The sequence below is a fragment of the Oncorhynchus keta genome, chromosome 34 (assembly GCF_023373465.1).
Source record: "Oncorhynchus keta strain PuntledgeMale-10-30-2019 chromosome 34, Oket_V2, whole genome shotgun sequence".
Taxonomy (NCBI): domain Eukaryota; kingdom Metazoa; phylum Chordata; class Actinopteri; order Salmoniformes; family Salmonidae; genus Oncorhynchus; species Oncorhynchus keta.
This window is the reverse complement of record NC_068454.1, coordinates 16717939-16860328: the sequence shown is the minus strand read 5'-3', so window position 1 is coordinate 16860328 and position 142390 is coordinate 16717939. Positions and strand designations below refer to the sequence as shown.

General features: G+C 43.4%; 6 protein-coding genes, 3 long non-coding RNA genes and 1 pseudogene across 96 annotated transcripts in view; 5 read left to right on the top strand and 5 right to left on the bottom strand.

The window, feature by feature from the left end:
- The window catches only part of LOC127915034 (uncharacterized), a 2324-nt gene extending 566 nt beyond the window's left edge, over window positions 1-1758 (bottom strand). For 4 of the 26 annotated variants that reach the window (XR_008089970.1, XR_008089961.1, XR_008089976.1 and 1 more), the window contains exons 1-2: window positions 1551-1670; window positions 589-1513 (exon numbers count right to left, since the gene is read on the bottom strand). This is a non-coding gene — a long non-coding RNA (uncharacterized LOC127915034). Of the gene's footprint in view, window positions 1-477 lie in introns of all 26 variants that reach the window. The other 22 variants (XR_008089965.1, XR_008089979.1, XR_008089977.1 and 19 more) reach the window with 19 other exon arrangements.
- Window positions 1-33368, top strand: part of LOC118366618 (collagen alpha-2(IV) chain-like) — a 136930-nt gene extending 103562 nt beyond the window's left edge. The window contains exons 9-47 of the mRNA XM_052493300.1: window positions 2168-2203; window positions 4957-5010; window positions 5126-5161; window positions 5251-5292; window positions 5442-5513; window positions 5638-5682; window positions 5888-5935; window positions 6060-6095; window positions 7031-7075; window positions 7214-7277; window positions 7511-7630; window positions 7844-7993; window positions 8485-8556; window positions 8643-8794; window positions 9945-10017; window positions 10376-10482; window positions 10961-11144; window positions 16454-16504; window positions 16893-16967; window positions 17083-17181; window positions 17994-18215; window positions 23047-23208; window positions 23307-23477; window positions 24197-24340; window positions 24469-24594; window positions 24736-24917; window positions 25062-25125; window positions 25350-25424; window positions 28508-28615; window positions 28724-28831; window positions 28925-29122; window positions 29230-29346; window positions 29487-29648; window positions 29977-30075; window positions 30209-30355; window positions 30506-30622; window positions 31059-31250; window positions 31478-31764; window positions 32005-33368. Of these exons, the coding sequence (XP_052349260.1) occupies window positions 2168-2203; window positions 4957-5010; window positions 5126-5161; window positions 5251-5292; window positions 5442-5513; window positions 5638-5682; window positions 5888-5935; window positions 6060-6095; window positions 7031-7075; window positions 7214-7277; window positions 7511-7630; window positions 7844-7993; window positions 8485-8556; window positions 8643-8794; window positions 9945-10017; window positions 10376-10482; window positions 10961-11144; window positions 16454-16504; window positions 16893-16967; window positions 17083-17181; window positions 17994-18215; window positions 23047-23208; window positions 23307-23477; window positions 24197-24340; window positions 24469-24594; window positions 24736-24917; window positions 25062-25125; window positions 25350-25424; window positions 28508-28615; window positions 28724-28831; window positions 28925-29122; window positions 29230-29346; window positions 29487-29648; window positions 29977-30075; window positions 30209-30355; window positions 30506-30622; window positions 31059-31250; window positions 31478-31764; window positions 32005-32259 (4497 nt within the window). The 3' untranslated portion in view covers window positions 32260-33368. The remainder of the gene's footprint in view (window positions 1-2167; window positions 2204-4956; window positions 5011-5125; window positions 5162-5250; window positions 5293-5441; window positions 5514-5637; window positions 5683-5887; window positions 5936-6059; window positions 6096-7030; window positions 7076-7213; window positions 7278-7510; window positions 7631-7843; window positions 7994-8484; window positions 8557-8642; window positions 8795-9944; window positions 10018-10375; window positions 10483-10960; window positions 11145-16453; window positions 16505-16892; window positions 16968-17082; window positions 17182-17993; window positions 18216-23046; window positions 23209-23306; window positions 23478-24196; window positions 24341-24468; window positions 24595-24735; window positions 24918-25061; window positions 25126-25349; window positions 25425-28507; window positions 28616-28723; window positions 28832-28924; window positions 29123-29229; window positions 29347-29486; window positions 29649-29976; window positions 30076-30208; window positions 30356-30505; window positions 30623-31058; window positions 31251-31477; window positions 31765-32004) is intronic.
- Window positions 33369-33402: 34 nt separating this feature from the next.
- LOC118366788 (ras-related protein Rab-20-like) lies at window positions 33403-48868 on the bottom strand. The gene is made up of 2 exons (XM_035749466.2): window positions 48342-48868; window positions 33403-34555 (listed from the first exon to the last, which is right to left on the bottom strand). The coding sequence occupies exons 1-2, from the start codon at window positions 48607-48609 to the stop codon at window positions 33963-33965; spliced, it is 861 nt and encodes a 286-aa protein (XP_035605359.1). The 5' UTR covers window positions 48610-48868; the 3' UTR covers window positions 33403-33962.
- A 10948-nt stretch (window positions 48869-59816) lies between these two features.
- Window positions 59817-67706, top strand: LOC118366617 (uncharacterized; annotated as a pseudogene).
- Window positions 67707-67943: 237 nt separating this feature from the next.
- On the top strand, window positions 67944-74142 carry LOC118366787 (inhibitor of growth protein 1-like). Of its 2 annotated transcripts, none has more exons than XM_035749464.2 (4): window positions 67944-68099; window positions 68439-68603; window positions 69002-69150; window positions 73270-74142. In XM_035749464.2, the coding sequence occupies exons 2-4, from the start codon at window positions 68465-68467 to the stop codon at window positions 73906-73908; spliced, it is 927 nt and encodes a 308-aa protein (XP_035605357.1). In that variant the 5' UTR covers window positions 67944-68099; window positions 68439-68464; the 3' UTR covers window positions 73909-74142. The 2 variants fall into 2 exon arrangements, with proteins under 2 accessions (XP_035605357.1, XP_035605358.1); XM_035749465.2 differs by lacking the exon at window positions 67944-68099 and adding an exon at window positions 68136-68296.
- Window positions 74143-74777: 635 nt separating this feature from the next.
- Window positions 74778-78411, bottom strand: LOC118366786 (ubiquitin-conjugating enzyme E2 A-like). Its single transcript, XM_035749463.2, has 6 exons — window positions 78060-78411; window positions 77320-77400; window positions 76343-76368; window positions 75992-76081; window positions 75807-75895; window positions 74778-75598 (listed from the first exon to the last, which is right to left on the bottom strand). The coding sequence occupies exons 1-6, from the start codon at window positions 78101-78103 to the stop codon at window positions 75470-75472; spliced, it is 459 nt and encodes a 152-aa protein (XP_035605356.1). The 5' UTR covers window positions 78104-78411; the 3' UTR covers window positions 74778-75469.
- Window positions 78412-83472: 5061 nt separating this feature from the next.
- On the bottom strand, window positions 83473-113357 carry LOC118366785 (ankyrin repeat domain-containing protein 10-like). 2 transcript variants are annotated; one of them, XM_035749461.2, is made up of 6 exons: window positions 112984-113357; window positions 111014-111166; window positions 109012-109103; window positions 88586-88854; window positions 87831-87953; window positions 83473-84464 (listed from the first exon to the last, which is right to left on the bottom strand). In XM_035749461.2, the coding sequence occupies exons 1-6, from the start codon at window positions 113179-113181 to the stop codon at window positions 84193-84195; spliced, it is 1107 nt and encodes a 368-aa protein (XP_035605354.1). In that variant the 5' UTR covers window positions 113182-113357; the 3' UTR covers window positions 83473-84192. The 2 variants fall into 2 exon arrangements, with proteins under 2 accessions (XP_035605354.1, XP_035605355.1); XM_035749462.2 differs by lacking the exon at window positions 83473-84464 and having other exon boundaries at window positions 86120-87953; window positions 112984-113356.
- On the top strand, window positions 92695-100099 carry LOC127915033 (uncharacterized). Of its 50 annotated transcripts, XR_008089960.1 has the most exons (8): window positions 92695-92781; window positions 93437-93643; window positions 93939-94769; window positions 95399-95536; window positions 95683-95820; window positions 96028-96165; window positions 96375-96443; window positions 96652-100099. It is a non-coding gene; the product is annotated as an uncharacterized LOC127915033 (long non-coding RNA). The 50 variants fall into 50 exon arrangements; XR_008089926.1 differs by having other exon boundaries at window positions 93437-93505; window positions 93575-93643; window positions 94008-94769; window positions 95683-95889; window positions 96097-100099; XR_008089912.1 differs by having other exon boundaries at window positions 93437-93505; window positions 93575-93643; window positions 95683-95889; window positions 96097-100099.
- Window positions 113358-130086: 16729 nt separating the features above from the next.
- On the bottom strand, window positions 130087-139633 carry otc (ornithine transcarbamylase). Of its 2 annotated transcripts, XM_052493297.1 has the most exons (11): window positions 139511-139633; window positions 139296-139414; window positions 138928-139066; window positions 138739-138820; window positions 138098-138185; window positions 137840-137993; window positions 134203-134325; window positions 131977-132030; window positions 131695-131844; window positions 131404-131541; window positions 130087-130384 (listed from the first exon to the last, which is right to left on the bottom strand). In XM_052493297.1, the coding sequence occupies exons 2-11, from the start codon at window positions 139376-139378 to the stop codon at window positions 130325-130327; spliced, it is 1071 nt and encodes a 356-aa protein (XP_052349257.1). In that variant the 5' UTR covers window positions 139379-139414; window positions 139511-139633; the 3' UTR covers window positions 130087-130324. The 2 variants fall into 2 exon arrangements, with proteins under 2 accessions (XP_052349257.1, XP_052349256.1); XM_052493296.1 differs by having other exon boundaries at window positions 139296-139629.
- LOC127915032 (uncharacterized) lies at window positions 132040-134192 on the top strand. Of its 11 annotated transcripts, none has more exons than XR_008089908.1 (5): window positions 132040-132225; window positions 132387-132470; window positions 132776-132856; window positions 133374-133671; window positions 133874-134192. It is a non-coding gene; the product is annotated as an uncharacterized LOC127915032 (long non-coding RNA). The 11 variants fall into 11 exon arrangements; XR_008089907.1 differs by lacking the exon at window positions 133374-133671 and adding an exon at window positions 132931-133224 and having other exon boundaries at window positions 133790-134192; XR_008089909.1 differs by lacking the exon at window positions 132776-132856 and adding an exon at window positions 132551-132714 and having other exon boundaries at window positions 132387-132512.
- Window positions 139634-142390: the final 2757 nt, after the last annotated feature.

Sequence of the window (142390 nt, the reverse complement as noted above, 5' to 3'; positions counted from 1 at the left end):
CATACTACTATGGCTGACCCTGTAAAACAACACCTATCATACTACTATGGCTGACCCTGTAAAACAACACCTATCATACTACTATGGCTGACCCTGTAAAACAACACCTATCATACTACTATGGCTGACCCTGTAAAACAACACCTATCATACTACTATGGCTGACCCTGTAAAACAACACCTATCATACTACTATGGCTGACCCTGTAAAACAACACCTATCATACTACTATGGCTGACCCTGTAAAACAACACCTATCATACTACTATGGCTGACCCTGTAAAACAACACCTATCATACTACTATGGCTGACCCTGTAAAACAACACCTATCATACTACTATGGCTGACCCTGTAAAACAACACCTATCATACTACTATGGCTGACCCTGTAAAACAACACCTATCATACTACTATGGCTGACCCTGTAAAACAACACCTATCATACTACTATGGCTGACCCTGTAAAACAACACCTATCATACTACTATGGCTGACCCTGTAAAACAACACCTATCATACTACTATGGCTGACCCTGTAAAACAACACCTATCATACTACTATGGCTGACCCTGTAAAACAACACCTATCATACTACTATGGCTGACCCTGTAAAACAACACCTATCATACTACTATGGCTGACCCTGTAAAACAACACCTATCATACTACTATGACTGACCCTGTAAAACAACACCTATCATACTACTATGGCTGACCCTGTAAAACAACACCTATCATACTACTATGACTGACCCTGTAAAACAACACCTATCATACTACTATGGCTGACCCTGTAAAACAACACCTATCATACTACTATGGCTGACCCTGTAAAACAACACCTATCATACTACTATGACTGACCCTGTAAAACAACACCTATCATACTACTATGACTGACCCTGTAAAACAACACCTATCATACTACTATGGCTGACCCTGTAAAACAACACCTATCATACTACTATGACTGACCCTGTAAAACAACACCTATCATACTACTATGACTGACCCTGTAAAACAACACCTATCATACTACTATGACTGACCCTGTAAAACAACACCTATCATACTACTATGACTGACCCTGTAAAACAACACCTATCATACTACTATGGCTGACCCTGTAAAACAACACCTATCATACTACTATGACTGACCCTGTAAAACAACACCTATCATACTACTATGACTGACCCTGTAAAACAACACCTATCATACTACTATGGCTGACCCTGTAAAACAACACCTATCATACTACTATGGCTGACCCTGTAAAACAACACCTATCATACTACTATGACTGACCCTGTAAAACAACACCTATCATACTACTATGGCTGACCCTGTAAAACAACACCTATCATACTACTATGGCTGACCCTGTAAAACAACACCTATCATACTACTATGGCTGACCCTGTAAAACAACACCTATCATACTACTATGACTGACCCTGTAAAACAACACCTATCATACTACTATGGCTGACCCTGTAAAACAACACCTATCATACTACTATGACTGACCCTGTAAAACAACACCTATCATACTACTATGGCTGACCCTGTAAAACAACACCTATCATACTACTATGGCTGACCCTGTAAAACAACACCTATCATACTACTATGGCTGACCCTGTAAAACAGCACATTTCACTGCACCTATCCAGTGTATGTGACTGCTTTTCGCATGGCACCGACTGGTAAGACGCTTCAAGAGGGTGGTCAGGTGTACGGCAAGGCAGAGGTCCCGGGAGGAAATGGTACTCGCTAAGCAAGCAGTGTGACATCCTGTACACTAGTGCCTTAACCCTGATCTACAGTTGTGCTCAGCTCAATGCTGGAGTCGCTGTTGAGTAAGTTTGAGGGGTGATTGTAGCACATGGGAATGTGTGCAACTTCCTCCTCAGCCTGAAGTGTCACCACTTGCTTCAGTGAATAGCTAGCTTTTCATATGGCGCCGACTGGTAAGATGCTTCAGGATGGCGGTCAAGTGTGCTAGCAAGGCAGAGGTCCTGAGTTTGCACCAGGTATTCGCCGAATCAGGAGGAAGTGGTACTCGCTAAGCAAACAGTGTGACGTCCTTTACACACACATGATGTGCTCTTGTATTCTACAAACAAACAACCTCTTCTCTCTGTGTGACTTTTCTAAAGGGAGATTCAGGCCAGCCTGGATATCCTGGATTAGTTGTGAGTATATTTACATTGACTGCTGCCACTCGCTGTTTATCATCTAATCATCTATAGATAGTTACTGTACTACACTCTACATGTACACATTACCTCAACTAACCTGTAGCCTTACCTACATGGACTCATGACCTCAACTAACCTGTACCCTTACTAACCTGTACCCTTACCTACATGTACACATGACCTCAACTAACCTGTACCCCTACCTACATGTACACATGACCTCAACTAACCTGTACCCTTACCTACATGGACTCATGATCTCAACTAACCTGTACCGTTACCTACATGTACACATGACCTCAACTAACCTGTACCCCTACCAACATGGACACATGACCTCAACTAACCTGTACCCCTACCTACATGTACACATGACCTCAACTAACCTGTACCCCTACCTACATGTACACATTACCTCAACTAACCTGTACTCTTACCTACATGTACACATGACCTCAACTAACCTGTACCCCTACCTACATGTACACATGACCTCAACTAACCTGTACCCTTACCTACATGTACACATTACCTCAACTAACCTGTACCCTTACCTACATGTTTACATTACCTCAACTAACCTGTACCCCTACCTACATGTTTACATTACCTCAACTAACCTGTGCCCCTACCTACATGTACACATTACCTCAACTAACCTGTACCCCTACCTACATGTTTACATTACCTCAACTAACCTATACCCTTACCTACATGTTTACATTACCTCAACTAACCTGTACCCTTACCTACATGTACACATTACCTCAACTAACCTGTACCCCTACCTACATGTTTACATTACCTCAACTAACCTATACCCTTACCTACATGTTTACATTACCTCAACTAACCTGTACCCTTACCTACATGGACACATGACCTCAACTAACCTGTACCCCTACCTACATGTTTACATTACCTCAACTAACCTGTGCCCCTACCTACATGTACACATTACCTCAACTAACCTGTACCCCTACCTACATGTTTACATTACCTCAACTAACCTATACCCTTACCTACATGTTTACATTACCTCAACTAACCTGTACCCTTACCTACATGTACACATTACCTCAACTAACCTGTACCCCTACCTACATGTTTACATTACCTCAACTAACCTGTACCCTTACCTACATGTACACATGACCTCAACTAACCTGTACCCCTACCTACATGTTTACATTACCTCAACTAACCTGTACCCCTACCTACATGTTTACATTACCTCAACTAACCTGTACCCCTACCTACATGTACACATGACCTCAACTAACCTGTACCCCTACCTACATGTACACATGACCTCAACTAACCTGTACCCTTACCTACATGTACACATGACCTCAACTAACCTGTACCCCTACCTACATGTTTACATTACCTCAACTAACCTGTACCCCTAACTACATGTTTACATTACCTCAACTAACCTGTACCCTTACCTACATGTACACATGACCTCAACTAACCTGTACCCCTACCTACATGTTTACATTACCTCAACTAACCTGTACCCCTACCTACATGTTTACATTACCTCAACTAACCTGTACCCCTACCTACATGTACACATGACCTCAACTAACCTGTACCCCTACCTACATGTACACATGACCTCAACTAACCTATACCCCTACCTACATGTACACATGACCTCAACTAACCTATACCCCTACCTACATGTACACATGACCTCAACTAACCTATACCCCTACCTACATGTACACATGACCTCAACTAACCTGTACCCCTACCTACATGTACACATGACCTCAACTAACCTGTACCCCTACCTACATGTACACATGACCTCAACTAACCTATACCCCTACCTACATGTACACATGACCTCAACTAACCTGTACCCTTACCTACATGTACACATGACCTCAACTAACCTGTACCCCTACCTACATGTTTACATTACCTCAACTAACCTGTACCCCTAACTACATGTTTACATTACCTCAACTAACCTGTACCCTTACCTACATGTACACATGACCTCAACTAACCTGTACCCTACCTACATGTTTACATTACCTCAACTAACCTGTACCCCTACCTACATGTTTACATTACCTCAACTAACCTGTACCCCTACCTACATGTACACATGACCTCAACTAACCTGTACCCCTACCTACATGTACACATGACCTCAACTAACCTATACCCCTACCTACATGTACACATGACCTCAACTAACCTATACCCCTACCTACATGTACACATGACCTCAACTAACCTATACCCCTACCTACATGTACACATGACCTCAACTAACCTATACCCCTACCTACATGTACACATGACCTCAACTAACCTATACCCCTACCTACATGTACACATGACCTCAACTAACCTATACCCCTACCTACATGTACATATGACCTCAGATACACCTGTACCCCTCACATTTATTTGGTACCAGGCCCCCTGTATATGGCCTCGTAATTGTTACGTAATTCTACAGTGTTACTTTTTCTTTTTACTTTATTTTATTGAGAAAATATTTTCTTAACTATATTTCTTGGACTGCACTTTTGGTTAAGGGCTTATAAGTAAGTATTTCACGGTATTCGGTGCATGTGACAAATAACATTTGATTTGATTATGACGCTGACGCCTTTTCCTGTCACTTTAACGTTATTGTACAAGATAGCCAGCATATTAAATTATTGATATACTACATGTTATAAATTGCATTGCACTCTGACGTTCTCTCTCTCTCTCAGGGTCCTCAGGGTTACCCAGGTAGGTCTGGCTACAGAGGACTCCCGGGACCACAGGTTGGTGGTGTGTGTGTGTTTTGTGTGTGCATGCGTTGCTGTACCTTATACCATACACAACCTTCTGTGACATACTCTGTACTAGATACCTAATCATTCTTCTGGTTTGTCTCAGGGCCCACAAGGATATCCTGGTCTTCCTGGGCCAAAGGTAAGGTCTGTTTCATCTCTCGTACATGGCTAGTGAATGAGATAAACGTAATTCTAAGGATGTTTTAACCTGGTGTGTTTTCTGCTCAGGGCACCATGACCAAAGTGTTGAAAGGGGTCAAAGGAGAACCTGTGAGTGGCTACAGGCACTTTTATTCGATTTTTATATTGTTTGTACTGCCCAGCACTTCATGTGTTTAACTACAAAAAAATAATGATTTGTCAGTGCTGTCCTCATCTCTGCTGTAATCTTCTCACTGCACTTCTCTCTCTGGCCACAGGGTGACGCTGGAAAGCCTGGTCCCCAAGGGAACTCCACCCATTCCCAGACCAGTCCAATTACTGGACCCAATGTCAGTACAGCTCCACACTCCACTTTAATATGTTCAAAAACATACAATTAATATGGATCTTTTCCCAGTGATTCTGATTGTGTGTTGCCCGAGTCACTCTAATGCTGTTCTGCTCTGTGTCCAGGGCATAAAGGGTGAGAAAGGGTTGAAAGGTGATACTGGTCCTGAGGTAAGTGACCTCTCTTCTCCTGTGGTCTTTATAACACCATGCTCCATCCTAACATACGTAGAATGTATGCACACATGACTGTAAGTCGCTTTGGATAAAAGCGTCTGCTAAATGGCATATATATAACATGTGTAGTCACAATGGGACATGTTAGCACTGTAGATTATTGTTGACTAACTCATCTCTGTTATCTGTTTCTTATCAGGCTGACAACAAAGGAGAGACTGGTGTTATAGGGATGCCTGGACAACGGGTTAGTATCATACAAATGTTATACATACATTATACTGTATGCATTGTGCATTAACATATTAACCTGCCCCCTGGCACTGCTTGTGACATACTGACCTGTTGAATGTTTATGTGTGTTCTTTCAGGGCATCCCTGGTCGGGATGGAGAGCAAGGACTGAGGGTATGAGTGTGTAGCCAAACAATGCCAAGACCTCTATATAATTCAGGGGAGGCTGCTGAGGGGAGGACGGCTCATAATAATGTCTGGAATGGAGTAAATGGAATGGTATCAAACAAAGTTATTTGATTCCATTCACTCCGTTCCAGCCATAACAGACAGTTCCAGATATTATTATGAACCGTCCTCCCCTCATCAGCCTCCACTGATATAATTACACTAGAATGTTTTGGTCTTTGCATAGGTTTGTATGGGCCAATAGAGGTGTTGCAGTTGCATATTTTGTCCTCTTGATGGTGCTGTTGAACACTTTGTCTAACTATCCCACTTCCCTCCCCCTCTCTATTCATATTTCTCTCTCTTTCTCTCTCTCTCTGTCTCTCTCTATCCCTCCTGCTTCCTCTCTTCCTCCCTTTCTATCTCTCTCTCTTTTTCTCTCTCTCTCTGTCTCTCTCTATCCCTCCTGCTTCCTCTCTTCCTTCCTCCCTATCTCTCTCTCTCTGTCTCTTTCTATCTCTCTCTCTCTCTATCCCTCCTGCTTCCTCTCTTCCTCCCTTCCTATCTCTCTCTCTCTCTCTCTCTCTCTCTCTCTCTATCCCTCCTGCTTCCTCCCTTCCTCTCTTTCTCTATCGCTCTCTCTCTCTCTCTCTCTCTCTGTCTCTCTCTATTTCTCCTGCCTCTCTTCCTCCCTTTCTCTATCTTTCTCTCTCTCTCGCTCTCTCTCTCTCTCTCTCTCTCTCTCTCTCTCTCTCTGTCTCTCTCTATTTCTCCTGCCTCGCTTCCTCCCTTTCTCTATCTTTCTCTCTCTCTCGCTCTCTCTCTCTCTCTCTGTCTCTCTCTATTCCTCCTGCTTCCTCTCTTCCTCCCTTCCTCTCTTTCTCTCTCTCTCTCTATCGCTCCTGCTTCCTCTCTTCCTCCCTTCCCCTCTCTCTCTCCAGGGGGACTTGGGAGAACCAGGACTGATGGGCAGAGATGGTCAAAAGGTGGTCCTACAGTTAATACTCACATCAAAACACTGTTTTGAGCTTTGAGAGACACTAGTCCATTATAAATGTTCATTCAAATCCTTACACACAGAAACTATATAGTAGGTTTTAACAGATGGGTGTTGTGGCTTTTAGGGTTCCAGAGGAGAACCAGGGGAGCTGATTTATCATGATGGTCCCTCAGGAGGGCAGGACAGAGGTATGATTAACCAGTCAAATAATCAAACCCTTTTCTATCAACGAGTCAGTTTTCATTCAAGTCAATCAGCTACACTCTCAGCACGTCTATCAATATACAGTATCGTCTTACTCCAGGTAGTCAACTTTTCATTGAATATGGGAGTTTTTATATTATGTTCCTTACTGTTATAACATTGATTGGTATATAGATATTGATTGGTGCCCATTTTGGGGTTGGGGTGGGTGGTGTAGTTGGTCCCCCTGGTCCTCCTGGACAGCTGGGTCCCCAGGGCCAGAGGGGTCTGGAGGGGGAGAAAGGTCTTCCAGGCCGCGCTGGACCTCCTGCCAGGAAGGATCATGATCAACAACAAGGTCAGTGCCAAAACCATACTTATCCAGTCAGTGATCCGTAGTGTTACTTAGCTAGTAGATTTGTCTATTGTACTTACTATAATGGTAGAATAACCATTTTTAAAACTGTATTGTTAACAAGTCTTAAAACAAGATGATGTTTTGTTTTGTGTTTTTCAAACGTTTGGTTTCCTCAGTAATCATTCATCTTCTTCATCTTTTATGTTCCAACAGTGGTGGATCTGTGGGGTCCATTCGGAGAGCCGGGGGTAAAGGGAGAGATGGGCGAACCTGGAGAGCTAGGTATCCCTGCCCTCAGCCCCGGACCCCCGGGTATCAATGGCCTGCCTGGGCTCGGGGGCCCACCCGGACCACCAGGATCATGTGAGTGTGGACATGAAAGAGATTCATTTTGATATTTTATTAAAATGTTGTATAGGGTGGTATTTAAAGTCCAGTGTTTCCAGATTTCTGTGAAAGATGACATATCATTAATTACAATATAACATAAAACATTTGTATTACGTATGTTAAAAAGCATTCCTGTATTTGAATGATGTGGGTGTATCCCAGTCAATAAAAATATGAATGCGGGTAGACCGCTGATTGGCTACCTCAGACGACATCATGTTCTATGAGGAAATATCAAGCATTGTCTTCTTGAGATACATGTTTGAGGTGGCGTTTCTAAATGGGGGTTTTTCTCTCCAATTTATACTTTGGCCACAAATACAAGTATAGTCAACAACATGATTTGGGAGTTGACAGAATATTAACTTTTAAAAGTAAGATTTTTACTGGACAGTTACTGTAAGGATTGTTGTGGAGTGTCTGTATGTCTTAATATGTGCTTCTCTGTGTCTAAATATCTGCAGGGGCGGACTTCTACAAGGGATTTTCAGGGCCGAGAGGGCGGCCCGGCTCTGCGGGAAGAAAAGGACTTGTTGGTGCGTGTTCACAACGTAATGTTCATTTCTGCACTATGATCACGTTATGTGTTACAGTATAGCTGATCGGAATGTGTGTGTTTTAGGTGATCACGGGTTGTGCGAGTGCAACATTGTCAATTCCCCTCCGGGCCTGCCCGGCCCTGCTGGTAGCCAAGGCGACACTGGAAAGAGTGGCGAGGTTGGTGAGCAGGGAGAGTCAGGAGAGCCAGGACCCAGAGGTGTCATCGGACTGCCTGTAAGAACAACTTACACCACCTTAGCTTGACAACATCTACCTCACAACAAACATGCAGTAACTCACACACCCACACACACAGACAGACATACGCACATATACATTAATGCTACACACACACCACAACTGCTGCTACCAGAATTATTATGATTGCTGAATACTCCACAGTTTAAACACTTGCCCCCCAATCCTTCTTCCCCAAAACACATGTAAATATTGGACTATAAATAGTGTCTTTTTTGTATTATACTTATGCTGAAATGTTTATTCTATGCTCCTGAGGCATTTACTCTATGTTCGTATTGTTTCTTGTTGTTGAGAAGGAACCTGTACATACAACTAATAAAGCTTGAGACCTACAATAGGGCAACATTTATCATAAACACCCTTGTCTTTCTTAACTTGTTCATCAAATTCTCTCTCACTGGCTTCCTAATTCCTTACTCTATGTCCCCCTCTCTCCCTCCTCCTCCTCCTCTCTCCCTTCTCCTCCTCCTCCTCTCTCCCTCCTCCTCCTCCTCCTCCCCTCTCCCTCCCTCCTCCTCCCTCCTCTCCTCCTCCTCCTCCCTCCTCCTCCCTCCCTCCTCCTCCCTCCTCCCTCCCTCCTCCCCCCCTCCCTCCCTCCCTCCCTCCCTCCCTCCCTCCCTCCTCCTCCTCCTCCTCTCCTCCTCCCTCCTCCCTCCCTCCCTCCTCCTCCTCCTCCTCCTCTCCTCCCTCCCTCCCTCCCTCCTCCCTCCTCCTCCTCTCTCCTCCCTCCCTCCCTCCCTCTCCCTCCCTCCCTCCTCCTCCTCTCTCCCTCTCTCCCTCCCTCCCTCCCCCTCCTCCTCATCCTCCTCCTCCCTCCTCGTCCTCTCTCCCTCCTCCTCCTCCTCTCTCCCTCCCTCCTCCTCGTCCTCTCTCCCTCCTCCTCCTCCTCCTCGTCCTCTCTCTCTCCTCCTCTCTCTCCCTCCCTCCTCCTCCTCTCCTCCCCTCCCTCCCTCCCTCCCTCCCTCCCTCCCTCCCTCCCTCCCTCCTCCTCCTCCTCTCTCCCTACTCCTCCTCCTCCTCCTCCTCTCTCCCTCCTCCTCCTCCTCTGCCTCTCTCCCTCCCTCCTCCTCCTCCCTCCTCCTCCTCTCTCCCTCCCTCCTCGTCCTCTCTCCCTCCTCCTCAGGGGTTCCCTGGTGCCACAGGACAACCGGGTCCAAAAGGCAGGAAGGGCGACTTCATTCAGGCCAAAGAGAAAGGTGAAGTATTCTTATTCACTTTCTTTTCACACACTCTCTCTCACTGGCTTCCTAATTCCTTACTCTATGTCCCCCTCTCTCCCTCCTCCTCCTCCTCTCTCCCTCCTCCTCTCTCCCTCCTCCTCCTCCTCCTCTCTCCCTTCTCCTCCTCCTTGTGACACACCATTATGCATGTAAGTCACAGGAGGTTGGTGGCACCTGAATTGGGGAAACGGGCTCAGTGTTAATAACTGGAGTGGAATAGGTGGAATGGTATCAGATACATCAAACACATTGTTTCCATGGGTTTGATACCATTCCAGCCTCCACTGGTGTAAGTGTATGTGTAAACTAGTGTGTTTGTGTGGGAACTCTACAGGATATGCCGGGGACCCAGGAGACCCAGGTGCGACAGGTGACCCAGGAATGCAGGGCTTCCCTGGGCCCAGTGGGATCAATGGAATCCCTGGGAATCGTGGTCCTTCAGTAAGAACTCCCTACACTCATCGAAAGAAACGCGCTATCTAGAACCTAAAATGGTTCTTCAGCTGTCGCCATAGGAGGACCCTTTGAAGAATCATTTTTGGTTCCAGGTAGAACCTTTATGGTTCCAGGTATAATCTTTTTGGGTTCCATTTAGAACCCTTTGCACAGAGGGTTCTACATGGAAACCAAAAGGGTTCTAACTAGAACCAAAAAGGGTGCTCCTATGGCGACAGCCGAAGAACCCCTTTGGAACCCTTTTTCCTAAGAGTGTAAAGTCTCTCTTTCCCACCTAACAGTGTCACCACTTACATTCAGATATACTGTATATAACCTATTCAAAAATTATAAGCACTAGCTATCTACTTTTCTATTTTTTATTGATAATAATAGCTGTTTAAGTCAATGCAGCTGTGTAGATCTTTAGCATAACACTAAGGGATATGTTCTGAATTTGTGTATCCTGTGTTCTCTGTTCTAGGGAGATGCACCTGCTGGGCTCACTGGAGAAAAAGGTTATCAGGGCCGGCCGGGTCTGCCTGGGTTGTTGGGACAGATGGGAGAACCAGGACGGGTTCTAGGTGCAACTAAAGGGGTTCGAGGGTTGCAAGGCGATGATGGGGAGCGGGGTCATGCTGGTATCGAAGGTCGAGCTGGCGATCCAGGTTTGTTACCCTCTCCCTCTTCTGTCTTTCTCTCTCTCTCTCCCTTTCCCAGTCACTGACTCCTTCTGTCTCTCTCTCCCTCTTTCTTTCCCAGTCACTGTCTCCTTCTGTCTCTCTCTCTCTCTCTCTTTCCCAGTCACTGACTCCTTCTGTCTCTCTCTCTCTCTCTCTCTTTCCCAGTCACTGACTCCTTCTCTCTCTCTCTCTCTCTTTCCCAGTCACTGACTCCTTCTGTCTCTCTCTCTCTCTCTCTTTCCCAGTCACTGACTCCTTCTGTCTCTCTCTCTCTCTCTCTTTCCCAGTCACTGACTCCTTCTGTCTCTCTCTCTCTCTCTCTTTCCCAGTCACTGACTCCTTCTGTCTCTCTCTCTCTCTCTCTTTCCCAGTCACTGACTCCTTCTGTCTCTCTCTCTCTCTCTTTCCCAGTCACTGACTCCTTCTGTCTCTCTCTCTCTCTCTTTCCCAGTCACTGACTCCTTCTGTCTCTCTCTCTCTTTCCCAGTCACTGACTCCTTCTGTCTCTCTCTCTCTCTTTCCCAGTCACTGACTCCTTCTGTCTCTCTCTCTCTCTCTCTTTCCCAGTCACTGACTCCTTCTGTCTCTCTCTCTCTTTCCCAGTCACTGACTCCTTCTGTCTCTCTCTCTCTCTCTTTCCCAGTCACTGACTCCTTCTGTCTCTCTCTCTCTCTCTCTTCTTTCCCAGTCACTGACTCCTTCTGTCTCTCTCTCTCTCTCTTTCCCAGTCACTGACTTCTTCTGTCTCTCTCTCTCTTTCCCAGTCACTGACTCCTTCTATCTCTCTCTCTCTTTCCCAGTCACTGACTCCTTCTGTCTCTCTCTCTCTCTCTTTCCCAGTCACTGACTCCTTCTGTCTCTCTCTCTCTCTTTCCCAGTCACTGACTCCTTCTGTCTCTCTCTCTCTCTCCCAGTCACTGACTCCTTCTGTCTCTCTCTCTCTCTTTCCCAGTCACTGACTCCTTCTGTCTCTCTCTCTTTCCCAGTCACTGACTCCTTCTGTCTCTCTCTCTCTCTCTCTTTCCCAGTCACTGACTCCTTCTGTCTCTCTCTCTCTCTGTCTTTCCCAGTCACTGACTCCTTCTGTCTCTCTCTCTCTCTCTCTCTCTTTCCCAGTCACTGACTCCTTCTGTCTCTCTCTCTCTCTCTCTTTCCCAGTCACTGACTCCTTCTGTCTCTCTCTCTCTCTCTTTCCCAGTCACTGACTCCTTCTGTCTCTCTCTCTCTCTCTCTCTCTTTCCCAGTCACTGACTCCTTCTGTCTCTCTCTCTCTCTTTCCCAGTCACTGACTCCTTCTTTGTCTGACTCTTCTGTCTCTCTCTTTCCCAGTCACTGACTCCTTCTGTCTCTCTCTCTCTTTCCCAGTCACTGACTCCTTCTGTCTCTCTCTCTCTCTCTCTTTCCCAGTCACTGACTCCTTCTGTCTCCCTCTCTCTTTCAGACTCTCTCTCTCTCTTTCCCAGTCACTGACTCCTTCTGTCTCTCTCTCTCTCTCTTTCCAGTCACTGACTCCCTTCTGTCTCTCTCTCTCTTTCCCAGTCACTGACTCCTTCTGTCTCTTCTCTCTCTCTTCCCAGTCACTGACTCCTTCTGTCTCTCTCTCTCTCTTTCCCAGTCACTGACTCCTTCAGGTCTCTCTCTCTCTTTCCCAGTCACTGACTCCTTCTGTCTCTCTCTCTCTCTCTTTCCCAGTCACTGACTCCTTCTGTCTCTCTCTCTCTTTCCCAGTCACTGACTCCTTCTGAACTCTCTCTCTCTCTTTCCCAGTCACTGACTCCTTCTGTCTCTCTCTCTCTCTCTCTTTCCCAGTCACTGACTCTCTTTCCCAGTCACTGACTCTTCTGTCTCTCTCTCTCTCTCTCTTTCCCAGTCACTGACTCCTTCTGTCTCTCTCTCTCTCTCTCTTTCCCAGTCACTGACTCCTTCTGTCTCTCTCTCTTTGGTTCCCAGTCACTGACTCCTTCTGTTCCCAGTCACTGACTCCTTATCTCTCTCTTTCCCAGTCACTGACTCCTTCTGTCTCTCTCTCTCTCTCTTTCCCAGTCACTGACTCCTTCTGTCTCTCTCTCTCTCTCTCTCTTTCCCAGTCACTGACTCCTTCTGTCTCTCTCTCTCTTTCCCAGTCACTGACTCCTTCTGTCTCTCTCTCTCTCTTTCCCAGTCACTGACTCCTTCTGTCTCTCTTCTCTCTCTCTTTCCCAGTCACTGACTCCTTCTGTCTCTCTCTCTCTCTCTCTCTTTCCCAGTCACTGACTCCTTCTGTCTCTCTCTCTCTCTCTTTCCCAGTCACTGACTCCTTCTGTCTCTCTCTCTCTCTCTTTCCCAGTCACTGACTCCTTCTGTCTCTCTCTCTCTTCTTTCCCAGTCACTGACTCCTTCTGTCTCTCTCTCTCTCTCTCTCTCTCTCTTTCCCAGTCACTGACTCCTTCTGTCTCTCTCTTTCTCTCTCTTTCCCAGTCACTGACTCTTTTCTCTCTCTCTCTCTCTTTCCCAGTCACTGACTCCTTCTGTCTCTTCTCTCTTTCCCAGTCACTGACTCCTTCTGTCTCTCTCTCTCTTTCCCAGTCACTGACTCCTTCTGTCTCTCTCTCTCTTTTCCCAGTCACTGACTCCTTCTGTCTCTCTCTCTCTCTGTCTTTCCCAGTCACTGACTCCTTCTGTCTCTCTCTCTCTCTCTCTTTCCCAGTCACTGACTCCTTCTGTCTCTCTCTCTCTCTCTCTTTCCCAGTCACTGACTCCTTCTGTCTCTCTCTCTCTCTCTTTCCCAGTCACTGACTCCTTCTGTCTCTCTCTCTCTCTCTTTCCCAGTCACTGACTCCTTCTGTCTCTCTCTCTCTCTTCTTTCCCAGTCACTGACCTTCTGGTCTCTCTCTCTTTCCCAGTCACTGACTCCTTCTGTCTCTCTCTCTCGGGTTCCCAGTCACTGACTCCTTCTGTCTCTCTCTCTCTCTTTCCCAGTCACTGACTCCTTCTGTCTCTCTCTCTCTCTCTCTTTCCCAGTCACTGACTCCTTCTGTCTCTCTCTCTCTCTCTTTCCCAGTCACTGACTCCTTCTGTCTCTCTCTCTCTCTCTCTTTCCCAGTCACTGACTCCTTCTGTCTCTCTCTCTCTCTCTTTCCCAGTCACTGACTCCTTCTGTCTCTCTCTCTCTCTCTTTCCCAGTCACTGACTCCTTCTGTCTCTCTCTCTCTCTCTCTTTCCCAGTCACTGACTCCTTCTGTCTCTCTCTCTCTCTCTTTCCCAGTCACTGACTCCTTCTGTCTCTCTCTCTCTCTCTTTCCCAGTCACTGACTCCTTCTGTCTCTTCTGTCTCTCTCTCTCTCTCTCTCTTTCCCAGTCTTTCCCAGTCACTGACTCCTTCTGTCTCTCTCTCTCTCTCTTTCCCAGTCACTGACTCCTTCTGTCTCTCTCTCTCTCTCTTTCCCAGTCACTGACTCCTTCTGTCTCTCTCTCTCTCTCTTTCCCAGTCACTGACTCCTTCTGTCTCTCTCTCTCTCTCTTTCCCAGTCACTGACTCCTTCTGTCTCTCTCTCTCTCTCTTTCCCAGTCACTGACTCCTTCTGTCTCTCTCTCTCTCTGTCTTTCCCAGTCACTGACTCCTTCTGTCTCTCTCTCTCTTCTCCCAGTCACTGACTCCTTCTGTCTCTCTCTCTCTCTCTTTCCCAGTCACTGACTCCTTCTGTCTCTCTCTCTCTCTCTTTCCCAGTCACTGACTCCTTCTGTCTCTCTCTCTCTCTCTCTTTCCCAGTCACTGACTCCTTCTGTCTCTCTCTCTCTCTCTCTTTCCCAGTCACTGACTCCTTCTGTCTCTCTCTCTCTCTCTCTTTCCCAGTCACTGACTCCTTCTGTCTCTCTCTCTCTTCTTCCCAGTCACTGACTCTTCTGTCTCTCTCTCTCTCTCTCTTTCCCAGTCACTGACTCCTTCTGTCTGACTCTCTGTCTCTCTCTCTCTTTCCCAGTCACTGACTCCTTCTGTCTCTCTCTCTCTCTTTCCCAGTCACTGACTCCTTCTGTCTCTCTCTCTCTCTCTTTCCCAGTCACTGACTCCTTCTGTCTCTCTCTCTCTCTTTCCCAGTCACTGACTCCTTCTGTCTCTCTCTCTCTCTCTTTCCCAGTCACTGACTCCTTCTGTCTCTCTCTCTCTTTCCCAGTCACTGACTCCTTCTGTCTCTCTCTCTCTCTCTCTTCCCAGTCACTGACTCTCCTTCTGTCTCTCTCTCTCTCTCTTTCCCAGTCACTGACTCCTTCTGTCTCTCTCTCTCTCTCTTTCCCAGTCACTGACTCCTTCTGTCTCTCTCTCTCTCTCTCTTTCCCAGTCACTCTCTCTCTCTCTCTCTCTCTCTCTCTCTTTCCCAGTCACTGACTCCTTCTGTCTCTCTCTCTCTCTTTCCCAGTCACTGACTCCTTCTGTCTCTCTCTCTCTCTCTCTCTCTTTCCCAGTCACTGACTCCTCCTTCTGTCTCTCTCTCTCTCTCTTTCCCAGTCACTGACTCCTTCTGTCTCTCTCTCTCTTTCCCAGTCACTGACTCCTTCTGTCTCTCTCTCTCTTTCCCAGTCACTGACTCCTTCTGTCTCTCTCTCTCTCTCTTTCCCAGTCACTGACTCCTTCTGTCTCTCTCTCTCTCTCTTTCCCAGTCACTGACTCCTTCTGTCTCTCTCTTTCCCAGTCACTGACTCTTTCCCAGTCACTGACTCCTTCTCTCTCTCTCTCTCTCTTTCCCAGTCACTGACTCCTTCTGTCTCTCTCTCTCTCTCTCTCTTTCCCAGTCACTGACTCCTTCTGTCTCTCTCTCTCTTTCCCAGTCACTGACTCCTTCTGTCTCTCTCTCTCTCTCTTTCCCAGTCACTGACTCCTTCTCTCTCTCTCTCCCTCGCTTTCCCAATCACACTCTCCTTCTGTCTTTATCTCTCTTGCGCATTCTCTCCATCCCTATCTATCCTTCTCTCTCTCTGTCTCTCTCTCTCTTCCTCTCCTTTTATCTCTCTCCACTATCGCTATTTGTGGAAACAACAGAAAGACTAGTTGCAGTTGTGGAATCCAAGGCCTTGTCATGAATGGGTGTGTGTGAGAAGTTCTTATACCCTTGTGTCCATGATCGAAATGATTCTTCCACCTTCATCTTTCCTCACCTCTCTCCAGACGGGCCCTGATGCAGTCCGTCTGCATCCCTCAATCCAGCCACAACAGTACATGTTTGAGATCATGCTTGAACTTTTTCTAACCCTTATTTCGAATGCATCTCCTTTTCTTTCTATCTCTCTCTCTCCAATCTCTCTCTCATTGTCATTGAAAGGAGTGTCTGGCTGTAGTCCGAGAGGAGATGGAGAACAGAATGACATCACAGGTAGCTGGACTAACAGCATTTTAATCAAGTTACTCAACTTCACGACTGGTACTTTGCTTCCATAGCCTTTGTGTCTTGGGTTAGCTTCCAGTCACTGTGTATAGAGTTAGAGTTAAATTCAGTTTTTTTTAATGGTGATTTTGTAACTGGTTTCTCCCCTCATAGTCTCATCTTCGGTTAGTTGGCTAATATGTATGTTATTTTATTTTTGCTATGCTCTGATTCACAATCCACACTGAGCAACTGCATTGTCGAACCAATGCAAAAAGCAGGCCAAAACCACTGAAGTGTGCAGTAGAGCAGTGAAGCAGCAGATCCAAAATGGCTGCTGTGAGAACCGTTCTTCTAGTAATTGCTGATACAATCTCTGTGTTATTTTTTTACTCAGGTGATTGCGATGCCATACCTGGACCACCCGGTATACCAGGACCACCAGGACCCCACGGGTTAGAAGGTTTCCTAGGTAAGCTTTTAGCTTTTAGAATGCAAAACAGAAAATGTGTCATATGCCCTTTTTTTTCCTGTCAAGATCCAAATGGATGTCTAGCTTCCTGTATGTCCTTTTGTCTGTGCTTCAGGTCTCCCAGGTCAAAAAGGATCAACAGGTCTACTTGGAGATAACGGGGCCAAAGGAGAGATAGGAGATCAAGGCAGAGGAGGGTCACCTGGATATCCAGGTGATGATTTTGCTGCTTTAACTGTTATACTATTTTATGGCTGTGTTTACTATGGCGAAAGAGCTGATCAGAATGTGTAAATACCATGGCATTGTTGAATACTCGTTTCTGATTGTCTTGAAGGGCATTCTAGAGCGTGCATTATACACATAGCATCAGAGCAGATCACAGGTACATTTACTCCCACTTGAAATGGATGCACTTAGGCCTAGGGACCGATTCAGACTTGGAACATTTGCACCTTTCCTACACACGTCTTTCCTACGCATTTCTCACTATTTGGTATTCAGACATACATTATTCAGTCACGTAACGTGCTCTGTAGCTGTGGCTACCTTTTGCTCTCTGAATATATCTCATTAAACTGCTGAAAACCCTCCCATTTGCTGGCCAACAGATTTTCTGGTGGAGTTTTCATTCAATAGGGTTTTCAGCTCTTATCAATAGCTCTTATCAAGTTGTAAATGACAGTGCATGGTTAGTGGTGTTATTTATATAGGAAGAAAGTAGATGCAAGACGTTAGTCATGGTTTCCTCTCGCATGAAGGTGGTGGAATTATTACGGAATGAAGTCAAGGTCAGAATATCTGTAGACACAACTACACCACACCTTCATTTATTCGATCACCACCCCAAACAAATAGCTGGTGAATAGCAGGCTATTCTCGTGCTTAAGTTCTAGGTTAGAATACACATAGAGAGAAAAGCGTATAAGAAGGTAATTACGTTTACACACACTTAACTTTGGTTGGAATCCGCCCCTAGTGCTGTAATAATGCTGGTAGTTCTAATGGTCTGGTCCTCTCTCCCAGGTTTTAGGGGCCTCCATGGAGACTTGGGTCAGCCCGGCTCAAAGGGTAATTCTGGAAACCAAGGTCTGCCAGGTCAACCGGGTCGGAACGGGGAGCCAGGAGAGAAGGGACCTCACGGGGAGATCTGGGGAGCGTCGACCGGACAACATGGAGAAGTGGGTCTTCCTGGAGAGCAGGGACCTAAAGGGCTCAGCGGAGAGCCTGGAAACGAGGGTTACCCAGGTGGGTACTAATACCATAACAAACCTGCAAGATGAAAAACTACAATTTCTCCACATTTTCAAACGTGCATTTGGAAAGTATTCAGCCCCCTTCCCTTTTTCCACATTTTGTTACTTTACAGCGTTACTCTAAAATGGATTAAATTATGTTTTTTGCCTCATCGGTCTACACGTAATACTGTACCCCTTGACAAAGCAAAAACGGGTTTTTAGAATTTTTTGCAAATGTATTACAAATAAAAACAGAAATACATTGTTTACATAAGTATTCAGACCCTTAGCTAAGAGACTCGAAATTTGAGCTCAGGTGCATCCTATTTCCATTGATCATCCTTGAGATGTTTCTACAACTTGATTGGAGTCCAACTGTGGTAAATTTTATTGATTGGACATGATTTATATAAGGTCCCACAGTTGACAGTGCATGTCAGTGCAAAAACCAAGCAATGAAGTCAAAGGAATTGTCAGTAGAGCTCCAAGACTGGATTGTGTCAAGTCACAGATCTGGGGAAAGGTAGCAAAAAATGTATTGAAGATCCCAAGAACACAGTGGCCTCCATCATTCTTAAATGGAAGAAGTTTGTAACCACTAAGACTCTTCCTAGAGCTGGCCGCCCAGCCAAACTGAGCAATCAGGGGAGAAGGGCCTTGGTCAGGGAGGTGACCAAGAACCCAATGGTCACTCTGAAAGAGCTCCAGAGTTCCTCTGCGGAGATGGGAGAACCTTCCAGAAGGACAACCATCTCTGCAGCATTCCACCAAACAGGCCTTCATGGTAGAGTGGCCAGACGGAAGCCATTCCTCAGTAAAAGGCACATGACAGCCCACTTGGAGTTTGCCAAAAGACACCTAAAGGACTCTCAGACTATGAGAAACAAGATTCTCTGGTTGATGAAACAAAGAATGAACTCTTTGGCCTGAATGCCAAGCGTTACGTCTGGAGGAAACCTGGCACCATCCCTACTGTGAAGAATTCTTCGGGTCGGCAGGTAGCCTAGTGGTTAGAGCATTGGCCCAGTAACCGAAAAGTTGCTGGAACGAATCCCCGAGCTGAGAAGGTAAAAATCTGTCGTTCTACCCCTGAACAAGGCAGTTAACCCACTGTTCCCCTGTAGGCCGTCATTGTAAATAAGAATTTGTTCTTAACTGACTTGCCAAGTTAAATAAAGGTTCAATTAAAAAAATGCTGGTGGCAGCATCATGCTGTGGGGAAGTTTTTCAGCAGCAGGGACGTTGAGACTAGTCAGGACCTCAGACTGGGGCTCAGGTTTACCTTCCAACGGGACAACGACCTTAAACACACAGCCAAGACAACGCAGGAGTGGCTTCGGGACAAGTCTCTGACTGTTCTTGAGTCGCCCAGCCAGAGCTCAGACTTGAACCCGATCTAACATCTCTGGAGAAACCTGAAAATAGCTGTGCAGCGATACTCCCCATCCAACCTGACAGAGCTTGAGAGGATCTGCAGAAAAGAATGGGAGAAACTCCCCAAATACAGGTGTGCCAAGCTTGTAGTGTCATACCCAAGAAGACTCGAGGCTGTAATGTGCTTCAATAAAGTATTGAGTAAATGGTCATGAATAATTATTTAAATATTATACTATGAATGGCACTGGAGGGGATGGCTGCCGTTTTACGGGCTCCTAACCAACTGTGCTATTTTGTTAGGGTTTTTTGCGTTCGTTTTTTTACTTATTTTGTACATAATGTTGCTGCTACCGTCTCTTATGACCGAAAACAACTTCTGGACATCAGAACAGCGATTACTCACCTCAAACTGGACAAAGATGTTTTATTTAATGAGTCCTACGCAAAGGATATACTGCTTTCTCGGGAATGGGCCCAAATCCCCGTCATTTGCGTGAATAAAAAACAGAGGTCGGGGCTGCATTCTGAGAATTTGTAGGCGAGTGAGTAAACCTCCACTACTATCCGTTCTATTGGCCAACGTGCAATCATTGGAAAACAAACTGGATGATATACGATCAAGACTATCCTACTAACGGGACATTAAAAATTGTAATATCTTATGTTTCATCGAGTTGTGGCTGAACAACGACACAGATAATATAGAGCTGGCGGGATTTTCTATGTATCGGCAGGACAGAGAAGCTATGTTTGGTAAGAGAAGGGGCGGGGTGTGTGTCTATTTGTGAATAACAGCTGGTGCGCAATGTCTAATATTAAAGAAGTCTTGAGGCACAGTAACTTATGATAAGCTGTAGAACACACTATCTACTAAGACAGTTGTCATCTATATTCTTCGTAGCCATCTATTTACCACCACAAACCAAAATGCTCATGTATAAGTGGTGCTCCTAGTTGCCAGGGACTTTAATGCAGACAAACTTAAATCCATTTTATCTAACTTCTACCAGCATGTCTAGACCACCTTTACTCCACACAAAGAGACACATACAAAGCTCTTCCTCGCAATCTATTTGGCAAATGTCCTTCTGATTCCCGCTTACAAGCAAAAACTAAAGCAGGAAGTACCAGTGACTCGCTCAATACGGAAGTGGTCAGATGACACGGATGCTACGCTACAGGACTGTTTTGCTAGCATAGACTGGAATATGTTCCAGGATTCATCCAATGGCATTGAGGAGTATACCACCTCAGTCACCGGCTTCATCAATAAGTGCTTCGATGACGTCGTCCCCACAGTGACCGTACGTACATATCCCAACCAGAAGCCATGGATTACAGGAAACATCCGCATTGAGGTAAAGGCTGGAGCTGCCTCTTTCAAGGAGCGGGACACTAATCCATACACTTATAAGAAATCTTGCTACACCCTCAGACGAACCATCAAACAGACAAAGCGTCAATACAGGATTAAGATTGAATTCTACTAGCTTCCGAGTGGCGCGGTGGTCTAAGGCACTGCATCGCAGTGCTAGCTGTGCTACTAGAGATCCTAGAGTCCAGGCTCTTTCGCAGCCGGCCATGACCGGGAGACCCATGGGGCGGCGCACAATTGGCCCAGCGTCGCCCGGGTTAGGGGAGGGTTTGACCAGCAGGGATGTTCTTTTCCCATCGCGCTCTAGCGACTCCTGTGGCAGGCCATGCACGCTGACACGGTCGCCAGGTGTACAGTGTTTCCTCCGACACATTGGTGCGGCTGGCTTCTGGGTTACTCGAGCGTTGTGTCAAGAAGCAGTGCGGCTTGGCTGGGTTGTGTTTCGAAGGATGCACAGCTCTCGACCTTCACCTCTCCCGAGTCCGTACGGGAGTTGCAGCGATGAGACAAGACTGTAACTACTGTACCAATTGGATACCACAAAATAAAAAAAATATGTGGGTCCAAAAGTATTATTTTTTTTAAATATATTGAATCCTACTACATCATCTCTGACGCTCGTTGGATGTGGCAGGGCTTGAAAACTATTACGGACTACAAAGGGAAACCCAGCCGCGAGCTGCCCAGTGAAATGAGCCTACCAGACGAACTAAATTCCTTTTATGCTTGCTTCGAGGCAAGCAACACTGACGCATGCATGAGAGCACCAGCTGTTCCGGACGACTATGTGATAACACTCTCAGCAGCCGATGTGAGCAAGACCATTATACAGGTCAACATTCACAAAGCCACGGGGCCAGACGGATTACCAGGAAGTGTACTCAAAGCATGCGTGGACCAACTGGAAAGTGTCTTCACTGACATTTTCAACCTCTCCCCTAGATGTTTCAAGCAGACCACCATAGTCCCTGTACCCAAGGATGCGAAGGTAACCTGCCTAAATTATTACCGCCCCGTAGCACTCACATCGGTAGCCATGAAGTGCTTTGAAAGGCTGGTCATGGCTCACATCAACAGCATCCTCCCGGATACCCTAAACCCACTCAAATTCGCATACCGCCCCAACAGATCCACAGATGATGCAATCTCAATCACACGCCACACTGCCCTTTCCCACCTGGACAAAAGGGACACCTATGTGAGAATGCTGTTCATTGACTACAGTTACCCACAAAGCTCATAACTATGCTAAAGACTTTGAGACTAAACACCTCCCTCTGCAACTGGACTTCCTGATGGGCCTCTCCCAGGTGGTAAGGGTAGGCAACAACACGTCTGCCACGCTGATCCTCAACACTGGGGCCCCTCAGGGGTGTGTGCTTAGTCCCCTGCTGTACCCCCTGTTCACCCACGACTGTGTGGACAAACACGACTCCAACACCATCATTAAGTTTGCTGATGACACAACAGTGGTAGGCCTGGTCAACTACAACGATGAGACAGCCTATAGGAGAGGTCAGAGGACTGGCAGTGTGGTGCCAGGACAACAACCTCTCCCTCAACGTGAGCAAGACAAAGGAGCTGATCGTGGACTACAGGAACAGGCCCTCATTAACATTAACAGGGCTGTAGTGGAGAAGGTCGAGAGTTTAAAGTTCCTTGGTCCAAACACACCATGCCAAAACAAAGAAATAGAAAACATAGAAAAAGAACATAGAATGCCCACCCAAATCACACCCTGACCAAACCAAAATAGAGACATAAAAAGCTCTCTAAGGTCAGGGCGTGACATAAGGGCTTGTAGTAAGTAAGCATTTCACCTGTTGTATTCGGCACATATGACAAATAATGTTTGATTTGATACTTCTGATTTTGATTTTTAATACATTTGCAAAAAATTCTAAAAACCTGTTTTTATTTTGTCATTATGGGATATTTTTTGTGTAGATTGATGAGGGGGGATACTATTTAATCCATTTTGGAATAAGGCTGTAATGTTTTAAAATGTGGAAAAGGTCAAGGGGTCTGAATACTTTCCGAATGCACTGTATAGTTATTGTAATGGCCTCTCTCTGCCCTTCTCTCTTAGGGATGGGTGGCATGCCTGGTATGATTGGGTTCAAGGGCGACGTAGGTCCTTCAGGTCTGCAAGGGGAGCAAGGAGGACCGGGAGCTGCTGGGAAGTATGGCTGGCCAGGTGTACCCGGAACGGCTGGTGTCCCTGGACAAACAGGAAGCACCGGACAACCAGGTCAGAAACATGACTGATTAACTTCTCTTTTTTAAACTTTTTTTTCTGTTTGCTTTGAAGAGATAGAACCTAATACACTGTGTATGTGTCACTTCTAGGATTGAGCGGAAACAGGGGTGATCAGGGGGACCCTGGCACACCAGGGCCCATAGGACTAAAGGGGACACTGGGGGAGTTTGGTAGTCAGGGCGCTGAGGGAAACACCGGAGACCAGGGTGACCCCGGAGTGCCAGGACCTACAGGACACTCTGGCCTGCCAGGGTTCAAGGGTAAGTTATTATACACAGTGGAGTCATGTTCTGTGCAATGTTCTACTTATAGAGTTAGTGGTCATATATGGTCATACTCTCACAGTCCACATGTCATTTTCTGATGAATAGTTGATATGATGATGCGATGTCACACTAGAGTTTTGCAGTGAGGAATGAAATACACTGAGTATACAAACATTAGGAGCTCTTTCCATGAAATAGACTGACCAGGTGAATACAGGTGGAAACTATGTTCCCATATTGATGTCATATTGATTCACTTAAATTAGTGCAGATGAAGGGGAGGAGACAGGTTAAAGAAGGATTTTTAAACATTGAGACACTTGAGACATGGATTGTGTATGTGTACCATTCACAATATTTTTGTGCCTTTCTGAACGGGTTATGATAGTAGGTGCCAGGGGCACCGGTTTGAGTGTGTCAAGAACTGCAACGCTGCTGGGTTTTTCACTCTCAACAGTTTCCAATGTGTATCAAGAATGATCCACCACCCAAAGAACATCCAGCCAACTTGACACAACTGTGGGAAGCATTGGAGTCAACATGGGCCAGTATTGTAGAGTCTCCCGACAAATGTAGGCTTTTCTGAGGTCCAAAGGGGGTGTAACTCAATATTAGGAAGGTGTTCTTAATGTTTGGTATACGCAGTGTATATCATAACGAGATGCTGATGTGAGGACTATCCTCCTGACTTGAGATGTCACTTCCTGTTCCAGGTATCAAAGGGTCTCGTGGCATGTCAGGGTTTGGAGGAATGCCTGGTGTGTCGGGCCTGAAGGGCTTCTCTGGACAGAAAGGAGAGACTGGCAATCCCGGCGAATTTGGACAGAAAGGAAACATGGGCGACTATGGTTCAAAGGGTGAGACGGAACTGCCATTAGAATTGTGTGTGTTTCTGTGCTCTTCTTCTCTCTTTCCCTGTCCCTCACTTTCTCTTTCGATCCTTTTATCTGATTTGACACTCACTCTCACCCCCGCTGTCTCCTAGGTGACCGTGGTCTGAGGGGTCCAACTGGCGAGAAACCCCACATCCCTCGTCAGATCATCAAAGACATGAAGGGGACAAAGGGAGAAGATGGAACCACAGGACAGATTGGATTCACTGGACCCAGAGGTGAGTAGGGATATTCAGGCTTCATGCCCTCCCTATCCCCCCTCTCTTCTTTATTCACATTCTGTCCTCCTCATCCTCCTTTTCATTTCACTAGTCTCATTCTGATCCCCTCTTCACCTTCCCTCTCTCTCTCTTCCACAGGTCCTAAAGGTTTTCCCGGTGTTCCGGGAATGGAGGGCTACCACGGCGTTCCCGGAGACCCCAGCGATGAGAAGGGTTTCCAAGGCAACCCAGGCGCGCAGGGACTTCCGGGGCCAAAAGGAATGCCTGGTCTGACAGGATCAAACGGAATCAGCGGCTTTCCCGGGATGTCTGGTCACAGGGTGAGACCATGTTGTCTGGTTCCCATTGTGTCTCTGCTGCAGCCTGCACCTGTAGTTTTCATGCTAAACATGTTCAACGACCAGGTTAGAACAGACGGATATCTCTGTCCGATCTAATGCTGTGTCTCTGTGTGTGTTTTTCAGGGGGATAAAGGTAACCCCGGTGCCTACGGATCCTCAGGAGATCCAGGAGTGAAGGGTGTCAAAGGTATGACGCCCCCTGTCCGTCCCAAAATTCATGGACAGTACCGTAGATGCCAGTAGTCCTCCAAACTCCACTTTCCAGCAGTTTCAACTCAGTTAAATCTTGTCTTTGTTAAGCACTTGGACTCGAAGCTAAAGTCCCAGGCCTATTTAAGTTCCACGTTCCACAGAAGAAAGAATGAGTAGTAAAAGATACTTGCTGAAATACGTCATTGTTTTCTGTTCCAGGTGAGGGGGGGGCCGTAATCGACATGCCCGGATCCACAGGACTGAGGGGGGAGGATGGTTTCCCTGGGGTTCCAGGTGAGTCACTCATTCAGACTGGCTTCCTTCATTTGCACTAGGAACTACAGATGTTGTACCTTCATTTCATCACTCTGTTGTCGTAGGAAATTCAACATTTTAATTTACATAAATTCACTGAAAACCAGTAGTTCACTTTCTTTCACTAGATATCACACCTAAACTATAGCTGTAGACAAAACTAATTTCCTGTTAGACATAATCACTTTTTTATATACAGTACCAGTCAAAAGTTTGGACACACCTATTCATTCAAGGGTTTTTCTTTATTTTTACTATTTTCTACATTGTAGAATAACAGTGAAGACATCAAACTCTGAAATAACACATATGGAATCATGTAGTAACCAAGAAAGTGTATAACAAATCAAAATATATTTCATATTTGAGATTCTGCAAAGTAGCCACCCTTTGCCTTGATGACAGCTTTGCAGACTCTTGGCATTCTCTCAACCAGCTTCATGAGGTAGTCAGCTGGAATGCATTTCAATTAACTTTTCAATTAAAGTTCATTTGTGGAATTTCTTTCCTTCTTAATGCGTTTGAGCCGATCAGTTGTGTTGTGACAAGGTAGGGGGATATATAGAAGATAGCCTTATTTGGTAAAAGACCAAGTCCATATTATGGCAAGAACAGCTCAAATAAAGATATAAGAATGAGTATAAGAATGAGAACGGCATAGGCAAGATGCAGTAGATGGTATCGAGTACAGTATATACATATGAGATGAGTAATGTAGGGTATGTTAACATTATATTAAGTGGCATTGTTTAAAGTGGCTAGTGATAAAAAATGTAACATCAATTTTTCCAATATTAAAGTGGCTGGAGTTGAGTCAGTATGTTGGCAGCAGCAGCCCCTCAATGTTAGTGGTGGCTGTTTAACAGTCTGATGGCCTTGAGATAGAAGCTGTTTTTCAGTCTCTCGGTCCCTGCTTTGATGCACCTGTACTGACCTCTCCTTCTGGATGACAGCGGGGTGAACAGGCAGTGGCTCGGGTGGTTTTTGTCCTTGATGATCTTTATGGCCTTCCTGGGTGGTGTAGGTGTCCTGGAAGGCAGGTAGTTTGCCCCCGGTGATGCGTTGTGCAGACCTCACTACCCTCTTGAGAGCGTTCCGGTTGTGGGCGGAGCAGTTGCCGTACCAGGCGGTGATACAGCCCAACAAGATGCTCTCGATTGTGCATATGTAAAAGTTTGTGAGTGCTTTTGGTGACAAGCCGAATTTCTTCAGCCTCCTTTACCACGCTGTCTGTGTGGGTGGACCAATTCAGTTACTACCCTCTCCACTACTGTCCCGTCGATGTGGATAGGGGGGTGCTCCCTCTGCTGTTTCCGAAAGTCCACGATCATCTCCTTTGTTTTGTTGACATTGAGTGTGAGGTTATTTTCCTGACACCACTGTCCGAGGGCCCAATCCTCCTCCCTGTAGACCGTCTCGTCGTTGTTGGTAATCAAGCCTACCACTGTAGTGTCGTCTGCAATCTTGATGATTGAGTTGGAGGTGTGCATGGCCATGCAGTCGTGGGTGAACAGGGAGTACAGGAGAGGGCTCAGAACGCACCCTTGTGGGTCCCCAGTGTTGAGGATCAGCGGGGTGGAGATGTTGTTACCTACCCTCACCACCTGGGGGCGGCCCGTCAGGAAGTCCAGTACCCAGTTGCACAGGGCAGGGTCGAGACCCAGGGTCTCGAGCTTGATGACGAGTTTGGAAGGCACTATGGTGTTAAATGCTGAGCTGTAGTCGATGAACATCATTCTCACATAGGTATTCCTCTTGTCCAGATGGGTTAGGACAGTGTGCAGTGTGGTTGCGATTGCGTCGTCTGTGGACCTATTGGGGCGGTAAGCAAATTGGAGTGGGTCTAGGGTGTCAGGTAGGGTGGAGGTGATATGGTCCTTGACGAGTCTCTCAAAGCACTTCATGATGACAGAAGTGAGTGCTACGGGGCGGTAGTCGTTTAGCTCAGTTACCTTAGCTTTTTTGGGATCAGGAACAATGGTGGCCCTCTTGAAGCATGTGGGAACAGCAGACTGGTATAAGAATTGATTGAATATGTCCATAAACACACCAGCCAGCTGGTCTGCGCATGCTCTGAGGACGCAGCTGGGGATGCCGTCTGGGCCTGCACCCTTGCAAGGATTAACACGTTTAAATGTTTTACTTACGTCGGCTGTAGTGAAGGAGAGTCCGCAGGTTTTGTTAGCTGGCCGTGTCAGTGACATTGTATTGTCCTCAAAGCGAGCAAAGAAGTTGTTTAGTCTGTCTGGGAGCAAGACATCCTGGTCCGCGACTGGGCTGGTTCGGGAAAGTCGTATTCCTGGTCGTAATGATGGTGAGTTGACGTTGCTCTTATATCCAGTAGTTCCTCCCGACTATATGTAATAAAACCTAAGATTACCTGGGGTACCAATGTAAGAAATAACACTTAAAAAAAACAAAATACTGCATAGTTTCCTAAGAAAGCGAATGGAGGCGGCCATCTCTGTCCGGGCCGGCTTCAACCCAATTGAGTTGGTTTAGGATGAGTTGGACCACAGAGTGGAGGAAAAGCAGCCAACAAGTGCTCAGCATATGTAGGAACTCAAGACTGATGGAAAAGCATTATAGGTGAAGCTGGTTGAGAGAATTCCAAGAGTGTGCAAAGCTGTCATCAAGGCAAAGGGTGGCTACTTTGAAGAATCTAAAATCTATTTTGATTTGTTTAACACGTTTTTGGTTACTACATGATTCCATATGTGTTATTTCATAGTTTTGATGTCTTCACTATTATTCTAAAATGTAGAAAACAGTCCAAATAAAGTTAAACCCTTGTATGAGTAGGTGTGTCCAAACGTTTGACTGACACTGTATATATAATCTAATCATTATATTTTACTCCTGCTACAAAACTGGTCAAATTAAGATCCTACATCTGCATGGACTGGTAAGAGCAAATACCTGGTAGGCCTCCACCATATTGCTTTTACCTATTCTATGTTATCAGATCAGCGCAGATGAAGAAAATTAGTCTACTTAAGAGGCTCTCTGAGAAGTGTTACCATGGTAACAGTGTTCCTGATGCCCTCTGTCTCTCCCTACAGGTCAGAAGGGCTACATTGGGAATCTGGGAGACAGGGGAGGTGGAGGTTTCCATGGTATTGAGGGCATGAAGGGCGTGCCAGGTGAACCTGGCACAGGAGGACCTGTAGGTAAGAGACTTGACTTCTTGCCCTGTTGCTCACATTATTAGAATGAGTGTCATTCATTGCCTGTGTCTGACTGTTACCTGTCTGACTCTATGTGGTTGTTGTCTCCAGGATCTGATGGTCAACAAGGGTTTCCAGGCAGCCAGGGTACGAAGGGATGGCCTGGGGTCCCCGGAGAATCAGGCACACATGGACAACCAGGCTTCCCCGGACAGAGAGGTACACACACACACACACACACACACACACACGGGTGTGCACATACACAAAACCTTTGCCTTAACACTGTGTTTGATCTGCTCCTCTCTGCAGGTTTCCCGGGACTAAAGGGTATATTCGGACTGGATGGGCTGAAGGGTCAGAAGGGAATCCCTGGACTTCCAGGTCAGGATAACTTTGGAACCCCAGGTGACCCCGGTGCTAAGGGAGCGAGGGGAGAGACAGGTATACCCAACTCCGAGGTCGGGACACCCGGATCGCTGGGTTTGAAGGGAGTTCAAGGACAACCAGGTTCGTCACTGCTCCTAAAGAAACATTGCATTCTTTTGTTACAAAGTTTGGAGGACATTTTGTGTTTTATAGTGTCTAAGACCTCCCTCTTCTCTTCTTGTCCTCAGGTGACCAGGGCCAGGTGGGACCCCCAGGGTTTCAGGGCCCCCAAGGGCCACAGGGCACCTCAGACAGACCCGGCCCGTCAGGAGAACCTGGCTTCCCTGGACCCAAAGGACTGCCAGGTGGAGAAGAAAATTACGGAGTGGAATGTGTCGATTTAGAGTAGATTAACGGACAGAGTTTTTATCCTCTGGGATGTGTAGTGTGTGAAGTGTTTTGCGTGTGTATTTGGTGTGCTAATAATGGTTGTTTTGTTTTGCAGGTTTCCCTGGGCCCCGTGGTTTACCTGGTGAGCCCTCTCAATATGGAGAGAAGGGTTTAACTGGCCAGTATGGCGTCACTGGATTCCCTGGTCTGAAAGGAAAGCAGGGGGATCAGGGACCATCAGGATACCAAGGACAGAGCGGAGTGTCTGGGAAGAAAGGTGCGGATCATATACTCTTAGAACAAAAGGTGCTATCTAGAACCTAAAAGGGTTCTTTGGCTGTCCCCGTAGGATAACAAAACATCATTCTGGATTCTGTTTTGGAATTCCTACATGTTGTAATGGGGAAATCCGAAGGATCCTTTTGGAACCCTTTTTCATAAGAATGTAGGATTATAGTATAGATTATAGTATAGAGGAGAAATTCCAAAATACAATCCAGAATTATGTTTTGTTATATGTTTCACTTTTGACAGACAGGGAATATTGAGCTGTTTGACCTTTCACTGAAACAGTAAAAGTAACAGCCATGGCTTTTGTTGCAAAGGTGTGAAGGGAGGTCAGGGGATGATGGGATTTCCTGGTAGGTCTGGTTTCCAAGGAGACCGAGGTCCTTCCGGCCCAAAAGGAAGTACTGGACTCACAGGTAAGGATGTCATCTCACTCTGTTTGATATCACTCTGCACATCACTATAATTCACCTGAAAATCACATACATTATCATGAAAGTTGCCTGTTTCTCACATACAAACTGTGTGTGGCCTGGTCTGGTCCTGCAGGTTATCCAGGATTCCCAGGTAACCAGGGCCCAGCCCCACTACCCACCAGGATGCCAGGAGAGAGGGGTGCTCCAGGTCCTCAGGGTATCCGAGGACCGGAGGGGGTACGAGGGGAGAGCGGCCCTAAAGGACCCCCTGGAGATCCAGGTAGGAGAATGTGTTACAGTGTTGTGTTGTTGTCAATATAATAGACTGTTCTATATACAGTTTCTTCTGTGGGATTAGCAATCTTTTCTCTGACCTTTTTTTCCCCCATTTTCCTACTTCCTTACCCCTATTCCCCATCTCCCCCTCCAGGCTACTTTGGGCCCCAGGGGCAGAAGGGGATGCCAGGGGTGGGTGGCAGACCAGGTACCCCTGGGTACCGTGGGAATGTTGGAGGGAGGGGCCATCTTGGTCTGCAGGGCATGGAAGGTAGGTACAGTATGGCAGGTGTGCCAGGGCAACGGGGTATATTAGAATTATAGCACTCAGGCCTGGATTAAGAGAGGGAGATGGGGAGCTGGTTTCCCCCAAATGGTTTCGATCAAAGAGTGTTACTGGTCTGAATGAGCCACTAGTGTATTATGAGATAAATGACCCATGGTCTGTAGTGATTATTAGTTCTGTAATTAGCTTACTGATAAAGAGATTTTAGGATGCTGATCTGAAACAAATTAAATCCAGTATTCCATTTGCTGTTTTTATGGTGGTGTGATTTATTAGACCCGGAAATGTTGTGTTTTTAATGTAAATACATTTTAACCACACTAACATTTAGAAAAGAAAACAGACAAAAACATTGCACATATTTTATATATTACGCACAGATGCATTTGAACCTCTCTCTCTCTCTCTCTCTGACCCCTAGGTAACCATGGTAACCCAGGAACTACAGGGTTGCATGGCATGCCGGGCCGCAGTGTGAGCGTGGGATACCTGCTGGTGAAGCACAGCCAATCAGAGCAGACCCCCATGTGCCCCGTGGGCATGTCGAAGCTGTGGGACGGCTACAGTCTGCTGTACTTCGAGGGCCAGGAGAAGGCCCACAACCAGGACCTAGGTGAGAAAGTGATAAGAAAAACTAAAAGACAGGAAATTCACATAAACACCACATGATTATTGGGTTATACTCATGTCTATTCAGATTGAATTGGATTGGCAGATAGAACAAGTAAGGATGTCTCAAGTTTGCCTGTAGTGGCTGTAGCGTCAGTGTCATCATTTTATATGATTACATTTATTGGTCAATTGATTGATTGGTTGATTGAATTGATCTGTTGATCCCAGGTCTGGCGGGCTCCTGCCTCCCTCGTTTCAACACCATGCCCTTCCTGTACTGCAACCCCGGAGACGTCTGCTACTACGCCAGCCGCAACGACAAATCCTATTGGCTGTCCACCACCGCGCCCCTTCCCATGATGCCCGTGGAGGAAGGTGATATCAAACCCTACATCAGCCGCTGCTCTGTGTGCGAAGCTCCGTCCGTCGCCATCGCCGTGCACAGCCAGGATATTACCATCCCACAATGCCCTGCTGGCTGGCGCAGCTTGTGGATTGGCTACTCCTTCCTCATGGTGAGTCGCTTTGCTTCCTTTTCTACACGATCTGAAGTGCCCTCCTCTCCTTGTCTCCCATTCTTCATCTCTACTGATCTGAAAACGCAGGACAGGTGAAAGCCATATGATTGAAGCCTACTGGGAATTTGCTTTAATCTGTTCAGTTCTTTCACGTCAGGGAATATAAATGCCATAGGTAGGATGTTGAATAAGACGTTCGTATCAGTGTTCATACAACCTCTTACCCCTCCCCCCCAGCACACGGCAGCAGGTGACGAGGGTGGGGGTCAGTCTCTGTCGTCTCCTGGTTCCTGTCTGGAGGACTTCCGTACCACGCCCTTCATCGAGTGTAACGGGGCCAAGGGCACCTGCCACTACTTCGCCAACAAACACAGCTTCTGGCTCACCTCCATCGAACAGTCCTTCCATGCAGAACCTGCCTCAGAGACCCTGAAAGCAGGCCAGCTCCTCTCACGCATCAGCCGTTGTCAGGTCTGCATGAAGAACCTGTGATCTGTTCACCCTCTTCGTTGACCCTGTGATGTAATTTCCTGTGACCATACCCCCCTGCCAAACACAATTCAGGTAGTTATTGCCTTTGGTCTTAGGCACAGATCTAGGTTTAGCTTACCCTCCCCAATTCTTATTGGAGAGCAAGTATGCTGTGTTAAGAAATAAATCCCTGCCATAAAGTCAGCGATATGAAATATACATGTAAATGCTTAATTGTTTGTCCTATTTGATATGGTGCTCTAACTTATTACCTCAGCTATAATTATACACCAAATATGTTTAACTGACCATACCAAGAACATACAGCTGAAACAACCAAAGATGCCCGTGTGTGTGTGTACGCACCGCTTCAGTTATCAAATTGATTGGTGTGCACCGCTTCAGTTATCAAATTGATTGGTGTGTACCGCTTCAGTTATTCAAAAAAATGTTAGTTTGTTTTATTATTCAGGTATAAGTGCTAATGCCACTTCAGTAATAGTGACCCTCAACCAATTGTAAATTAGGTTTGGTTGAGGTTTTAGCTCTTAACATTCAGTATTATTCTGCTTTACATTGTGTTCGCACATAACACAAGAGCCACTGTGCAAACCGTTGCCTCAGTTTGTTCGCTATATCAATATATTTTACAGCTCTTACCCGAACGTGACATTCAAATTGCTTTGATCACAAAATGCACTGATTTACTTTATATTTATATCTGCTGAATGAACTTAATTCACTCATAACTAAAAACGTTTGTTTTTTACCCAATGACACATTGTTCTTATGAAACAGTCAGCTCAGTCTCTGCTGGAATCAAGCCAGCACAGAAATGCAAACAACTGTGTCCAAAGTCTAAGCTACAAGGACTGGTTGAACAAAATCTGGTCAGCGATCCCTCCAGAGCATGTATTTGTTTATCACATTCTAGGTCCTAGGAAGTCTGTTGAATTTGCCATTAAAATAACACCAGTTTTATATTGTACATTTCCAGCCACTTCAGATGAACGGCTTTATTTGGCCATTCGTTCAATGTAATTATGTTGAATACCATTAGGAGCTATGAATCCATAGAAATGTATTGTAATGGTGTCATAACTAAAATAAATGGTTGTTTGTTGAATTTGCATTGACGTTCACACCTCAGCTCAAACTACATCACAATTTCAAAATAAGAATCTTTATTAGCGTATCATCTTTGAAAATATCAAGCACGTTTAAAATGTCTTCCATATAAATGCACATTGTCCAGTGTAGATCAGGTGCAAATGAAAAAGAATGTAATAAAAATTAACATGCAACAGAACGTACAAATGCAAACAAAGCTGATTGTTAAACAAACATTTAAAAACATCCTTACAATAAGATTAATTTGACACAATTCAAATGTGCCCACCCTGGTAGTCAAACAATTTGTGCTGTTGAACAAAAAGGCATGTGACATTCTCATTCAAGAAAATTATCATCTGTGATTGATTTCTAAACAGTCCATTTACAAACACACCATTTTGGCCAGAACTCAATTACATGCACATCAGAGCCTCAGAAGTCCAACTCCATAACAATCCTTGGCATCTCATTGGAAGAATAAATGTTTGATTGCTTGAAAGTATGTGTATCAAAAATCGGTCAATGCTGACAAATCTTAGAATCTCTTGGGAGAGCAACATGGAGATGGCATGAAAACTCCTCTTTACGATCAGTCTAAAACTCGGTAGTCCCTAGCAGCAGGCGGCCCTTGGCCGTTTCCCTGCCCCGCTGCACTCATCCAGGTCCACGGTGGGTGATCCCTCCCTCTCAGTCCTCTTCCTGATGATGGAGGGCAGCACCATGTCAAACAGAGCCTCAAACAGAGGGTCCACGTTGTAGCCCGTCTTAGCACTGGTCTCAAAGCACATCTTGTCAGCAGGCAGGCTGTTAGTCTCCTCCATACCCTTGTATCTCAGGATCCTCCCATACAACGCCACTGCATCCTCCCGGCTCACCTGCTTGTTGACCGACACCCCCGACAGGGAGACGGGAGAGGCTGGAGGGGTGGGGCAGGCAGAAGGCACTCTGGGCCTCTCCCCGTCCTCCTCTCCCTGGTCCTCGGTTAGGCAGTCTTGGGTGGCTCCCACCTGTGCCTGGAGGTCTGTGAGGTCAGCCTTGTTGCCCACGATGGCGTAAATGCAGTCGTGATTGGCAGTGTCGGTCAGGGACAGGAAGCGCTCCTCCAGCTCAGCCAGACTCTGCCAGTTGGTCACGTCGTAGGTGAGGATGACAGCAGCAGCGCCCCGGCAGTACATGGAGCCCAGCCCGTGGAACTGCTCTCGACCTGGGGGACACACCAGAAAGAATGATCAGAACACGTTAAGCACATAGGAGTAGTTGCATACACAAGAGTCAAAACATAAACATGATTGTGTTCTAATATAGACCAATGAATGTCAAGTAAAGGCAAAAACGACCACAGACAAATTCACAAGCTTAATATAATGGGCAAACTACAGGTAGCGAGAGAGAGCAAGAGAATAGCTGAAAAACAAAATGCAAACATTGTTGTAGAAATATGCAAGAGCTCTTCAGTGTGTGTTTAAGTCAAGTTTGATCTTGGAGACTTTGTTCTGAACACTTCACGGTCACAGCCAAAATACGTGCAAAAATCCAGGGAGCCTTTGAACAAGGTCCAAATGAAGTGTTTCACAGGTTGTAAGATACAGTATGTACAGTAATTCAACCTTAGGCCTGAGTATCCAGGAGTAGCCTGCCTGACATAAAAACCCAACAAATAAGGAGAGCCAACTGAGCTGAAATAGAGTATGCTGACAGAGACAAATCCCTAGGATCAACAGAGTTAGGGGAGGGGAAGATTGTTGTTTGAAAGAACTTTCTCCAGGGTAAAATGTCAGTGCGGGGCAGTGGGGCTAGGGTCCCATTCTGCTCAGAAACAGACAGTATGAAGCAGGGTAATAAACAGAAGACAATACATCTGCTGGGAGGAGGGCCAATCAGGATAACAAGTGCTGATCACATCCCTCCCCCTTGGTGTGTCTGTACAGCATGATCAAGCAGGGTTATATTAGGTCCAGTGAGTGGGTTATGGGTGAGTGGGAGGTTGAAGCATATGCAGTCACCCTGACCCGCTACAGTCGCCTCCCTGTCAGGCGACTGGCTGTGTATCTTCTACAGGAAGTTGAACCAAGTAGAGGGGTACATTTCCGGGATTGTAATTGTTGGTTTATTATAAATACTACTATAACCCATCATAGCTTGAAAGAAACGCCTGAAACTAGATTCCCCACATTGTGGTCTTGACGAGAACAAAAAAATAATTAGAATGAAAAGGCGGGAATATTCTCTTCAGCACTGCTCAAACAATCCAGTTAAAATAGAGTGTGTCCTTGTTTACATCAAAAAACAAAGTCATATCACAGGTTCTGTCTTCCATTTCCCCTGAAAAGCGTAACGTGTGGTTGTTTACGAGCCCAGAGGCTACTGCCACCTGAAGAAGCGATGTTGAATGGCATAGAATTCTACGTCAGGCAGAAACGAGTGTTTGGATCAGGAAAGTTTCCTCTCATGACCTCTACTAGCCAGAATGCGGTTACATTCAGCTATTGTTTACATATTGCATGTGATGCACTGAGTCAACAGGTAGAAAATACAAGCGACAGAACCTACCGGCACAGCAAAACGGTAATCACTTTCCTGTGGCTACGCCAGCTCCACATCCTACCGTCAAGAGGCCCAACAGCATGTACAGGTAATGTGTTAGTGTGGACACTATATAAATAATTACATTGAATATGTATTGTACTTACCAGCAGTATAGTAGTATGAGTGCTAATCATGTGTGCATCGTTATTATTGGAATTGGCCGTGACCTTTCCTCTGAGGTCATCACCCAGAGTCGGATCTGTACAAGGAGACTATCACACGTGGAGTGGGCTGTATCGCTTTTCTGCATTTGTACACCTTTTATTTTTTAGGATGAAAGTAATATAGGAATGCGTGTGGGCCTTCCTTGTCAAGTTATTTAACTAGGCAAGTCAATTAAGAACAAATTCTTATTTACAATGACTACCTACCCTGGCCATACCCTCCCCTAACTCGGACGACACTGAGCCAATTGTGCACCGCCCTTTGGAACTCCCGATCACGACCGGTTGTGATACAAGCCGGGATTGAACAAGGGTCTGTAGTGATGCCTCTAGCACTGCCTTAGACCACTGTGTTACTACATCTTTTTGGCGACAAGGATCAGCATGTACAGGGCGATGTGCAAGCTAGCTAAGAAACAGTGGAGGTAGTCAGTTAGCTAGCTAAGAAACAGTGGAGGTAGTCAGTTAGCTAGCTAGTTAGTTTAATGAGCGACGGAAAGCAGATGCCGCTGGAGGGAAACGCCAACCGTGACAATCAGCAGCAAGTGAAAAATCGCTAACGAGGGGAAACATTTTTTTTTAATCTCCAACGTTGGCATTATAATGGCAATGTTTGGGACCATCACTGAGTTTGTGGAAGAGAAAAAGGACTGGATGGAATATGTGGAAAGGATGGGACAGTTTTGGCAAATGGAATTACAGATGACTACCTCCATTTGGCCACCTTTCCTTCCAGTTCTCTGCTGCCTGTGACTGGGACGAATTGCAAATTTTTTTTGCTGAAGTTGGTGAGGGAGATAAAAGTCTCCAACTTCTAACATCTGCTATCTGAGCAGCTAACCGATCGCTGCAGCTGTACATAGTCGGTAAATAGCCCACCCAATTGACCTACCTCATCCCCATACTGTTTTTATTTATTTACTTTTCTGCTCTTTTGCACACCAGTATCTCTACCTGTACATGACCATCTGATCATTTATCACTCCAGTGTTAATCTGCAAAATTGTAATTATTCGCCTACCTCCTCATCCCTTTTGCACACAATGTATATAGACTTATTTTTTTCTACTTTGTTATTGACTTGTTTATTGTTTACTCCATGTGTAACTGTGTTGTCTGTTCACACTGCTATGCTTTATCTTGGCCAGGTCGCAGTTGTAAATGAGAACTTGTTCTCAACTAGCCGACCTGGTTAAATAAAGGTGAAATAAAAAATAAGTGAGGCTAAACAGCGCTCTATCCTCTGGAGTGTGTGGGGCTAAAACCTACAAGCTTATGAGGAATTTGGCTACACTATGGGGACATTCCTTTTATGGATCTAGTTGCTTTAGTTCAGACTCAACAAAATCCGAAGCCGGCGGTGATTGTCCAGAGTTTCAAGTTTAACTGCCATTTACGGAAAACAGGTCAGTCTGTTGCTAACTTTGTTGCTGAATTACATGAACTCTGAATATTGAGTTTGGGGCGGTGTTTGAGAACATGCTCCGTGACAGATCAGTCTGTGGCATTAATGAGGACGGCATAGAGTGCCGTTTGGTGGCGGAAGCCACACTGAAATACACAGCCTTAGAAATATCTGAAGGGATGAGATGGCCGTTAGCCTTTTGAATATTTTTAGCATTACTAACAGAGGAAGTGGTGCAGTGCATCAGGAAAAAAGCAGTGGAATGTTAGTTGTGGGGAAACACGTGCAAACAACTATGTTCAAAGGAGCAAGCCAGAGGGTGGGCAGACTGGACAGGGCAAGTTCACAGCTAAGAAGCCGCAGTCAGCAGCACACCACCTAGAGAGCACAGAGGAGCATTGTTCCTACAACATGTTTAATGTGAGTGAGCCGTGTGCAGAGCCCATCTATGCTACAGTGGTGGGAGATGGAAAGCAGATTGAGGAACTCTGCCTCTTATCAGTGAGGAGAGCTACAAACAAAATGTGGGGCTCAGAACAGGCCTGAGCCCTCACACCAGCAGGGATCAAACTGCGTACGAACACCAGGGAGACCATACCATTGCTGGGGCCTCTGGAGGTGAAAAGGAATGGGCTTAGTTTACTAGGGTGTGACTGGCTCACCAAAATACAACTGCACTTGGGTGAGACACACACACACACACGACTGAGGATGTCACTCAAACGTACCCTGAGATTTTTAAAGATGAACTGGGCACACTGCAGTTAAGCTGTTCATGGATCCCTAGGCAGAGCCTCGCTTTTTCAAACCCAGGACAGTGCCTTACGCCATGAAAAAGAAAGTGGAGGATGGAGTTGGAGCAGCTGCAAGAAACTAACCCATTCAGTTCTCCCGCTGGGCAGCTCCAATTGTTCCCGTTCTGAACAGTGACATCACTGCGTATATGTGGGGACAACAAACTCATCATCAACAGAGACGCTTGCTGGAGGCAAGACGTTCCAAGCTTGACATGAGTCATGCCTACCAACAGTTCCTCCTGGACAAGGACTCAAGTGTGTCAGACAACACGCACAAAGGCTTGTTCAGGTACAACCGCTTGGTTTTCGGCGTGGCATCCAGCCATTTTCCAGAGGACAATCTGGAATGGGATCCCTCACGTAGCAGCGTACCTGAATGACATCCTGGTTACAGGTGAGACGTAGGAGGAGAACAGCCATCTGGACCAGGTGTTAGAGATTCTCCCAGGCAGGGCTGCGCCTTAAGTGTTGCAAGTGCACATTCCAAGTAGTGTGACATACACTACCGTTCAAAAGTTTAGGATCACTTAGAAAATGGCCTTGTTTTTGAAAGAAAAGCACATTTGTCCATTAAAAACATCACATTTGTCAGAAACACAGTGTAGACATTGTTAATGTTGTAAATGACTATTGTAGCTGGAAACTGCAGATTTATGGAATATCTACATAGGTGTACAGAGGCCCATTATCAGCAACCATCACTCCTGTGTTCCAATGGCACGTTGTGTTAGCTAATCCAAGTTTATCATTTTAAAAGGCTAATTGATCATTAAAAAACCCTTTTGCAATTATGTTAGCAGAGCTAAAACCTGTTCGGATTACAGAAACAATAAAACGGGCCTTCTTTAGACGAGTTGAGTATCTCAGACTATTCTTGTTCTGAGAAATGAAGGCTACTCCATGCGAGAAATTGCCAATAAACTGAAGCTCTCGCACAACGCTGTGTTCTACTCCCTTCACAGAACAGTGCAAACTGTCTCGAACCAGAACAGAAAGCGGAGTGAGAGGCCACAGTGCACAACTGAGCAAGAGGACAGGTACATTAGTGTGTCTAGTTTGAGAAACAGACGCCTCAAGTCCTCAACTGGCAGCTTCATTAAATAGTACCTGCAAAACACCAGTCTCAACGTCAACAGTGAAGAGGAGACTACACGATGCTGGCCTCTTCGGTAGAGTTGCAAAGAAAGCAATTTCTCAGTGGCCAATAAAAAGAAAAGATTAAGATGGGCAAAATAACAGACACTGGACAGAGGAAGATTGGGGAAAAAAAGTGTTATGGAAAGACTAATCTAAGGTGAGGTGTTCGGATCACAAAGAAGAATATTTGTGAGACGCAGAAAAATATTAAGATATACTGGAGGAGTGCTTGACGTCAGCTGTCAAGCATAGTAGAGGCAATGTGATGGTCGGAGGGTGATTTGATGGTGGTGAAGTGGGAGATTTGTACAGAGTAAAATGGATCTTGAAGAAGGAAATCACTCCATTTTGCAACACCATGCCATACCCTGTGGACGGCACTTAAATTGGAGACAATTTCCTCCTACAACAGGACAATGACCCAAAGTGAAGCTCCAAACTACGCAATAACTATTTAGGGAAGAAGCAGTCAGCTGGTATTGTGTCTATAATGGAGTGGCCAGCACAGTCACTGGATCTCAACCCTATTGAGATGTTGTGAGAGTAGCTTGACCGTATGGTACGTAAGAAGTGCCCATCAAACCAATCTAATTTGTGGGAGGTGCGTCGGGAAGCACGGGGTGAAATCTCTTCAGATTACCTCAACAAATGGACAACTAGAATGCCAAAGGTCTGCAAGGCTGTAATTTCTGCAAATGGAGGATTCTTTGATGAAAGCGAAGTTTGAAGGACAATTTAACTTAAAAATCATTATTTATAAACCTTGTCAATGTCTTGACTATATTTCCTATTCATTTTGCAAATAATTTCATGTATGTTTTCATGGAAAACACAGACATTTCTAAGTGACCCCAAACGTTTGAACGGTAGTGTACCTAGGTCACAAGATCACAGTGCAGGGTCTGTCCTGTGGAGGACAAAGTCAGCGCAATCAACGATGCTAAAAAAAATCTCAAGAACATGTCTGAGCGCAGGTCATTCTTGGGCATGGTGAACTACTATGGTAAGTTACTCCCTGAGCTGTCAAGTGTTGGCTCTACTTTTTCAGCTGCGCCAAAGACCGTAAATGATAGTGGGGACGAGCGCAAAAGAAAGCTTTCCAGGAAGCGAAAGCACTACTACAATCAGCACAACTGCTGGTCCATTTTGACCAAGACAAAGAGATAATTCTGTCATGTAACGCCCCGCCCTACAGCATCGGGGCAGTACTCTTATCAGATGATGGACGGATGGATTTGCATCATGCACACAGACACGTGCTGAGAAGGGTTATTCATTAAGACAAGGAAGGTCTGGCCATAGTCTTTGCTGTGAAACGCTTTCATCAGTACCTCTACGGTCATCATTTCACCATATGCACTGACCACAAACCACTGATGAGCCTATTCAGTGAATCAAGATGCATTCCTCCCAAGGCTTCAGCAAGGATACAGCGCTGTGCCTCACACTGTCAGCTTACCAGTACACCTTTGTGTACAGAGCGGGGAAGGACAATGCAAACGAGCTCAGCCGTCTGTTACCAGAGATGTCTGCCACAACTGTGGTGCCTCGAGAGACAATTTTCCTAATGGAGAGATTGTCAAACTCACCTGTGAATGCCAAACAGTTCAGACAGTGGACAACCCGGGATCCTATCCTGGCCCAAGTGAAAAGATTTGCAGCTTTGGCCTCCTGTCAGAGGATGATAGACTGAGACCTTATGCAAAGCACAATACTGAGCTGAGTGTGCAGGATGGCTGCATACTCTGGCAGTACAGAGAAGTTGTTCCTCCCCTGGCTGTTCACAAGTCATAGATGAGATCCGAGGCTCACCCACGTGCCTCCCGGAAGAAAAGTTTAGCCAGATCTTACATCTGGTGGCCTAACATGGATCAGGACGTAGAAACCAAAGTGAAATAATGTTCTGGGCACCAGGTCAACCAGAAGATGGCTCCACCCAAGCCACTACATCTATGGGAGTGGCCTGACCGCCCATGGTCCAGGTTGCACATAGACCCTCCAAGTGTCATAACGAGTCCGCTTAAAAAAATTATAATTAAGTCACAGTAGGAACTCCCATTGGGTACACAGAGAAGGAACCAATCTTGGTGATGTTCCCATTTCATTTGTTTGGTTTGTGGTATCATAGACTTGGCTGACATTCATTCCTTGTTTTCAATGATTGCAGAATCAAAGCCGTTTCACCAGTCTGGGTATACCATGCTGTACGGAATTCACGCACCGTTCTAAAATGGAGTGAAACGCGGGTAAATTCAAGAGCATGCCACTAAATTAATGTCTGAATCTATTTCTTTAGCCTATATTATTATGAATCACATACAATTAATCATTAGATTGTACAAAAGTGTTGATTAAATAAGGGCGTTAGTTTGTTGTGATCGTTACTAGTGTAGACTACACAGCTCTTGGTTGCATCTCCTCATATTTCGGCGTTAGTAACATTGAGGTATTTCCGCACTTTGGACCAATCAAAATCAACTTGATACACAAGAAATTAACAATGCAAACTGAAACAAAAAATGTCAGGGAGAGTAGATAATGAAATTCAGCCTTAGTTTGGATATACACACACACAGAGCAAAAAAGAAATGTCCTCGCACTGTCAACTGCGCTTATTTTCAGCAAACTTAACATGTGTAAATATTTGTATGAACATAACAAGAATCAAAGACTGCGACAAACTGAACCAGTTCCACAGACATGTGACTAAAATGAATGGAATAATTGTGTCCTTGAACAAAGGGGTCAAAATCAAAAGTAACGTTGAGCTCTGGTGTGGCCACCAGCTGCATTAAGTACTGCAGTGCATTTCCTCATGGACTGCACCATATTTGCTGTGAGATGTTACCCCACTCTTCCACCAAGGCACCTGCAAGTTCCCTGCCATTTCTGGGGGGGGGAATGGCCCTAGCCCTCACCCTCCAATCCAAAAATGCTCCAAAATTGCTCAATGGGATTGAGATCCGGGCTCTTCGCTGGCCATGGCAGAACACTGGCATTCCTGTCTTGCAGGAAATCACGTACAGAACAAGCAGTATAGCTGGTGGCATGGTCATGCTGGAGGGTCATGTCAGGATGAGCCTGCAGGAACGGTACCACATGAGGGAGGAGGTCTTCCTTGTAACGCACAGCGTTGCAATTGCCTGCAATGACAACAAGCTCAGTCCGTTCATGCCATAACGCCACCCCAGACCCTTCAACTCGATCCCGCTCCAGAGTACAGGCCTCGGTGTAATTCTCATTCCTTTGACAAAAAACGTTAATCCAACCATCACCCCTGGTGAGACAAAACCAAGACTAGTCAGTGAAAAGCACTTTTTGACAGTCCTGTCTGGTCCAGCAACGGTGGGTTTGTGCCCATAGGCGATGTTTTCGGTGATGTCTGGTGAGGACCTGCCTTACAACAGGCCTACAAGCCCTCAGTCCAGCCTCTCTCAGCTGATTGCGGACAGTCTGAGCACTGGAGGGATTATGCGTTCCTGGTGTAACTCGGGTAGTTGTTGTTGCCATCCTGTACCTGACCCACAGGGGATGTTCGGATGTACCGATCCAGTGCAAGTGTTGTTACACGTGGTCTGCCACTGTGAGGACGATCAGCGGTCCGTCCCGTCTCCCTGTAGCGCCGTCTTAGGCGTCTCACAGTACATACATTGCAATTTATTGCCCTGGCCACATCTACAGTCCTCATGCCTCCTTGCAGCATGCCTAAGGCACGTTCGCACAGATGAGCAGGGACCCTGGGCATATTTCGTTTGGTGTTTTTCAGAGTCAGTAGAAAGGCCTCTTTAGTGTCCTACGTTTTCATAACTGTGACCTTAATTGCCTACCGTCTGTAAGCTGTTAAGTGTCTTAACGACCGTTCCACAGGTGTATGTTCATTAATTGTTTTTGGTTCATTGAAGAAGCATGGGAGGAAGATCTGTGAAGTTATTTGGATTTTTACTAATTATCTTTGAAAGACAGGGTCCTGAAAAAGGGATGTTTCTTTTGTTGCTGAGTTTAGAAACAGGCAAACAGTTTTGGAACACTAAGCCATTGACTGCCTTCACCAGGTGGCTGTGTTACAAGTGGGTTGCTTTTGACAATAAGTCACCTGACTACAGCCATCTAGTTTGGAACCAAGAAGAGGATAAGGAGTCGACCGGGATGGGCGCGAGGAATGTCCAGTTGGCCCGAAAAGCCTGGTAAACTAACGTTACGGAGTGTCAAGCCAGCTTGCTTGGCAGTTGACGTTTGAAGTGCCGTTCTGACCATGGAGCAGTGACAGTTTGATTAAGCCGCGACCACTTTTAGACCATAATGACATTCTATATTCACTATAATCATGCTAAATTTTGAGTAAAAACCTCCATATTGTCTGAACTATACTGAACAAAAATAAATGCAACATGTAGTGTTGGTCACATGTTTCATGAGCTGAATTTTTTTTTTTTTAAGTTCCATTAGCAAAAAAAGAGCCAAAAATGTTGTGCCCAAATGTGTTTGCATCCCTGTTAGTGAGCATTTCTCCATTGTCAAGATAATCCATCCGTTGTTTTAGAGAATTTGGGAGTAGTATTTCTGTCTGTAATAATGCCCTTTTAAGGGGAAACTGGGCCTGGCGCCCCAGTGGGTGGGCCTGGCTGACCAGTGCACCCCTGCCCAGTCATGTGAAATCCATAGATTAGGGCCTAATGAGTTTTTCAATTGACCAATTTTCTTATATGAACTAACTCAGCAAAATCTTTGAAATTGTTTGCGAGATAGTCCATACCCTATCTATTGTATTGCTGATGCAATTCTCTATTGAATGAACATATCTCAATAAACATTGAATGAAATAAGCATTTTATGGTTGAACACCCTACATGGCCAGAGAATTGGGGAAAGTTACAACATCTCTGAGCCCTACTATTTTCTGTCAATCATCCACTCCCAAACAGTTTATGCCTTAATTGCACAATCATATAACTAGATCAACTTCCTATTTTAACCTCACGTGGACACAGCACTGTGACGGAGTCAAAAAGCGAAGCCCTTCACTGTAAGCCTAGCCCTAGCCCTAACCCAGTGAGTGACTAAAGACAAAAGCATCCTGCAGAGGTCATGGGGATATGGAGCAGGGATGGGAAATAGTGTTTGTGCTTCAGTGGTTTCTCTACCTTTCTAAACCAACATCAGACAGTCACTTGACTGGAGTTAGGCCTAAGTCCCATACAACTTCTGACAATGCTGTGAAAGTAAATTAAACACTCATTTGAGCATTTTGTCACCAGTTTCTTGCGGTAAGTTGACCAAATTCATGTTGCTAATAGTCCTTTTATCCCATTGTAGTGTCATATGACCAAGTCACCTTTCTTTTAGCTGCCGTGAATTATAAGTGCATAAGTCTACTTTTAGAGCTAATCAAAATTTGGAAGAATTACAAACAAAATGAAAATGGATTCAAAGTGGTCACCCTCTGCTAGTGATTTGCAGAATGTACATTGATACAAGTATAAAGAGGCCTGTGATTGGTTACATTGCCTACTGTGCCATTTCTCAGTAAAAAGGGCCATAACTTCAGAAAGTAGCAGAGGTCCCACTTTGGAACATTGATATGCACCAGAGAGTATATTTTGTTCAACAGTAGCATGAAACTTTTGCAGAATCAAAATTGTTGTTCTCAATATTCACAAATGAATGCAAAACCAAATATTACTTTAATCAAAATACTCCTCATATTACAGAGCAAGCGGTAAAGCGTCATATGACACCAATTCGGGCTTTGTAGCACTTAGATGAAACATTACCGAGTCTTAGAGGCTTGGGTAAGCCCAAAATGTCATAAATTTGCCAAATTTGATAAATATTTTCTCAATTATAGATTTAGATACAAATGTCAAATATAAGTCAAGAATCCTTCCTACAAAAAGGACCATTCTAAGGATTACTTTTCTAGAAAATCGCCCAAATCATGGTCTATTTTTGTCTTGGGTTCGTAAAGAAATCGCTAAATAGGCCAAATAAAAGTACACCGACTCTTGGTAAATATGAGCCCAGGATGGTCAAAATGTAGGTCATATATCCAGACATCACATCTCCCCTTTTATTATAGAATATCAGAAAGTTCCAATGTGATACAGATAACCAATTCCTGTCATTATTTACAGGTTACAACCTATGATGAGAGCCTGGGGGCTTTCAAAAACACTGAATGTGGAGTTCAGGTCTGTGTCTTTTAAAAATTTCAGATCTAAACAACCAAAACATCATTCAATGAAACTCTGGTGAATTCAATATTGTAATTAAGTCACCATTGCATATTGCATTACGTGCACCACCTAGACTTGCGCAAATGTCATTGGGTAACCCTGAGATGGCAGTCTGATTGGGTAACACAGGAATAAACAGATTGTCATCATTACAAAATGTTGTCTTTATTTGTTGCATTTTGTCTCTTTATATCAACTGGGCCTTGATTTTGTACATTTGGTAAAAATCATGCAAAATCAGTAGTGTTGGCTGTTAGGCATTGCCCCCAGCCTTTCCAGAAGACGCCGACCCTACCATTACGCTTGTTTACACTGAGGTCGGAAGGTAAACATGGTTAACCTACATTAAGAAACCGTGGAGCCGGCGTGTGATATGGCTTGGAAAACGTACCTCAATGCAGGGATGGGATATGCCACTGTACTACACATTTGACCTTGATCCACACTGCTCTATAGAGAAGATTAAAATAGTTCCAGTTGACCTTTTTGTCCTCATGCCAGGCAGCAGTAGGCATATCAGCCATTAGCAAATGACATGTTGACCAACAAAAAGGAGCTGATTGGCTGACACTGTCATTCCAAAATGGCAAAGGTGGCTACTGCTAGCTACTAAATGTATTCACACAAAAGTATGTGGACACCCCTTCAAAATGAGTCGTTTCGGCTATTTCAGCCACACCTTTTGCAGATAAGTGTATAAGATCGAGCAAAAAGCCATGCAATCTCCATAGACAAACACTGGCAGTAGAATTGCTTTACTGAAGAGCTCAGACTTTCAACGTGGCAGTCAATGAACGCAAAAGAAGTGACAAATTCACCTGGTTAAAATTGCCTGCTAACCTGGATTGCTTTTAGCTAAATATGCAGGTTTAAAAATATATACTTGTGTATTGATTTTAAGAAAGGCATTGATGTTTATGGTTAGGTACACATTGGAGCAAGGACAGTCCTTTTTCATGAATACGCACCGCATCGATTATATGCAACGCAGGACACGCTAGATAAACTAGTAATATCAACCATGTGTAGACTAGTGATTATGATTGATTGATTGTTTTTTATAAGATAAGTTTAATGCTAGCTAGCAACTTACCTTGGCTTACTGCATTCGCGTAACAGGCAGGCTCCTCGTGGAGTGCAATGAGAGGCAGGTGGTTAGAGCGTTGGACTAGTAACTGGAAGGTTGCAAGATTGAATCCCCGAGCTGACAAGGTAAAAATCTGTCGTTCTGCCCCTGAACAAGGCAGTTAACCCACCGTTCCTAGGCTGTCATTGTAAATAAGAATGTGTTCTTAACTGACTTGCCTAGTTAGATAAAGATTAAAAAGGTGTAAAAAACATTTCAAAAAATAAATAAGAATTGGCCAAATCGGTGACCAATAATACCGATTTCCGATTGTTATGAAAACTTGAAATCGACCCTAATTAAATTGGCCATTCCGATTAATCGGTCGACCTCTAGAAGCAAGTACCCATAAAAATGTTCCAACATCTAGCGGAAAGCCTTCCCAGAAGAGTGGAGGCTGTTATTGCAGCAAAGGGGGGGGGGGAACAAACTCTATATTAATGTCAATGATTTTGGATTGAGATGTTTGGTCATGTCTTGTAGCATGACGACGAAAAGGTCAGTTCTCCTTTAAAACAAGCAGTATTTCAAATCTATGTATCAGTGCGGATAAGGAACATTTGGAGTACAGTGGCATATCCCATCGCTGCATTGAGGTAGGTATTCCAACCCATAACTCGCTCCGGCACCAGTGTCTTAATGTAACCATGACTGCCATCTGACCCTAGTGTAGCTCAGTGTAAACAAGTGTAATGGTAGGGTCGGTATCTTCTGGCAACACCAAGCCCAATGCCTAACACCAGATCTTGAATGATATAGCCTAACCTTTCATGAATGTAGCAATATAAAATGCAATGTTACTGTCCTTGAGCATCAGATAACATTTTAGTACTATATAAAATCATGTGCTATAACCTCATCCACATTGCCAACTGCAACATGATATGGGTTTTGGGGTATGGATGAATTAGCCATGATTTCAAGGCAATTTTATTGACTCTGCACAATATGATCTAGTCAAAACGTAACAGGCATCAACTTGTCTGACATTGTGGTTCTTGTTCAGTAGTTTATTTAAACTGGTAAACCAGATCACTAATCTAACACTCAGTCATGAAAGGGCAGGACAAGCAACCCTTAGGTGGTGTAGTCACATGCTCTCCACAAGTCAACACTGGAAATCAACAACAGAGCTGACCATTGTAAAGAGCCTATGGGGCTCCCAAGTGGCGCAGCACGCTAAGACCACTGCATCTCAGTGGTAGAGGAGTCACTACAGACCCTGGTTCGATTCCAGGCTGTATGAAAACCGACCGTGATTTTGAGTAAATAGGCACACAATTGTCCCAGTGTCATACCTGTTTGGCTGGGGTAGCAGTCATTGTAAATAAGAATTTGTTCTAAACCGACTTGCGTAATTAAATCATATCAGGCTACACCGATTTTTAAATGTGTAGAGGTTCTCTAAACAGGCGGTGGAGATCAAACATTGAGGAAACTGATCTCCACCGAACTATAGTCACCGAACTTCCAAACATTTAAAAATCAGTGTAGCCTACTAAATGAGCCCTTACTCATAACAGTCAATATTGAACACCTTACCAGCAGTGTCCCAAATTGAGATATTGTAGGGTCCCCACTGTTTGAGGAAAAACGCCCCTCCGACGGTGCTGATGGTGTCTTTAAATTTCTTCTCCGTGTACCTGTGAAGCAGCGAGGTCTTCCCAACGTTCATGTCGCCCAGAATGACAACTTTGACGTCAGGCTTCCTCATCTTGGAAAGTTCGGGCATGGTTCTTGACCCACGCCGCTTGGCAAACCTCCTCAGCGGTCTAGCAGAGACACACTCGATGCTGTACTTCACTTTCATTTAAAAGCACTAGTTTTACAGATAAAGTGCAATTGTCATATTGACATCAACCGATTAAAACCCACCGAAATCGCCCTGGGTGTTCGATATAATTCAAGCGATTATACAATCAACATCTCGATATAACAAACACTTCAAGTTAGACGACCACAGCTCTTCCTCTCTCTCTCGTCCACTTGTTGAAAGTGAACTTCAAAAATAGTGATGAAACCGGACGTTGATTTAAAAGCTTGAAGGGTCATGGCTAGAAGGGATCCAGCTTTTGTCAAATTGATGTCAGATTTATCTTTACATAGAATATTAGGAGAATTTACGCAGCAGGTGATGAGAATTAACGTACCAGGTTAAGAGAATCAGGTTACGGTTAGGAAAAGCTTGGAGGGTCATGGATAGAAGGGATCCAGATTTATTCAAATTAACATCAGATTTTACTTTTCATAGCAGGTTAGGAAAACTCCACCGAAAAACTATATTTTGGTATTTGTTTCATTTGTCCATTGATATGTAACTTTCAAAATACAGAAATCATCATATGATGCTTTTTCAGTGGAGTTTCTTTTAAGTATGGAGGATCAAAGCTGCCTTGACTATAATTAAATGGATAAATAAATGCACACAAATACATAAAGACAGTACCAGTCAAAAGTTTGGACACACCTACTCATTCAATGTTTTTTCTTTATTTAACTATTTTCTACATTGTAGAATAATGGTGAAGACCTCAAAACTATGAAATAACACTTATGGAATCATGTATTTACCAAAAAGAAGTATTAAACAAATTCTTCAAAGTAGCCTCCCTTTGCCTTGATGACAGCTTTGCGCACTCTTGGAATTCTCTCAACCAGCTTCATGAGAGATGTTTTTCCAACAGTCTTGAAGGAGTTCCCACATATGCTGCGCACTTGTTGGCTGCTTTTCCTTCACTCTGCGGTCCAACTCGTCCCAAACCATCCCAATTGGGTTGAGGTTGGGTGATTGTGGAGGCCATGTCTTCTGATGCAGCACTCAATCACTCTCCTTCTTGGTCGGCAATAGCCTTTACACAGCCGGGAGATGTGTTGGGTCATTTTCCTGTTGAAAAACAAATTAAAGTCCCACTAAACACAAACCAGATGGGAATGCATATCGCTGTGGTAGCCATGCTGGTTAAGTGTGCCTTAAATTCTAAACAATTCACAGACAGTGTCACCAGCAAAGCATCCCCACACCATGACACCTCCTTCTCCATGCTTCACAGTGGGAACCACACATGCAGAGATAAAAAATCTCAAATTTGGACTCATCAAACCAAAGGACAGATTTCCATCAGTCTAATGTCTAATGCTTGTGTTTCTTGGCCCAAGCAAGTCTCTTCTTGTTATTGTTGTCCTTTAGTAGTGGTTTCTTTGCAGCAATTTGACTATGAAGGCCTGATTTATGCAGTCTCCTCTGAACAGTTGATGTTGATATGTGTCTGTTACTTGAACTCTGTGAAGCATTTATTTGGGCTGCAATCCGAGGTGCAATTAACTATAATGGACTTATCCTCTGCAGCAGAAGTAACTCTGGGTCTTCCTTTCCTGTGGTGGTGCTCATGAGAGACAGTTTCATCATAGAGCCAGTTTTGGCGACTGCACTTGAAGAAACACATTGACAGACCTTCATGTCTTAAAGTAATCATGGACTGTCGTTTCTCTTTGCTTATTTGAGCTGTAATTGCTATATGTACTTGGTCTTTTACCAAATAGGGCTATCTTCTGTATATCACCCCTACCTTGTCACAACACAACTGATTGGCTCAAATGCAATTAAGAAGGAAAGAAATTACACAAATTAACTTTAACAAGTCACACCTGTTAATTGAAATGCATTCCAGGTGACGACCTCATGAAGCTGGTTGAGAGAATGCCAAGAGTGTGCAAAGCTGTCATCAAGGCAAAAGGTGGCGACTTTGAAGAATTTTGATTTGTTTAACACTTTTTTGGTTACTACATGATTCCATATGTGTTATTTCATAGTTTTGATGTCTTCAATATTATTCTACAATGTAGAAAATAGTAAAAATAAGGAAAACCCTTGAATGAGTAGGTGTGTCCAAACTTAATAAATAAATACATAAATGCATATATAAATAGATAAATAAATGCACACATAAATATATAAATAAATAAATAAATGGATGAGTGAATAATTGCACACATAAATAGATAAAATATTATTTAAATAATGAATCACACTTTCTTTCATTTTATTCTTCATTTATTTCTGTATTCATTCCTCCGATATGATAATGAAGGGGTGTCAAGCAAACATATGTGGGTGGCAGTGGTGTAAAGTACTTAAGTAAAAATACTTTAAAGTACTACTTTAGTCATTTTTGGGGGTATCTGTACTTGAATTTACTATTTATATTTTTGACAACTTTAACTTTTACTTCAATACATTCCTAAAGAATATTATGTACTTTTCAACACCATACATTTTGCCTGACACCCAAAAGTACTAGTTACAATTTCAATGCTTAACAGTACAGGAAAAAGGTCAAATTCACACACGTATCAAGAGAACGTCCCTGGTCATCCCTACTGATCCAACTCTACGCAGACAACACCATTCTGTATACCTCTCGCACTTCTTTGGACACTGTATTAACTAATCTCCAGATGAGCTTCAATGCCATACAACTCTCCTTCCGTGGCCTCCAACTGCTCTTCAATGCAAGTAAAACTAAATGCATGCTCTTCAACCGATCGATGCCCGCACCTGCCCGCCTGCCTAGCATCACAACTCTGGATGGTTCTGACTTAGAATATGTGGACAACTACAAATACCTAGGTGTCAGGTTAGACTGTAAACTCTCCTTCCAGACTCGCATTAAGCAATCCAAAATTAAATCTAGAATCGGCTTCCTAATCGCAACAAAGCATCCTTCACTCATGCTGCCAAACATACCCTCGTAAAACTGATCATCCTACCAATCCTCGACTTCGGCGATGTCATTTACAAAATAGCCTCAAACACTCAACAAATTGGATGCAGTCTATCACAGTGCCATCCATTTTGTCACCAAAAGCCCCATATACTACCCACCACTGCGACCTGTATGCTCTAGTTGGCTGGCCCTCGCGTCATACTCGTTGCCAAACCCACTGGCTCCAGGTCATCTACAAGTCTCTGCTAGGTAAAGCCCCGCCTTATCTCAGCTCACTGGTCACCATAGCAGCACCCACCGGTAGCACGTGCTCCAGTAGGTATATCTCACTGGTCACCCCCAAAGCCAATTCTTCCTTTGGCCGCCTCTCCTTCCAGTTCTCTGCTGCCAATGACTGGAACGAACTGCAAAAATCTCTGAAGCTGGAGACTCTTACCTCCCTCACTAGCTTTAAGCACCAGCTGTCAGAGCAGCTCACAGATCACGGCACCTGTACACAGCTCATCTGTTAATAGCCGATCCAATATACCTCATCCCCATACTGTATTAATTTATTTATTTATCTTGCTCCTTTGCACCCCAGTATCTCTACTTGCACATTCATCTTCTGCACACCCTATCACTCCAGTGTTTAATAGCTATATTGTAATTACTTCGCCACCATGGCCTATTTATTGCCTTACCTCTCTTATCCTACCTCATTTGCACATGCTGTATATATATTATTCTACTGTATTCTTGATTGTATGTTTGTTTATTCCATGTGTAACTCTGTGTTGTTGTATGTGTCGAACTGCTTTGCTTTATCTTGGCCAGGTCGTAGTTGCAAATGAGAACTTGTTCTCAACTAGCCTACTTGGTTAAATATAGGTGAAATAAATAAATAAAATAAATATTAGAATTTCCTGCCCATGTTGCTGAACAATTCAACCATTTTGTTAGTGTTCTTCAGGAAGTGTGTAGGGGATGTCGTTCCTACTGTGACTATTAAAACCTACCCATACCAAACTGAAAGCGCGAATCACTGCATTTAACCACGACAAGGTGACTGGGAATATGGTTGAATACAAACAGTGCAATTATTCCCTCCATAAGGCAATCAAACAGGCAAAATGTCAGTACAGAGACAAAGAGGACTTCAACGGCTCAGACACGAGATGTGGCAGGGTCTACAGACAATCACAGACTACAAAGGGAAAACCAGTCAGTGTCCGCGACGTGGCGTCTTGCTCCGGGACAAGCTTAAACACATTTGCCTGCTTTGAGGATAACACAGTGCCACTGACACGGCCAGCTACCAAGGACTGTGGGCTCTCCTTCTCCGTGGCCAACGTGAGTAAGACATTTATGCGTGTTAACCCTCACAGGTCTGCCGGCCCAGACGGCATCCCTAGCTGCGTCCTCAGAGCATGCGCAGACCAGCTGGCTGGAGTGTTTATAGACATATTAAATCTCTCCTTATCCCAGTCTGCTGTCCCCACTTGCTTCAAGATGTCCACCATTGTTCCTTTACCCAAGACAGCAAAGGTAACTGAAGTAAATGATTATCGCTCCGTAGCACTCATTTTTGTCATCATCATAAAGTGCTTTGAGAGGCTAGTTAAGGATCATTTCACCTCCACCTTACATGACACCCTAGACCCTCTTCAATTCGCATACCGCCCCAATAGATCCACAGATGATGCAATCGCCATTGCACTGCACACTGCCTTATCCAAACTGGACAAGAGGAATACCTATGTAAGAATGCTATTCATTGACTATAGCTCAGCATTCAATGCCATTATACTCTCCAAGCTCTTCATTAAGCTCGGGGCCCTGGGTCTAAACCCCACCCTGTGCAACTGGGTCCTGTACTTCCTGACGGGCTGCCCCCAGGCAGTGAAGGTAGCAAACAACACCTCCACTATGCTGATCCTCAACACAGGAGCCCCACAAGGGTGCATACTCAGCCCCCTCCTAGACTCCCTGTTCACCCATGTCTGCGTGGCCATGCACCAACTCAATCATCAAGTTTGCAGATGATACAACAGTAGTAGGCCGGATTACCAGCTTGTTCACCCCGCTATCATTCAGAAGGCGAGGTCAGTACAGGTGCATCAAATCTGGGACAGAGAGAAGCTGTTTGTCAGTCTATCGCAAGGCCAAAAGACTGTTAAATAGCCATCACTAGCCGGTTACCACCTGGTTACCACCTGCTGCCCTATGTACATAGACATAGAATCACTGGTCACATGAATAATGTTTACATACTGTTTTACTCATTTCATATGTATATACTGTACTGTATTTTAGTCAATGCCACTTAGACATTGCTTATCCTAATATTTATATATTTCCTAATTCCATTATTTTACTTTTAGATTTGTGTGTATTGTTCTGAATTGTTAGATATTACTGCATTGTTGAAGCTAGGAAAACAAGCATTTCGCTACACCTGCAATAACATCTGCTAAATATGCTTATGTGACCAATAAAATGTAATTTGATAGGTTGAAATTCACATTCAATATTCAGTTCATAAGCATTGACTACTGCCTCTAGGGCCGCTCAATGATTAGTCAATGATTGATTTAACTGACCTGGAAGACCAGGTGTGTTGAATTTAGCCAGTCACTGATCAAATAGCTGAGTTGGTCAGGGCTGCGTTCAGCACATAAAAACTTAATAGAACATTCTGTTGAATGGAAATGTAGCTGTACTGAACGACAAGTTGAAAAACAGGGAGGGGTTGGGTTGTGGGTTCAAAAAGCACCGCTGCCCTTTAAAATACCTCACTCATTGCTTCAAGCCACACCCACCCAACGGAGCAAACGTATCTCAAAGTCTGTTCAAGAACGTTTTTGGGAAAACGTGGCATTCAGTACAAACCTTTCCGCAACGAAGCAAACTAAAATCCTGCAGTACCTGTGGCACTCCAAGAACAGGGTTGCCTACCCCTGCTCTAGGGTCCTGTGGTGAAATGACTGCTGTGCAAGGTATTTGGCAACAGCTTTCTTCCAAAGGCCCATATTCACAAAGCGTCTGAGTGGGGATGGTTATCTAGGATAACCTCCTCATTGACAATGTAATTGTACTCAGTGTGAAGGCAAAACTGATCCTAAAATTAGTACTCCTTCACTGAGATTCATTGTGAATATGGCCCCTGGCCTATCAGCATACTGGCCTGTCAGCATACTGGCCTATCAGCAATGCCACCACCTGAAATACAACAAAAACATGAATAAGAATGATCTTAGTCAGTAACACATGTAAATGTGCACAAGCCCCCTAATCAGCCAAATTATATGAAAACAACAGACTATTTGCAGTAAAATTAGGAGGTGCATTTTTCTTGACAACTTTATGTCACACATACATGCATAAATAAACAGGCAGGGGAACAAAGTAGTTTGACAAAAATAGTCATTGTCAGTAAATGACTAGTCTTTAGAATATAGCTACCAATTATGTAGCTAGCTAATTTTCTTGAAATCTAGCTGGAGTCCACCTTGCTTGTTTGCTTGCTAGCTAAGGTAAACTCTGTTGGTAGGAGTAAGCTACCGTTAGCTAGCTTCCACCAGAAGTTTCAATATAGATGGCTGGTTAATGGATTTAAAAAAAAATCAACTTTAGCAATCAGATGAATAGCTACCAAATATATTTGTTGACCTATGTGTCCCTTGCAGTAGCTGTGTGTGGGTAAACTCACTGGGGAAGCCAAGCCAGGGGAAAAAAGTGTGTTGTGATAATTGAGTTGTTTGCTCCATAACCTGTTAGTTCATATGCCTTGCCACCTTAATATGCACTACATGAGCAAAAGTATGTGGATCTGCTCGTCGAACATCTCATTCCAAAATCATGGGCATTAATATGGAGTTGGTCACCCCTTTGCTGCTATAACAGCTTCCACTCTTCTGGGAAGGCTTCCCACTAGATGTTGGAACATTGCTACGGGGACATGCTTCCATTCAGCCGCAAGAGTGTTAGAGAGGTTGGGCGATTTAAGCCTGGCTTGCAGTCGGCGTTCCAATTCATCCCAAAGGTGTTAGATGGGGTTGAGGTCAGGGCTCTGTGCAGGCCAGTCAAGTTGTTCCACACCGATCTCATCAAACCATTTCTGTATGGACCTCGCTTTGTGCATGGGGAAATTGTCATGCTGAAATAGGAAAGGGGCTTCCCCAAACTGTTGCCACAAAGTTGGAAGCACAGAATGGCCTTAAAATGTCATTGTATGCTGTAGTGTTAATATTTGCCTACACTGGAACTAAAGGGCCTAGCCCGAACCATGAAAAACAGCCTCAGACCATTATTCCTCTTCCACCAAACTTTACAGCATTGGGGCAGGTAGCATTGGGGCAGTCTGTCGGACTGCCAGATGGTGAAGCGTGTTTCCACTGCTCCAGAGTCCAATGGCAGCAAGCTTTAGACCACTCCAGCCAACGCTTAGCATTGCGCATGGGGATCTTAGGCTTGTGTGCGCCTGCTCGGCCATGGAAAACCATTTCATGAAGCTCCATATGAACAGTTCACGTGCTGATGTTGCTTTCAGAGGCAGTTTGGAACTCTGTAGTGAGTGTTGCAACCGAGGACAAACTATTTTTATGCACTACTCGCTTCAGCACTCGTCAGTCCTGTTCTGTGACCTTGTGTGGCCTACCACTTTGCAGCTGAGCCATTGTTGCTCCTAAACATTTCTACTTCACAATAACCGGGGCAGCTCTAGCAGGGCAGCAAATTGATGAACTGACTTATTGGAAAGTCACAGAGCTTATCAGTAAGGCCATTCCACTGCCAATGTTTGTCTTTGGAGATTGCATGGCTTTGTGTTCGATTTTATACACCCGTCAGCAATGGGTATGGCTGAAATAGCCGAATTCACTCATTTTGAAGGTGTGTTCACATACGTGTGTGTGTGTGTGTGTGTGTGTGTGTGTGTGTGTGTGTGTGTGTGTGTGTGTGTGTGTGTGTGTGTGTGTGTGTGTGTGTGTGTGTGTGTATATATATATAGGCCGAGGCAATAAGAAGACACCGTGGCAGAATACATTAAACCACTCCTTTGTTTCATCACAAGCCAGAGAGCAACATCTGTCTGGTGAAGTCCACAAAGCATATTGCATGTAACAAACAGTAACGTGACCTACAGCACGATCAGTCAAGTTAATGTTATAGTTATTGCAAGGGAAACGGGAGCTGCCTCCACTAATTCCAGCACCATTTCAACTTCAACATTTCTACATCATCAAATCACCTATGCTTTGTCTAATACAGCGACAACTAAAAGATTCCAAAAAGAATTTAATCCAATCAACGTAAGCGAGATATCATGTGGCTGTCCATGTTTCTGACTTCTGTGTATGTGTGCATAAGTAGAAAAAACATGTTGACTAACCCGACTGTGCCATTTGCCATCCTCCTCTTTCATGTTGCCTAAATGTATTTTTTTTCTCCTTTTTTTATAACCTTTTATTTAACTAAGCAAGTCCAGTTAGGAACAAATTCTTATTTACAATGACGGCCTAAACCGGCCAAACCCGGACGACGCTGGGTGAATTGTGCGCTGCCCTATGGGACTCCCAATCACGGCCGGTTGTGATACAGCCTAAATGGTCCATGACTCTGTCATACAGTACACACTTTTAGTTTTTGTTGTCTTAGGCTACCTGGTTAACATTAGCCTACTACATCTAGCTACATATTGAACTTCCAGCCTCTCAGGCTGATTGGCTGAGAGAAATTGATGATAAAATTATTGGGGAGGGGGGGCTGTCGTCTTGTTAGACTTCAGTGCAGCTTTTGACATTATCGATCATAGTCTGCTGCTGGAAAAACGTATGTGTCATAGAAGTGGGTGTAAAGCCATAATGTGGATAAAGAGTTAATTGTCTAACAGAACACAGAGGGTGTTCTTTAATGGAAGCGTCTCCAACATAATCCAGGTAGAGGCAGGAATTCCCCAGGGTAGCTGTTAGGCCCCTTGCTTTTTTCAATCTTTACTAACGACATGTCACTGGCTTTGAGTAAGGCAAGTGTTCCTATGTATGAGGATGGCTCAACACTATACACGTCAGCTACTACAGTGACTGAAAGGACTGTAACACTTAAAGAGTTGCAGTTAGTTTTAGGAATAAGTTAGTCCTAAATATTTCCAAAACTAAAAGCATTGTATTTGGGAAAAATCATTCACTAAACCCTAAACCTAAACTACATCTCATAATGAATAATGTGTAAAATGAGCAAGTTGAGGTGACTAAACTGCCTGGAGTAACCCTGGAATGTAAACTGTCATGGTCAAAACATACAACAGTAGCTAAGATGGGGAGAAGTCTGTCCATAATAAAGTTCTGCTCTGCCTTAACAGTAACAACAACATTAATGACATGCATCAATCTCCCATGGCTCAAAGTGGAAGAGAGATTGACTACCTAATTTCTTATTTTTGTAAGAGGTGCTGAAGGTACAGCGCTGTCTGTTTTAAAATACTAGCACACAGCTCGGACACACATGCATACCCCACAAGATATGCCACCAGAGGTCTCTTCACAGTCCCCAAGTCCAGAACAGACTTTGGGAGGCGCACAGTACTACGTAGATCCATGACTATGTGAAACTCTATTCCACATCAGGTAACTGATGCAAGCATTAGAATCAGATTTAAAAAGCAGGTAAAAATACACCTTATGGAACAGAGGGACTGTGTGAAGTAACACAAACAGACACATGCATACACACACACACGATAACATACTCACTATACACACACACATATACATGGACTTTGCATTGTAGATATCTGGTAGTGGACTATGGGCCTGAGGGCACACATTTAGTGTGTTGTGAATTATGTAATGAATGTATTGTAAAGTTTTCAAAATTGTTTAACTGCCTTCATTTTGCCGGACCCCAGGAAGAGTAGCTACTGCCTTGGCATCAGCTAATAGGGATCCATAATACATACCAAAAATATATTGTCACAACACAACTTATTGCCTCAAACTCATTAAGAAGGAAATAAATTACACAAATTAACTTTTAACAAGGCACACCTGTTAATTGAAATGCATTCCAGGTGACTACCTCATGAAGCTGGTTGAGAGAATGCCAAGAGTGCGCAAAGCTGTCATCAAGGCGGCAAAGGGTGGCTACTTTGAAGAATCTCAAATCTAATATATATTTTGATTTGTTTAAAACTTTTTTTGGGTGGGGTATTACATGATTCCATATGTGTTATTTCATAGTTTTGATGTCTTCACTATTATTCTGCAATGTTGAAAATAGTACAAATAAAGAAAAACCCTGGAAACAGTAGGTGTGTCCAAACTTTTGACTGGTACTGTATATTACCCCTAAGGAGACTGAAAAGATTTGGCATGGGTCCCCAGATCCTCAAAAGGTTCTACAGCTGCACCATCGAGAGCATCCTGACTGGTTGCATCACTGCCTGGTATGGCAACTGCAAGGCACTACTGAGGGTAGACTGAGGGTAGACTGTACGGCCCAGTACATCACTGGGGCCAAGCTTCCTGCCATCCAGGACCTCTATACCAGTCGGTGTCAGAGGAAGGCCCTAAAAAGACTCCAGCCACCCTAGTCATAGAATGTTCTCTCTGCTACCGCAAGGCAAGCGGTACCGGAGCGCCAAGTCTAGGTCCAAGAGGCTTCAAAACAGCTTCTACTCCCAAAGCCATAAGACTCCTGAACATCTAGTCAAATGGCTACCCAGACTATTCACATTCCCCCCCCCCTCCATTCTCCACACCACTGCCACTCTGTTGTCATCTATGCATAGTCACTTCAATTATCTCTACCTACATGTACATACTACCTCAACTAACCGGTGCTCCCGCACATTGACTCTCTACCGGCACCCCCCTGTATATATATATAATTTGTTTTTTACTACTCCTCTTTAATTACTTGTTACATTTTATCTCTTATTCCTATCTGTATTTTTTTAAACTGCACTGTCGGTTAGGGGCTCATAAGTAAGCATTTCACTGTAAGGTCTACTACACTTGTTGTATTCGGTGCATGTGACTAATACGATTTGATATTATACTGTATATTATATAGCTCTGGAGGCCTCTAGTGGCCTTCAGGCCATTTTAGCATGAAAAGAGCCATTGAGGGCTTCCACCATTTTAATGTAGTCAACTGGGTGGAATGTCCGACTTTATTGGCTGATCCCTCCTGATAACCCTGTTGGAGTCATGTCCAACCAGGACATCAGGAGGGATCAGCCAATCGTGAAGAAGAAAATGAACTACTTCAAAATGGAGATCGCTGTCAGACCTATATTGGCACATATATTTTTAACTTTTATATTTTTTATTTATTTTTTACTTCTATTTTCAAAGCGAAACACCACAAACTAATGCCGGGGAAATAAAAAAGGCGAAACTGACCACCCTCCTTCCTTGCTCCTGCCCTGCCTCTTCCACCAATCCAAATGTTTCTTATGGGCAGAAAAGAGCAGAGGCTCTGAGCTGTCCGATCAGGTCCATTGTCTACTTACTCGAAGTCCTTTATCTAGCTTTATGCTCCTATCAACACACTTCCTGTTTTTGTTTGGATCTTTTAGCGCATCTCATCCCAGTGAAGCGTCTATATATCCTATTTTCAGCAGTAACACACAATTCGTGTCTAAGAAAGAACTGTCCGTGTGTGCGCGCCGCCTCTCATTACACGGTTTACCTACGGTCTCTAATAGGCTCGCAAGAGCATGACCGAATCATGCAAACATGGAACTTGGATATTTGGTTGTCTTTTGCCTCTACTGTTGATTGCTGTAACCTATATGAACGATGAAGTTAAAGTGGAAACAAAAATTACTGTACTGCTTTTTTAAATGATGTCGCTGTCACTTTTTATACACCACATTCCCTGAAGCGTCCTAATTTCCTTTAGGGCCCAGTGGAGCTCTGTGAGCCCTGTGATGTAGTACACATGCTGTCCCTGGCGGTTGTTTTAGGTCAGTGCTATTCGGAATCCTTGGGACGTCCCTACCTTAAACCCTAACCCTACCTTAACTATTTTGCATTTCAACTTCAAAGGGCGTAGTGACGTCCCAAGGATTCCGGATATCAATGACCGTTTATGTTGCGGTACTTGAGTGTATGGTGGGGGCCCATAATCAGTTTTGCAGACACTAATCTCCATTGTATGAAAAACAACATATGGCTGCTGAATGTGCACCATCCATGTCCAGGTAAAATGTTACCTGTTACCTAGCCTTTCTTAATCAGGCTCTGAATGTCGAGGTTTGATAAGGGTTCCTGCTGCTAGCTAGCTAGTCTTGTTCACCAGCTGACTTGGTAACATTTCTTGCTGTTCTGACCGTACTGCATGCTTTAAAAGAAATGACGCATCAGTTGTTCTCGCACCTGATAATTATGCTCGCCAATTCAACACGGGGCTTTCTCTGGTCGGATGTCGAAACCAGAACCTTGCTGAATATCTGGGGGGAGCGGGATATCCAGACGGAGTTGGGCGGAAACTTCCGAAACAGTCATGTCTACCGCGACGTCGCCAGAAGGTTGGGAATTAATGGGGTTCGAAAGAACCCCAGAGCAGTGTAGGGTGCGAATCAAAAGCCTGAAAAGGCAGTTTATCCTGGCCAAGGAGGGCAACCTGAGGAACAACGGACAATACCACAAAATCTGCAAGTTCTACGATGCCATGGAGACGATACTAAGCTGCCGTACCCAGATTGACCCCCAGGAGTTGTTAGACAGTGGGGCCGTGGGGGATGAGACCGAGGAGGAAGTGGACACAGACTCTCCCTCCACAGGACCCATACTTGGAGAGCACAGGGGAAAGCTCCTACCCAGAAACCCAAGTGAAGCTCGAATACCCTCCCATCCCTGTGACAGTGGGAAATAGTAAGTACCATTAGTATGGCATGACGTTACATTGTTATTATATGGATTATTTTGCAAATACAGGCCTTTTTGTGTGGCAGGGTTTGATTTTTAAGATACAATTTATTATTTCACACCCATTAAGTAGAGTAAAATTACTGTAACTTATTTTTCAGCTTTCAGTGTTTCATTTTATTTCCTAAAGCATTTAATGTCTGGATTCCACAGTTTTTGCATGTTTTTTTGCCCAGTCTCACACTGACTTTTGACATTCTGCTATGTATTACCCTTACAGAAGTCTTGATAATTAGAAAATATTTAATGCACCTGATTTAAAAAAAGAGTCAAATGGAAACTATATAAACTCAGCAAAAAAATAAATGTCCTCTCACTGTCAACTGTGTTTATTTTCAGCAAAGTTAACATGTGTAAATATTTGTTTGAACATAACAAGATTCAACAACTGAGACAAACTGAACAAGTTCCACAGACGTGACTAACAGATATGCAATAATGTGGCCCTGAACAAAGGCAGGGTCAAAATAAATCAAAAGTAACAGTCAGTATCTGGTGTGGCCACCAGCTGCATTAAGTACTGCAGTGCATCTCCTCCTCATGGACTGCACCAGATTTCCCAGTTCTTGCTGTGAGATGTTACCCCACTCTTCCACCAAGGCACCTGCAAGTTCCTGGACATTTCTGGGAGGAATGACCCTGGCCTTCACCCACCGATCCAACAGATCCCAGATGTGCTCAATGGGATTGAGATCCGGGCTCTTCGCTGGCCATGGCAGAACACTGACATTCCTGTCTTGCAGGAAATCACGCACAGAACGAGCAGTATGGCTGGTGGCATTGACATGCTGGAGGGTCATGTCAGGATGAGCCTGCAGGAAGGGTACCAAATGAGGGAGGAGGATGTCTTCCCTGTAACGCACAGCGTTGAGATTGCCTGCAATGACAACAAGCTCAGGCCGATGATGTTGTGACACAGCCCCAGACCATGACGGACTCTCCACCTCCAAACCGATCCCGCTCCAGAGTACAGGCCTCGGTGTAACGCTCGTTGTTTGGACGATAAACGTGAATCTGACCATCACCCCTGGTGAGACAAAACCGTGACTCATCAGTGAAGAGCACTTTTTTGCCAGTCTTGTCTGGTCCAGCGATGGTGGGTTTGTGTCCATAGGCAACGTTGTTGCTGTTGATGTCTGGTGAGGACCTGCCTTACAACAGGCCTACAAGCCCACAGGTGTGATGTTCGGATGTACCGATCCTGTGCAGGTGTTGTTACACGTGGTCTGCCACTGCGAGGACAAGCAAATTACATAATATATATTTTTTTTTAAGTTTGTACTTGGTTATTATGGATATGAATAGAGACAGTGGAGCTCATTGAGGGAGATTCAGAGTTTGATGCCAGGAAATGAGAGAAAATAAAGGTAAATATGTTTTGAGATATTGTACGTCATTATCAAATAGGCTATAATTTCCAATAATGATTTAGGATACATTGTATGCTTGATGTTCGACTTCATGCAAGAATCCCTGCTCTTTATGACCAAATACTGTAAAAATGTATTTCCCACCACATGTAATTACCACCACATAATGAACTGTGATGGTAAGGACAATGTGGTGGTAATGGCAATGTGGTGGTAATGGCAAAATGTATCAGTCATCTCTCCAAAGTTCTCTGCCACCTTCATGAGTGGAATCCATCTGCCACTGTCTTCCATGTTGTAATAGATGCACCAACCACACAGTACAGATTCAAGAATAATTTATTCTACCTGAGCACAATTCCATTTCAACTGGGCTTTCAGAAGGTCACATGGGATTCTTTGGAGTCTGGACATGGGAAAGGTCCTGCGTATAAAATTGGTGCAGCTGTGAAGAGAAGTTGATTCCATGGTGGCAAGAGGAAATGACCTTCAGAATGGAAGGGTTCTACGAGGAACTTTCCAAAGAGCAGTCAAATGTGAAGCTCTTTTACGTCACAGAGCAAGAGATTGAGAATATTGATCCTCTGCTTCCAGATCGTATTGAGACGATCCGTGGAACAATGACAATACACCAGGTAATATGTTTCATGTAAAACTATAGATTTGTAATTACAAAATGTAGATCAAATTGTAGATTTTCAAATCACTATCTTTTCATTCTAAGTCATGTAAGTGTTTACTGAAGGTGTTAACAGAACGTGTTAGAGATTTCCTGTATATTCATCAATTTAAGAAATGTTCTATGTTGTTTACAGATCATCACTGCCATTACAGGACAAATCACATGGAGAGCTCTCAGTTGTTGGTGCTCAACTCCACATCTGTGATTGTTTTGGGCCACAGACCGTGATAATTCAGAGGCAGACAAAGCACAATCTTCACTTCAACCTGTACAGCACCACAACTATTTTGTAGTGCAAAACCTCCCATTGCAGACATACATGAGAGACTGATTGGAAAGTGGTGTGTTGTGAAATATGAATACCCTTACCCTGGTATTATACAAGATGTTGATGCAGAGAGCAGTGCTCTAGTCAAGACGATGAGTCGTGTGAGAGCAAACAGATTATTTTGGCCAACGAGAGAGGAAATTGTATGGTACCAACCAGAGAATGTGCTTGGGCTTGTCCCTGAGCCTCATCCAGTGACAAAAGGGCATATGATGCCTGATGGCGCAGTCTGGGAGGAAATTTGCTCTCTCGTTAAGCAATAGATTCTTGAGTGAGCACATACCTGTCTCATGAGCCTGAATCAATATACTGCAGCCAGTGAACAACAATTTGTTTAATGTCAACTAGTGTTTACAACCTTGTAGATGTATTTCTGCCTAATGCATTGAATCTAACAATTGTTCTAAAATACACTTTAAGTTCTTGAGGCATGTAACCTTTTGTTTTTTGAGGTTTTGAATTGTGTTCTATATCTTCAATAAAATGAAACATGTACAACTGTGACGTTCAAAATATTTAATGGTATTTTGAATAGGTTTTATATGAAATGTAATTTCCACCACACTGTCATTACCATCACGGTAAATGTGGATTAAAATTACAATTGATATTATGATTCCCATATGTGAACCTTTTTATATGCTTGTTCTTAAGATAATTCCTAAAATGTCAAATATTAAGATGTTGATGTGGTAACTGCATGTTTCTGAGTATCATCAAGGCATATATGGACAATTTTATCACGTGGTGGTATTGACATTTCCCCTCAGGTATTTGGGGAAACCTATAAAAAATCTTTCTACTCTTAAATAGTATGGTCTCAGCTACTATTTGATCTTGTTTCCAAATAGAGTGAAGAAAATATTCACATAGATTTAAAAAACAGTTTCAAGAGGTTTCATTTTCAAAAACATCCAAAAAGTGCCCGTATTTGCGAAATCAACCATAGCTAGTATACCAATACTACCACAGTGGCAGCTCTCAAACCTCCATCCACTCCTCAACAGGCACTACAGTCAGACAAATCAGCAGCCAGTCAGCTGGTGGGCCATCCTCCAAGCGACCCAAGAAGCGGCACGCCAACCTGGCCCTGGACAGTGTGACGAAGCGCCTCCTGGAGCAAAGTGCCGAGGCTGAGCAGAGCTTCTACCAGATGGAGGAGCAGCGTCTGCAGGCCGAGGACCACCGGCGAGAAGCCAAACATGCCCGCGAGCTCCACATGCTCCAGGTGTTGGGACAGATGTTTTCCAGCATCGCCACCAGGAACCCTATCGCCACAGCTACCCCAAACACAGCAATGCCGCCTGCTCTGAATACCATGGAGTCCACCATGCAGCGAGGTGTGCCCATGTCCGCCTCTGGCCAAATGAGGCGTGGTCGGTCGAGTCACCGCCGAGTCCGCTCGCCCCAATCCCAGGTTGAGTGGCCCAGCTACCACAGTGAACCACAGTCCAACGCAGGTTTAGGTATTTGCTTCTCTTACTCAGTTGGCCTGTGTTTAACCAATGGCCAGCTCTGGTGAGACTGCTTGTCAACAAGCAGGTCAAACGTAACTGAATAAGGCTGAAACAGACCAACAAACACATCTAGGCTGAACTAAATGGACACACAAGCAGTTAGCGCAGGGAAGCGACAAGTTTTAAGTAAACTCTGAATACTTCTCTCTCCTTTTTCAGTCCTCGAGCGCTCCTTCTCCCTTGGGACAGCAGCACGCTGAGGAATGGATGATATCCTTCCACTGGTGAAGAATATAGTCCCTCAGTTTACGTCTAAAAAGCACAAAGGCCAAGCTGGGCGGATTGCGATTATTGGGGGATGTCAGGAGTAAATTATCCAAGTGACCCAGCCCCACCTTCAACTTGGATTTCTAAATTAAGGTTTTCTGGAGTATACCCATATTGTGCGAGGTAAAGATATTCTAAAATGTTCTTCTTTGTATCCTTCTTTCGTTCCATCCTTCTTTCTGATTGTTTTTCTTGTCATGGTAAGGTATACAGGAGCTCTGTACTTTGCTGCTATCTCTGCATTGAAAGTGGTAAGCACAAAGTAGCTTTCTTGGTCCTGTGTCATTTTTTACTCTGGTGGAGACATTGATATGACGACAAAACCTCTGCTGTATCACTTCCCAGGGGGCCGACGTGTCACACGTATTCTGCGCTAAAGCTGCAGCGACGGTGATCAAATCCTACAGTCCGGAGCTCATAGTTCATCCTGTGCTGTAAGTTCTGTCTCGGAATGGAAGCCTATTTGTAAGTGGTGTGCATATAATGGATGTCTTTGTTGATGATAACTGTGTTAATATTATCTATAGGGACAGCCCCAATGCAGTGGAGGAGATAGAGAAATGGCTCCCCAGACTTCACTGCCTGGTGGTGGGCCCGGGGCTGGGCAGAGACAAAATGCTGCTGAAAACCGCCAAGGCACATGGGACACTGAAAACACACACACACACAAACAGTCAATTTTAGTTGACAGTTGACATATTACCAATGTTTTCATGACTCTTTTTTTCTCTTCAGGAAGTAATTGAGAAGTCCAAAACAAGAGATATCCCTATAGTTATTGATGCAGTAAGTACTGTACACAAAACAGATTTTCACTTTGTTAATAGATTTAGATTTCTTCACAAATATGTGCAGTGATTGTATGTTCCACCAATAGGACGGGCTGTGGCTGGTTGCTCAGCAACCATCAGTCATCCAAGAGTACAAGAAGGGCATCCTCACTCCCAACTACATGGAATTCACCCATTTGTATGAGGCTATGGTGAGTCTGCCAGTTCAGCTCTGTGTGTGTTGTGTGTTTATCATTATCCTACTGTCTGTCTGTCTTTTTCAGCACCATGAGCCTCTGGATAGCAGTGACCATCAGAGGAGTGCCATGGAGCTCAGTGTTGCCATGGGCAACCTGACTGTGGTGCTCAAGGGGGAGGACGACCTTATCACTGACGGCAACAAGGGTTAGTGTCTGTCACGCACAGCTACACTTAGACTAAATGCGACATTCACACAATTTCCTGTAAAGCTCTGACTGTCCTGTGTCTCTGTGACGTCCAGTGATCTTGTGCAGACAGGAGGGCAGCGGGTGTAGGTGTGGGGGACAAGGTGACCTTCTATCTGGCTCTCTGGGAGTGCTGGCACACTGGGCATACACCTCCTCAGCAGACATGACCAAAAGGTACCATATTCATTACCATTATGTGCTTAAACACTGACATGGCCAAAATGAATATAGTTATATGAGAACATTAGAAGGGGCTGCCATTGTTACTTAGTTGGCCTAATTGGACAGTTTATTTGTCATTGCCGTAACTGTAATATGTTCTCCAATCTCTGCCTCAGTGTGAACCCGTCAGTGGTGGCAGTGTTCGGGGCCTGTTCTCTGACCAGACAGTGTAACAGACAGGCCTTTCACAAACATTGGCGAGCCACCACCACCACAGACATGATCCAGGAGATCAGCTACGCCTTCAAAAAACTATTTGAGAGCTGAGAACGGTCTACAGGGGTCCAAGATACTCACATACGTACTGTACATACACTTACATACATGCATACATACTGTACATAGACATAACGACACACTCTTCCATGGGAATCCTGAGAATCCATTCTCTATCTTTACTGTCATCCGGAATAGAATCTTAGTGACAGTATGGCACCGGTGTGGTCTCCTGTTTTTGTCATAAACATCTTTTACATTGTAAATATTAAAATGTTGTTTGAAAGTTAACTGCTTTGTTCTGTCTTCTACCTCCCTCACAGTGTTGCACAGAGTTAGATTATCCAATGTATCAATGATAACTGTCAGCTCAAACAGTGCGAAATGCCTGCGATGGAGAGAAACTTTGTTTACATTTTAAATAATTGCCATTCTGTCATACTGCCACCTGAGGGCGCATACATTGTATTTACGATATGGCGGGTTATCGCCTTCATAACATCAGAGCAAAACTATGGAACTGTATCAAGCTAAGATGTAACATCAACATGTCAGGCATCAACCATTTTCGCAAGATCTGCATAATTGTAAACTAAATGCATTAAAACAATAGACTTAAAAACCGATTCAAACGTCGTTGCCGAAAAAGTATCTTCACAAAAAAACAAATCGACACATGCCGAGTTTGTTTCACAGGATGCGCATGCGCAAAACACCGCTTTATTTGTTCAACTCAAGTTTACTGTTCTTCACGCTCTAATCAATGCACCGTTAGAATATTCTCCAGTTGGATTGAATACATTGTATGAGCTTCAGTAAGCGGAAAAATATAACGTTTCTGGTGAGTAAAAATGGGTCGTTTGCATTGCTTCATTAGCGTGTTCAGACCGTAATCAGTATGAAGGCTGTAACAACGTTACTGCTACTAGCTAATGGTAGCTAGTTCGCTAACACAGTAGGCTCTATAAGAGCCTGAAGCTTCCTCCTGTTAAACGTTAGATAGTGGAACTAGGTTTCATGGATACAGTGAGGTAAAAGGTCAGCTTAAACGTAAAAGAGATTGCAAATATGTGTTATTTATTCGCCCAACGTGTACTGTAGAATTGAGTTTCGGATGTTCTGTGTGCCATAATGTTGTAGAAGGATGTTCTGTGTAACATTTGATTTTTTTTGTGGACAGCTTTGTGTGGACATTGACTGACGAGAATGTTAAATCCGGCTAACGGCGACCCGGTCCACGTCGTTTCAAATTATGTGGAAGAATATTTGGATATGGTCGAATCACTGCCTTTCGACCTACAGAGGAGTGTGTCGCTTATGAAGGAAATTGATGCGACGTATCAAGGTAAATCGTTCACGTTTCATCCACTGACCAACTTTGCTAGCTACCTGCTAGGTAACGGTAATCAATATAGCCAGTTTACATAACTGCTACTAGTCTGTTAACCTAGCAAGCTGAAGTTACGCTGCTAGTTTCTAGCAGTAGCTGGGTACTGGCGTCCAGATGCACAGGCTAGCTAGCTTGTATCATTCGATTAAGTTACAATTTGAATAAAAGGTGTCTACTATTCTATGTCAAATTAAAACAATATTCGTTTCAAGTTATGTAACTGTATTTAGCTTACTAGAGTAATACACGTTTGTTTAGCTCCATAATAAAACTGCCACTCCATCCACTTTACGCTATCTATGGGCCATGTTTGTTCTATCTCTTGCATCCTATGGCCCGCCTGCCTGCCTCAGATGGCCTGCAAGAGCTGGATGACGTTTATGATCGCTACAGTCGGGAGTCCGACCCTCTCCAGCGGCATAGACTTCAGCTGGCCATCCAGAGAGCTCTTATCCGCAGCCAGGAGCTGGGAGATGAGAAGATCCAGATTGCTGGGCAGATGGTGCGTGAACGTGGCTGGCTGCCTCTATTATTGTTTATGGTCAAAAGTGTCTCCCCTTTTATATGAACTTTGCTTAAACCACTTTTTCAATTTTCGCCTAAAATGACATGCCTAAATCTACCTGCCTGTAGCTCAGGCCCTGAAGCATGGATATGTGTATTATTGATACCATTTGAAAGGAAACACTTTGAAGTTTGTGAAAATGTGAAAGGAATGTAAGAGAATATAACACATTAGATCTGGTAAAAGAAAATGCAAAAGGAAGAAAAGTTTTTATTTTTTTCTGTACCATTTTTTAAATGCAATCGAAAGGGCATAATGAATTATTCTTGCCCAGGTGCATTTCAGACTTTGGCCACTATATAATATAATAATAATAATATATGCCATTTAGCAGATGCTTTTATCCAAAGCGACTTACAGTCATGTGTGCATACATTCTACGTATGGGTGGTCCCGGGAATCGAACCCACTACCCTGGCGTTACAAGCGCCATGCTCTACCAACTGTGCTACAGAAGGACCACATATATAGCAGCACTTTATGTGCAAAGTCTGAGTGATGCAGTGAAATCTTGCATATCTATTCAAAATGTTGTATCAAGACTGCCCAAATGTGCCTTATTGGTTTATTCATACATTTTCAAGTTCATAATTGTGCACTCTTCTCAAACAATAACATGGTATTATTTCACTCTAATAGCTACTGTAGATTGGACAGTGCAGTTAGATTAACAAGAATTTAAACTTTCTGCCCATATCAGATATGTCTAAGTCCTGGGAATCTTTTTTGTTTTGTTTCTTACAACCTCATGCTAATCACATCAGCCTACGTTAGCTCAACTGTCCTGCGGACAGGACAAACTTCTTCAGGATTAGTGATTTTCCAACCTGAAAAGCAATAATATTGATGGATGAGGCTGCAACAAAGCCCATATTGGTCACTCTCCTTGACCAACTTGCAATACCAGTCAAAGGTTTGGACACCTACACATTCAAGGGGTTTTCTTTATTTCTAATATTTTCTACATTGTAGAATAATAGTGAAGACATCTAAACTATGAAATAACACATCTGGAATCATGTAGTAACCAACAAAGTATTAAACAAATCTAAATATATTTGAGATTCTTCAAAGTAGCCACCCTTTGCCTTGATGACAGCTTTGCACATGCTTGGCATGCTCTCAACCAAAATGCTTTTCCAACAGTCTTGAAGGAATTCCCCCACAAGCTGTGCACTTGTTTGCTGCTGTCCTTAACTCTGCGGTCCAATTCACCCCAAACCATCTCAATTGGGTTGAGGTATTGGGTTGAGGTCAGGTGATTGTAGAGGCCAGGTCATCTGATGCAGCAGTCCATCACTCTCCTTGGTCAAATAACCCTTACACAGCCTGGAGGTGTGTTTTGGTCATTGTCCTGTTGAAAAACAGTCCCACTTAGGGCTAAGTGATATGGCAAAAATATTAGAATATGGTATTTTTAGTTTTGAATAATCAAAGTTCTATGTTTGCTTTGTGAGTAGTGAGTGATCCTAGGGTGGCAACACGTACATTCTATGTGATTTCAATGAGTCTTTCTCCATTCTGATTGTTTTATACTGTTCAATTCAACTTCAACCAAAACACATTTCAGCACTTATCACTTCTGCATTCCCTGCACCCAGTTGCAGTGGTGGAAAAAGTACCCAATTATCATACTTGAGTAAAAGTAAAGATACATTAATATAAAATTACTCAAGTAAACGGTATTCACCCTGTAAAATACAACTTGAGTAAATGTCTAAAAGTATTTGGTTTTAGATATACTTAAGTACCAAAAGTAAATGTAATTGATAAAATGTACTTAGCTATCAAAGTAAAAGTATAAATAGTTTAAAATTCCTTAACCAGGTGGCACCATTTTCTTGTTTTTATTTACAGATAGCCAGGGGCACCACTCAAACACTCAGATATAATTTACAAACAAAGCATTTGTGTTTGAGTCTGCCAGATCAGAGGCATTAGATGACCTGGGATATTCTCTTGACAATTGTGTGAATTGGACCATTTTCCTGTCCTGCTAAGCATTCAAAATGTAATGAGTACTTTTAGGTGTCAGAGAAAATGTATGGAGTAAAAATAATGTACATATACCCCAAAAAAAGACTTAAGTAAAAAACACTTTCAAGTACTACTTAAGTACTTTACAACCACTGCTCAATTGAGAATTCCCACACTGCCACATAGGGCTGCATGATATGGGCAAATAATCGAGGACTTTTTAAAAAACCAAATGTTGCAATTGTGATTTCACTTGCGAATTAGAGCAAAACTGTTGGAATCTTGGAAATATAATGACTATTCTAATTCTATAGTTAGAATATAATAGTGGGCATTTTGAATACATTGTTTAAGATGGCAACTAATTAAAATGCCAGGAAGGCGTTATTGTGACAGGGTAGGAACTAAAGTTTTGATAAGTGTTTCATAGGGGACCCTATGAGCTTTGGCTACGTTGCATGTTTTCATGAAGCTAGCATTCTTGCTTTGCATATTCCTCATTGATTTAGAAGATGCTGTTGCACAAACAACATGCTGATTTAGGTCTACACAATCACCTTTATTAGCTAGCTACGTTTGCTCTTACTCAGAAGCTATTAGCATTAGCGGCTAATAATTAGCGTCCCACAAGTTTTAGGGCAACCTGCTAAGAAATTGACAAACTAGCTGTTTACTGATGTAAGAAACACAAACGTATAGTGTCATTATAGAACGCTAGTTGATTATTTATAAGCAAAGTGAAAACCGCATTCTTGACTGAACGCAAGTGTCTCGTGGTTGAGGAAAGTCAAATGCGCTCCTTCAGTGACAGGGGGCGTGGCTGTGTGTGGAACGGAGAACAGGGCGGAGAGAGATGATTTAAGTAGCGAAGTAAACTAACATTACACATTGTTGTAGGATGTCCCTTGGGGATATCCGTACCTATATATGACATGCGAGGGTTAGGTTAATAAACAGGCTGGAGCTAGAATCTCGTTGTCGCGCGTCCTTATTTTTAGCTCATACTACACACATGGCGTATCACATTTAACAAACCAAACATTCAAATACTGGTGAAGTAAAAACCCAAACTGGTCACTGCATCAATACCGGTATATGTGCAAACCAGATGGGATGGCTTATTGCTGCAGAATGCTATGGAAGCCATGCTGGTTAAGTGTGTCTTGAATTCTAAATACATAAGACAGTGTCACCAGCAAAGCACCATCGCACCACTTTCCTCCATGCTTCACTGTGGGAACCACACATGAGGAGATCATCCGTTCACCTACTCTGCATCTCAAACACACACGGGTTGGAAACAAGAAATCTCAAATTGGCCCAAGCAAGTCTCTTATTGGCATCATTTTAGTAGTTTCTTTGCAGCAATTGACAGTCTCCTCTGAATAGTTGATGTTGGGATGTGTCTCTTGAACTCGAAAGGATTTATTTGGGCTGTAATTTCTGAGGCTGGTAATTCAAGTGAACTTATCCTCTGCAGCAGAGGTAACTCTGGGTCTTCCTTTGGCGGTCCTCATGAGAGCCAGTTTCATCATAGCGCTTGATGGTTTTTGCGACTGTACTTGAAGAAACTTGAAAAGTTCTTGACATTTTCCGCATCGACTAACCTTCATGTCTTAAAGTAATGATGGACTGTCGTTTCTCTTTGCTTATTTGAGCTGTTCTTGCGATAATATGGACTTGGTCTTAAGCCATTTTTGGAAATGTTCTGTGTAACAACCCTATCTTGTCGCAACAACTGATTGGATCAAATTAACTAACAAGGCACACCTGTTAATTGAAATTCATTCCAGTTAACTACCTCATTAACCTTGTTGAGAGGTTGCCAATATTGTCCAAAGCAAAGGGTGGCTACTTTGAAGAATCTCAAATATATTTTGATGTAAAAAAATGGTTACTACTTGATTCCATGTGTTATTTCATAATTTGTCTTATTCTACAATGTAAAAAAATAAAAAACTGGAATGAGTGGGTTATCCAAACTTTTGACTGGTACTGCATGTCACCTCACTGATCAAAACCCACAGTGTGTTATATATATATATATATTACACACATACTCACTATGTACTGTTCCAGGTGGAGTTGGTGGAGAACTGTAGCAGACAGGTGGACTGGCATTCTGAGCTTCTCCACGCCTCCAAGGAGAACCCTGATACCCATGTACCCACATCAACTGCCATGACAACGACTGCAGCCTCCATAGCGCCGTTGGCAGAAACATCAACAACTCCGGGCAAAGCTGGTCACCATGACAAGAGGCGTGACGAGGTGACACTGTGCTCAGTCGGCGGGGGGGACAAGTCTGGCGGGAAACGGTCACGGCGGCAGAAAAGCGGAGAGAATTGGGAGAGCTATGGAAGCATGGGTCATGTGGATGAGGTGGCCATGGGGGTGCCCAGAGAGAAGAGGGCCAATACGTTGTCGTCCAAGAAGAAGAAGAGGTCAAAGGGCAAGTCAGAGAGGGAGGTGTCACCCCTAGACCTGCCCATCGACCCAGACGAGCCCACTTACTGCCTGTGTGAACAGGTATCCTACGGTGAGATGATTGGCTGTGATAACGACGAGTGTCTCATCGAGTGGTTCCACTTCTCCTGTGTGGCGCTACATCACAAGCCCAAGGGGAAGTGGTTCTGCCCCAAATGCAGGGGCGAGAATGAGAAGACAATGGACAAGGCCCTAGAGAGGGCGAAGAAGGAAAGGGCCTACAACAGGTAGCTTCTCTACCTAGCCCAGCGGACATTGTCATGTTAGACTAGTTTTTTTCTACTCCCAATGCTGTTTGAAAATGAATTGGAAAGAGGGACTTATTTTAGTAAATGCTGTACTGGAAGATGGACATCCTGGTTCACGACAGAGATTATTTTATCGAATAGCCACACCAATGATTGACGTTGCTGTATCATGCATGCAACCTTAATGCTCTTCTGAACAAATAAAAAATGAATCGAAGATTGTGCAATACATCTATGAACTTCCTGTTGAATTGTCTTTGTATCTGAGATGTGATTGCCCTTTGCTTGAAGTGCCATTACTGATAGAACTGCCCTAGCAAAAGGCATTGAAGACACTTAATCATCTCTTGGTTAAGTTGGAAATGTTTTATGGAGTGTGTGACATCAAATCCCCTTGGCAATGGGCCTGTGTTCGTGAGGACTTTCACTTGACACCAGTAAGGTGAATTAAATGTATCTAGTCCAACTATATAGTATTAAATCAAAAAGTATTTATGAAAGCCAATTTTACATCATATAGAAACCTAGCCTAAAATCCTTACCAAGAGGTTCTGCAAATGACATATCCCCCTCTGCTCTTTGCATACTGCCAGTCAAATAGCAAAGCAAGAACTCGTGTCATTTGGTGTTGTGTACACAATCACTCCATGCGGTTCTGCAATTGTGATTGGTTTTAGATGTGGAGTTCTCATTAAGGTTTGCTTCAATAGTGTTCCATGAACTTTGAAGCTAGTTTCACAGATCACTGATATCACATTTGCCACAGAGCTAAATATAGAATGGATTGATGAATACTGTAGGGAGCACATGGTTTACTGTCAGTATCCAAGAGAAACAGTACTACAGTCAAAGTAAAGGTAGTTTTGCCTTTATTTACAAGTGCTGGAAAAAATGACATGAACAACCAGTGCAAAATCTGTACATAAATCCAGATGTATGTTTTCCTATATACATTGAGGGTACTGAACGACATGAATGCACTCACTGTCATGCATGTAACAGAGCTCACAACACAGCAAAGACATGGGTTAAGCTTGTGGGTCTGATTCTCAATCAGGGTGTTTAGGATGAACACGGGCAGCAATTGTCCAAAGAAAGGTAGAGCTTGATAGCTCAGATGCTGCTTTGTAAAATTAGCTTGATAAAGTAGGGGGAGCACACCAAAGAAGGAACCTACAAGCTAGGTTATCATAATTGATATTTCTTCCAAACTTTAAACAAATTAGTCCAACTCATTTGTTTCAGTGAAGGGATGAGGCAAGGTAATTGATATCCAAAAATGGTCCTCAATTGAAGAGCGTAGTGGCAAAGGCAAGATTCAGCACATACGTCCCGATAGGCCAAAATATGAGGGGAAAATACCAAAAAATAAAATAACAATCACTCCAAGCGTGTCAGAAAAAAAGAGGTTCTACAAGGGAAGGGAGAGGTAAAGTGCATAAAAGCTTAAAAAGAAAAACTAAATGAAGATGTACTCCACTAGAACTCGAGTCACACACAGCGCAGTGCTGGGGACAGAGGAGGACCGAAGGGAGAGGGTCTGGTCAACTGTCCCTCCAGCTTTGTTCTACAATGGCCGACACACGCTTCTCGTACTCCCTCTTGTTTTCCTGGTAAAGCTGGGCCGCCTGACTGTTGGCCGGACTGTTGGGGTTTGGTTCGTCTAGCAGGGACTGGAAGGAGGGAAGGGAGAGAGGGGTGATAGGCCAACAGAGTAAATGAGACAGGCATTCTACAGCACACAGAGTTTGGCATTAGGAATATGCACCATGGCACTTCAGTATGGGAAGTCTAAGGTCTGTTGTGGCTTATCTCTGCTCCGTCAAAGTAGGACTAAATGTTGACAGGCGGATGCATGGAAAACATGATAAATGTGTCTACCTGGATTGAGGTAAGAATGGATGATACGTCATAGGTTGGACTCCATCGATTCTGTAGAATGTCCAGACATATACTCCCATCTGCATACACTGTAAATAAAATGGAAGGGTAAAAATAGTGTTAATCTTTGTAGGCAGTACTAATCATTATCGGAATGTTTTGCTACTTTCGTTGTGACAACATACCATTTGGATGAAACATCTTTGACACAAATCGCACTGTGGGGGGTTTGTTGGGGTATTCTTCTGTGAACTCAACAGTGAGCTTAAATGTGCCTGGAACATATAAAAGATGGAGGGAAATATGAATTAGAACCACGGCTAATATCACGCAACCAAGAATGTTAGAAAACATGTTTTTGCAATTACAGCTGTTGCATTATCTGCAATACCTCTGTTAGATAAAACAGGGAGTTGATGATTGACTGCTCTAGCCTACTTCATGTGGAATTTATCAAATCAACAATTATGTCACACAAACCTTAACTGCACAGAGTATGCAAATAGAAAGAATGGGGTGTACAGTGCTGTACTCACCATCCTCAAAAGGTGTCCCTTCTGGGCTGTAAAGGGAAATAAATACATTAAGTTTGTGTGTGCATGAAATATTAATGTGTCAGTTCCCCATAAATAAGTTATACAGATGAAGGAACATTACAATGAGCAGATAATTCACTTAATTATTGGCATCATTGGCCTAAAAAAGGTCTTGACATGAGCTGGCTCTCACAAAATGACCAATAACTAGCAAAGGCTGTTTCAGAACCCAAACTCTGCAATATTTGCTGATGGAGCATGGTGTTACATAGTCCTTTACCATGACTCTCACCCAGTTCCATGATATTACACATAAGAGTCATTGGAAGAAAGCTTCACCTGTACAGGGGAGTTTTGTTAAGAGCCCTGGCGCTAGGTCTGAACATTAACATGCATCACTTGTGGTATCATTTTGGGAGCATAAGGACTATCTTTCATATCGGCGAGAAAAACACAAAGACACACCTTTATAGGGTTAGAGTTCCCACACCGCCATAGCTCCATGTTAGAGCCTGTGTTTACTTAAGACAGAGCGACAACTTGTGGTACTTAGCTCTTTAGCATGCGCGGAACACCTGTGTATAACGAAAGGCAGCCAGAAACGTGTTGTCACTGAAAAATACTGTCGGCTGCAACTGTGATAAAACCGGTTAAAACAGTATTTTTTTTTGTTTTTTTTTTGCTTTTGTGTTAATAATACTTGTGATATGAACGTAAAGGGCTTCATATTTATTGAACTCGATTCAGTTGACTCGATTCACGTTTAAAAATTGAGTATTTGGCTGTTTTCTCGGCCAGTCTACTGTTACCTCTGAAATGAACACAGGTCCTTGGATCTTAAGGATTGAAGGTAACGCTATAAGCTCCTTATGAGTAGATATTTTGCTAGGTGTTAATGTAATATTTGTACTGAACATCTGTGACAGAGAACACAGTCTGAATGTGCACATTGGACCGGTTGCGCTTTATTGTCTTACCCGAATATGACTGCATTCCACACCATGATGTTGTTTTCGGAAGGGGCACCACTGACACCAGCCGGAGGGTCTTCTTGTAGCCTATGGGGGTCCGAGGAAAAGAAACAACTTCCACGTTTCAAATTACTTGCTACCTAACTTAAGCAACTGTTAGCCCTATTTTCAAACTGATAGCTGTAGTATATTACAACATTACTGAATTAGTGTACTCTTAATTTACTTGCAATATTATCAACCAATGCAGAAACCCTAGATTAGGGTTTAGCTAAAAGTCAGTCGTATTCATAAACGTTATTCATGGTTTGATATGAAGTTCAAGAATGTCGCAAAAAAATATCCCTCGAAATATTAAACACAACCTGAGTAATTGTATGACGTCTAGTTAATTTAACCCAGTTTCGTTTGCGAGTTAACTACGGTGACTCGCCTTGGAGAGAGCGAGTTGTTTTCTTAGCTAGCCGAGTAACATTAGCTGGCTAGTCAAGTCTTGTAAGCAAACTAGCTTGCTGACGAAATAAGTCGCTAATGTTTTTAGGGTCGACTTTAGCGGCAGACTGTTGTGTAAAGCATCCGCTATTTTCAAAGGCAACATAGCACATTTGTTAAACTAAATAAAACACCAAATATCAAATAGACGGATGGATGACTTGGTCGCGTTAGCAAGCTAGCCAAGTACCCTTAGCTGACAAGCTAGCTTCAGGCATATCATTAACACCACCAGTGAAAAATGTTCAACTCACCGCTTAAAATCTCTCATCAGTCGTCTTCTTGCAGGAGTAGACATCGTAAACTAAATATATATAAAGGTAATACAAATAAATGTACTGTTTTGTTTACACTAAATGTATCTTTAATATAGCTAACTGGTTAATGTTGTGTTTACAACAACATTCAGTTCCTTTTTCGCTGTCGCCTCTGAAATCCTATCCTCCTACCCTAGCCGCTAGTGCGTGGTTTATTAGGCGATACCACTTCAGCAAATAGGCGACGTATTTTGTGTATTCTTCTTAAGTAAAACGATACATTCGATAATTTAGCTTTTAATGTATTTTCCCTTGAATGTGTTACTTCTTCCTTAAGTGTGTGAATTGAATGGCGTATGATGTATAAAAAAACAATGTTTAATACGTGTCCAATTACATAGTCTCACCCTATTTTTGTCCTTTGGCTCTGAGATCGTGTTTGACGGGGGGCGTGGTTACAATGACGTGGTGTTTGTACAGTGAGGTCAATAAATGTCCAGCGATCAAGGTCGGCCAGGCCTGGGTGACAGCTGACAAACGGGTGTTGGCACACGTGTACAGTATATGGAAAGATCAGTCGTCTTCTTTCCGGAGTAGACATCGTAAACTAACTATGTAAAGGTATTACAAATAAATGTACTGTTTTGTTCCAGGCTGTATCACAACCGGCCGTGCTGGGGAGTCCCATAGGGCGGCGCACAATTGGCCCAGCATCGTCCGGGTTTGGCCGGTGTAGGCCATCATTGTAAATACGAATTTGTTCTTGACTTGCCTAGTTACATTTAAAGGCAAGTTACTGCTTGGCAAATGAGTAAATCGCTTCATGCATCCAACTATTCGGTAGCTGTTCAATACAACATATTATAGCTGCCTGCATATTGTTGCATTCTGTTATGCAATCTTACCTGTATTCTTTCTATCCTGTGGTGTGTGATCATAAGTTCTGAACATGTCAGGAGAATCATATTAGTACCAAGGGAATTATACTGAACAAAAAAAACCTCAACATGCAACAATATCCATCTTTTGTCACACAAAAAAGGGGGTGTGGATCAGAAAACCAGTCAGTATCTGATGTTTTATTTATTTGATTTAACCTTTATTTAACCAAGTAGGCTAGTTGAGAACAAGTTCTCATTTGCAACTGCGACCTGATAAAGCGTAGCAATTCGACACATACAACAACACAGAGTTACACATGGAATAAACAAAACATACAGTCAATAATACAGTAGAACAAAAGAAAACAAAAAGTCTATATACAGTGAGTGCAAATGAGGTAAGTTAAGGAAATAAATAGGCCATGGTGGCGTAGTAATTACAATATAGCAATTAAACACTGGAATGGTAGATTGGCAGAAGATGAATGTGCAGGTAGAGATACTGGGGAGCAAAATAAATAAATACCAGTATGGGGATGAGGTAGGTAGATAGATGGGCTATGTACAGGTGCAGTGATCTGTAAGCTGCTCTGACAGCTGGTGAGGGAGATGTGAGTCTCCAGCTTCAGAGATTTTTGCAATTCGTTCCAGTCATGGGCAGCAGAGAACTGGAAGGAAAGACGACCAAAGGAGGAATTGGCTTTGGGGGTGACCAGTGAGATATATCTGCTGGAGCGCGTGCTACGAGTGGGTGCTGCTATGGTGACCAGTGAGCTGAGATAAGGCGGGGCTTTACCTAGCAGAGACTTGTAGATGACCTGTAGCCAGTGGATCTGGCGACGAGTATGAAGCGAGGGCCAACCAACGAGAGCGTACAGGTCACAATGGTGGGTAGTGTATGGGGCTTTGGTGACAAAACGGATGGCACTATGATAGACTGCATCCAGTTTGTTGAGTAGAGTGTTGGAGGCTATTTTATAGATGAAGTCAAGGATCAGTAGGATGGTCAGTTTTACGAGGGTATGTTTGGCCGCATGAGTGAAGGATGCTTTGTTGCGATATAGGAAGCTGATTCTAAATTAAATTTTGGATTGGAGATGCTTAATGTGAGTCTGGAAGGAGAGTTTACAGTCTAACCAGACACCCAGGTATTTGTAGTTGTCCAGAGCCGTCCAGAGTAGTGATGCTGGACGGGCGGGCAGGTGCGGGCAGTGATCGATTGAATAGCATGCATTTAGTTTTATTTGCGTTTAAGAGCAGTTGGAGGCCACGGAAGGAGAGTTGTATGGCATTGAAGCTCGTCTGGAGATTAGTTAACACAGTGTCCAAGGAGGGGCCAGAAGTATACAGAATGGTGTCGTCTGCGTAGAGGTGGATCAGAGAATCACCAGCAGCAAGAGCAACATCATTGATGTATACAGAAAAGAGAGTTGACCCGAGAATTGAACCCTGTGGCACACCATAGAGACTGTCAGAGGACCGGACAAGAGTCCCTCCGATGTGACCACCATTTGCCTCATGTAGCGTGAAACATCTCCTTTGCATCGAGTTGGTCAGGCTGTTGATTGTGGCCTGTGGAATGTTGTCCCACTCATCTTCAATGGCTGTGCGAAGTTGTCGTACATGCAGGCCATGGAAGAACTGGGACATTTTCAGCTTCCAGGAATTGTTTACAGATCCTTGCGACATGGGCGTGCATTGTCATGCTAAAACATGAGATGATGGCGGTGGATGAATGGCACGACAATAGGACTCAGGGTCTCGTCACAGTATCTCTGTGCATTCAAAATGTCATCGATAAAATGCAATTGTGTTTATTGTCTGTAGCTTATGCCTGCCCATACCATAACCCCACGCCACCATGGGGCACTCTGTTCACAACATTGACATCAGAAAACCGCTCGCCCGCACAATGCCATACACATGGTCTGCAGTTGTGTTCCGGTTGGACGTACTGCCAAATTCTCTACAACAAAGTTGGTGGCTTATGTTAGAGAAATGAAAATTCAATTCTCTGGCAACAGCTCTGGTGGACATTCCTGCAGTCAGCATGCCATTTGTACGCGCCCTCAAAACTTGAGACATCTGTGTCATTGTGTTGTGACAAAACTGCACATTTTAGTGGCCTTTTATTGTCCCCAGCACAAGGTGCAGCTGTGTAATGATCACTTCCTAAAGATTGGAACGCGGCCGCGGTCATCCATCCCCCCCCTTCAAAGGGGGAGACACTCTAGACCCAAACTGTTACAGACCTATATCTATCCTACCCTGCCTTTCTAAGGTCTTTGAAAGCCAAGTGAACAAACAGATCACCGACCATTTCGAATCTCACCGTACCTTCACACTATGCAATCTGGTTTCCGAGCTGGTCACGGGTGTACCTCAGCCACGCTTAAGGTCCTAAACGATATCATAACCGCCATCGATAAAAGACTGTAATGTGCAGCCATCTCCATCGACCTGGCCAAGGGTTTTGACTCTGTCAATCACTGCATTCTTATCGGCAGACTCAACAGCCTTGGTTTCTCTAATGACTGCCTCACCTGATTCACCAACTACTTCTCTGACCGAGTTCAGTGTCAAATTGGAGGGCCTGATGTCCGGACCTCTGGCAGTCTCTATGGGGGTGCCACAGGGACTCTTTTTCCGTATATATCAATGATGTCGCTCTTGCAGCGGGTGATTCTTTGATCCATCTCTACGCAGGTGACACCATTCTGTATACATCTGGCCCTTCTTTGGGCACTGGGTTAACAAACCTCCAAACAAGCTTCAACGCCATACAACACTCCTTCCGTGGCCTCCAACTGCTCTTAAATGCTAGTAAAACGAAATGTATGCTCTTCAACCGATTACTGCCCACACCTGCCCACCCGTCCAGCATCACAACTCTGGACGGTTCTGACTTAGAATATGTGGACAACTACAAATACCTAGGTGTCTGGTTAGACTGTAAACTCTCCTTCCAGACTCACATTAAGCATCTCCAATTCAAAGTTAAATCTAGAATCAGCTTACTATTTCGCAATAAAGCCTCCTTCACTCATGCTGCCAAACATACCCTCGTAAAACTGACTATCCTACCGATCCTCGACTTCGGCGTTGTCATTTACAAAATAGCCTCCAACATTCTACTCAGCAAATTGTATGTAGTCTATCACAGTGCCATCCGTTTGTCATCAAAGCCCCATATACTACCCACCACTGTGACCTGTATGCTCTCGTTGGCTGGTCCTCGCTACATATTCGTCGCCAAACCCACTGGCTCCAGGTCATCTAGAATCCTTGCTAGGTAAAGCTCCGCCTTATCTCAGCTCACTGGTCACCATAGCAACACCCACCTGTAGCACGAGCTCCAGCAGGTATATTTCACTGGTCGTCCCCAAAGCCAACATCTACTTTGACCTCCTTCCCTTCCAGTTCTCTGCTGCCAATGACTGGAACAAAAATCTCTGAAGTTGGAGACTTATATCTCCCTCACTAACTTTAAGCATCAGCTGTCAGAGCAGCTTACAGAGCTGCAGCTGAACACAGCCCATCTGTAAATAGCCCATCCAACCAACTACCTACCTCATCCCCATATTTGTTTTGTTTTTCTGCTCTTTTGCACACCAGTATTTCTACCTGCATATCCTATTCTGCACATATCACTCCAGTGTAAATTGCTAAATTGTAATTACTTCGCCACTATTGGCCTATTTATTGCCTTGCCTCCTTACTTAATTTACACACACTGTTTACAGATTTGACTATTGTATTATTGACTGTACGATTGTTTATCCCATGTGTAGCTCTGTTGTTTTTGTCGCACTGCTTTGCATTATCTTGGCCAGGTCGGAGTTGTAAATGAGAATTTATTCTCAACTGGCCTACCTGGTTAAATAAAGGTGAAATATGAAATGTTTAATAAATTAATAAAAATGCTGTTTAATCAGCTTCTTGATATACCACACCTGTCAGGTGGATGGATTATCTTGGCAAAGGAGAAATGCTCACTAGGAGGGATGTAAACACATATTTGCACAAAATCTGAGAGCAATGTTTTTTGTCCATATGCAACATTTCTGGGATCTTTTATTTCATCTCATGAAACATGGGACCAACACTTTACAACACTGTTTATATTTTGGTTCAGTGTACATATAAAAGAGATGTCGATTTGTCCCATTATGGAGGCCTAGACCACACTGCGCATGTCAGTCAGGACACACATGCACGGGGACAGAGCATAAATCCATTGCCTGCAGTGTTCCCATGCAGTTGCCAGGCACCTGGGTGGTCAATGGTGTTGAATAACACTCACTATGCAAACACGGGGACTTGTTGCAGTAAGTACAGGTGCATTGAGTACAACTCAAACCCATTATTTAACAAATGGGTCATGTCATATGCAATCCAACAGAGGATCCAGAGCACCCAGGGTCACTTCACTCAGTACAAAAAGTACATTGAAATTCCAATCCCATGTGTACAATTTGGAAGTTCAATTTCAGTTTACTTATTGAATAAACTATGGGAGGAAATAGATCTTCAAATATTCAATCTTTATACGAGGCATAAAGAATACAGGATAGTAGTTCATTCATTTTTGTTGTTGAATATCCTATCTGTATTTCAATGTCATAGCATACTGTATTGTTCCCCATCCATTATTGCATACAGTTACCTCTCCTGACAATTAGTAGAATAATCACATCTCAATGTGCTTTTAGGTCATTTAATTTATCAGGATACAGATGAACGAGGATGCCAAAACAAAACCTGCCTCATAGTTAACAGACATTCTTCAAACAAACAAGGGTTTCAAAGGTTGAGGCATCATTTCATTACTCAGAAAAACCCATCTCATTTGAGACATCTGACATAACACTTTCCTTTACATTCAGGCTAGTTTTGACCCGAGGATAACTGAACAAACAGATGTATAAACATTAAGTTGAAAATAAAGAGAATGCATTATATGCCTTAACTGTAGCTTTTTCTTTAGCCACTCAAAAGACTTTTCACATGACAAAAAGGTATCACGAAACAATTGACTGTTTTACAGAACATTTCATATCCATAAACTGGAAAGTAAACACTCCCCTTCAGGAGAGATGGCCCTTCCCTTAACATAAATAAACAACACAATGACCATATAAAGAAGCAGCCACTCAACACACTTCATGGTTTTAAGGCGTATGAATGCTTACATCAAGCATAAATGACAGGCAAACCGAGGGATGGCCTGACAACGGGATCCTTCCACCCTAGGAGCCGTGGTAGAGGAGCATGGTGCTGAACAGGGCATGGTTATACTGTTGATGGTTGTACTGCTGCTCTGCCTTCACCGATGTCTGGTGTTCCACCTGGCTGCCCGCATTACCAGTGGCAACCATGTGCTCTGCTGCATCCCTGTAGACGTGGTGGGGGACGATGTCGGCAGGGGCGATGGTAGAGTCACACCCATTCAGGTGTGTTGGGGGGCAGTGCCTGTTTAAGGGGATCCCCTCACACCCTAAACCTGCTTCTAGATGGTCACCTGCCATTGGAAATGAGACACCTGGTCAAAATTATTTCAAATACTGTGTTTGCCAGTACAGGGCCACAACTTCATACTTAAAGAGATAAGCAAATATATACGATTTGATTTTGTTTTGCACAACTATTCCCCTTAGAGAATAACATTTCAGAAACTGTAAACCTGTGACTCAATCTATGCAGGAATTCAAATCAATAGGTTGCCAAATGGGTTACAGAAAATTTTACATAACCTCGTTATCCTTCACCCTTCTACTTGATTGCACTGGGTCACATCCTGATTCACTGTACTCTTCCTGGTTATATTGACACACCAATCACTGCTCCTCCTTGGCACACTTCCCTAGTTTCTCCCCCTTCCCCACTCCCATTGGTTCAGGCAAGATGAGACGATCAAAGTCCCTTATAGATGTCAACACAGACGACAACGTCATAAAACACCATGCTTAAGATTGTCTCATTGAGACAATCATATAGTCCTAGAAACAAGAAGTTAACATGCTTCCACCACTTGCTGTAATGGGGCATATCCTAACAGGCTGACTACACCTCTTGCGTCGCGGGCGACAGCATTGCAAAATAAATGTAGAAATCTATATTATTCAATTATTGCACCTACAATGCTCCCTTGCGCCAACAAGCATCTGCGTTGCCAAGGGCTAAAATAGAAGTCAGTTCTATTTGTGATGCAGATTGTGCTGCAAGTCCTGCCACCCCCATCTTCTCATTGGTTTACAGAAGCAGGTACCCACGTGCCATCTCCTCGGTTATACCCACGTGGGTGACTGAAAGACGAACGAGGTCGGTGGCGGTAATGCACCTAATTTATGAACGTTGCCAATCGCAATATAAAAAGTCAAGAGAATAAAAAGCCTAGGAGGAGAGATGACTAGAAACAAGTTGGTTGACCGTTTTGTGTGGATTTGTTGGAGTAGAGGACCTTGTGCATTTCAGGTAAAATAACTCAATGTTTATATCCCAGGACAAATTAGCTAGCTACAGCAAGCTAGCTAAGTAGGACACATTAGCTAGCAAGTGCAAGCTAGCTCCCTAAATTGCCATAAATGTTTAATGCTTTTTGAACTGTCCCAAAATTAATGTAAATGGTTCAGAGTTTGTTTTGATATTTTAACCTGCATGTCGTGATCGCGTTTGGTGTAGGGGGGGACAAAACAAATGTATGCACTCGCGCAGTTGGGTTACCGGTTTGACCTCCGCCACTGACCTTGTTCGTCTTTCAGTCACCTACGTGGGTATAACCGAGGAGATGGCACGTGGGTACCTGCTTCTATAAACCAATGAGGAGATGGGAGGCAGGACTTGCAGCGCAATCTGCATCAGAAATAGAACCGACTTCTATTTTAGCCCTTGGCAACGCAGATGCTCGTTGGCGCGAGGGAGCATTGTAGGTGCAATAATTGAATAATATAGATTTCTGAAATTATTTTGCAACGCTCGCGCCACGTAGTCAGCCTGTTAGAAACAAGGCAGCACAACTGAGGGCCTGCCCAGCTTTCTCAATATCACTAGAGGGCACCAAACCTCCCAGTCATTCAGGGCACTTCAATTGAAAGATGAAATAGATTACTCCTCAGTGTGTTCAGACCAATGTTGAGATTCTTTCTCATGTACACAAAAAACAAAGCCACCATCATGTTATTCAAAGGAATGAACATTTAATGAGTTTAAAAGTATACAAAACTACTCAGCACTGAGCATCAGAAGCTCTAATATATGCAATCTACTCATTAACATTTGTGATTCTGTACAAACCAAATAGTAGTGCAGGGCAGATTCCTTGACAGAACAATTGTCCTTCATGTATGAAGCAGATGGATGGGAGGAGGGATTTTAAGTTTGTGAACAATATATTTTCGAAGGTTCCTTTTTTTTTCCTCAAACGATTTCCAGCCTTAGGAGAGAGTAGCTTCCCCTTGTTTCGTGAAAATGGTAGCACTACTAATCACACTCATTTATCAACATTTAACTTTTGTCATTAGTGAAGTTAGCAAAGTAATAGTACATTATAATACAACAAAACAAGCCAACACTTGAAAAACAGTCAATATAAACTTACACCATTTTCAACACCACACACACAATAGGTACTCTGCTATACAGAAAAGCGTACAGAGTCCTCTGCTAGAAAAGCAGAAAGAGAAGGGGCACTAGAAGTGTCTAAAAGAACCAAAGTATACAGTCTGCTAGCGAACAGGACAGTGTCAGTTCAAATAGCACCTTGGAAATACCTAAAAGCTCACATAATATAGAAAAGTTGCATAGCCAAGGCTTATGTACTCTATATATTTATGTAAAGATATGCTTTGGCATAAGAGTTCTTGTATAAAAAAAACTAAATAGCTACAAGACAAGAGTTAATACAAATGTTTCTCAGAGGGGAAAATGTAACTAATAAAACAAAATATGCTTCATCTTATTACACTGAGGGTAGGAACATTCTCTCGTGGCCTCTTCTTTCTGACATGAGATGGACAAATTCTGTCTTTTGCCCCTTATTGGGCGGAGCAGCGTCACAATGGCACCACTAAATACAGTACTCAGTAAACACATCACTGTCTAACTCATCATAAAAGGGCAGAATGCTGTCATTGCATATTCATGATGCAGAGGGAAACGTCAGTGCAGCCTCAATGACTTGAAGTCTAACCTTCTCCATAAACTGAGGCTTGTTTCAGTACATTGTACCCAAGGTGTGGGCGTTTCTACATTAAAGAACTGGAATTATCATTTGACAACGTTATTACAGTTAACATTGTGCAATGTAGGGGCGGTGAAAGGATAATTGTGCAAAACAGAATTCAGTCATCCTAAAAGGGGCTATGCCAAAAACACAAGAGATTTTTTAACAAGAATATTGTGAATCATTCAAAGCTACCAGTAAAACAAAACACAAAAAATTCATGTTTCTCTAGCGATTATGGTAGCAAGGCAGTGTTTTTCATAACATGTATGTACAATGTGTACAATACAAGTTATTTACACCCATATTTTTAGAACCGCAAGAGTATAACATTACCATGCCAAAAACCCAACAATACCATGCCAAAAACCCAACAATACCATGCCAAAGAAAGTAATGCCATCTGTTGGAAAACATGGCCAGAGGGCCTGGTGGACATTCTACCAAGATACAACCACTAGGAGGGTCAACACTCTTACTCAACACACTAAGGCCTCTACAGGTAGGCGTAGGAGTTAGTGCAGCGACAGGGGATCTGCATGGAGGCCACAGTGAAGATCTCTTGCTCCTTAGCGGCTGGAGTAGACACCTCCACTCCCCCCTGGCCCACCAGGCCTGGCACCGGCGCAGACCCATTCATCCCAAACGCAAAGGGTCCTGGCCCACCTGAGCTCACTGCCGGCGGCGCTGCTGACTCCATACTCTCCTGGTGCATGCTCTCCATCAGTACCTCTCCGACACCGCAGACCAACCCATTCCCGTTCAGCATCCCCAGCGGCAGGCACAGACCTGGTGAGAGCAGTGGATGAGCGTGTTGAACTACCATCAAGAACATAACTAGATGAGAACACAACATACAGGGCAGAAAACCCTACAGGCCCAAAGAGGTCATTCCATCATGCACAGCTGCCTGGGCATAAGGGGAGACTGCAATTTAGCATGCTAGAATAATCAAACTTACTCAATGAGTCCAAAGCCCAATTGTAAGCTTCATTCAGCAATAATCATCCACTGCCCCATTACCTGATACCCTGCAGCGTCAATCAACTTCCTGGCAACCACTCACAATTCTACTCCAGAGTTTGCAGAAGTCCAATAAAACAAGCCATACATTTACACATGCCAACATCAGAGGCCTGGCAAGCAGCCACAGGCAAGTCCCCTCCCATCCCCTTCTTCATACTGCTCATTGTAACGCTGCACAACTAAGGGAACAATAATGTATTCAACCAGATTCTCAATAGGCCAGCACTCAAAGGTTAATCCTGGTTTTACAACAGGATTTTATGAGGTTTTGACACTTGATGCTTTATCACGTATAATTATGGAAAGTCATGAAAAACATTTATAATCTCCTCCCAGGTTTGATTAGCATTTTTTATACTTTATAAAAAATAACCTAACAAATGCAAAAACCTAACCTTCAGTTCTGGCCTTCTTGATTTGATTGTCTTCCATGTTATCAAACGACCTCTTTCTATTTGGTGCCCCGTTAAGGAGGCTCCGCCCCTGAATGAGAGGGTGGGAGTGGCCTCCGTTCTGGATGGCACCGTTCAGACCAAAGCCATTTAGCTGGGTCAGGTTCTGGTACCGCTGCAGGTTCTGGGCATTGGATAGTGTCTCAGCACACTCGTGAAACCCCTGGGCATGGGCCAGGTCAGCAGCGGACAGCCCACTAGCGTTCCTCATACTGTGCAATAAGAGAAGAGAGTGTTAGAGAAACCCACACCCTGCCATAGCCAGGGATCACACACACACAAACACACACACACACAGGTCCCTGACTGCCTCTGCTAGCCTAACATCATCATCTCTGAGTGAGAGATGACAACTGATCCTATTAGATCATTTATTCACCTTTGTTAATTATAATTTAAGGTTTTGGAAATAAAAATGTATTTTTAAATGACACATAAATACGTCCACTGCAAAAGAACATGATAAACAACTGTTATACATACATATGAATAATGCGTGAATCTTAAAACCAAAATCACTTCCACATCCCAGAAATAGTTTTGTTCAAAATGTCAAAATATTCCTGAGGTTGATTTCTGGTATCAAATGTCTGAAAGATTGAGCAGAAGAAATGTACGTCCTTGGAGATCATGGACTCGTTCAGTTAAAAGCCATCACAAAGAGGAATTGTTCGGTTTTGGATTGGTGACGTCCCAAATTGGCACAAATTTCCAAAGGAAGACATTTCCTTCACATTAAAAGTTATGCAAGGTGGTGTCAATTCTTGACGTTCAGGTACAGAGATGTTGAGCAGGTTCAAAATCATGGTCAAGTCTACCTTGTGGAAAATGTGCATGCATGTATGCATGTATGTATGTATGAGAGAATTTAAGAAAAGTGCCGTTGAAACTTTAGAACTAAAAAAGCTGAATAATGACAATCTTGACAAAGTGAGTAGAAGAGACTGGCAACACAGGATCAAAGTTCTCTTTCTAAATGTGGTCAAACTGCAGGCCACAGGACAGGCATTCAGGCATTGAACTCCTCATCGGTTAGGCACATATCACGGGAAGCAGCCTTTTTCAGTACATCCATGATGTCCATGTTTTGATGAGACACAGAAAAGAAAGAGGGAAAAGACAGGGAAAGAAGAAACGAACAGAACTGCAGTGTTTTCAAGGAACAAGAATGACCAAAGATGTCTTCGTTCTTCCAGGATAGGAAAGTGAAAAAGAGACTCGATGAGTTGGAGCTCAGTGCCACTCACTGTTTAAGAAGATAATTTAAAAAAAATGAAAACAGACATGTCATGGTGTCAAAGCAGCTGGCATCCAATCAGAAGGACCCAATAAGTTTAAGAAAACACCATACCATCCACGTTGGCATCGCAACAGACAACAACAATACCAATGGGTGATTTGGTCTCAGATTCAGGCGTGTGCATAACAGTCTGTTTAGTCATTTTCTGTTGCCGCTATAAACCTGTAATAAACATACAGTAGGACTTTATGAATGAGCAAACAGCAATGCAGTGAGCATGATTTCCATAATGCTTCTAGATATGCTATAAGACAAGGATGTCACTGGGTGGGTAACACTTCAGCGTATTAGAGTCACTCTTGCATCAGTGTTTGGGCAGCTCTCGGTCTGGATTTTTAAATCATTGGGTAAAAAATGTGAAAGGGATAAGTGAGTGTCAAAGCACATTAGTCTAAAATATAGTACTACTCTAACCTGGGTACTAAGTCAAATATAAAGCTATCAAATAGGGCCAGACCAAAAAGACCCGCTTCTAAGTAGGTCCTAGACAAGTAAAGAATTGCCAGGTCACTGTTCCTGTCCTGGCATGCGTTGTAGCAAACCAAAAACATTCCCTTGTAAGGATAGAGGTCTGCGCTGCCATGGAACCAGTTCAATTCATTTCCTGGAAGTGTCTAGAAAAATACTCTAAGCAAACGGAGGCCATAAGCTTGACTGTCTGGATGCCAATTGCCCAAAATGTCTGCTGGCTGGCGGGAGAACAGTTCCACACTTGTTATTTCTGAGGCTAAACACCATTGGATTCTGCGGGAAAATGATTGTGCAAGGCGAACAACCAGGTCTTTGTGAGGGGAAGAAGGTTGAGGCAGGCCTGTGTGTCAAGGAATTAACTTCCATTTGGAAATGAGAAAACGGCAACACTTGACCTTCTGTGGGCAGTGTGTGCCTCTCATAGATTCCAATGATGCACTAAGAACAAATGAAATCTGAGAAACTACCCCAGTGTTTTGTGTTGCTGTATGTGGTCGTAGGATCATCATATGGATGTACTGTAGAAATATCAATTGTAAATATACATAAACTAAAAGGTGCAGCAACCCAGTGACATCCAGGAAGTTATATACACACACTTCAGTTTAGATACGGTTCACTCATTCATAAACTCACTGCTTTGTTTCTCTTACACTCCCTATTACTATCTTAATGTGCAGTCAAACAAAAATACAAACAACGCACTGTAAATAACGTGCTTGAGATCACATTTCTCTGTTGAATAAGAATAAAAATAAAAATCACATGATTAACTTGCATACATATCCCCCCCCTCTGACCAAGTTTGAAAAAACAAAAATGAACGCTTCCAAGAGATTCTACCTTCAAGCAACAGCTTTGTTTATATAGAATGTTGTTGTGAGCATGTAGACTGACGGGTCTCACTAAGAGGAGTAACAATCATTCAGGGTGCCAGAGAATCTGAGACAACCAGTGTGGGGAACACGATGTGCACAAAGAACAAGATGCCAAGTATTCTGTTCTGGCTTGTCTGAGAAAGAAGCCATTATTGTATAGGTAATCAGGTAACACTTCAACCCAACTCTGCAAGTGAATATTTTGAAGGGAGAAACAGGATATAGTTTATGATCAACCAAACTAAATGATACTATGTAGGTTATATGCAATGAGTACACATACAGTTAGAGACCCATCTTTCAGTCTATTTATATCTGAACTATGACCCAAATAACGAGGCTGATGAAAGAATTGTCTCTTATTAGGAAGGAAATAGTCACTGAAAGGTCAGAGTTAATCCCACCAATAATCTCCCACGTTGTTAAGGAGGAACAGTCTACAGCCTAACCCTTACCCTTCTGATCCAATCCCAGGCCTGGACCCACCCCTTGCTATAACTAACAAAGACCAGATGTGTCATTAAAATATAGGGATTCAAATTTTAAAAGGTAGAAACTCCACCTCCTTGAATTTGACTTATGTATTATGGATAAATTACACCGACTAAAGATCCTTTTAAATTTGTTTTATAAAAGAAAAATAAAGAAGAGTCAAACTGCAAAAGTGTTCTTGTTTACAACAATAGTATTTTTTTTAGAGAGCACATGGGCTGTAAGAAGAAATCACAGAAATAACATTTCAATACAGTAATTTGTAACCTTTATTTAACGATAGGCAAGTCAGTTAAGAACAAATTCTTATTTTCAATCTGCTGATCAAAAGACCAAACCCGGACAAATGTGGTATCCAAAGTGACAGGTTGCTCCTCAGACTACCTGATGCATTAGATGAGTGGGACATTTACCCATAATTTTACCTGTAGTAACCCGGAAGCAATTTCAACACCCCACACATGATCCTTTGTCAGACAGTGAAGCCCAAAATAATCAACAACATGATGGAACAGTCTTAGCCCCACCAATCTTCATTGAATATAACAAGGAAAGGTCTGAAAATAAAGGAAACACTAAAGTAAATTAGGGTACAATGTATATTGTATACTTGGTATGTGTGGATCCTGGAGTACATCCCTCCAATAGAGTTCCAGACATAAAGAATAATTCCAAGGTGCATGAAGCAGTTAGTTCTGGTGGGCCCAAGCCCATTACGACACTGATATTTTCCCACCAAGGTGCATTGAAGCTGTTTTGACTAATGTCTAGGACGACACTGATAGAATCTATTCAAGGTGCATTGATCCTTTTCTTGATCGTGGTGCCTAATGTCAAAAGACACAATAGAATCTATTCCAAGGTGCATTGAAGCTGTTCTGGCTCGTGATGCCACAATGCCTATTAACACTGATAGAATCTATTCCAAGGTGCATTGAAGCTGTTCTTGCTCGTGGTGCCTAATGTCCTATTACGACACTGATATAATCTATTCCAAGGTGCATTGAAGCTGTTCTGGCTCGTGGTGCCCAACGCACTATTACCACTGATAGAATCTATTAGGTGCATTGAAGCTGTTCTTGCTTGTGGTGCCTAATGTCCTATTACGACACTTATAGAATCTATTCCCATTGAAGCTGTTCTTGCTCGTGGGCCTAATGTCCTATTACGACACTGATATAATCTATTCCAACATGAAGCTGTTCCTTTGTCAGTGCCTAATGTCCTATTAGTGAAGAAATCTATTAATGGAGCACTTGCAACATGCCTAATGTCCTATTACGACACTGATAGAACTATTCCAAGGTGCATTGAAGCTGTTCTGGCTCGTGGTGAATATACACTGATAGAATCTATTCCAAGGTGCTGAAAATAAAGGTCTTCCAAGGTGCTAATCTGTTCTTGCTCGTGGTGCCTAATGTCCTATTACGACACTTATAGAATCTATTCCAAGGTGCATTGAAGCTGTTCTGGCTCGTGGTGGCCTAATGTCCTATTACGACACTGATAGAATCTATTCCAATATTGAGTTCTCGTGGTGCCATTGAAATGTCCTATTACGACACTGATAGAATCTATTCCAAGGTGCATTGAAGCTGTTCTGGCTCGTGGTGCCTAATGTCCTATTACGACACTTATAGAATCTATTCCAAGGTGCATTGAAGCTGTTCTTGCTCGTGGTGCCTAATGTCCTATTACGACACTGATAGAATCTATTCCAAGGTGCATTGAAGCTGTTCTGGCTCGTGGTGCCTAATGTCCTATTACGACACTGATAGAATCTATTCCAAGGTGCATTGAAGCTGTTCTTGCTCGTGGTGCCTAATGTCCTATTACGACACTGATAGAATCTATTCCAAGGTGCATTGAAGCTGTTCTGCTCGTGGTGCCTAATGTCCTATTACGACACTGATAGAATCTATTCCAAGGTGCATTGAAGCTGTTCTGGCTCGTGGTGCAAGGTGCATTGAACGTCCTATTACGACACTGATAGAATCTATTCCAAGGTGCATTGAAGCTGTTCTTATAGCAAGGTGTGAAGCTGTGCCTAATGTCCTATTACGACACTTATAGAATCTATTCCAAGGTGCATTGAAGCTGTTCTGGCTCGTGGTGCCTAATGTCCTATTACGACACTGATAGAATCTATTCCAAGGTGCATTGAAGCTGTTCTGGCTCGTGGTGCCTAATGTCCTATTACGACACTGATAGAATCTATTCCAAGGTGCATTGAAGCTGTTCTTGCTCGTGGTGCCTAATGTCCTATTACGACACTGATAGAATCTATTCCAAGGTGCATTGAAGCTGTTCTGGCTCGTGGTGCCAGATGTCCTATTACGACACTGATAGAATCTATTCCAAGGTGCATTGAAGCTGTTCTGGCTCGTGGTGGCCTAATGTCCTATTACGACACTTATAGAATCTATTCCAAGGTGCATTGAAGCTGTTCTGGCTCGTGGTGGCCTAATGTCCTATTACGACACTTATAGAATCTATTCCAAGGTGCATTGAAGCTGTTCTGGCTCGTGGTGCCTAATGTCCTATTACGACACTTATAGAATCTATTCCAAGGTGCATTGAAGCTGTTCTGGCTCGTGGTGGCCTAATGTCCTATTACGACACTTATAGAATCTATTCCAAGGTGCATTGAAGCTGTTCTGGCTCGTGGTGCCTAATGTCCTATTACGACACTTATAGAATCTATTCCAAGGTGCATTGAAGCGGTTCTGGCTCGTGGTGCCCAACGCCCTATTACGACACTGATAGAATCTATTCCAAGGTGCATTGAAGCTGTTCTGGCTCGTGGTGCCTAATGTCCTATTACGACACTGATAGAATCTATTCCAAGGTGCATTGAAGCTGTTCTGGCTCGTGGTGCCTAATGTCCTATTACGACACTTATAGAATCTATTCCAAGGTGCATTGAAGCTGTTCTGGCTCGTGGTGCCTAATGTCCTATTACGACACTGATAGAATCTATTCCAAGGTGCATTGAAGCTGTTCTGGCTCGTGGTGCCTAATGTCCTATTACGACACTTATAGAATCTATTCCAAGGTGCATTGAAGCTGTTCTGGCTCGTGGTGCCTAATGTCCTATTACGACACTTATAGAATCTATTCCAAGGTGCATTGAAGCTGTTCTGGCTCGTGGTGCCTAATGTCCTATTACTAATGACACTTATAGAATCTATTCCAAGGTGCATTGAAGCTGTTCTGGCTCGTGGTGGCCTAATGTCCTATTACATTGACACTTATAGAATCTATTCCAAGGTGCATTGAAGCTGTTCTGGCTCGTGGTGCCTAATGTCCTATTACGACACTTATAGAATCTATTCCAAGGTGCATTGAAGCTGTTCTTGCTCGTGGTGCCTAATGTCCTATTACGACACTGATAGAATCTATTCCAAGGTGCATTGAAGCTGTTCTGGCTCGTGGTGCCTAATGTCCTATTACGACACTTATAGAATCTATTCCAAGGTGCATTGAAGCTGTTCTGGCTCGTGGTGCCTAATGTCCTATTACGACACTTATAGAATCTATTCCAAGGTGCATTGAAGCTGTTCTGGCTCGTGGTGCCCAATGTCCTATTACGACACTTATAGAATCTATTCCAAGGTGCATTGAAGCTGTTCTGGCTCGTGGTGCCTAATGTCCTATTACGACACTGATAGAATCTATTCCAAGGTGCATTGAAGCTGTTCTGGCTCGTGGTGCCTAATGTCCTATTACGACACTGATAGAATCTATTCCAAGGTGCATTGAAGCTGTTCTTGCTCGTGGTGCCTAATGTCCTATTACAACACTTATAGAATCTATTCCAAGGTGCATTGAAGCTGTTCTGGCTCGTGGTGCCTAATGTCCTATTACAAGGTGCACACTCCTATAGAATCTATTCCAAGGTGCATTGAAGCTGTTCTGGCTCGTGGTGCCTAATGTCCTATTACGACACTGATAGAATCTATTCCAAGGTGCATTGAAGCTGTTCTGGCTCGTGGTGCCTAATGTCCTATTACGACACTGATAGAATCTATTCCAAGGTGCATTGAAGCTGTTCTGGCTCGTGGTGCCTAATGTCCTATTACGACACTTATAGAATCTATTCCAAGGTGCATTGAAGCTGTTCTGGCTCGTGGTGCCTAATGTCCTATTACGACACTTATAGAATCTATTCCAAGGTGCATTGAAGCTGTTCTGGCTCGTGGTGCCTAATGTCCTATTACGACACTTATAGAATCTATTCCAAGGTGCATTGAAGCTGTTCTGGCTCGTGGTGCCTAATGTCCAATTACAACACTTATAGAATCTATTCCAAGGTGCATTGAAGCTGTTCTGGCTCGTGGTGCCTAATGTCCTATTACGGCACTTATAGAATCTATTCCAAGGTGCATTGAAGCTGTTCTGGCTCGTGGTGCCTAATGTCCTATTACGACACTTATAGAATCTATTCCAAGGTGCATTGAAGCTGTTCTTGCTCGTGGTGGCCTAATGTCCTATTACGACACTTATAGAATCTATTCCAAGGTGCATTGAAGCTGTTCTGGCTCGTGGTGGCCTAATGTCCTATTACGGCACTTATAGAATCTATTCCAAGGTGCATTGAAGCTGTTCTGGCTCGTGGTGCCTAATGTCCTATTACGACACTGATAGAATCTATTCCAAGGTGCATTGAAGCTGTTCTGGCTCGTGGTGCCTAATGTCCTATTACGACACTGATAGAATCTATTCCAAGGTGCATTGAAGCTGTTCTTGCTCGTGGTGCCTAATGTCCTATTACGACACTTATAGAATCTATTCCAAGGTGCATTGAAGCTGTTCTGGCTCGTGGTGGCCTAATGTCCTATTACGACACTTATAGAATCTATTCCAAGGTGCATTGAAGCTGTTCTGGCTCGTGGTGCCTAATGTCCTATTACGACACTTATAGAATCTATTCCAAGGTGCATTGAAGCTGTTCTGGCTCGTGGTGCCTAATGTCCTATTACGACACTGATAGAATCTATTCCAAGGTGCATTGAAGCTGTTCTGGCTCGTGGTGCCTAATGTCCTATTACGACACTGATAGAATCTATTCCAAGGTGCATTGAAGCTGTTCTGGCTCGTGGTGCCTAATGTCCTATTACGACACTTATAGAATCTATTCCAAGGTGCATTGAAGCTGTTCTGGCTCGTGGTGCCTAATGTCCTATTACGGCACTTATAGAATCTATTCCAAGGTGCATTGAAGCTGTTCTGGCTCGTGGTGCCTAATGTCCTATTACGACACTGATAGAATCTATTCCAAGGTGCATTGAAGCTGTTCTGGCTCGTGGTGCCTAATGTCCAATTACAACACTTATAGAATCTATTCCAAGGTGCATTGAAGCTGTTCTGGCTCGTGGTGCCTAATGTCCTATTACGACACTTATAGAATCTATTCCAAGGTGCATTGAAGCTGTTCTGGCTCGTGGTGCCTAATGTCCTATTACGGCACTTATAGAATCTATTCCAAGGTGCATTGAAGCTGTTCTGGCTCGTGGTGCCTAATGTCCAATTACAACACTTATAGAATCTATTCCAAGGTGCATTGAAGCTGTTCTGGCTCGTGGTGCCTAATGTCCTATTACGACACTTTATGTTGCCGTTTCCTTTATTTTTAACCTGTATATGAAGTATATTAAAACATTTTCAGATAAACCACACGTTGGCAGTTTTTTTCCCTCATTTGATTACATTACATTCTGCATAATAAATGTGTAACTGAAACACATGAAAGTAGTCAGAAAAAGAAGCCAACTACCAACATTTCTGCTAAACATTCTATGCTGCTCCTTTGTACACAAAGTGGTCCCCATTGAAAGGATGTCACTGTTTATCCTTTAACTACTCAGCCAACTGACATTTACTCCTGAGGTGCTGACCTGTTGCAGCCTCTACAACCACAGTGATTATTATTATTTGACCCTTCTGGTCATCTATGAACGTTTGAACATCTTGGTCATGTACTCTTATCTCCACCCAGCACAGCCAGAAGAGGACTGGCCACCCCTCAGAGCCTGGTTCCTCTCGGTTAATTCCTAGATTCCTGCCGTTCTAGGGAGTTTTACATCTGCATTGCTTGCGGCTTGGGGTTTTAGGCAGAGTTCCTGTATAGCACGTTGTAACATTGGTTGGAGTAAAAATGGCTTTATAAATACATTTGATTTATTATCATTATGATGCCATGACAACAAAGGAGTTGGTTATAGCAGAAACAGACTGGCATCCAGTCTGAAAAACCCTCAGTGAGACTTTAATTGAAGTGTTGGTGATAAATGTCCATTCACCAAAGCCAATGGAGGCATTGGGACCACTCCTTTAAGTAAATGGTCACTACAACTTCATAAATGAACCCTCAAACTGAATATCAGCTGCATACATGACCTCCAGCTACTGAAATACCACTGCTGAGACAGAGGGAAAATATATTTCACTGACAATTTGACTTTAATGTTTCAATTAATTAATCGCACTTGAATGAGTTGGTAGACGACATTAGAATCTCAGCATTATTAGATGCATCATCAATTGGCATGTCAATAATGGCCTTTGACTCCCAACTGTCCATTACTGGGTTTATCTATCCAGACGAAGTGTTGACATCTCATCAAAACCCTCAACTTCGGATCCTCAGCTGGAGTTCTGTCATTTCACTTCTTAATTATGGAGATGGAGTAGTTTCTCTTCTTCTTGTCCCTCTCCAACTCTATCAAAATCTCCAAGTGTCTCCATAGTAACCCCTCTATTTTGGCAACACTGTGCTCAGAGTGCTGTTAAAGCTGGATAATAATGTTGTGTTTCCCTTCACAGGATCCGAGCCCCACTATAGAGGCTCTATTTTAGTTACTCTTTCTGCACGTCTCGTCTTTAAATAGGTCAATAAGCAATAGGAAATACCCCAGTCTCCTGTGAATTATATTTGGAGACAGGTCCCAAAAACATTGTTCCTGCCCAATAAAAGGAAAGTTTGGATTTGTATGCAGTTAGACTATGTTCCTTTTCATGTACTGATTAAATACTACATGGCAAGATTTTTTAGATTTACATTTTGACTCAAACATCTACAGTAATCCATGAATAAACTATGGCTAGTAAGTCAAGAGGGCAATGTATTTTGTGCATTTGAATCAGATCTCACGTCCCTGAATATGGTAACGGTGCATAGCATTAAGACAGAATGTCCAATAAAAACACTTAGTTAAGTGGGTTTTTAATCCTGCAGTTTTCTTTGTTGTTTTCAGCGATGATTATTTTTCTGTCCCTGGTGTAACACACCACATACCTCAGCAGGGGAGCCTTTTGAATGACATGTCAGAGTTGGCATGGACAACGACAGGCTAATTGCTGTCTCCCTTTAGATAAGAGAGGCCTTGCATTTCCCCTCTTCCTCTCCCTGATTTCTATTTTCCAAAACTCTCACCACATCCTAGCACCTCTGCTCCCATTTGGTTCCTCTAGTGCAGCGGTTCCCAACCTTTTCCGTTACGGGGACAACCAAATCACCATCAAAAGCTTGAGGACCAACATTCGCAGAGTCTAAAAAGAATTCAACATACAATGATTGCTAAATAACAAATTAAAAGCCTATTATTAATTTGCATTGTGAAATGTAAAATGGCTTATAATACCACTAATACCCCCAACTGTTAGAAATATGGAAGATGTTTATTTTATTGCAGAAAATCTGCTGTATACCTCTGCAGGCGGCAGGTTGGAAACCAGTGCTCTAGTGACAAAGTAATCAATCCACTTCGATGTTGTGCTTTGCTGAAAAGTTTGATGAATCTATGGTTCAGGTCAGGGAGAGCAGGGGGGGATTAAGGCCATCCTTATTTTAACCTCAACACACCCCATAATGATATCTACAATAAACAATCATAATGTCCTGTCAGTGAGACCCGTCATGTGTGTGAAATGCTGAAGAATGATACAGTACCTTGAAGAATCAGCCTGCTGGATTTGAAATGATCATGACCATGTCCGAATCTGAACAGTGAGTAGGGAAGCGTTCATTTCTCTTTTTAAATGCCTGGTATGCTTTGCTTTTGAGTTCTGAGCACACAGACACTGTCTTCTGTTGCTAACCTATCACCTTCAAGAGAGATTCTAAAATCATGCTGACCTGTGACTGATTAAAGCTCACTACTCATAAATGGGTCCTACGGTTAGTTTACAAACAGAAACAAACAAATACAGGAACAGGTAATATTAAGCAAAGCATGCAGGTCTAAACATGTCTAAAGAAATTTACTTTTTTAAAATATTCATAAATGTCCTAGCATTAAAACCAATCACCGCAAGAAATACCTCAACAGTTTGCCAGTGTGTAGATAGGAAGCGATAGTGAGAACACTCAATGCCACAACAGTACGGCTATCCCAGGGAACGGGGCAGACTCTGCAGTGTCTATTCTCCCCCTTTTCTAGGATTACTTGAAAAAATCAAGTCATTTCGAATTCAATGGCTGCAAAACATTGAGACGTGGAGGTTTCTGAGTCTTATTTGTTAACAGTACAAAAGAAGAAGAGACCATAAGATTTTCTGGAGTATTTCTTTCTTAATGCCACTTTCATAAGGGGAAAGGTGACAGAAGATCAGATAATCAAAACAGATCTTATGGTATCATAGGGTTAATACTGAAGGTGACATTCAAAAACAGAACAGTTTGTCTTCTACGCAGCAGAAATAGTATAGGCCCTATAAAATGTATAATATGACAGTTAAGAACCATTATGACAGAATTGTTAGCATTATACAGTTAAATAGTTCAGGCACTGTTTGACCCTAGAGACTGTGCTACTCTGGACTATAGTCTATCCACTACCCTACCCGGAGTGATTTATTACTACCTATGCTGAGCTTTCCCCCTAGAGGAGCTCATTGTAAAATCCTGAACGTGCTTGAGGCTCATGACAATAAATCCAAAAGGAGAATGCAAAAGTGAAATAAAATTAAATATTGACGTGTTAAGCATCAAAACGATCTATGCATGTCTTTAGGTATTCAAGGTTGACTGTGAGTCAATTTAAATGGATGACTATGAGTGAAACCTAATATAATTTATATTTTAAGAATATATTTATATATTTAATAAACTAGAATGTTTAACCTGAAATTCCCTGAACAGAATGCTGCTGCCACGTGCTGCTTTTCTGCATGTATTGACGAAGATCTCAGATCGATGATACCAAGAGATTAGGTGAATTGTCCAATATCATCTGGAAAAAGGGCAGTAGTGTGTTAACGGGGAAATAAAAGTCCTGAATAAAAAAATGATAGAACACAACCAAGTCTGCAGGCTGAGATGTTTGCGCCAGATGATCAGGGCACAAGAAAAGCACGTGTCCAGAACAACGTTTTAATGCACTGCCACCATCGGACCCCCCCCCCCTAAAAAAATAGGTCAGTCTTGCTTTGTTGAACTTGAGATGCAGAAAACACTATGCTAGATGGTTGAGCTACAACTCTTCTTTATGATAATCATGTTTCAGGCTAGTTGAGGTGGTTCAGGGACAAACCCAAACAAGGACACGTTCCATGGCTTCAGAAAATGTCCATGGTCTGCATATTTGGGTCTATCTTAAAGATAAGTAATTCTAGCTGCTCTTCATGTTGGACATCTTCATTTATTCACCATCTTCGCTTATTCACCATCTTCGCTCAAAATGTCCAAGGAGAAGGTCAGCTGAAAGTCACAGCAAAGATCAGGAGGGGTTCCTCTTGAGGGGCGAGAAGCAGGAAGGGGAAAGGGTACTGGAGTAAAGTGGCAAAGCAGAAAAAGCACAGCAACTTCTGTGATTGGTCAAGGTTCAAATGTCCTCTTCCGAAGTGAGAGAGAGAGAGCTCTGTTCATGAGACGCAGAGAGAAGTATGGTACAATAAATATCTTTTAACAATGTGTAGCAGCAGCAACAATGTAGCTATATCACCAAATGTGGGACAAGTTTGACCAAGGAATATCAGATCAAATCCCTAATAGATTAAGAACAAAAAAGAAGTTATAGTATTAGTTCACCCATATTAGTTCTAATTCTTTTGAAATAATTTTAAAGATGTTTTTGGCTCAACGACTGAATGCGTCACAGTGAAGGGAAAAGGGATGGACCGTTTAGGTAGACAGGAACATTTGTAAAAATGATCAGAATTGAATCCTCCTGGTGGAACTGTGCCATGCAACACATTAATGACAACAGAGTGTGTTGCTAATGGTGGTGCTTGGCATGGAAGCCCTCCATCAATAGAGCATCAAAACAAGAGAGTGTGCAATCATCTGATAGGTACACCAGATAACAGCTTAGACCAAGTATTTTGAGAGTAACAAGTTTAAAATGGTTGGGTGCATTTGAAAGTTCAAAATGTAATGTACTATTCAATATCATGATAAATGTATAGTTGGCAACAGTAAGAAAATGCTATATTTATGCATATGATTCATACTGTAGGATGTTCAATTGTATTTGCCGCCAGTCAAAATAAGTCTGTTTACATGCGGCTTAATCTTACAAAAATAAACTATTTCCTTTGTCAGCAGTTAATTTAAATAAAAAAGCTCCCCTCAAACAAACATTAATCTGGCTGGTGTAGACATGATTTCCAGAATTCAAAGGAAGCAGTTGTGTAAACCTGGCACCAGTCTGTGGGAATGTCTGCGTGCAACGGAGCTACGTTTACAGTAGAATTAGAGCTGGCACGTGAACGGTAGGCCCAATAACAGCCTAACGTTGTTCGTAGTTATTTAAAGCTGAATGTATTTATGTAGCATTGCCATGTATAGTAAATGTATTTTTTTTTAAAGGGCTTTAGTGATGTTCCATTTCAAACTAATACGCACATTTTATTTAGCCTGCATGCTTCAATGGGTAAATAGCACGAAAAAGGGTCAGCGAGAGCTTGCATACTCTACATGGCCAAAAGTATGTGGACAAGTGCTCGTCGAATATAGAGTTGGTCCCCCTTTGCTGCTATAACAGCCTCCACTCCTCTGGGAAGGCTTTCCACTAGATGTTGGAACATTGCTGCAGGTCTTGCTTCCATTCAGCCACAAGAGCATTAGTGAGGTTGGGCACAGATGTTGGGCGATTAGGCCTGGCTTGCAATCGGTGTTCCAATTCATTCCAAAGGTTTTCGATGGGGTTGAGGTCAGGGTTCTGTGCAGGCCAGTCAAGTTCTTCCACACCGATCGACAAAGCATTTCTGTATGGACCTCGCTTCGTGCACGGAGGCATTGTCATGCTAAAACAAGAAATGGCCTTTCCAAAACTGTTGCCACAAAGTTGGAAGCACAGAATCGTCTACAATGTCATTGTATGCTGTAGCGTTAAGATTTCCCTTCACAGGCCTCCCGAGTGGCGCAGCAGTCTAAGGCACTGCATTGCAATGCTTGACGCATCACGACAGCCACGGGTTTGATCCCAGGCTTTGTCACAGCCGGATGTGACTGGGAGACACGAGTGCGCGCACGATTGGCCCAGCATCATCCGGGTTAGGGGAGGGTTTGGCCAGCTGAGATTTCTTTGTCCCATCACGGTCTAGTGACTCCCTGTGGCGGGCCGGGCACCTGTAAGCTGACTCGGTTGCCAGCTGGACGGTGTTTCCTCCGGCACATTGGTGTGGCTGGCTTCTCGGTTAAACTAGCAGTGTGTCAAGAAGCAGCGCGGCTTGGCTGGGTCGTTTTTCGGAGGACGCATGGCCCTTGACCTTCGCCTCTCCAAAGTCCGTATGGAGTTGCAGCAATGGGACAAGACTAACTACCAATTGGCAATCACAAAATTGAGAAGAAAACGGGGGTAAAAGTACAACAAACATTTTTAAAAAAGGAAAAAGATTTCCCTTCAACACAACTAAGGGGCCATGAAACCATGAAAAACAGCCCCAGCCCCTAACCATGAAAAACAGCCCCAGATCATTATTCCTCCTCCAAACTTTACAGTTGGCACAATGCATTCAATCAGGTAGCATTCTCCTGGCATCCGCCAAAACCCAGATTCATCCGTCGGACTGTCAGATGGTGAAGCGTGATTCATCACTCCAGAGAACACGTTTCCACTGCTCCAGAGTAATGGTGGCGAGCTTTACACCACTCCAGCAGACGCTTGGCATTGCGCATGGTGATCTTAGGCTTGTGTGCGGCCGTGGAAACCGTTATTATTATTGTGTTGACATTGCTTACAGAGGCAGTTTGGAACTCATAGTGTTGCTGCAACCGAGCACAGGCGATTTTTACATGCGCTTCAGCACTCGGCAGTCCTGTTCTGTAAGCTTGTGTGGCCTGCCGCTGTTGCTCCTAGACGTTTCCACTTCACAATAACAGCACTTACAGTTGACCAGGGCAGCTCTAGCAGGGCAGAAATTTGACAAACTGACTTGCTGAAAAGGTGGCATCCTATGATGGTGCCATGTTGAAAGTCACTGAGCTCCTTCCATACGAGCCATTCTACTGCCAATGTCTGTCTATGGAGATTGCATGGCTGTGTACTCGATTTTATACAGCTGTCAGCAACAGGTGTGGCTGAAATAGCCAAAACCACTCATTTGAAGGGGTATCCACATACACGGCCAAAAGTATATATTTTTGCTCTTAATAGCATCGATACGCTAGATTTACTCAAACTATAGCTACCTTTAACACAGGAGGAAAACTAAGGCTATAGCCTGAGCCATACATATAAATCAATGGTCAAATGGGTTTCCATTTCAGTTTTATCAGCTCCATCTCTGGGAACTGAGCAGTTGTGGAAGTAACCACGGAGCACAAGAGAAAATGGCTTCATCCAAAACCTGCGGAGATTCTTTTTACAACCTTTATAGTTTGTCTTTCAGAAGCCAAAATAAAAGCTGGTTTCATGTGGATTAGCCTACATTTTACAACCAGTTTGCTATTGGATAAACCCTCGGGCCCTTTGAAGCACCATATGTCAATGGAAGCATGCAGGGGACAAAACTACTGCTTGGTACTAATGAGATTAACATTAATATATATTTAAGGTTGTGATTAATTTTATTTTCACCTATAATTTCTTAGGTCACTTTCTAGACGGGGCAATATTTTTGAATTTAAGAATGTATTGTAAACAAAAAAGAATCTAATGTCATGAGCCTCCTGTCTAGTTTGCTTTCTCTGTTACTATAGAATGCTGGGCCTTCAGAAACAGAACATGAGCTACAGCTGTCAAAGAAAACATGGTAACATCAAACAGTAACTCAAAACATCTGTACAGTAGCATTTCTAGGACCTTTAGGGAGAAACAGTCATAAACAACTTTCAAAATAGTTCAGTGGCTGGCGACCAAATGCACATTTCATCAGAAGAATGAACATCATGTAGATGTTACACACCCCCCCCCCCAACACCAGTGATTTTAAATTAAATTGACATACCAAGTTTTATTTTAGTTTTCTACCTGGGTTAACTATTACTATAACAATATTGGCTACATTTGTTGGCATTCGGTTTTGTGTGTCGTTCACAAAGACAAGCAAAACTATAGGCTAATTTACGTATTACAGGTAATCGTTTCCCCCCAACAAGATTTAGATGCAAGTGGCTGTTCCACTGGTTGTCATAAATGTATAATTTGAATGGTCATAATTCCTGCTAAAAACTTAAATGTAAATGTAATGCAAATGTATTAACGTTTGACTGCAATGTCAGCTTGAAAGAATTATAAGAATGGTCATAATTCCTGCCAGAAACTAAAATACACTTCACCTCAATGCAGAATGGCATAACTGACTGTATGTCAGCTTAAATAAGGAGTAGAGTAGCTTAATAAGAGATGTTACATTTCACTAGTTCAGGGATGTAAGAGGTTACATTTCACTAGTTCAGGGATGTAAGAGGTTACATTTCACTAGTTCAGGGATGTAAGAGGTTACATTTCACTAGTTCAGGGATGTAAGAGGTTACATTTCACTAGTTCAGGGATGTAAGAGGTTACATTTCACTAGTTCAGGGATGTAAGAGGTTACATTTCACTAGTTCAGGGATGTAAGAGGTTACATTTCACTAGTTCAGGGATGTAAGAGGTTACATTTCACTAGTTCAGGGACGTAAGAGGTTACATTTCACTAGTTCAGGGATGTAAGAGGTTACATTTCACTAGTTCAGGGATGTAAGAGGTTACATTTCACTAGTTCAGGGATGTAAGCCTCGAACTCAAACCCTCAAGCGCTGCAGTGTCCGGCTGGTTTCTGTTTCTCCCTGGCAATACATGTAGTTTAGTTTCTTCCTAATCAGAAAGGTTCTGGTAACAGTTACATAGTAAACCCAGGCAGTGTTAAAATAAACACATGGCATATAAACTCACTGGTAGTTTCTGGTGTGTGTTTGGGTTCTGAATGACGGACAGCCGAATATGTATACCGGTTGTCCCACAGATGCAACAAAGAGTATTTAAAAACAACTATTTCTGCCTCAAATTCCCTTGACAGAATTAAACTATGAATGTTTTTGTGCAATTTGTCCTCGAGACAGAAAAACATAAATCAATAAAAATATATATATTTTTAAATCATTTAGCAACGAATTCAAAAAAAATCTGCTGTGAAATAATTAGATCCCTGTCAAACAGACCATCTCTGCTTGCTGCTGTCAACAATGCGTCTTGACAAGAACACATCTGTTTGCATGGACAAGGTTTTAAAACTACTCTGGTAGTAGGATTCTAGTATCTCCGTCTACCTAAACACGATGGCACTTGATCATACAATGAGGAACATCCTAAAACTGTTGGAAGAAAAATATTTGCAGGGCATGGTAGTGGCCTTTACTAAATACATGTACTAACTTTTCACTATCTGTGTGTGACTAGTATAAATAATATCAATAAATGCAGTTTGCCTCAGGCAGCGTCTAACCTACAGAATAATTGACAGCAGAACAAATGCAGGCCATTATTAAAAATCCATCTGTTTTAAAAGGACAAAAAAAGATAATCTCCCTCAGACTGTCCATTTTACATCCATCATCTGTGGGACACCGCAGGTATAGTCTACCCTCCCTATGAGATTAATCTGTTGACGTTTGGTGAGGCACTTTTTGTTTTAGACTAAATAAATCAACACATTTACTTGTAAGGAGATAAAGTAGCTGGCACTGAGAATGTTTAGGAGCACATCCACAGTATGGCGAGCAGAGCCTCTCCTGTATTCTAATCACGTCAAACAGATCTTCATCGTCTTTCAAGTTGAGTGAGTATGTAAGCGTCACTTCATACTGCAATTCCTCAGGTATATCAAATAGCACTCAATCAAAAGACAACAAACAGGACTGGCTAGTTGTATGTTTCCATTTAGAAGTCAGAGTCTCTGGAAAACATACTGAGGGCGTGAGGGATTAACAACTGTTGGCGTCAACAATAACTCTTTCTTTTGTGGTTCCTTCTGGAGTTACACGAACCTAAAATAGTGCTGAACCACAAATACAGGTGTCTAGGGTGAGGTGTACATGTGTGTAGTTCACATCATCAGCTACCTGGAACCTTGGGCACCGGAGCTGACTGGCTGGTGTAGTTTCACTACCACCTGGGTGTTTGCCATATCACCAAACAAGCTTTTATAAAATGGTAACAGCTTCCATCCTTGGTTCAGATCATGGCAGTCGTTGCACAGCTTCTCATTTTCTTCTCCATTACAAGGTTGGGAATTTATCCTATTTATTTAAAATGTGAACTTATCTACTGACATTTTGAAAAGGGCAAGAACAGAGGAGGGCATTTAAGACAATTCATACTAATTCAGTATGTCTCTCTTTGCTCCCTGTCCATCTCTTCTCTATCTGCATGCATCGTGACGAGCCCTTTTGTAGTGATGGGAGATTATGGCTGGCTACCTCCAGATAATATTAACAACTTCCTCTCAACTAGTTCTTCATTTATTTCCAATGGTGAGAAAGGACCGGATAGGTGACAAGTTCGTTATGTGGTGTTTCTGCCACATTGACTCATTTTTAACCACTCAAATCCTTTCACATCGTTTGGGTCAAAGAAAATAAGACTAGGAGTGAGGGCAGAAGCTCATTAAGGAATTATGGGTTTTCAGTGTCATCTCCAAGCAAGTAAAAGGGATGTTTTGTTCAGATTTACCAGGAATCAGCCCTTTCCCCTCTCTGCGTTCATTCAACGAGGAAATGTGCATTTGGTCAGCCGCTACAACTATAGAAATACACTTACCAAATCAACATGTGAACAAAGAAGACAAATGCTCTCAATTATACAAATCATAATCTACAGTTTAAACATAACATCCAACTAACATTTTCAATATGGTAAAGCTCACGGGTCACATTTGCAGGAGAACTCCATCAAAACTTTTTTTCCCTATAAAGACACAGCTCCATGTTCAGATAGTGACTAGTGCTGAAGAGCGAGGTTCTCTCAGACCAGTTTAAGAGTAGGTCCTGGAAAGGAACTGGGTATGCATGCTTTTGGTTCAGCCCTGAGTGTATACACTCAGTGCACATAATCATGCTCCAAACAGAATACCATGATTAGTTGAGTCAGATGTGACTATAGGTCTGGAACAAAAGCTTGCACCACCAGTAACTCTCCAGGAATAGTTAGAATCCCTTGGTGTAGGTAGTGTTGTGACTTCAGATGGCCCAAACAGAGGCACAGCCAAGGAGAGTGGAGCAACATGATGGGATTCAGGTTAAAGTTAACAGGAATCTTTTATTGTTTCTTCATTTATCTGGAAATGTGTATCCCTCAAATGAAATGAATGATTATGTTGTCCTTGTCTGGTTCCTACAATAACAGGACTTACACTGAGGTGGACATCTCAGCAACAACTTTTCATAGCCGCAATTCCTGAGTAACTACTGACTAAGGACATACCTCATGAAATGACCTTGTAACAAAGTGTAAGTACAGGCAGCTATAGCGCTTACCATTGTTAAAGTTTTGAACATAAAATATAAGTTACAAACATGGTATATCTCTGCATGCTTGTTAGGGGGTAACACGGGTTATTCCACTGGTTGTGCCCGTGTAGTAATTCTACTTCCTTATCTGTCTAGAGAACCCAAGACCCATACAAAACAAATAGGCCCATTTGCACAGTTTGAACATGGAGCACAGTGTAAACCGTACAAGAAAGTACAGGTTGTTAACAGAGTTTTGATGGAATCCTCGTGTAAATGTTGTAGATATGGGAGCTGTTGGATGTTACAGTGAGGGGAAGACCGAGCACACAGGGGGTGCAGTAGCTCGACTTACTCAGCTTTCGCCCCCTGAATCAGGAGAGCGTTGACACAGTCCAGACTGCCTGAACGAGCAGCCTTATGGATAGGAGTCTCACCAACATAGTCCTGAGAGAGAGACAGGAGATACACAGACAGACAGAAATAAGCACGTTACACCGTATTTACACAAACTGAATGAGTTGCTCACATTGGTTTCTAGAGCGGCAATAATATGCAGCCGGTTAGAATCACTCCCCCGCTCCCAAACCAGGGTAGAGTTGTCCAGGGGCAGAGCCTGAACTCTTCACCCCAGCTACACAGCAGGCCACAGGCTGAGAGAAAGGGAGGGGGAGGGATGAAGGTGGTAGAGAGGGAGGGCGGTGGCAAGGTAGTAAGAGCATTTTTCAAAATAGATCCCTCCTTCAGGAGAGAGAAAGTGAGAGAGGTGCTGAAGGAGGAGGCAGAGAGAATTTTTCAAAACAAAATCCCTCCTCCATCCATAATCATATTTGTCCACACCCAGAGAATGTAGGGTGGCTCTATTAAAACCACAGGGAGGGGTTAAAGGGCCAATGCAGCTGTTTTTATCTCAATATCAAATAATTTCTGGTGAAAATGTAAAAGGAGCTTACTGTGAATTATTTAAAACAAATAATAATAAATATGTTTTTATATAATGGTCACAGAAACAAAAATAGCTTCTTAGCAAAGAGCAATTTTCAAGCAAGAAATTTTGCTAGGACTGTCCGGGGAGGAATGTGGAAATAAAAAAACACAGCAATATCACCTTTTTGACTGCATTAGGCCTTTAAAAGAGGGTGATGTGTTTAATGCTGGGGAAACTGGATGGCTGGATCAGGGACATTTTAAATGTAGGCTGTATTAGAAGTAACAGTGAGGTGTTGCAGCAAGCCAAGAGGAGATGCAGCTAAGAGTTGTGTAATCGTGACCTACTAATCTGATTTCTCTGAGCAGTGCAGTGAAGCGTCAGAGATGGTCAGTGAAGTGTGTGTACACAAGACAGGAGCAGAAACGAAAGAGCATGACAGAAAAACACACACACTCACACGATGACGTCAAGTCTAAATGCAAACTCTATTGGCTTTTCACATGTAGATAAGCGTACGTGCACACCAACTAGTGGCCTGGGGCTCAGACAGGCTTTTCAGTCTTTAATCCAACATGAGGGTAGAAGCAGGCTGTCTGGGGCTCTTCAACCACAGCGTTAAACTGGTATTAAGGATACAATAACGACGATAGCCACAAAACAGAATCTCTTGCAAGTGCCTTGGTATTTTTCCTATCAACTGTCACATTGAATCTATTTCTATGTAACAGGCACCAGTCCAGAGGGGTCAAGGGTCAGGTCGAGTGGCACAAAGCCAGGATGATCCCTCTGATAGGATCAGTCTGAGCTCAACCACACACACACACACACACACACACACACACACACACACACACACACACACACACACACACACACACACACACACACACACACCATTTTCACTAGGGCTGCCCCCCTTTCCTCTACGAACGGACACGCGTCAGGGTTTCCGTTAGGAAAACGTAGTGCCGGACATTTGACCAGCAACATTTTAATTTAACGGACCGATATGCAGTTTTTTTTCCCATTAGCCGTCTGACAGATTATCCACTCAAAGGCTCTGTATCTGTATGCTGTACATGTGTGATAAATAAGATGCATAATGAATATACTGTGTACACACGCCAATTTAATTCCACTAAAGTATGCTAATTGGCATATATACCAATTAGCATGACCAGTCAAAGGCATTTCCACCAACTGAAATCAACTAAAATCAATGAATAGGCAAAAACAATTTTTAAAAAATTACTATGAAATTTCTTCTCCCGGACAATTGGCCGCAAACATTTTATTTATCGGCTTTTTTATTAAATAAAGATTGGACAAAAGCCGGCTATTACCTGTTAACGGAAACCCTGCTGTGTGTGTGTGCACATAGACGTGTGTTTTGGTAAGTGTGTGTGTCCATCCATGTGCACTGTACCTGTCTGTTGATGTCAGCACCAGCTTGCAGCAGCCACAGCAGGCACTCTGGGTGGCCCCCAAATGCAGCGATGTGAGTGGGCGTCTGAGCAAACCTCGTGGTCACCGAGTTGACCCCACAGCCCACCTGCACCAAACGCGTCACACACTCCAACTGTGTGTGAGAGAGAGAAATTAATTGTATTACTAAATACCAATACAGTGATTGAAAACACTCTGCTGTGTCTGTCCTGCCTTGAGGTAATCCACAGTCCTTCGAGCAAAACATTATAGTGTAACAATAAATCAAAACGCAAAGGCCTAAAGTATAACTACTTCCTGTAATCAAATCCCGCCCTAGGGTTATTTTTACAGCCGGTACAATCACACCCAGTTATGCACCACCAGATTAATATAATAACACATCAATTCTAACTCGACGAGATGAAGTTTCCCAAATTCAACCCTGGGACTCCCCCGGATGCACGTTTTGTTTTTTCCCTGGCACTACACAGCGGATAAAAATCAACCACTGAGCAAGGGCAAAGTTTAGATTGGTAAGTTAATCTAGCTAGTTAACTTACCAGCTATCATTTGAGCTGACATGGGCTTATTGAGGTACTGTCAGTGACTGACATAAGAGAAAGTGCTGATGCACAACCACATTTTGAAACTTCACCTCGTTTATTCTACTATTCTAACTATCAACAGTAAGTTTAGACCCCACTGAGTTTAACACATACACATATACAGTGCCAGTCAAAAGTTTGGACACACCTACTCATTCAAGGGTTTTTCTTTATTTATTTTTACTATTTTCTACATTGTAGAATAATAGTGAAGACATCAAAACTATGAAATAATTCATATGGAATCGTGTAGTAAACAATTGGATCCGAGGGCATCCAAAAGGGGGCCCACAGGCCGATGATTACGCATCCCTGCCCCATGCAAATACAATCTCAAGGATGACCCTCAGATTGGCTTGAACAAACGTGTTTTCCTCCAGCAGTGCCTGATATGGCAAGACATTTAACACAGAGGTGTAACCTGGAAGTTGGCCATGCTCGATATAGTGTGTATATAGTGTTGGTGTGAGTTCCTCTTTTATGATCAACGCAAGACAGACAACTGCTTCTCACAAACACAAAATGCCCAGTGGTCAGCCATTAAGTGAGGCAGACCATGCCTGTATTATTTTTAAAACCCTGCTGTTTCATCTAAACACCCATCCTTCCCATCAGGATACAATAACTCAGGGTGAATCATGTTCACTCAGCAGCAAAGAGGAGGAGACAGAGTCAATGGCTGATTGGATTTTGGAACCTATGCCTGGGGCTGAGATAGGTACACATCACTAACCAGGCAGGGACATGGACAGGGGGTGCTGTTCTGTTTGTTTGACATAGATGTTAAAATTGATACAGTGTCGCTATTGTTGTTGTACTCTCTCAAAATGCATTAGTATTTAGTCAGTGATGAGGCAGATTTAAAACCATGCACACCTCGTCCTTCAGTTGACTTGTTTACTATTTTTATGTAAACACTTCCGCATGGGAAGGATCCCCGCGTGTTTATAAACTGCCTTTTTGGCGCGTTGCAGGTTATTGGTTCCCACCGTAACCAATAAACAAGCGAGCCCGCCACAGATATAACAAATATTTGCCGTCGACGGCTGAAAGATATTCGTTGATTGCTTGATGGAGTCTAGTCACTTTCCTCTTAGCTGGAGGCACAAGACTGTTCATTTTCAACCGTCCCCATGTCAAATTACACTTGCCTATAGAGAAAGAGCAGCCTACAAAGTACATGTTTCAAACCATTTCCTGGCAACAATTAATCAAATTATGGTACGTTAACGTTAGCTAGCTATGTGAATGTATCATTCAGTGTCAGCCTGTCTAGTGAAAGTGGCTGGAGGCCTTGCCTCTTTTCTCTATAATTTAATTGTAAAAAATAATATATATATATATATATATATATATATAGTACCTTTCCGAAATGAGCAGCCCAATGTATGGGTGTCCAGCCGTAGAAAGAGTCCTCCACTGCTAGGTCCGCCGGGTTTGAGGTACACTGAAGAAGCGAGCACAACGCACCGATATCTCCATCCCTGCACGCCCGGTGGAGTGGGAAGCGAACGTTCAGAACCTCCTCACTTGAGAATCCCGACTCGATGCCCACCGACATTATCAAACGAATGTAAAACACTATTTTTGCGAGAAAATAACAATTAATGCCGTCGTCTGTTTCCAAAGGTAGTGATTGTGGTAATGTTTCTTTGAGTGCCTTTTCGTGAAGGCACACGCCAACCTGCCTGCTTGCTGCTGCTAACAATGAACACACAAATGGACAGCGATGACGTTCCAACCAACGCACTCAGAAATGAATCTTCTTGAGGCGAGTTGCAAATTCAGGAATGGACTTTTTGGACGCACGACCCGCCACTAAATTCACGCCTCTGATGCATTTCCAAAAGTTATAGCTAGCAATAGCAAGAGTGACTGACACAATTATAAGTAACGTTAGGGGCTTTCATGTGGAACTGTCCCCAACGTTGCTTATTGGCCTACTTTCACTGATCATTTTTAACAAACTTCTGTTAAATAATTGTCCTACTATTCATTGTTTTCCAACCACATCTGAATTGACTTTATGATGAAAAGCAAGGACAGTAGTGCAGAGTGATTTTGTCATACATACATTCATAGAAATGAAATAATACAAAATTCAACTGATACAAAAACGTATTAGACATGGGTGTGATGTACTGCCACATTTTAAACCGTTTATATATTTTTGTTTACAAAAATAGGCAACCCCTTTTGGGTTGTTTAGTTATTTAAATTATTATTATTATTATTTTGTACAATTAGTAATTATAACATCTCGCGTGAGTAAAACAACTCTACTTAGGCCAATGAGTGCACCCACTTGATGAAGGGGGATAGTTGAGAACTTAAAAGTGTTATTCTATTTAGTCTGCATAAAGAGCGTTAATCTTCATGATAACAATTAGCCAAATGGTTGTATGTAGTCTAATGCATTGGTGGATGTGGTGGACAATTTAGGTGTACCCTACTTGTGGCCTGGCTATATCGGCCTACCTGCAAAAACTTAAAGTGAGTGATGTGCATGGTTTATGCATAGATACATGTAACACTTACTGCTAAGAAAAACGTTCATCCCGTTTACTATTACTGTCATTTAGCCCAGCCTACTACTCTGTCTTGTTGTGGAGGAAGTTGTAGGCTACTGTGTCTCCACTGGGGTGTAGGTCATCTTATATCTGGGGGTCGCTACTACCTTCCACATTCACAAAGTTAAAATGATAGCTAAACCCCACCTTTTTCTAAAATTACCTTCTTTAAATTTGATTTCAAATCTGAACCACAGCCACATTGCTAACCGTATGCCTAACCTTCAATGAAGACCAACATTTGTAAGATATAGACTATTTTGATTGTGTGGCTGTGGAATCTAGTGGAAACCGTATCAGGGGTTGTATGCACATTGCCACCCTGTGGTCGATGGTCTAAATGCTACATGTTTTACTGAGCGCAGAACACAAACGCGAGGAAACTACTATGCTTACAATGCCTGAATTGCTACGAAACATATATATTTGATGTCATTCGTTTGGCTATGTGCACAAACGTGATTTCAGAATTTGGTACATATATCAGACAGCCGTTTAGATATTAAAAGGTAAATGTATCAATAATGTATACGGTGTTGCATCATGGGAAAATAAGCGATATTAATCGCATTTGCACCGCTCTTTCCGCAACTGCATTCATAAATATCACGAACCCTTTGGTCGATATGATGAGTTATTATCAGGATCCAAAGTGGTAACCGTCAGCCGATAATATTTGTACTGAAATCAGTAGACCTTCACCGACACCTAGATCAGCAATTGCACTCCTGCTGGACTAACCACTACGAATTTCCCAAATGTGGAAATCTCAATTGAATAATTTCTGGTAGTGTGGGACTGCGTTCGCGCTCTCCCCGGATGTGTATGTCAAATAACACTTTATTGTCGGTGAGTGAATGAATACCTTATGTGATGCTACTTATATCCTGAGTGTATCAATTCAATTCAAGGGCCTTTATCGGCATGGGAAACACATGTTAACATTGCCAAAGCACGTGAAGTAGATAATATACAAAAGTGAAATAAACAAAAATGAACAGTAAACATTATACTCACAGAAGTTCCAAAATAATTAAGACATTACAAATGTCATATTATATATATATATATACAGTGTTGTTTCATTTAGTTTTTATGTTACCTTTATTTAACTAGGCAAGTCAGTTAAGAGCAAATTCTTATTTTCAATGACGGACTAGGAACAGTGGGTTAACTTGCCTGTTCAGTGGCAGAACGACCGATTTGTACCTTGTCAGCTCGGGGAACTCCAACGCTCTAACCACTAGGCTACCCTGCCTAGTGGTAACGATGTACAAATGGTTAAAGTACAAAAGGGAAAATAAATAAGCATAAATATGGGTTGTATTGACAATGGTGTTTGTTCTTCACTGGTTTACCTTTTCTTGTGGCAACAGGTCACAAATCTTGCTGCTGTGATGGCACACTGTGTGTGGTATTTCAAACCAGAAAGATATGGGAGTTTATCAAAATCGGCTTTGTTTTCAAATTCTTTGTGGATCTGTGTAATCTGGGGAAAATATGTGTCTCTAATATAGGCATACATTGGGCAGGAGGTTTTTTATTTTAATTTTATTTCACCTTTATTTAACCAGGTAGGACAGTTGAAAACAAGTTTTCATTTACAACTGCGACCTGGCCAAGATAAAGCAAAGCATTGCGACACAAACAACAACACAGAGTTACACATGGAATAAACAAACATACAGTCAATAAAACAATATAAAAATCTATATAGAGTGTATGCAAATGAGGTAAGATTAGGGAGGTATGGTAATAAATAGGCCGTAGTGGTGATTTAGCAAATAAACAGTGGAGTGATCGATGTGCAGAAGATGAATGTGCAAGTAGAGATACTGGGGTGCAAAGGAGCAAAAAATATATATAACAATATGGGGATGAGGTAGTTTGATGGGCTATTTACAGATAGGCTATGTCCAGGTGCAGTGATCTGTGAGCTGCGCTGACAGCTGGTGCTTAAAGTTAGTGAGGGAGATATGAGTCTCCAGCTTCAGTGATTTTTGCAGTTTGTTCCAGTCATTGGCAACAGAGAACTGTAAGGAAAGGCGACCAAAGGAGAAATTGTCTTTGGGGGTGACCAGTGAGATATACCTGTTGGAGTGCGGGCTACGGGTGGGTGCTGCTATGGTGAACAGTGAGCTGAGATAAGGCGGGGCTTGACCTAGCAAAGACTTGTAGATGACCTGGAGCCAGTGGGTTTGGCGACAAATATGAAGCGAGCCAGCCAACGAGAGCATAAAGGTTGCAGTGGTGGGTAGTATATTGGGCTTTGGTGATAAAACGGATGGCACTGTGATAGACTGCATCCAATTTGCTGAGTAGAGTGTTGGAGGCTATTTTGTAAATGACATCGCCGAAGTCGAGGATCAGTAGGATAGTCAGTTTTACGAGAGTATGTTTGACAGCATGAGTGAAGGATGCTTTGTTGCGAAATTGGAAGTTGATTATAGATTTAATTTTGGATTGCTTAATGCGAGTCTGGAAGGAGAGTTTACAGTCTAACCAGACACCTAGGTATTTGTAGTTGTCCACATATTCTAAGTCAGAACCGTCCAGAGTAGTGATGCTGGACGGGCGGGCAGGTGCGATCGGTTGAAGAGCATGCATTTAGTTTTACTTGCATTTAAGAGCAGTTGGAGGCCATGGCAGGAGAGTTGTATGGCATTGAAACTCATCTGGAGGTTAGTTAACACAGTGTCCAAAGAAGGGCCAGAAGAATACAGAATGGTGTCGTCTGCATAGAGGTGGATCAGAGCAGCAAGAGCGACCTTGTTGATGTATACAGAGAAAAGAGTCGGCCCGAGAATTGAACCCTGTGGCACCCCCATAGAGACTGCCAGAGGTCCGGACACCAGGCCCTCTGATTTGACTCACTGAACTCTGTCTGAAAAGTAGTTGGTGAACCAAGCGAGGCAATCATTTGAGAAACCAGGGCTGTTTAGTCTGCCGATAAGAATGTAATATCGACAGAGTCGAAAGCCTTGGCCAGGTCGATGAATACGGCTGCACAGTATTGTCTTTTATCGATGGCGGTTATGATTTATTTTAGGAACTTGAGCGTGGCTGAGGTGCACCCATGACCAGCTCGGAAACCATAGCAGAGAAGGTATGTTGGGATTCAAAATGGTCGGTGATATGTTTGTTCACTTGGCTTTCAAAGACCTTAGAGAGGCAGGGTAGGATAGATATACTGCAGGTCTGTAACGGTTTGGGTCTAGAGTGTCTCCCCCTTTGAAGAGGGGGATGACCACTGCAGCTTTCCAATCTTTGGGGATTTCAGATGATACGAAAGAGAGGTTGAACAGGCTAGCAATAGGTGTTGCAACAATTGTGGCGGATAATTTTAGAAAGAGAGGGTCCAGATTGTCTAGCCTGGCTGATTTGTAGGGGTCCAGATTTTGCAGCTCTTTCAGAAAATCAGCTATCTGGATTTGGGTGAAGGAGAAATGGGGGAGTTGCAGTGGGGGATGCAAGGCTGTTGGACCGGGGTAGGGGTAGCCAGGTGGAAAGCATGGCCAGCCATAGAAATATGCTTATTGAATTTCTCAATTATCGTGGATTTATCGGTGGTGACAGTGTTTCCTAGCCTCAGTGCAGTGGGCAGCTGGGAGGAGGTGTCCCAGAACTTTTTTGAGTTTGTGCTACAGGTTAGGAAGTGCAGCTCAGTTTCCACCTCATTTTGTGGGCAGTGTGCACATAGCCTGTCTTCTCTTGCGAGCCAGGTCTGCCTACGGTGGCCTTTCTGTTGCTTAGAAAGAACAGTGGTAATTCACGTCATTTCCGGTCACAACTTGCAGGCTTGTTTTCGAATTGCTGTGCGTTTTGTTGACAACCTATTTTGCTACCTGACAACTTTACAGGTTTCACTTTTTAATTACCGTTCATATATTTATTTATTTTTTCCTCAACTTTTTCACTCCGGACGCTTTATCTGGACACGATTCGTCAGGACCTCCAACAGCCGAAGCTAAGTAGTAACATTAACATGATGCCTTCTAATTGCAGCCGCTGTGCTCGCCTTACGGCGAGGATAGCTGTGCTGCAAGCCCAGCTTCAGACGCAATCGTTAGGCAAGGGTAATTTCAGTGTAGGAAAGGATGAAACAGCGTCTGTGCCACCAGTAAGTACAGATAGTAGTATAAATCCCCTGGCACAGTCCCCGCAGCCGGACAACTTTCTCACGGTTTCTGGAAGGAAATGCTGTAGGAACGCTCAACCGGTGTCGCTCAATCAGCCGACAGAAACTTTCAACCGGTTCTCCCCATTAAGCAGCGGGTCGGTGTCAGAGGCCGAGTCTTCTCTGGTCTCTACTCCTCCCGTTACGGGGTCTGAGACGCCGAAGCTTCCCACCATTAGCTCTGACAAATTGAAAACTCTAGTCATTGGCGACTCCATTACCCGCAGTATTAGACTTAAAGGGAATCATCCAGCGATCATACACTGTTTACCCGGGGGCAGGGCTACCGACGTTAAGGCTAATCTGAAGATGGTGCTGGCTAAAGCTAAAACTGGCGAGTGTAGAGAGTATAGAGATATTGTTATCCACGTCGGCACCAACAATGTTAGGATGAAACAGTCAGAGATCACCAAGCGCAACATAGCTTCTGCGTGCATATCAGCTAGAAAGATGTGTCGGCATCGAGTAATTGTCTCTGGCCCCCTCCCAGTTAGGGGGAGTGATGAGCTCTACAGCAGAGTCTCACAACTCAATCGCTGGTTGAAAACTGTTTTCTGCCCCTCCCAAAAGATAGAATTTGTAGATAATTGGCCCTCTTTCTGGGACTCACCCACAAACAGGACCAAGCCTGACCTGCTGAGGAGTGACGGACTCCATCCTAGCTGGAGGGGTGCTCTCATCTTATCTGCCAACATAGACAGGGCTCTAACTCCTCTAGCTCCACAATGAAATAGGGTGCAGGCCAGGCAGCAGGCTATTAGCCAGCCTGCCAGCATAGTGGAGTCTGCCACTAGCATAGTCAGTGTAGTCAGCTCAGCTATCACCATTGAGACCGTGTCTGTGCCTCGACCTAGGTTGGGCAAAACTAAACATGGCGGTGTTCGCCTTAGCAATCTCACTAGGATAAAGACCACCTCCATTCCTGTCATTACTGAAAGAGATCGTGATACCGCACATCTCAAAATAGGGCTACTTAATGTTAGATCCCTTACTTCAAAGGCAATTATAGTCAATGAACTAATCACTGATCATAATCTTGATGTGATTGGCCTGACTGAAACATGGCTTAAGCCTGATGAATTTACTGTGTTAAATGAGGCCTCACCTCCTGGCTACACTAGTGACCATATCCCCCGTGCATCCCGCAAAGGCGGAGGTGTTGCTAACATTTATGATAGCAAATTTCAATTTACAAAAAAAAAATGACGTTTTCGTCTTTTGAGCTTCTAGTCATGAAATCTATGCAGCCTACTCAATCACTTTTTATTGCTACTGTTTACAGGCCTCCTGGGCCATATACAGCCTTTCTCACTGAGTTCCCTGAATTCCTATCAGACCTTGTAGTCATTGCAGATAATATTCTAATCTTTGGTGACTTTAATATTCACATGGAAAAGTCCACAGACCCACTCCAAAAGGCTTTTGGAGCCATCATCGACTCAGTGGGTTTTGTCCAACATGTCTCTGGACCCACTCACTGTCACAGTCATACGCTGGACCTAGTTTTGTCCCATGGAATAAATGTTGTGGATCTTAATGTTTTTCCTCATAATCCTGGACTATCGGACCACCATTTTATTACGTTTGCAATTGCAACAAATAATCTGCTCAGACCCCAACCAAGGAACATCAAAAGTCGTGCTATAAATTCACAGACAACACAAAGATTCCTTGATGCCCTTCCAGACTCCCTCTGCCTACCCAAGGACGCCAGAGGACAAAAATCTGTTAACCACCTAACTGAGGATCTCAATTTAACCTTGCGCAATACCCTAGATGCAGTTGCACCCCTAAAAACTAAAAAAATGTCTCATAAGAAACTAGCTCCCTGGTACACAGAAAATACCCGAGCTCTGAAGCAAGCTTCCAGAAAATTGGAACGGAAATGGCGCCACACCAAACTGGAAGTCTTCCGACTAGCTTGGAAGGACGGTACCGTGCAGTACCGAAGAGCCCTTACTGCTGCTCGATCGTCCTATTTTTCTAACTTAATTGAGGAAAATAAGAACAATCCGAAATTCCTTTTTGATACTGTGGCAAAGCTAACTAAAAAGCAGCATTCCCCAAGAGAGGATGACTTTCACTTTAGCAGTGATAAATTCATGAACTTCTTTGAGGAAAAGATTATGATTATTAGAAAGCAAATTACGGACTCCTCTTTAAACCTGCGTATTCCTCCAAACCTCACTTGTCCTGAGTCTGCACAACTCTGCCAGGACCTAGGATCAAGAGAGACGCTCAAGTGTTTTAGTACTATATCTCTTGACACAATGATGAAAATAATCATGGCCTCTAAACCTTCAAGCTGTATACTGGACCCTATTCCAACTAAACTACTGAAAGAGCTGCTTCCTGTGCTTGGCCCTCCTATGTTGAACATAATAAACGGCTCTCTATCCACTGGATGTGTACCAAACTCACTAAAAGTGGCAGTAATAAAGCCTCTCTTGAAAAAGCCAAACCTTGACCCAGAAAATATAAAAACTATCGGCCTATATCGAATCTTCCATTCCTCTCAAAGATTTTAGAGAAGGCTGTTGCGCAGCAACTCACTGCCTTCCTGAAGACAAACAATGTATACGAAATGCTTCAGTCTGGTTTTAGACCCCATCATAGCACTGAGACGGCACTTGTGAAGGTGGTAAATGACATTTTAATGGCATCGGACCGAGGCTCTGCATCTGTCCTCGTGCTCCTAGACCTTAGTGCTGCTTTTGATACCATCGATCACCACATTCTTTTGGAGAGATTGGAAACCCAAATTGGTCTACACGGACATGTTCTGGCCTGGTTTAGGTCTTATCTGTCGGAAAGATATCAGTTTGTCTCTGTGAATGGTTTGTCCTCGGACAAATCAACTGTAAATTTCGGTGTTCCTCAAGGTTCTGTTTTAGGACCACTATTGTTTTCACTATATATTTTACCTCTTGGGGATGTTATTCGAAAACATAATGTAAATTTTCACTGCTATGTGGATGACACACAGCTGTACATTTCAATGAAACATGGTGAAGCCCCAAAATTGCCCTCGCTAGAAGCATGTGTTTCAGACATAAGGAAGTGGATGGCTGCAAACTTTCTACTATTAAACTCGGACAAAACAGAGATGCTTGTTCTAGGTCCCAAGAAACAAAGAGATCTTCTGTTGAATCTGACAATTAATCTTAATGGTTGTACAGTCGTCTCAAATAAAACTGTGAAGGACCTCGGCGTTACTCTGGACCCTGATCTCTCTTTTGAAGAACATATCAAGACCATTTCGAGGACAGCTTTTTTCCATCTACGTAACATTGCAAAAATCAGAAACTTTCTGTCTAAAAATGATGCAGAAAAATTAATCCATGCTTTTGTCACTTCTAGGTTAGACTACTGCAATGCTCTATTTTCCGGCTACCCGGATAAAGCACTAAATAAACTTCAGTTAGTGCTAAATACGGCTGCTAGAATCCTGACTAGAACCAAAAAATTTGATCATATTACTCCAGTGCTTGCCTCTCTACACTGGCTTCCTGTCAAAGCAAGGGCTGATTTCAAGGTTTTACTGCTAACCTACAAAGCATTACATGGGCTTGCTCCTACCTACCTCTCTGATTTGGTCCTGCCGTACATACCTACACGTACGCTACGGTCACAAGACGCAGGCCTCCTAATTGTCCCTAGAATTTCTAAGCAAACAGCTGGAGGCAGGGCTTTCTCCTATAGAGCTCCATTTTTATGGAACGGTCTGCCTACCCATGTCAGAGACGCAAACTCGGTCTCAACCTTTAAGTCTTTACTGAAGACTCATCTCTTCAGTGGGTCATATGATTGAGTGTAGTCTGGCCCAGGAGTGGGAAGGTGAACGGAAAGGCTCTGGAGCAACGAACCGCCCTTGCTGTCTCTGCCTGGCCGGTTCCCCTCTTTCCACTGGGATTCTCTGCCTCTAACCCTGTTACGGGGGCTGAGTCACTGGCTTGCTGGGGCTCTCTCGTGCCGTCCCTGGGGGGGGTGCGTCACCTGGGTGGGTTGATTCACTGTTGTGGTCGGCCTGTCTGGGTTGGCGCCCCCCCTTGGGTTGTACCGTGGCAGAGATCTTTGTGGGCTATACTCGGCCTTGTCTCAGGATGGTAAGTTGGTGGTTGAAGATATCCCTCTAGTGGTGTGGGGGCTGTGCTTTGGCAAAGTGGGTGGGGTTATATCCTTCCTGTTTGGCCCTGTCCGGGGTGTCCTCGGATGGGGCCACAGTGTCTCCTGACCCCTCCTGTCTCAGCCTCCAGTATTTATGCTGCAGTAGTTTATGTGTTGGGGGCTAGGGTCAGTTTGTTATATCTGGAGTACTTCTCCTGTCCTATTCGGTGTCCTGTGTGAATCTAAGTGTGCGTTCTCTAATTCTCTCCTTCTCTCTTTCTTTCTCTCTCTCGGAGGACCTGAGCCCTAGGACCATGCCCCAGGACTACCTGACATGATGACTCCTTGCTGTCCCCAGTCCACCTGGCCATGCTGCTGCTCCAGTTTCAACTGTTCTGCCTTACTATTATTCAACCATGCTGGTCATTTATGAACATTTGAACATCTTGGCCACGTTCTGTTATAATCTCCACCCGGCACAGCCAGAAGAGGACTGGCCACCCCACATATGCTCTCTCTAATTCTCTCTTTCTTTCTCTCTCTCGGAGGATCTGAGCCCTAGGACCGTGCCCCAGGACTACCTGACATGATGGCTCCTTGCTGTCCCCAGTCCACCTGACTGTGCTGCTGCTCCAGTTTCAACTGTTCTGCCTTATTATTATTCGACCATGCTGGTCATTTATGAACATTTGAACATCTTGGTCATGTTCTGTTATAATCTCTACCCGGCATAGCCAGAAGAGGACTGGCCACCCCACATAGCCCGGTTCCTCTCTAGGTTTCTTCCTAGGTTTTGGCCTTTCTAGGGAGTTTTTCCTAGCCACCGTGCTTTTACACCTGCATTGTTTGCTGTTTGGGGTTTTAGGCTGGGTTTCTGTACAGCACTTTGAGATATCAGCTGATGTACGAAGGGCTATATAAATAAATTTGATTTGATTTCTCAATAGGAAGGCTATGCACACTGAGTCTGTACAAAGTCAAACCTTTCCTTAAGTGTGGGTCAGTCACAGTGGTCAGGTATTCTGCCACTGTGGACTCTCTGTTTAGGGCCAAATAGCCTTCTAGTTTGCTCTTTTTGTTTGTTAATTCTTTCAGATGTGTCGAGTAATTATCTTTTTGTTTTCTCATGATTCATTTGGGTCTAATTGTGTTGCTGTCCTGGGCCTCTGTGGGGTCTGTTTGTGAACAGAGACAGTTTGCTTAGGGGACTCTTCTCCAGGTTCATCTCTCTGTAGTTGATGGCTTTGTTATGGAAGGTTTGGGAATCGCTTCCTTTTAGGTGGTTGTAGAATTTAACGTCTCTTTTCTGGATTTTGATCATTAGCAGGCATCGGCCTAATTCTGCTCTGCATGCATTATTTGGTGTTCTACATTGTACACGGGATATTTTTGCAGAATTCTGCATGCAGAATCTCAATTTGGGGTTTGTCCCATTTTATGAATTCTTGGTTGTTGAGCGGACCCCAGACCGCACAACCGTAAAGAGCAATGGGTTCTATAACTGATTCAAGTATTTTTAGCCAGATCCTAATTTGTATGTCGAATTTTATGGTCCTTTCGATGGCATAGAATGCCCTTCTTGCCTTGTGTCTCAGGTCGTTCACAGCTTTGTGGAAGTTACCTGTGCCACTGATGTTTAGGCCAAGATATGTATCGTTTTTAGTGTGCTCTAGGGCAATGGTGTCTAAATGGAATATGTATTTGTGGTCCTGGCGACTGGACCTTTTTTGGAACACCATTATTTTGGTATAATTCATAATTCATAAAAAGACAGGGTCCTGATAAAGGGACATTTCTTTTTTTTGCTAAGTTTAGGTAGCAAACAAGAGGACATTTTTCTCTGTTAAGATTATTTCCTTTTCCTATCCAACTGTAAAATGTTCCTGTTTTGATTAATTTAATGGAGTGAGTTAGGTCTGCTCTATACCAAATTAGGGTTTTCCAAGATGGCATAGCAGTCAGACTTCTTTGTCTTGTCTCGTCCCATATTTATATTTTTCTTCGCATTCCTTTTAATAATTGTACTCAAATACAACTTCAAAATACTCTCCAGCAAACCGCCTCACTCAATGTGGTGAGGTTCTGTTTTATTCTAAAGTATTTCTATTTACCTTCCGAACTGGAATACCTCAACTGAAGCTAGCTAGCTAACTAGCTACCAGCTATCGGTCAGCTAACCACTGCTAGCAGTCATTAGCTAACCTTTAGCTCGGAAAGCTCTCGCCAGTTCGTACAATGCATTTCAAACCAGAGCATACCGGACCTATTTTTCTCTCCATATCCCCGGATTCCTACAGTAAACTCTGAACCTTTTCATAATATAATAATAATATAATATATGCCATTTAGCTGACGCTTTTATCCAAAGCGACTTACAGTCATGTGTGCATAGCAGCTAGCTAACTGCAACCCGGGTTGACTACTCCTGGCTAATGTGTCCGTCCCGGAGCAAGCACCAACTAGCCTGAAGCTAGCCCATGCTAGTCCCATCTCCCGGCTAGGGCTCCTGGGCTACTCCTAAAGCCCACTCCTCGGCTACAATATCCGGACCCCTTCTACTGCCGGTAGGGGGAACGGAACAACGGCGATCCTTCACGACTGGAATACCGACATAATCTGCCCGAGGATCCCAACAGGCCCCTCAGGCACGACGTCCCCTGAAGGCCCATTCTGCTAACTGCGGCCTGCTAGTTATCTAGAGCATATTGGACTGTTAGCTGATCTATCGGCCAGTTTCTTGGACCACTATATCCATTTTGCCAATTGGACTTGGACCCCTCTGCTACTTGGAACCCTACTAATTCCACGACTGGTCTATCAACGTCACTGCACGAGGAGGCAACAACAGGCTTTCTCCCATCGCGACGTCCCTCTAAGGCCCTTCTGCGAGCATGCTAGCCCCGGCCTGCTAACTGTCTGAATCGCCGTGTCCCCAGCTAGCCCAACCACTCACTGGACCCATACGATCACTTGGCAACGCATGCCTCTCCCTAATATCAATATGCCTTGTCCATTACTGTCCTGGTTAGTGATTACTGTCTCATTTCACTGTAGAGCGTCTAGCCCTGCTCAATATGCCTTTACCAACCATGTTGTTCCACCTCCCACATATGCGATGACATCACCTGGTTTAAACGTCTCTAGAGAATATCTCTCTCTCATCATTACTCAATGCCTAGGTTTACCTCCAATGTACTCACATCCTACCTTACCTTTGTCTGTAAATTATGCCTTGAATCTATGCTATCGTGCCCAGAAACCTTCTCCCTTTACTCTCTGTTACGAACGTGCTAGACGACCAGTTCCTATAGCTTTTAACCGTACCCTTATCCTACTTCTCCTCTGTTCCTCTGGTGATGTAGAGGTTAATCCAGGACCTGCAGTGCCAAGCTCCACTCCTACTCCCCAGGTGCTCTAATTTGTTGACTTCTGTAACTGTAAAAGCCTTGGTTACATGCATGTTAACATTAGAAGCCTACTCCCTAAGTTTGCTTTATTCACTGCTTTAGCACATTCTGCCAACCCGGATGTCTTAGCCGTGTCTGAATCCTGGCTTAGGAAAACCCTACCTTTCTAAGGTCTTTGAAAGCCAAGTTAATAAACAGATTACCGACCATTTCGAATCTCACCGTACCTTCTCCGCTATGCAATCTGGTTTCAGAGCTGGTCATGGGTGCACCTCAGCCACGCTCAAGGTCCTAAACGATATCATAACCACCATCGATAAGAGACATTACTGTGCAGCCGTATTCATCAACCTGGCTAAGGCTTTCGACTCTGTCAATCACAACATTCTTATTGGCAGACTCAACAGCCTTGGTTTCTCAAATGATTGCCTCGCTTTCTTCACCAACTACTTCTCCGATAGAGTTCAGTATGTCAAATCGGAGGGCATGTTGTTCGGCCTCTGGCAGTCTCTATGGGGGTGCCACAGGGTTAAATTCTGGGGCCGACTCTCTTCTCTGTATACATCAATGATGTCGCTCTCGCTGCTGGTGATTCTTTGATCCACCTCTACGCAGACGACACCATTATGTTTACCTCTGGCCCTTCTTTGGACACTGTGTTAACTAACCTCCAGATGAGCTTAAATGCCATTCAACTCTCCTTCCGTGGCCTCCAACTGCTCTTAAATGCAAGTAAAACTAAATGCATGCATGCTCTTTAACCGATCGCTGTTCGCACCTACCTGCCCGTCCAGCATCACTACTCGGTTCAACTACAAATACCTAGGTGTCTGGTTAGACTTTAAACTCTCCTTCCAGACTCACATTAAACATCTCCAACCCAAAATTAAATCTATAAATCGGCTTCCTATTTCGCAACAGCATCCTTCACTCAAGCTGCCAAACATACCCTTGTAAAACTGACCATCCTACCGATCCTCGACTTTGGCGATGTCATTTACAAAATCGCCTCCAACAGTCTACTCAACAAATTGGATGCAGTCTTTGTCACCTTTGTCACCAAAGTCCCATATACTATCCACCACTGCGACCTGTATGCTCTCGTTGGCTGGCCCTCGCTTCATACTCGTCACTAAACTCACTGGCTCCAGGTCATCTACAATTCTCTGCAAGATAAAACCCTGCCTTATGTCAGCTCACTGGTCACCATAGCAGCACCCACCCGTAGCACGCGCTCCAGCACGCGCTGGGGGTGACCAATGACTGGAACGAACTTCAAAAATCTCTGCAGCTGGAGATTCTTATCTCCCTCACGAGCTTTAAGCACCAGCTGTCAGAGCAGCTCACAGATCACTGCACCTGTACATAGCCCATCCAATCTACCTCCTCCCCATACTGTATTTATTTTGCTCCTTTGCACCCCAGTATCTCAACTTGCACATTCATCTTCTGCACACCCTACCATTCCAGTGTTTAATTGCTATATTGTAATTACTTCGCCACCATGGCCTATTTATTGCCTTACCTCTCTTATCCTACCTCATTTGCAGATGCTGTATATAGATTGTTCTACTGTATTATTGATTGTATGTTTGTTTATTCCATGTGTAACTCTGTGTTGTTGTATGTGTCAAACTGTTTTGCTTTATCTTGGCCAGGTCGCAGTTGCAAATGAGAACTTGTTCTCAACTAGCCTATCTGGTTAAATAAAGCTGTTTCACACCTGGTAGTTTGGTGGATGGGACTACCAGCTCTCTGTAACCTAGAGGTCAACCAATGTGCCTGTTTCCTCTACACCAGGTTTATTGTGGGATGACAATGCCTGTATTTCAGATTTCTTTGATGAAGTCCAGGTTCCTGATTTTTAGGCCAAAGGCAGATGACCTCAGGCCTGGGATATTCCAGGATGAGATAGTGAAGGCTTTGTGTTCCATAAAGTGTCCAATGTCGTTGGTCGTGTGGTTTGGCCTCAGGCCAGTAAGTGTGAGCAGAGCCTGCTGAGCATCTGGTACATGCCATTGGCCTGGGCTAGTGTAAGAGTGGGGTTTGGGCCTGTTTGTCCGCTCACGGCCTGGGCGTATGTGTGACTTCCATGTTGAGGCCCTCTCTGCGGGGGTGGGGTGCATGGGTTGGGCAGGAGGGGCATAGGTCGGATCTGAGGGGGCCTAAATGTATTGTGGGGAAGGTTGACTTGGGGGGTGTTGATTGGTTGGGGTGGGGGTGTGTATGTGGTTGGTGGCGTTGTGGTCTGGATGTAGGTCTTCTCAGCATGGGTCCTCTGTGTAGGTCCGGGGGGGCAGGTCTGGGAGAGTGTCTCGCTGGTCTGGGCGGGGCGTCTATTAATCTGTTGCTCCTGTGTGAAGTGTTGGGGCTGCGTTTGAGAGCGATGTCCTTTAGAGTCCGGGCGAAGGTGGGCACTGCTGCCTTGTGTAGGTGGACCTGGTCATAGATGCTGTTCAAGTCCAGGGTGGAGTGGTGGGCCAGGAAAACATTTGGTATTGAGGCACTGTCATGGGAAATAGTACTCTGTGCTGGGAGGTTGACTTTCCGCTTGGGGTTGCTCGTCTGTAGGGTTATATAATGAAGAGGTCTGGTCTGACCCGCTCGGGGTGGGGGTATCTTTCTCAAAAGGAGAGCTTCTCCTGCTGGACTAATTATTTGATTAGGTGAAAGTCCAGCTGAAACTATTTGTTGTTGCCCTGTACCATTACTGTTCCAGACCTATAGAGCTTTATATTAGCTGACTCAGAGTCCTCGTTGTCTAGTATCCTGAGTTTTCAACCCTCGTTAACACCCCCCCTTTTAACAGAGGGGTAGTGTGCTAATATAGCACTGTGCCATGCCAGGGTGAGGTTTGTGTGGAAGATGAGGTTGCTGATGTTCCCATTTCTATAAGTCAGCAAAAAGTGTCTCTTGATTTTCCATAAGGAGCTTCATTTTGTGATCTTTTCTTGCCTTCTCATTCTTTATATACACAGGGTACTGTATTTTAATTACCTCTGAACAGCGGGAGGCAGCTTCTAAGGCGTCTCCATTTGGTTTGAGTAGACTGTGTGACTCTCCTGCCATTGTTGGACTGACACCTCTCACTTGACATGTCAGTGCTACTTGAAGTTGTATCAAGCTTGGCAGCCTTAATTTAGTATTCAGTCCTTATAAAGTAATGTAATGTATTTTTCTTCTTGGCTTTTGGAAATAAAATAGTTTCAGACTAAACATTACTCACTCAGTTCCAGGTTGGATGGTGTTTTCAGGTTTCTGTTGTTTTCCAGAGCATTTGCTGGAATAATGTTATTGGAATAATGCAAGTGTTGGAATAATCATCTTTGGTAGTTGTAAACTTTCCAGGTGATTCAGTAATTCCGCCCCAAACCAGGTTGTAGGTGTTGAGTTTTGATTTGGAGTGAAGGTTATGTGGTAACGTGTCTAGACTTGACAGTTCATGCAGCTTTTGTACTCTGATAAGTGAGTTGTGATCATGAAATTCCGACCACGCCTTGTCTACATTGTATCTGTTCCCGGACTATATTAAAATTAAAATTCTACAAACGATGGAATAGGCAAAATACCACAACCCAACAGTAGTTGATGACAGAAGCTAACTTCTGTTGCTAAGTAACCAGCTAACCTCTAGCTAGCCAGCAAGCTAGCATAGCACACAATTCTAAAGGGACTGCAAACGAGTTAGGATGAAATTGTTTTAGTTACCACTAAAAAACAGGTTTTCTAAATATTAGCACTTCCTAAAGTGGTCAGACAGATCTAAACGCAAAGCAACTTTTGTGCGTCTAGACCCATCTTTTCAAATCGAGCTTCGTAATCTGATAACAGAAGTCTTGTCTACACGACTACTGTTGCAAATGGTGTGCTAAATGTCCTACATTCTACAAACTTTATTTGTGCATGACATTGTCATTCTGTATATTTGGATGCAACCTGTATGTGGAAGGATAAATGTGATCTTCCCAGACAAATCTGAGCAGGGTAACGTTAGGTGCACATGCTAGCTATCTCTGTGGTGCACCACATGGAACGCAGCATTTCTCCCAAAGACTTGGTCAAATTTGCAGTTGTTGGTAAACTAAGAAAGTAGTGTTAGGATAGAAAACACGCCTGTTCATTTTGAGGTACTTTTATTTATTTGTTTGTAACCCCAAAATCAATTCCTAATATCTTAAACTAGAATTGTGTATACAAATCACATGTCCAACACAAAGAAACAAGCTTTTATTCTCTCAGATTCAGTCCTGGTTCAAATACATTTGTAAAATACTTTCATGCATTAAGTGCACATTTTAAGTTTGCACTTTTAAAACTGGCTCCTTTAAAACTGGCTCCAATGTACCTGGCAGACTACAAAGTCAATCAAGTACTTGACCGAGCGCTGTTTTGTAGTATTACAAAACTGTAAACTTAGGATACCTTTGGCAAGTAGGGATAGAGTTAGAATCTGGGCATGGGGATCTGGGGGGAGTAGTCAGTCAGCAGAGAGACCATCAGACCCTGCAGAGATGGAGAGCAATAAAGAATTAAAGAAAGAGAGCATGAGGCACAAATTAAATGAAGAGAAAGAAAGAATCTCTCCTTGAGAATAAAGAGGTAAAATTTGAATGGGGTGAGGGCCATAAAACTGAACTCATGAGGCCACAGTGGCTGGTGGGTCTGTGTACCCACATCCATATTACATATATTTTTTAAATGATTTAACCTTTATTTAAATAGGCAAGTAAGTTAAGAACAAATTGTTATTTACAATGACAGCCTACCAGGGAACAGTAGTGCCCTTGAACGACAGACTTTTACCTTGTCAGCTCGGGGATTCGATTCAGCAACCTTTCGGTTACTGGCCCAACGCTCAAACCACTAGAATACCTGCTGCCCCTATGTCCACAAATGCAGTCAAAGCAGACCCTAGCCTTTTGGGGGTCTAAGTAATGTTTTTCTCATCTTGTGAGCAAAACATTTTGACTGCCCCGCTCTTAACAGCATAGATTTTAAAAACTGTTAAGGTAATTTCCTACACATGGGACGTAGAGAAAATATTGCAGTCTTAAAGCAAGTTGTAATTCAACACATTTTGCCATGGGGCGGATAGAAAAATGTGCAGTTTTAAAGCCAATTTCCTGCAATTCTACACATTTTTCCTTAGGGTGGAGAAAAATGTTTGCAGTTTTTAATAGGATATATGAGTGAGACTGACTAACAAAATCAATGTGGGCCCTCGGTCAGTAATTCAACCATGATTACTTACAAGTTTAGATAGCTGGCTAGACTAACTTACCAATCACAAAATGTTTAGCTGACATGGTCTTATTGAGTGACTGTCAGTGACTGACATAACAAGAGAACTGCTGATGCACAACCACATTTCGAAAATGCACCTTGTGTTTTCTACTATTCTAACTATCAACAGTAAGTTGAGACCCCGACTGAGTTCCTAAAAAGGCAATTTTAACTTCATTCAAATACTACTAGTAGTCCACATTTAACCATATATTGTTACTGTACACAGCTTAGTTTACCATGATGGTCCACTTCCTGTTCTCAGCCTCAGGGAAGACAAGTGAGCGAGGGGAGTAGAACACCTGGTCGTCCACCTCTTCTTGTTTCCGTGGGAGACAGTGAAGGAAGGTCCAGTCTGGCTTTGCCACACTTCCTGTCTGGGGTGGACATAACCAGGAGACATGATGATTGAGTCATCAGGCACATACATGAAGGGGTTAGAGGTAGGGGGGCTGCCTGGGGTAGGGTTAGTATTCAGCAAGAGAATACTCATCAATTGATTCACTGTTTGAGTCTACTGTTGTATGTACCTGCATGGTGATCTGGTAGCCAAGGAAGTCCTTGATCCTCTGTTTCTTCTCCTCCTCCTGGCCCATGCTGACCCAGGTGTCTGTCACCAGGACGTTACTGCCTCGAGCTGCCTCCACTGGGTCAGAGGTCAGGAGAAACTGGGTCCCATGCTGACACACAGCAGACAAAATGAAGGACATTGTGCTATTGGTATTGACACCATTAGTATCGATCAGAATAATAATAACCAGGTAATACAATCCTAATACAGAGTCTGACGCCATAAGTCTAGAAATTCTCACCTGTTTAGAGAGTCTCTGTGCCTCCTGAATGATGCTGCTGTCTGGGTCATAACCCTGAGAGGGAGGCAGGGCAGAGTGATGGGGTTAGTTAGAGCTCAACCACCAGTACTATACAGTGATGAGGTTAGTTAGAGCTCAACTACCAGTACTATACAGAGTGATGAGGTTAGTTAGAGCTCAACTACCAGTACTATACAGAGTGATGAGGTTAGTTAGAGCTCAACTACCAGTACTATACAGAGTGATGGGGTTAGTTAGAGCTCAACTACCAGTACTATACAGAGTGATGAGGGTAGTTAGAGCTCAACTACCAGTACTATACAGAGTGAGGTTAGTTAGAGCTCAACAGAGTGATGAGGTTAGTTACTCAACTACCAGTATACAGAGCTACTACTATACAGAGTGATGAGGTTAGTTAGAGCTCAACTACCAGTACTATACAGAGTGATGAGGTTAGTTAGAGCTCAACTACCAGTACTATACAGAGTGATGAGGTTAGTTAGAGCTCAACTACCAGTACTATACAGAGTGATGAGGTTAGAGCTCAACTACCAGTACTATACAGAGTGATGAGGTTAGTTAGAGCTCAACTACCAGTACTATACAGAGTGATGAGGTTAGAGCTCAACTACCAGTACTATACAGAGTGATGAGGTTAGTTAGAGCTCAACTACCAGTACTATACAGAGTGATGAGGTTAGTTAGAGCTCAACTACCAGTACTATACAGAGTGATGGGGTTAGTTAGAGCTCAACCAGTACTATACAGCTCAACTACCAGTACTATACAGAGTGATGAGGTTAGTTAGAGCTCAACTACCAGTACTATACAGAGTGATGGGGTTAGTTAGAGCTCAACTACCAGTACTATACAGAGTGAGGTTGAGGCTCAACTACCAGTACTATTGATGGGGTTAATTAGAGCTCAACTACCAGTACTATACAGAGTGATGAGGTTAGTTAGAGCTCAACTACCAGTACTATACAGAGTGATGAGGTTAGTTAGAGCTCAACTACCAGTACTATACAGAGTGATGAGGTTAGTTAGAGCTCAACTACCAGTACTATACAGAGTGATGAGGTTAGTTAGAGCTCAACTACCAGTACTATACAGAGTGATGAGGTTAGTTAGAGCTCAACTACCAGTACTATACAGAGTGATGAGGTTAGTTAGAGCTCAACTACCAGTACTATACAGAGTGATGAGGTTAGTTAGAGCTCAACTACCAGTACTATACAGAGTGATGAGGTTAGTTAGAACTACCTCAACTACCAGTACTATACAGAGTGATGAGGTTAGTTAGAGCTCAACTACCAGTACTATACAGCTCAACTACCAGTACTATACAGAGTGAGGTTAGTTAGAGCTCAACTACCAGTACTATACAGAGTGATGAGGTTAGTTAGAGCTCAACTACCAGTACTATACAGAGTGATGAGGTTAGTTAGAGCTCAACTACCAGTACTATACAGAGTGATGAGGTTAGTTAGAGCTCAACTACCAGTACTATACAGAGTGATGAGGTTAGTTAGAGCTCAACTACCAGTACTATACAGAGTGATGAGGTTAGTTAGAGCTCAACTACCAGTACTATACAGAGTGATGGGGTTAGTTAGAGCTCAACTACCAGTACTATACAGAGTGATGAGGTTAGTTAGAGCTCAACTACCAGTACTATACAGAGTGATGAGGTTAGTTAGCTCAACTACCAGTACTATACAGAGTGAACTAGAGCTCAACTACCAGTACTATACAGAGCTCAACTGATGAGGTTAGTTAGAGCTCAACTACCAGTACTATACAGAGTGATGAGGTTAGTTAGAGCTCAACTACCAGTACTATACAGAGTGATGAGGTTAGTTAGAGCTCAACTACCAGTACTATACAGAGTGATGAGGTTAGAGCTCAACTACCAGTACTATACAGAGTGATGGGGTTAGTTAGAGCTCAACTACCAGTACTATACAGAGTGAGGTTAGTTAGAGCTCAACTACCAGTACTATACAGAGTGATGAGGTTAGTTAGAGCTCAACTACCAGTACTATACAGAGTGATGAGGTTAGTTAGAGCTCAACTACCAGTACTAAACAGGTCATAACCCTGAGAGTGAAGTTACAGAGAGCCCCAGTACATGTCACGGGCCACCAAACACAGTGGCTTGGCCACTAAAAATAAACTGCTATATAAAGGAGGAAAAGGGAGCGATGGGTAGGGGAGAATGTGGACCTTGGGCGTGGCGACTCTAAGATGGACACCCAGTTTGGCTGCGGTCATCATGAAGGAGTGCAGCACGTTGTTTCCATCTCCGATCCAGCTTATAGTCAGCCCACTCAACGAACCATAATGCTCCTGTAAAACACAGAGCGGCAACATTTTGAATCTGGCACAGTCGGAAAAGGCTATACGGACACTCCTAACCTGCAAAACGGTATTTACAGAATTGGTTGGGGTTAAAGGGCCAATGCAGTTGTTTTTATCTCAATATCAAATCATTTCTGGGTAATAATTAAGTACCTTACTGTGATTTTTTAAAATCAATTAAAATGGTAAAAAAATAAACTACAATAGCTTAGCAAATGGCAATTTCTCAAGCAATAATTTTGTTAGGACTGTCTGGAAGTGGTCTTAGTGGGGAGGGGAAAACTGAAAATGTACTGTTATTGACAGAGGTTCTTATTTGTCTATGAACTAATTTACAGCATGGTGATGTCACCATGGTAGACCAAAACTCCATCCCAACAAAACAGGCAGACATTTCAGATGGTCTTTTCAAACAGCTCTTACACTAAAAGGACATTATCATAATTTTCACAAAATTATTCCAAAATCAGAGTGGAAATATATACAAAAGAAATCTAAAACGCAACATGTAACAATTTTACTGAGTTACAATTCATATAAGGAAATCAGTCAATTGAAATACATTCATTTGGTCCTAACCCCAGCTGCCAAACTAACCCCGATTCAGATGACAATCCAACCCATGCTAGATTACGGAGACGTAATTTATAGATTGGCAGGTAAGGGTGCTCTCGAGCGGCTAGATGTTCTTTACCATTCGGCCATCAGATTTGCCACCAATGCTCATAATAGGACACATCACTGCACTCTATACTCTTATGTAAACTGGTCATCTCTGTATACCCGCTGCAAGACCCACTGGTTGATGCTTATTTACCCTCAGGGGGGTGTGAGGCCTATCTGAGATATCTACTTCAGCCCTCATCCTCCACATACGACACCCGTTCTGCCAGTCACATTCTGTTAAAGGTCCCCAAAGCACACACATCCCTGGGTCGCTCCTCTTTTCAGTTCTCTGCAGCTAGCGACTGGAACGAGCTGCAATAAAACACTCAAACTAGACAGTTATCTCAATCTCTTCATTCAAAGACTCAATCATGTACACTCTAACTGACAGTTTTGGCTGCTGTGTGTGATTATTGTCTCTACCTTGTTGACAATTGTGCTGTTGACTCCGCCCAATAATGGTTTGTGCTGCTACCATGTTGTGTTGCTACCATGTTGTTGTCATGTTGTGTTGCTACCATGCTGCGTTGTCATGTTGCTGCCTTGCTATGTTGTTGTCTTAGGTCTCTCTTCAAGTAGTGTTGTCTCTCTTGTTGTAATGTGTGTTTTGTTCTATATTTATATTGTATTTATTATTTATTTAAAATCCCAGGTCCCCGCAGGAGGCCTTTTGGTAGGCCGTCATTGTAAATAAGAATTTGTTCTTAACTGACTTGCATAGTTAAGGTTAGTTTTAGATGTTGGTTGTTTTACAGGTCAGGAGTGTCCTTATAGCTTCGCCCGTCTATATCTGATACCTTGTTCAGATATAGGTGACACTTTTTCTGTGCACTGAAACATGCAAAAAAATCCCTGCTAGGGGGAAATGCAGGTTAACTAATTAAACAACAAAGAATAAGATCTACATGATCAGTCTGTGTGAAAAATAACAAAATAACAAGTGGTTCATGTGAAACTAACTCACAGCTAAACATTTTAAAGAAAGCAATCCAATGTTATGTTGCCTACTTTACTGCAAATTACACAAGTCTTGAGAAAAAAACAGTACACTAATATTGCCGTTAGCTATAACTGCCTTTATAATAGAACGCTTGTGACCACACACATCTAAATATTGCACTTGGTTAAAAAACATCTTAAAGTAGAATGAAACAAACAGCCATTCTGTTTGCTCTATTATTGTGGCCACTATTAATAGACATCGATCAAGTGCACAAGGCTACGTGTGCAAAAATAATGTTCACAGAATAAAACATTAAATAAACCCTCATCAGGGGCCTCCCGGGTGGAGGGCCCATGGGGTGGAGCACAATTGGCCCAGCGTTGTCCGGGTAAGGGAGGGTTTGGCTGGCAGGGATATCCTTGTCTCATCGCGCACTAGCGACTCCCGTGCGGGCCGGGCGCAGTGCACACTGACCTGGTTGCCAGGTGTACAGTGTTTCCTCCAACACATTGGTGCGGCTTGCTTCCGGGTTGGATGGGCATTGTGTCAAGAAGCAGTGAGGCTTGGTTGGGTTGTGTTTCAGAGGACGCATGGCTCTCGACCTTCGCCTCTCCCAAGTCCGTACGGGAGTTGCAACGATGAGACAAGACTGTAACTACCAATTGGATACCACGAAATTGGGGTGAAAAAAAATAGGTAAAAAATATAAATAATAATAATCCCCCATCACTCACACACATTACTGTCAAGTTCAACACAACAAATACAATATCTTTGGGCTACACTGCACATTATTACATTGTACAGTTTCTGCCTGTGGACATCTGTTCTACAATGTGCCAGCAGAGCATGATACCCTTTGTTGGCATAATTGATCTCTTTCAGGCAGAGAGTAACACCTGGCATACCCCTTTTTATGCACTGTATAGAAAAAGTGAGAAAGAGGGAACGTGTGGTGTTCCTTTCACCTCTATAGAGGCATCCAGCTTAAGACGGGCTCAGCTCCAGCTACACTTGATCCCTGAATCCACTTGTTTAACAAGCAACACCTCATTTGAACCTAATTTTCTCATTCTGAAAATTAACCACATACTGTAGAGAAAACATTAGTTCACAGATTGTAGTTAGTTTGTTAGCTAGTTAACATGTCACACAGATTTCCAGGGTCCAGTAAGCAACTAACTTGTTATAACTTGAGGAACGGCAAGGAGTCGTATACCTGTTAATACTATAGCGAATTGGTTAGGTTACTAACGTTAGCTCATCTGATGTTGTAACGTTAGCTGTCTGACTTTATGAGCCAGCTAATTTTCACACCATAAACTCAATTATTTGATCAGTTAAGTTAGCTAATGTTGCTCAACATTTCTCTGGCTAGCTAACGGAGAATTTGATCCAACTAGCAAGATACTTAACAATGATAACAATACTTGTTCCACCACACTTTCTCCCTCACCTGAAAATGTTCAGATGTCAGTTGTTTTTCGGTTACAGCTCATGATGTACGCTCCACCTTCTCATCCCGTCTCTGTGGTCAGGCGTCTCACCTACTTTACCTCGTCGTTATCGTTCAGTGGACGCGCTGCTGTACTGGCAAACTGCCTTTCCTCTCTCTGCTCTCTCCAGAGGCGCACTGATGCTGTAACTAGTGAATTGGTTGTCTCTTCTCTCTTCAGCCGCGTCCTGCATTCTGCTGTTATGTGAACAATTGGCTGAGCCTTGGATCCAGCCAGTATTGCTCCAAACACGGATCACTCTTGCATCCAGCCAGTAGTCATCCAAAGCCCCCCTCGGATCTACACGAATCCCGTATGTCACCTATTTTAGATTGAAAACAGTGAATTTCACCGAAAGGTGAGTAGTTTGCATCCCTGTTTGTTAAGACTTCAGTACCTGCAGGGTGAGGAAGTCAGCGAGGATCTGGATGGGGTGGTAGAGGTCAGACAGGCCGTTGATGATGGGGATGGAGGCATCCTTCACCAGCTCCTCCAGAGTAGTGTGGCTGTTCACCCGTGCCAGGACTATGTCTGACAGCCCAGAGAGAACCCTGCACACACACACTATAAAGTTTGATTCCAATGGTGATGATAACCTGGTGTAGTCAAGGAGCAAAAAGTTGGCTATTGCTGTGGCCTTGGCTGACCGACTGACCTGGCTGTGTCTGTGCTGTTCTCGTTCACTCCGAGGTGGATGTCCTGAGACGTGAGGAAACAGGGGTGTCCTCCCAGCAGAGAAAAACCTGCAGGAAGTACACATGATGCACTAAAATGTTACTATGGAAAGTAATTGCACATTCCACATGGAAGACAGTTGTGTCCATTCATCATGCATTTATATCTGCAATGCAATGTCCCTCTTTACAAAACAGGGGAAAACTATGTGGTTGAGATAGATACAAATGTGAGGATAGCAAGATGAAATAGTAGGGATAAGTGAGTCTAACTGAGTTAGATTTTTGCCACAAATGGAGGGAGAGTGTCTTTTCAGCAGTTTCATTGTGTTCTGCATTAGTCCTGATTCCTGACCCATTCAGAGTTGTGACGGCATGAAAGAGTGCAACTGAACTTTCCAATGCACCCACACATTTAAAATCACAGCACAAAAGCTATGTGGGAACTTGTATTTGCTGTATCTTAAATATCCACAATGATGTAAGAGGCTTTTGAAATTACTTTTAATTGAACCACTCCCTAAGTGATTGCATGACCCAACATGAGTGGCGGAGTTATTTTGGTATTTCTCTACTCCAAAAGCGTAGATAGACCATACCCTGACACAAATGTAACTCACACCTGTTTCTGTGGACATTCTAGTTCTGGTGCTCCTCTTCTCAAATATCATGGCAATTGACTTCCCTTGAAGAAGAGGAAGGTACTGCAAATAGAAGTGACCGTTATCTCACTTTAACTCAATCAGCAGTGCATTATAAATCTTCCATTTGAAATTAAAACTTCTGTTAGTGACATGGATCCTCACTGTACCTGTTTTTCATGTTTGATCCTGTGTTTTAGGTCACCTGACACCCATAGAAGATGTTTGATCTCATCTGAGCTGAAGTCTTTTAAAGTCAGGAAACTGCGACCCTTGAGGTTGACCGGACCCAGAGCTTGTGCTCCAATGCTGCAAATGACAAGAGGATGAAAAATAGACAGACTCCCCATTCAAAAATGTGCATTTACAAGTCTCAAAAACACGACAACAAATACACTGTGGCACTCTGAATGTTAAACGATGGAAATAGATTGTACTGTAAACTACTTTGCTTGACAGCTGAGCTCACTTTTGACACTTTGCCAATTAATCCGCGCGCTAGCTAGCCAACGTTTCTGACTAACGTTACTTCTCTTACCTAAAATTCCTCGCATGGATGCTTTGGAAAGTCTTTAGTCCATAGAACACTGAATTCTTCATGGCAAGTATTTTTGTTGTCATGGCAGATTAAAATACTATACTTTTATAAATTGATATCTGAAAGAAAATAAAGTTGAATGAAAAAAGTGAAAACAGCACGTATGTGTTTTGCCTGCATTCACTCTGAGTAGAGTGGGTGGGGTTTCGTCTCACCAAATATCGCAAATATTTTGGTAGGTTAACTTTTTTTCTTCTCCGGAATTGTGCTGATTACTGTCGAATGTGAGGGCGCTCCTCCTTCACCGTTTTTGCCCACTCACTTCACTACGTGTTTGTTGTGAACCACAACGTGAGCAGCAATAATGGAATCGGCGGTCGCCTTCAAAATAAAAGTCCAACTTGAAATTGATGCAAGCGAATGAAAATAGTGGAATCATGTCACAATTGGACTAGACTAGGTAATGCTAAACAAGGTTGGAATGTTGTTATATAAATTAAACAAAATACAATAATGAGTTAATTTGACCCACCAAAAAAACAGTTGAAGTCGCACTGTGGATGTATAGACTTCAGATTTGCGTTTGGAGCATACAGTGGGGAGAACAAGTATTTGATACACTGACGATTTTGCAGGTTTTCCTTCTCATAAAGCATGTAGAGGTCTGTCATTTTTATCATAGGTACACTTCAACTGTGAGAGACGGAATCTAAAACAAAAATCCAGAAAATCTCATTGTATGATTTTGAAGTGTGTACCTATGATAAAAATGACAGACCTCTACATGCTTTGTAAGTAGGAAAACCTGCAAAATCGGCAGTGTATCAAATACTTGTTCTCCCCAATATACGGCAGGGTAGCCTAGTGGTTAGAGCGTTGGACTAGTAACCGAAAGGTTGCAAGTTCAAATCCCTGAGCTGACAAGGTACATATCTGTCGCCTTCTGCCCCTGAACAGGCAGTTAACCCAATTTTCCTAGGCCGGCATTGAAAATAAGAATTTGTTCTTAACTGACCTGCCTCGTAAAATAATGCCAAAATAAAAAAAGACCCCAGCCACCCCACTGTTCTCTCTACTACCGCATGGCAAGCGGTACCGGAGTGCCAAGTCTAGGACAAAAAGGCTTCTCAACAGTTTTTACCCCCAAGCCATAAGACTCCTGAACAGGTAATCAAATGGCTACCCAGACTATTTGCATTGTGTGGCCCCCCAAACCCTTTTACACTGCTGCTACTCTCTGTTTATCTTATATGCATAGTCACTTTAACTATACATTCATGTACAGACTACATCAATTAGCCTGACCAACCAGTGCTACCGTACAGTGGCTAACCGGGCTATCTGCATTGTGTCCCGCCCCCCACCACCCGCCAACCCCTCTTTTACACTACTGCTACTCTCTGTTCATCATATATGCATAGTCACTTTAACCATATCTACATGTACATGCTACCTCAATCAGCCTGACTAACCGGTGTCTGTATGTAGCCTTGCTACTTTTATAGCCTCGCTATTTTATATAGCCTATCTTTTTACTGTTGTTTTATTTCTTTACTTACCTATTGTTCACCTAATACCTTTTTTTGCACTATTGGTTAGAGCCTTTAAGTAAGCATTTCACTGTACACCTGTTGTATTCAGCGCATGTGACAAACTTTGATTTGATACTGCAATCTACAGAATTACTTAGATCTTGGGTCCATGAAATGGGGTATCAGCCTACTCAGTGACACCTACAGAACACAACTGTCCCACAATAAGTGGTACGATGCTAATATTTGTGAAAACTCGTCACAGTTGTGTTCAGTGAGTGTCTGCTCACATGAAAACATACTACTGTTTACTATAGAATTCTACTGTAGATACTATAGAATTATACTGTACTTACTATAGAATTCTATAGTAAACTGTAGTATACTGTAAAATACTATACTACACACTGTAGTATCACTCAATCACGTGTAGTACGTACCAGAGAATGTTGTAGTATACTGTAGAATACTATAGTAAATACATAGTATTATCCCCCCTATAGTATTATCCCCCCCAAAAAACACTGAAGTAAATACTACAGTTTTAATTTCCATATACCCTGTCCATTCCCCTCCCCCATACTGAAACTTGTGCCATACATAAGTGAGAAACCTACATGCCAGCTATATTTCCTACCACACCTAGTGGTTACAGGAAGAGGATAGGCACTCTGATAGAATCTTACATTTTAGCAACATCAAATCTGGTTTGACTGCACTTTAAATCCATTAAAGTTTGTTGACATTAAGTTGAGATAAAAAAGAGAACTCCACCACCCCCTTCCCCTTGTACTTTGCCAAACCTGACCTTCACCAGACCGATACATGGAGAAGAGGGATAGAAGAGGGCATGAAGCCCTGAGATGTCCCAACCAGCCCTGAGATGTCCCAACCAGCCCTGAGATGTCCCTACCAGCCCTGAGATGTCCCTACCAGCCCTGAGATGTCCCTACCAGCCCTGAGATGTCCCAACCAGCCCTGAGATGTCCCAACCAGCCCTGAGATGTCCCAACCAGCCCTGAGATGTCCCAACCAGCCCTGAGATGTCCCTACCAGCCCTGAGGTGTCCCAACCAGCCCTGAGATGTCCCAACCAGCCCTGAGATGTCCCAACCAGCCCTGAGATGTCCCAACCAGCCCTGAGATGTCCCTACCAGCTCTGAGATGTCCCTACCAGCCCTGAGATGTCCCAACCAGCCCTGAGATGTCCCAACCAGCCCTGAGATGTCCCAACCAGCCCCGAGATGTCCCAACCAGCCCCGAGATGTCCCAACCAGCCCCGAGATGTCCCAACCAGCCCCGAGATGTCCCTACCAGCCCCGAGATGTCCCAACCAGCCCAGAGATGTCCCAACCAGCCCCGAGATGTCCCAACCAGCCCCGAGATGTCCCTACCAGCCCTGAGATGTCTCTACCAGCCCTGAGATGTCCCAACCAGCCCTGAGATGTCCCTACCAGCCCTGAGATGTCCCTACCAGCCCTGAGATGTCCCTACCAGCCCTGAGATGTCCCAACCAGCCCTGAGATGTCCCAACCAGCCCTGAGATGTCCCAACCAGCCCTGAG

Coding starts and splice junctions, on each gene's coding strand:
- LOC118366788 (XM_035749466.2), bottom strand. CDS start 48,609: ATGAAAGTGAAGTACAGCATCGAGTGTGTCTCTGCTAGACCGCTGAGG. Junction 34,556..48,341: donor CTCAATTTGGGACACTGCTG/GTAAGGTGTTCA, acceptor TGTGTCCCCCAG/GTCGAGAGCAGTTCCACGGG.
- LOC118366787 (XM_035749464.2), top strand. CDS start 68,465: ATGTTAAATCCGGCTAACGGCGACCCGGTCCACGTCGTTTCAAATTAT. Junction 68,604..69,001: donor AATTGATGCGACGTATCAAG/GTAAATCGTTCA, acceptor TGCCTGCCTCAG/ATGGCCTGCAAGAGCTGGAT. Junction 69,151..73,269: donor TCCAGATTGCTGGGCAGATG/GTGCGTGAACGT, acceptor GTACTGTTCCAG/GTGGAGTTGGTGGAGAACTG.
- LOC118366786 (XM_035749463.2), bottom strand. CDS start 78,103: ATGTCTACTCCTGCAAGAAGACGACTGATGAGAGATTTTAAGCG. Junction 77,401..78,059: donor CTGATGAGAGATTTTAAGCG/GTGAGTTGAACA, acceptor GGACCCCCATAG/GCTACAAGAAGACCCTCCGG. Junction 75,599..75,806: donor CCATTCTTACCTCAATCCAG/GTAGACACATTT, acceptor CCCTCCTTCCAG/TCCCTGCTAGACGAACCAAA.
- LOC118366785 (XM_035749461.2), bottom strand. CDS start 113,181: ATGTCGGTGGGCATCGAGTCGGGATTCTCAAGTGAGGAGGTTCTGAAC. Junction 88,855..109,011: donor ATTCAGGGGGCGAAAGCTGA/GTAAGTCGAGCT, acceptor CTTATTGCACAG/TATGAGGAACGCTAGTGGGC. Junction 87,954..88,585: donor CAAGAAGGCCAGAACTGAAG/GTTAGGTTTTTG, acceptor TGCTCTCACCAG/GTCTGTGCCTGCCGCTGGGG.
- otc (XM_052493297.1), bottom strand. CDS start 139,378: ATGACAACAAAAATACTTGCCATGAAGAATTCAGTGTTCTATGGACTA. Junction 138,186..138,738: donor TAGAATGTCCACAGAAACAG/GTGTGAGTTACA, acceptor TACTTCCTGCAG/GTTTTTCTCTGCTGGGAGGA. Junction 130,385..131,403: donor ACAGGAAGTGGACCATCATG/GTAAACTAAGCT, acceptor CCATCTCTGCAG/GGTCTGATGGTCTCTCTGCT.